The sequence below is a fragment of the Eumetopias jubatus genome, unplaced genomic scaffold, assembly GCF_037043125.1.
Source record: "Eumetopias jubatus isolate StellerSeaLion01/CBP00866 unplaced genomic scaffold, mEumJub1_p1.0 scaffold_3, whole genome shotgun sequence".
Classification (NCBI taxonomy): domain Eukaryota; kingdom Metazoa; phylum Chordata; class Mammalia; order Carnivora; family Otariidae; genus Eumetopias; species Eumetopias jubatus.
In genome coordinates this window covers 14,576,925-14,721,103 of record NW_028274809.1, presented here as the reverse complement: position 1 = coordinate 14,721,103, position 144,179 = coordinate 14,576,925, and the positions used below count along the sequence as shown (strand labels likewise).

The 144,179-nt window shown below is 38.5% G+C and overlaps 1 protein-coding gene across 1 annotated transcript; it reads right to left on the bottom strand.

The window, feature by feature from the left end:
- Nucleotides 1–47,643: 47,643 nt before the first annotated feature.
- CUL3 (cullin 3) lies at nucleotides 47,644–138,174 on the bottom strand. The gene is made up of 16 exons (XM_028105120.2): nucleotides 137,741–138,174; nucleotides 117,456–117,653; nucleotides 96,575–96,688; nucleotides 76,594–76,754; nucleotides 75,456–75,570; nucleotides 73,368–73,596; nucleotides 70,316–70,461; nucleotides 69,381–69,557; nucleotides 67,615–67,785; nucleotides 66,921–67,028; nucleotides 62,120–62,244; nucleotides 61,589–61,685; nucleotides 60,002–60,136; nucleotides 53,747–53,933; nucleotides 50,857–51,002; nucleotides 47,644–48,122 (listed from the first exon to the last, which is right to left on the bottom strand). Exons 1-16 carry the CDS (start codon nucleotides 137,804–137,806, stop codon nucleotides 47,991–47,993), a joined length of 2,307 nt encoding a protein of 768 aa, XP_027960921.1. The 5' UTR covers nucleotides 137,807–138,174; the 3' UTR covers nucleotides 47,644–47,990.
- Between the last annotated feature and the right edge of the window lie 6,005 nt (nucleotides 138,175–144,179).

Here is a 144,179-nt window from a genome sequence, read left to right as displayed (position 1 = left end):
AAAGGTAAAGATCACTAACTTTATAAAGATAGAACTTTATAATCTTTATATGTTTATAATATATATATTATTTTTAATTTTAAAATGTCTTTAGCAGCACTTGGCTCTAGCTGTGTGATAGTCCGAGATAATAGAGTTCCAAGCACTAATAATACACAGCATGGAAAAAAGGGTAGGGGAACACGGCAGTAGTTAACTTCCAACAAATTAGACAATATATCCCTAAAGTGTTAAAGAAATGATCAGAAAAATCCTTCATTAGCCCCCCTTATTCCATTCCTATGTTAGGTCAATTATGGATTATATGCTGGGGGGATGGTGCTGGAAGGGAAGGGATGGTCTGATGTGGTTTTGAAAGGGCAGCCTTAATCATTCTTTTATTTTTTTAAAGATTTTTAAAGTTTATTTGAGAGAGAGAGAGCATATGCAGGGGGAGGGGCAGAGGGAGAAGCAGGCTTCCCGCAGGGAGCCCAATGTGGGGCTCAATCCCAGGATCCCGGGATCATGACCTGAGCCAAAGGCAGACATCTAACTGACTGAGCCACCCAGGCTCCCCAGTTCCTTCATCATTCTTGATTTCAGCCATGAATATTTACTGAGTGCTTGTGATGTGGTGAGAGCCATGCCCAGAGCCGGCCCCTGACTGCCAGACAGGAGGTATATTTGAAGCAGGTACCCAGGCCCTCCCGTGGGCCCTCAGGACACCTTGCACTTCCTCCCTCCCAGGAGCACATCAATGCCCTCTTTGTATTGCCCTGGGGAAGTAAGAGTTTTGACAGTTGAGGACTGGCATTTGCAAGAGAAAGCCCCAGATAAATCAGGAGGCATATTTTCAATTCTCTGTTAACTAAGAAGAAAGTCATCTTAGTCAAGGATGGTAATGATGATAAGTCAGCCCAGGAGGGGAACCTAGGAGGTTGGTGCTAACCCATCTTCTCTCATTGACCCATTTCCTCTCAGGATAAATCACCCAAGTTTGAGAGAGCTGGAGGTGAGAATTCTCTGCTGGCACCAATGAAATTGTTCTTCTGGTATTTGGGAAATCATGCCTTCATTCGCACCACGTTCTTACAAAAAGAGCTAACATCACTGCTCCCCACTCTACCATCGCTATTAACTTTAACTGTTTGCTTTTACAGAGACTCAGAAGCTGCGTGAAAGATTACTATAAATAGCCTCATCAGAGGATCAACAAACATGCTTTAAAGAAAAAAAAAAAAACCTCTTTAAAATAACTGTTCATTTGCCTAGTAATTCGTTAACACCCTAGCATACCTTCAAAGGAAAGTGTGACACATGCACAGTGATCTCTATCTGTTAGCAACCTTAAGCTCCGGAACAAAGGAAATTCAGAGTTGAAGGACTTTTAACCTCACTAGAACTGCTGCTTTGAAGATAGGAATATTTACGCCAAGCTTTGTTGCTCTAGAGCTACTCAGGCTTATGAGGTCTAACCAGAAACTTCCAACCTACATGGATATATTGGATTCCATGATCTACAGAACGTGTGAGTCTACATCAGCACGCTCTCCCTGTAGAGACATACATGCACACGCTCGTACGCACACACACATGCACACACGCACACACAAAGATGTTGTTTCCTTGCTATTAATCACCACAATCAAAACTCTGGAAAAAAATCCTCACTGTGTTCAGTCAACACAATTTCGAAACTAAATACTTGAGACGCAGATGGAAGAGCCAAAAATAACTCCATTTACTCAGAGCAATCATGTCTTACCTCATTAAGAATAAAAAGAACTACTTTCCAGAAAATGTGTCAGCCCCTTGTCAGGGCAATTGTTCATTTTTCTTCAGGTTCAAAATATTTTTATCTTAAATGTCAAAGGCTCTCTTCCAAAGATGTTTACCCAGTCGCCTAAATCTGACAGGATGTGCAGCTGTGAATGAGTTGGTGAAATTCAAAAGCTTGAAATCCTGTTTTCAGACTCGACACACTCGATTTTCTGGGTCTTTTGACACTGCTTCCTTTCAACTCTTTTAATCATGCCCTAAATTCTTCAGGCACCCTGGGACCAGCTGGAATACAGGTATCTATTCAAAAATTGTAACTTCTCACTGATGCAAAGGAATGCTCTGGGAATTTAAACTAACCCACTTCCTCCACTTTCCTTCCAAATTAAAGCTCAGGAAACTAGACCCGAATGCTAACATTTCTCCCTAGAATAATGAGGAAGTAAATAAGCGGGAGGCTCAGGATCGTCCTTGGGTCTTGGGCTATCCATGCATTTGGACCATTTTTTATGCAAAACCACCCCAGAGGGAAACCAGGCTGGCCCCTGGTAATACACCTACCTCTTGGAAGGGATTCAACATGGGCCTGAGTCATACCTGCTTTGGTCGAGAGTAAAGTGGAATGCCAAAGTGGCTCTGAAATAAAGTAATAGCCACAGGAATGCAGTTTTTCTGGAAAACAATTGGCCCATGCATTATCAAGAGCTTTAAAAAGGTGACTACCAGGGCGCCTGTGTAGCTCAGTCGGTTAAGCATATGACTCTTGAATTTGGCTCAGGTGGTGATCTCAGGATCATGAGATTGAGCCCTGCGTTGGGCTCCTGCTGGGGGTGGAGCCTGCTTAAGTTTCTTTTTCTCCCTCTCCCTCTGCCCCTCCTCCACTCATGTTCTCGCGCACGCGCTCTCTCTCTCTCAAAAAAAAAAATAGTGAATATCTTCTGACTCAGTGATACTCCTTCTAAAAAGCTATTCTAAGTAAATGTTAGAAACTTTGACAAACATTTGTGGACAGAGATAATCACAACATTGCAGGTGTGTGAAAGTAGGGGGAAAACAGCCTGAATTTCAAGTAGACTAACAAGCTGGAGTGTATCTACACAACAGGAGCAGAGTGAAATAAATCACGGCACTCATTTGAAAAGCTTCTTTCAAATAATACCTACTGATGTAAAACTGTTTGTGTTAATGTTACATTTTAAAAGCCAAGGTGTAATATTCCATTTGTAGTGTGTTTCTTGATGGTAAAGAAATATTCATCGAAAGAACAGTAAGAAAGTACAAGTGTGAATAATAGTAATCTCCAGATAGTGGGTTAACTGTGTTATCTCTTTTCATTTTTATCTTCCTGTATTTTCCAAATTACCTGAAATGTGCATTTAGAACTTTAATAAGAAGAAAACAATAAACACATACATTTTTCAACAAAGTAACTTAAATGCATCATCTCCCTCCTTTATTACCCTGCACAGAAATATCAAGTAAAATGAATTAAAATAAATTCAAAGCTATTGGGGGAGGCTTAAAATATTAGAACTTAGAGTTGTTCCTGCAGTTGGTTTTAAAATACATTGCAAAAGTTCAAAGTAAATAAATGGAATTATACATATCCATTATGTACATTTGTATTTTGAGGACAGAATCTTAATTGTGCACATGCATACTGACAACATTTATCAAACCAGATTAATTCAAATTTTAATGAGCTCTTGTATGAAAGTTTTTCTTCAAGCTTCTTTTGACAAGAGCATCCCCAGTTTGGGGGACCCTAACCATGTTTGTTTGCTCTTTCTTTTACTTTTTCTTTTTTTTTTTTAAGACTTTATTTATTTATTTGGCAGAGAGAGACACCGTGAGAGAGGGAACACAAGCAAGGGGAGTGGGAGAGGGAGAAGCATGTTTCCCGAGGAGCAGGGAGCCCGATGCTGGGCTCGATTCCGGGACCCTGGGATCATGACCTGAGCCAAAGGCAGGCACTTAATGACTGAGCCACCCAGGCGCCCCTGTTTGCTCTTTCTTTTTAACAATAAATATTTATTGAACACCAAGTATAGGTCAGGCACCATGCTAGGGACTCAAGATATTGTAGTAAATAAAACAGACATGATCTGTTTGTGTTCTCTCACTAGTGTCTACATTCTGGTGGGTATTAGGGAAACATTCATAACAAATGACAACCAGTTCTATTAAGGAAAAGGGTCAAGTGGGAGGGCCAATAGAGGTGTCAGGCATCAGGAAAGACTTCTCTGATGGATGAGGGAAAACCAGCCATGAACAGAGCATTCTGGGCATATGGAACAGCAAATGTCCTGGGGCAGAAAGGTGTATACTATGTTTAAGCAACTACCAGGAATCCAGTGTGGCTGAGGAAGAGGAACTGATTGAAAGCATGACGTTGGGGAGGATTGGCAAGGGGGTTGGCAAGAATCACAGCAGTCAATGATTTCCACAGGCTGTGGTAAAGAGTTGGGCTGGTTGCCATGGGAAGCCAATAATTTTCTTCATTCTTACTCAAGTCTTTTTAAACCTCATTCTTAACTAATTATAGACTCACAGGAAGTTGCAAAAAATAGTCCATCGGTTTCCCTGTACTTCCGCCAGCTTCCCCCCGTGGAGGCATCTTCTATGGCCACAGTACAAAATCAAAATCAGGAGGTTGACATTGGTACAACACTGTTCTCTAGACCACAGATCTTGTTCAGCTTTACAGCTTTTGTGTGTGTGTATAGTTTCATTCTACGCACTTTTATCCCATGCGTAGATTCTAGTGAAGGATTTTAAATGGGCGATCTAATCTGGTTTCTGCTTTGGACCCCAGGGGCTGTGAGGAGAATGAGTTGGGTCACAGCAGTTAGGAGGCTGCTACTCTCGTGAGAGCCAGTGGGGGTTCCAACTAGTGTGGAGGCAGCAGAGATAGTGACAAAACAATCGAATTCTGTAGGAGAAGGAAGTGGCGGGGCCAACCAGGCTTGGGGTAAACTAGATGTAGGGGATGAAGGGGGAGATAAAATACTCCGGGTTTCTGGCTTGAACAGCCAGGTGGTCGGCACTGTCATTTACCCGGAGGAAGACGTCTGGTCAAGGAGCAGGTTGGGTCACAGCTGCTCCGAGCATGTGAGTAGGAGCTGCAATCTACCTCTGCTTTGGGTAGAGGACACACATTTAAGAATCAGCAGCATTTACACAGAATCCAAAGCCATTAAAAGCCCCGCGTGAAATTTGATGATTTTTTTTTTTTAGTTACAAAGATGTGCAATATAACTAATTATTATAATAAGATAAAATCATTCTACTTTAAGAAAAGAAGTCCTGGGTGACATCACCAAGGGAGTGAGTGTAAGGAGGTAGGCTCTAACAACTCAATACCCTAGTTAGTACACGTTTGTTCTACTCCACCATTTATGGGTCATTTCGTTGGGAGTAATGTCTCTTAGAGAGATTGTAAACCGCTAAGTGGCAGAGATGCTGTCTTTTATAAAAAATTTTCAATATCAGTGTAGCTAACATACCGTGTTCTATTAGTTTCAGGTGTACAATATAGTGATTCAACACTTCCATCCATCACTCAGTGCTCATCGAGATAAGCATAGTCTGCAACCCCTTCACCTGTTTCCCCCAGCCCCTCCCGGGAGAAGATGCTCTCTTAAAATCTTGCTCTGCTCCTTACAGTGCCTGGCATGGTGGCATGAACACTAGGAATGCTCAATAAATTTGCTTTTGTTCAGCAAACGTTTACTAATTGCGACATTTTTGCCCGGTATTAGGACAAGCACCAGGCAGACAAAGAACACAGCTTCACTGGTTTGCGGTCATTGCCCACTTCCACCTGTATTAATGTGAGGACACGCATGGAGTCGGGACAGACATTTCCCTCTCGGGTAGGAAACCCCACAAGCTCTGATATGGATCTGAATGTACAAAAAAGATGCCAATTTCAAACAAGGGGTTTATGTTTTTCTTCTCAATACTGGCACCAACCACCTTCAACAATTAACAAAAAAGGATATTATCCTTGAATGACCACGTGCTAAAAAAACTATTGTTTATGAGACACTTCTGAGAGATTTTGGAAACTATTAAAAACAGGTTGTCAAAGTTCTACAAATTCCTACATGATAATGGAAGCACAGCTTGTAAATTAATAGGATATTTCAAGTGTCATAGAAACTATTTCTATTATGTGAGGCTCAAGCATCACCCCAGTGAGAAATCATCTGAGGTATCAGGAACAAGAAAAACATATTTTCTATTCCATAGAATGCCCTTTGACTCTTACATCTCATTTCATGGGCTCCATGCACAGCTGGATGGCTAGCTTGAAACTGAATCCACAGCAAGGCGGTTTGAGGATGGTGTGAATGGCTATTTGCTATGAACCTGCAAAATCTCTTTTGAAAAGAGAAAATTCTCAGTCTCCAGAAATTTCAGATTTCCCCCTTTTCACTTAAAAATCTATACCATCATTCATTCAGTGATTATTTTGGGGGGTTCTTCCACATTCAGGATTCACTGGGCTCCTACTAAGTGCCAGATGCTGATCTAGGTGATGAAGCTATAGATGTGGATGAAACAGACAAAAAATTCTTGTCCCTCACCCACTCCAGGGAGGTCCTCAGAAAATAAACAGAATGCGACTCATGGAGGAATTCAGAAATGAAATCTGAATGCAGAAAAGGGATAAATAGTTGTGATGTGCTACAGACCAGAGCCAAAGCACATCCCATGCCCTGGGATCCAGCACAAACCCAGTCTGTTGAGCAAGCCAGGCAAAGCTGGGACCACGACTGGATGTAAGGATCTTTGAGAAGTCATCTTTGATGATTTGGTTGTATGATTTTATTTGACAGGTAATACTGGACCAATCAAGCCTAATTTAAAAAAAATCAGTATGTTATTTGCATCTCAAATTAAATCCTTCTTCCTATTCCATTTATATCTGTTTATCCTCCACCTCCATCCACACAAATTTAAGTGTCCTTACTATAAAAAGGATAAACTGAAATGATGACAACACTGGAGTCAAAGGAGAAACCAGGGGCTCCCGGGTGGCACAGTCCATGAAGTGGCCGACTCTTGATTTCAGCTCAAATCGTGATCTCAGGGTCATGAGATCGAGCCCTGGGCTTGTGCTGGTCATGGAGCCTGCTTGATTCTCTCTCTCTCCCTCTCCCTCTGCACCATCCTCCTGCTTATGCACACATGTGTGCTCTCTCTCTAAAAAAAAAAAAAGAGAGAGAGAGAGAAACCAAAATCATGAAAAATTGCTCTTGAGCCTCCTGGCACCCAGGGCAAAACTCAAGGAAATTGAAAACCCAGTTTACCATCCCAGAACCAGTTTGGGAGCATAGATGCCACATGTCATTAGTGCTCTGTGCGGGTCAGCAAAGACATGACTGGTGGTCAACAAATGGAAACTCTTCATCACAGATCTCACCCCCTCCCAAAATCTGCAGTGATAGTTCCCATTTGCATCTAATTTAGCTGCCTGTTCGTTGTAAGACATGAGTGAACACTCCTCTCTTACATTAATTTTCACACATGAATCAATGTAATTTCACAGCCACCCAGATCAGAATTCAAAAATACTACTTCTTCAGAGGCTCCAGGCAGCAGGTAGCAGGCATAATACAGTTGCACAGAGGGTACCCCAAAAGGCTGCCACCCAAAGACTGCCTTAGTCACTATCACGAGACCCTCATGACGAATCTGGAGTCCCAGCCACTGTCTCTACTCTTATTCTACAGCATGTTCCCCAGACAGTCCTGCCCTCAGCCAGGGGTCGAGGACTGGGTCACAGTGTATAAGGAGCTGGGGGTGCTGAGAAGAAACACACCATGTGGGCATTTTGCTTAGGAGTGCAGGCTGCCCCTGAATTCAATTTATCCTATCTCACTTCCAGCCCACGCATATCCATCCATATCCATCCGTTCATATTCTCTCCCCGCTGCGTGCCCGTGTGCACATGCACGTACCTGCATACACGCACTCATCGACACGCACATACACATCTCTCTTTACCCTGACGTTAGAAGACGGGGGCCTTTCTAAATGGTCTACAGGTCATAGCCCGGGTTCACCTCATCCGCGTGCACTTGACTCCTGAGAAGAGGGAGGGAAATTGGGCAGCATTCCTTTAACAAGTGTCAGGAAGTACCCTGTGGGGCCAGCAGCGGGTGTGCGTGGGGGTGGGGAGGGAGAGTGGGGTTTGGAGTGGTGGCGGAGCTTCTTGGAGAGGGGAGCCTCACTGATCTGCCAAGGGTGGGTTTTGTTTCACTGTCAGTCCTCTGAGTGCTGGACTCGAGAGGAGAAGCCTAAGGGGTTTGTGGTGCCAAAGGAGCCCCAAGGATGCCCAGGGCTGGATCTCTGGGGATGGTCCTAATGTCACCAGTTCCAGTTGGCTGGCCCTGGCCGTACAACCAGGCTTGCTGGACCATGGGCCCAGCCTGGCCTTGCTCCTCGTCTTCTCTCTAGCTCCCGTGGCCTGACTGTACTGGAAGCTTCTACCTGTTCCTCCAGATCCCCTGTCCACCCTTATCCACTCTGCCTGTGTCCTGAGACTGACCTCTGTCCTTTGGCGTCTGGTTGTTCGGCCCGTGAGGGGATCTGAGCACCTCAGGACTGCGGCGGCAGGATATCAGCCCCCAGGCTCCTCCCTGCAGGGTCCTGGTGGGCTGGCCACTTGGGACGGTCAGGGCTCCTAGTCAAGGCCCCTTTCTAGAGCCCATCGCTGCCCTCTGCCCTCACCCCTCCAAGCCCCTGCTTCCTTGCCCTGAGGTCCTGCACTGTCCCTGTGGTTTCCTTAAGCCCTGCTCACACTTTAAAAAACACTCCCTTTCTTAATTTGACCTCCAGTCACCCACTTTGAATGCATCATCTGTTTCCTGATGATGAAGCCTTGACCGCTAGGCTCCGAGAACACCTGCAGCCTCGGGAGGCAGACACGAGTGGGGTCTTCCCAGACTGTCACCGCCATTTACTCCAGCGTGACCCTAGGTAAGCAACTTAATCTCCTTAAAACTGTTTCTCACTCGGTGAAATGCGGATGACACCAGTACCCACTGCTGGAGGTTGCCGTGAAGATAAACACATGCATCCGAGCGGCTTCGCACAAAGTGGCGTGCATAGTAAATGCTCAGAAAGAGCAGTTCTCTTCAGAAACAGCTGCACTCCAGCCTGGACCCAGTCCCCACCGGCACCACCATCCTCTGCTACTCATCCTCATCTATCCGACACTGCCAACCAGTTACCACCCCGCCATTGCCCCCTTCTGCCTGGGAACATGGACACGGCAGGCGGGCGGAGGGGGGTGGTCCTCCGCTAACGTCTCAAACCTGATTTTCATCCTTGACCAGGCCTTCCGGTCACTTCTGAGGTCTTTCTTCCTTCCTCACAGTCCCCAGGAGCCACTGCCCCTCCGATGTGCTAGCCTCCTAATGGGTCAGACTCATTAACTTCAGACTCATTAAAACATTACCAGCACCCTGGAAGAGAAATGTCTAGAGTGCTCCAGACCCAGGTCTCCACAGGGTCCTGCTCAGGTCTCCGTCCTGTGTCCCTTTCTCTCTCTCTGAGCATGTGGCCGGTGCCTGCTCACCCACACCATGGCTTCTCCTACTGCCTATATCATGATGAGTCCCACATCCAGATTCCTGGTCCTGATCCGTATATTCAGCCAAGTACTCTACTCTGATGTCGCACAAGCACCTCAAACACAGCGTGTCAAACCTGTCTCCAGTCCCCTCCTCCCTGCCTCCTATTCTCGTTCTGAGCGCCTCACCCCTCAGTCAGGCTCCCAAGCCAGCAGCCCTTAGCCCCATCCCCTGCACGTCCTACCAGTTGCCAAGTACTGAAGGACTTATTTCGCATTATCTTGTGAATCAGTCCTCTGATTGATTTCGCTGCTGGTCTCTCCTCTGGTGAATTTCAAACACCTTCCCATCAGCTCCTCCCTCTACCGTGCCACCAAAGCAAGCTTTCTGGGTCCATATTTGATCACATCGCTGACCACTATTAATAACAACTACTGTTTATTATGACGGGCTGGTCACTGTTCTAAATGCTCTACATAGCTTTAATCACTTAGGTATCCCAATAATGTGATCAGGTAGGCTCTGTAATTATCCTCATTTTCAGATGAGCAAAATGGAAATACAGAGGTCAAGTAACGTGTTGCAGGTGCACAGGGCTAGTAAGAAAGAGCAGGTAGAACCTAGAGAGTCTTAACCAGCTTCTGGCCACTGTATTATTTGCCTCTGCTTCGCCTCTACCCTCTCCCACCTTTACCCATTCTTCACTTTTCCTTAACAGAGACTTAACACTCTTTCAGTGTTCCCACTGTCCACCCCGCAGGAGAGAGCCCCAACTCCTGGGCTTGGCCCCATGGGGCTGCACAAGCCCGTCCCTAACAGCCTCTGCACTGAGGCTGTTACTCTTCCCAAAGGGAAGGGCCCCCAGCAGCTTCCTCCACAAGCTGCCCCCTTCCTGCCCCTTCACCTGTAAGGCCATCTTAAATAACCTCCAACCTTCGCGCTGTACCTGGTGAATTCCTGAGCTCTCTTAGAGTTTCAGCCTTAGCATCTCTTCCTCTGAGAAGCCTTCCCTGACCTTCCCAGGCTTATCCATGCCCACGTCCATATGACAGCACTTGGCACACTGCTACCACTCCCTTTACGCGTCCGTCCCCAGGGGGCAGGGTCACAGCTCTGTTCATCTTTAGAACCCCAGTGCCTGACACCTGCTAGATTTTTCAAACATTGGTGAATACACAAATAAGTGAAAAACAGATAGGGGAACTTGTGAAGGGCAAGTGTAAAGAAAGCAACAGAGCTGCTTTCAAAACATCCATTATATATATGTATTGTTTTAACACAGAATTCTAACCTTTATAACTACAGACCATCTCTACTTATCATACTTCCTCATTACATCCTGAAGCTGGAACTTGCCCATGGAGTCTTTATTCTCTCAACCATCCTTGATGAGACAAATGATGTCATTATGTTGGGAGAGGCTCCTTTATAAAATCAAAATCAAATAACTCTTCTTCCAAGTTAAGCTTTTTTCAATCAAATACAAATACCACCCAGCCCTAGAACCACTTTCATAGTTTAAATGCAAAATCTTATCTTGCAGAGACCATCAAGAGTGTGACTGGGAACTGTGTGTGAGGGGTCAAAGGTCTAACAGAAATGAAAGTCCAAAAAAGAATATGTCTGGATGGACATGTCTGATTTCTACAATAATAGTCCAATAAAACATCACATCCCCTATTGTTCAGGCCTTCCTCTTAGGAAGAACTGGGTCCCATGCTGACGTACACTGATCCATTACTAATTACTGATTTCCTCTTGAAGAGTCAGAAGAATCAAGAGTAACACTCTCCATGATTAAATAACAAAAGAGTTCCCCTTCATCTGGTTGAAAAAGTGGCTGTTTAAGTTTCTAGTAAAAATCTCCACATAGGTAGCATTTTTTGAAAAGAGGGGTTGCCTTTAATTTTTTTGAGGAAGCAAAAAGTTATACTAAAACAATCAAACTTGGTCACCAGTCACTTCGTGGGAACTCCATATCCAGCTTAGCCACTTGATCCTGCTACAGCAGCCCAGAAAACAAGGATCAGAAAGCTGACTCTGGGCCTAGAGGTTTTCCCTTGTGAGCCAAAAATTCAAATGTGTTTCATATGCTAGTTACAAAGGCAGTAAATTAAATTAATACATTTTCTAAGAACTCCCAACAGGAGCTGAAATGACTAGAGCTAAATATTCAGTTAACCAGAAAATCGCAAGCTCCAGGAGCCCACTGCTAAGCATTCCAATGGCTCAAGACTTTCCAGATGCTTCTCAAAAATGAGAAATACTCTACAAAAATGAGAAAGGCATTAACTCTGTGAAAATTTTTTTTGGATGATAGATTATCAACTGAATCCAGGTAGAAAAAAGGTAAATAGTTGGAATGGGGTCTATTATAGAAAGGGTGAGAGATAAGAAGAAAAATAACTGGTGTTGTGAGCATCACCATCTTACGTGAGATGGATCTATGGACAGAGGGTCTTTGAAGGGCTTTCACGGAGAATCTTTGTGACATTCTCTTCTTTCCGGTGACCACCCCAGCCTGAACCACTTTACAGCAGAAAAGTGTATAAGTCCTTTTCTCCTGAGCTCTTCTGTCTGAACTATCATCCGCTAATCCTTGAAAAGGAAAAATAATGATCTGCAAAGATGGCCACCAACATTTCTGCCCCACCCCCCACCATGCACAGGCAGCCTCATCTCCCTCTTCTGGCATCTGGGCTGTCTCTGTGACCTGTTTTGCCTGATGGATGCTGTACAGGTGGTCCTATGTGACTTTCAAGCCTCTCCCTCAGGAGGTTTTGCAGCTTGCACATTTGCCCTTTTAGAAGCCAGCTGCCATGTACAGAAGTTCAGGCGAGGCTACTGAACGATGAGGCCAGAGAGAGAGAGAGAAACAGAGGGCACTCACCCAAAGGGGAACCCAAGTCCCCTGGCCAACAGCCCACACCAAGGCCCTAGACAAGTGAGTAAGGCCATCCTGGATTTTCCAGCCACAGGAGAGTGGCCCCAGCATCATAAGAAGAGAGATTCCTGGCCAGTCACAGCCCTCCCAGCCACTCAGCTGAGACCCCTAACATCACAGAGCAGAGAGGTGCTGGCTGCTGAACCATACTTCAATCTCTAACCCACAAGATCTGAACAAATACAATGATGATTAATTTCACTAAGTTTTGGAGTAGCCTGTTACATAGAAAATAGATGATTCACCATAAAATGTGGCCAGTTCTGTCAAGGGCTCCTACCTGCTCACACTGGTGAGGTGCAGTGAATATGCGTGTTTCTGAGAGCAGGGCAAGTGCTCAGCGCTGTCCCAGTACCTGCGGGTAATGAGCACTCCATCGGAGGAGAGGCTGCTATTGTCATTGGCAGAGACTGAATGACTTGCCAGTGATGTGGTAAAAGGAGATTGTTCTTGAAGAAGAGCTTGTTTCACACACCCTCTGAGGCCCTTTTCCTGGCCACCTATTAGGTGAGTACTGAGACAAAGGTAATGTGAGCATGCTCCCTAGGCCTCATGCTCCTGATCTGAGGGCACCTAGAGTAGAAAACAGCATATGTCCTGGGAGATCACAGCCCCTTCTATGGAGGTACCTCCTAGAGACACCCGCTTAGAGAAGCAGCCCCAGACAGTTCTTCCAGAGTAACTCCCTCCCCTGCCACTTTTAAGGAGCAAAGCTCCTCTCCTGGCCTCACGGAGACTACATTGGACCAGTTGGGTATTCTTTCTAGGGAGGTGTAAATGGGCAACACAGGGACAGACAGTGGATGTCAAGGAGACCCCAGAAAGAAGATGGATGGCCTTGGTGAGCAGTCACCATGGGAACAGAGCAAAAAGACCCCAAGTCCCCACAATGGCAGATAACACAAGATTCCTGCGGAAACCTGGTTCCTGGGTCTTTTTGTTCTCTGCCAGAGACCTTAATTCTTTTATGGTCCCTGTGAAGGCTGCTGGGTTTCTGTGGGAGGTAACCAGGGGCCCTCATTTCCCTAGTATCTTTACCATAAAACCCCATTTTTGCAATAATCTTTTTTTTTTTTCAATCAAAACTATATAAAGAGCGCAAGCAGTGGTTGAGAGGGATAGTACGTCGGTTACTCCCATCTCTTTCATCCAGACCAGCCAACTCCAAATGAATGTGCAGTCTAAGTCAAATCAGCATTTGCCCCGCAGAGATCTTGCAGACAAATACCCTTAGGTGTCTAAAGAGGTGGCTGCCCCAAATCGCCCCCCAGGCTGGAAAGCCTGCCGCTGCTCCCAAAGACACACTGACTCCCTTTGGACCCCGGTCTTTCTTTCCCCCGCTTTTGCTCCTTGCATTACACCAAAATCCTGTCCATGGCTTGAAGTTTCCATCACAGCAGCCCCTTCCTTTCCCCCCTGCCCACTTTGGGCTTGGGAGCTGATTTTGATCCCCAGTGCAGACCGTTCAATCGGCCAGCTCTATGGGAGCAGTCTCCTAAATAGAGAAGTCACTGCTGTCGCTCACAGCACAACCCTCTCCACGTGCCTCCCCCTCAGCCACCAAATCCTTGGAGATTTCACTCCAAAACAGCATCCATCCTATCACCGTTCACTTCATTTTATGTGGAACTGGGATGCTTTGTAAAGAACATTTAGTCAAGGCAAGTCTTTACAAGTCTTTGCCTAAGAGGATTTGGTTATAAAATACCTAACGGGCTTCTTTATAATGGAAATGCAACCTTTGTAATGTAAATCCCGCCGGCTGACCCCTGCAAGCAGAATGAGAGCAATATTAATTTACTAACTATTTAATTATTCTCTCTTCCCCCCTCAACACCCCCTGGGAGGTGGGGTTTCCAGGGACTGGAAGAATATCCTCCACTTCTTTCTAACATTCCAAAGCACTTTTGCATCTTACGAAGGCTTGACGCTGACCTTGAGAATGACAAGGAAAATTGGGAAGTACCCTAAATCAAAACAGACTTTGTGGGAGCAGCTGTGACTCTTGCCCAGTCCTGACTATGCCCCCTTCTCATTCTTTTGTTTGGATTAGTTTACTATACGTTTGATGACGGAGTCGCCAGCTCTTTTATGCCATGTCTGTAAACTTTTCTATTGTTCTTCAATAGAACATATCAAAACTAAGAAAATGCCAGTATATTAGTCTGTGTACTATTATCTTGAGGATAAAACAAAGTCTGGGACTAAACATAAGACCTGGGAGTACTTATGAATTAGGGTCATTCATTTATTTTATTATTATTTATTGGGTGCCTATTAAAGCCATAGCGTGATTTCTACAAAAATAGTTTATTGTGATGAAAACTAATTTTAGTAACAATCCTATGTATTAATAGCACCCACCAGGTGTACATGGGCCCTGCGTCTCCTTTAATTCTCACACAATCCTATTTAGCAGACCAAAAGCAGAGGCTCTGTGAGGTCAATACTCTCCCTGCTTCCCATGCAGCTTGGAAAGGCATGATTAGGATTCAAAGTGGGTTTTTTTTTTAACCCCAACTGCCATGTTCTCCTGCAAGGCCATACCCCAGAGAAGAGAGAAGAGAGAATCAATATCCTCAGCCTAGAAAATATTTTTGTATGTTTCAGTATTAAAGCCACAAACATTTCTGATCTTTAGCTTGTAAGCAACTACCCAACCCATTGAAGCAATAATTCTTGAATTAGGTTTATCCCAAATTGCCTTTCTTCACTTCTGGGTTCAACTCTTGATGCTTTTGAGTACCCCCCCCCCTTATTTCTCTTTTTCTTTTGCCCAATAATCTCCAGCTTCAGGCTGTGACATCATGACACTTCCGCATTATGTTTGCTTGTCAAGGGTCTGCTGCACTTGGCATTCCCCAGCTCATTTGAACTTAATCATTGTTGATTAGTGTCAAGATTCAAAGGATGGGCGCCTGGGTGGCTCAGGTGGTTAAGCGACTGCCTTTGCTCAGGTCATGATCCTGGAGTCCCCAGATCGAGTCCCGCATCGGGCTCCCTGCTCAGCAGGGAGTCTGCCTTTCCCTCTGACCCTCTTCCCTCTTGTGCTCTGTCTCTCACTCTCTCTCTCTCAAATAAATAAATAAAATCTTAAAAAAAAAAAGATTCAAAGGATGAGCTATTCCTCACTCCTACAGTTTACTTCTTACCCCAAAAGTCATGGTGGGCATCGGGGGCAGTTGGCCTCTACCTTCAGCCTGGATTCTCTGAGGTGGTTACTCTGGGCAGCAAATGGCAAAGTCACCATTTGTTTTTTTCTTTTCATTGCCTCAGCATTACATAAGTAAGCTGTAGCAAAGTGGCCTTAACAAAGCAAAACCTGATCAAGCCCAGTCAGAAAGGGAAGAGGAGAAGCACCACCCTTGGTACTGCAGTTACTCCGAGAGGCAGGTTCTATTCCAGCCCAGGTGCTACACCTGCCGCCACAGGCCCTTTGTTCAGATGCCTGAGGCCTTCACTCCAGCCACCCACCCTCGCTGCCTCTTTAACTTTTACTCTCCAAGAGCGCTGGCATCACCACTCACCTTTTAGTACAAAGAGAGGAAAGAAGGTAAAAGCTTTTCAGAGAAAAGTCATAACTGCAAGGGGAAAAAATAGGGATGGGCCAAAGAATGGCTTTGTACAAACTCCAGTCCAAAGAAGACGGATGGGGCTCAGGGACCCAGTTTGAGAACCACTTAGAGAACCTGGTGTCTAACTCTGCTGGTGGATCTTTTCATGACGGTCGTGCAGAGAGGTCAGGGCGGGGACTGGGCTCTGTGTTCTCCTAAGGCGCAAAGTGGCCGCCTTGGGCGGTGAAAGATGGGGCAGGCTGGGGGGAGATGGGTAACAGGGGATTCAAAACGCGAAGCCAAAGACAGGGTGTCGGGATTCAGAAACCAGAATAACATGGGCGGTGAGACAAAGCCCGAGACCCCGGACGCAGCGCCAGCTACAGAGAAGGACAAAGGCGCGGACGTGCCGGCATCCCGCAGGCCGGGGGTGCAGTCGCCCCAGCCCGCCTCCAGCCCGCCTCTCCCGCGGACTCGCGTCCCGACGCCCCGACGGGGAACCGGCGGCGCGGCGGGGGCGCTGCAAGGCGGGACCGGGCTCCGGCTGCCCGCCCCCGCCAGCTCCGGCAGCGCCCTTCTTGTCCCCGCCCGGGCCCCGCGGAACGCCACCCCCACCCCCGGCTGGGGCAGCGGCCGCGGTCGCTCGGCGCTGTCCCCGGCCTCTCGGGCCGTGCCGCCCGGTCCCCACCGCACTGGCACCGCGCCGCCAGGTCCCCGCGCCCGTTCGCGGTCACCTCCCGAGGCTGCCGAGACCCTGCCCCGAGCAAGACCGAGAGCCGGGGCCCCGCGGAGCCGAGGCCGCCTGGGCACCCGATTCACCCAGGCCCGGATGGAGACCGCGGCGAAGGGGCTCCATCTCGGAAGACTTCCTGGAGGCGCGGAGCCCGAAGGGTGACACCAGCGCTCCCTCCAGTTGAAGTTTAGCCTGTTCAGTAGGCCCGCTTTTCTCCTTTTTATAATGATGAATTTCTTACTAACCGCAGGTATCATCCCTTCCCCTCTCCGGTACAACAACCTGTGGCTCCTGGTGGCCGGCACCATTACCCCCGAAGCCCTCGGGTCCCGATCCGGTGCCTGCCTTTAGGCCGCCTCTGCCGGCCGCGAGCGCGGGTACCGCAGGCTTCAGCGCGACCCGGGAGCCCGCAAGTAGCACGGGGAGTACCCGGCGTCCGCTACCCTCCCCAGCTGCAAGCCCCCTCCCCTGAACTCTCCGGCAGTTCACCGCCTCCTCCACCCCACCCCAAACACGAAAGCCAGTGCCACATTAAAGAGCTCCAATTCCGTTTTTTCCCCTTTCTCCCCTTCCTCCCCGAGCCTCCATAGCCTGTAAGGACACTGCTGGGGCTAGCTTCAGTGCACACAGCACGAACTCTTATAGCGCCGCAGGGACCTGCCCGAGTTGCACACTTGTTCTAATTAGGCTGGTCTCTTTCCTCCCTCCCTCCTTAGAGCCTGTCCCGCAGATACCATCGTGTCAGGCTCCTTTTCCCACCCAGGTACTGGGCAGACACCCAGCATTGGGTTTTCCCTTAGCAGTTGAGGCAAGCTAGGGTTTTCCGAGAGAAAAATTACTCCAAAAAAGTTATTTTATTTTTTTAATCATGACAATATTAAAAATCCATTTTAGCAGTTTCGGGTTTCAGGCCTTCCTTCCGTTTGCTGTCTTGCAGTTTGGACCCAGAGATATCCCCTAAACCTTCCGCTGTTCTTGCCCTCATGCCGGCAATCTTTCCAGGAGGGGTTGGGTCTCAGTCAGAGCCCGGTAGGTGTGTTTCCTGAGATGATCTCAAGTCCAGCGTGCACTGAATTGGAGAGAACTAACTTTAGGGGTTACTTGTTTCATGAGGATAAGTCTTGGGTATGCTGCACATATGAAAGGCACGGCCAGCCTCACTGGGGGTTATTAATTTTCTTAGAGTGACATCATGTGGTAAAAAGGGAGGACCACCCAGCTTGTCCTTCAAAGTGCTGATAAATTTTAAAGTAGATGCAAGAGAGGAGGATGGGAAGGGTGAACCCACAGGCATTAATGAAGTTGGAACCGTGGGATCCTAGCAATTTCTGACTCTACTTCCCACCCAGTTCCAGAAGCCTCTGGTAAGGCTTCCTTCCAACCCCCAGCACTGCCTCTAGACCTGGAGGCTAGAGAATCTTACTCAGGGTTGGCTTTAAAAGAGATGAACCACTTGCAACCTGAGCAGAAAGGGAAGCCAGTTCACTTACGGTTGGGCTTTCACGAATAAGCCTCAAGAAACAAATTAGAGGTTCTATTATATGTGGAACACTCAAAAAGTACACAAGTTTTTACAAAGTGTCCTCTCATGATACTCCCTTTAACTAAAGAGCCAAAAGCAGCTTTTTCCAAAGTGTACTGTGCAGGAATTAGTAGGTGTTAGGTGAATAAAAGGGTTCCAATGGTCAAACAGATGTGGATTAAACAAATACTAGACTTAAAAAAATTAAAACACTTTACAGTGGCACTTCTTAGAGACGCTAATACACTATGTAGCCCTTTAAGGTCTTATGGGGGGACGGACTTGGTTGTGGCAGCCAGCCTGTAAGGTAGTCCCCAGTGGTTCTTGCTTCCTGCTGTAATGGAGAAGTTAGACCCCTGGGGCAAGCATCTCTTGCATTAAATTAGGGCTGGCATGCAAAACCAAGAGAAAACTGCCCTGTGTGACTTCTGAGACGAGGTCAAAAAAAGCACTCAAGTTTCTACTTTGGCCTCTTAGATATATATAATTCTGAATTTGGTTGGCTAGTATTTTAATTAGGATTTTTGCATCCAAATCATACATGTAATTTGCCTATGACATTTTTTTTTCTTGTACTACCCTTATCCTGTCTTGCAACCAAGGTTATATTAGCCTCATAAAATTAGTTGGCTAACTTCTCTCTGTTTCTCTGTCTCTCTCTCTTTCTGAAATAGTTTAAGACAGAATAAATGCTCCCTGAAAGTTTGGTAAGACTCTTCCCGCCTATGGAAAATCATCTGGCCTGGTGGGGTTTTTTTTTTTGAAAGGCTAAAAGAGAATGCCAGGAGAATCTTTTGATTACTAACTTAATTTCTGACATAGCTATTGGCTCATTTCTTCTTGGGTCAGTTTTTGAAATTTATATTTTTTTTTAGAAAAGAAAATATTTTATCGAAGTTTTAAATGTTCACATGTGGTTTTCAAAATTCCCAGTGAAACTACAGCTCTGTCCTTTTTTTTTATTATTATTCCTAACAGTGCTTCTGTCTATGTGTGTGTGTGCTTTTACTCTTTTATCATTTTCTATTGTCTTAATTTAGTGAAAAAACTAGGCTTTGATTTTGATGATAACATTTTTTTCTTTTATATCTTATTACTTTCTGCTACTGTTCTTTAAAATTCCTGCCTTCTACTCTCTTTATATTTACTGTTCTTTTGCCAACTTCTTGAGATGAGGGCTTTACTCATTTGTTTTCAAAATTTCTTCTCCAAAACACACATTTAACATACATCTACAAAATGTGTTCCTAATACCTGTTTTTGCAGCATCCCACCAATTTTGATACATAGCAGATTTATTATCATTCTGGTTTTAAATATGCTGCAGTTTTCATTATGACCTATTTTTAAATTAATTCACAAATTATTCAGGAGAGCATTCTAGAGCTTCCAAATGTGAGTGCACATTATTTATTTGTATTTCTATTTATTACTTATTTATTTTTGCTATCTTTTATTTGTGAGCTCTCGTCTAATTTCAGTGTAGCCAGAGATTGAATGTAGTCTGTGTTACATATTTTTTAAAAAAATTTGTTTAGACTTTACTATTGTATTATCAATTGTTGGAGATATTTTTGAAGATAATCTGTTATATCAAACTTAATTTTTTCTTTATTTCTACATCCTGACACACAAAAAAATGTAACCAATCAGTATCTTGTAGGAATGTGCTAAAATCCTCCAATATGGTGATAGGTTTTTCCACTTTCCTTATTTCAGTTAATTTTTGCCTCCTGGATTTCAAGGCTACTTTTAAGGTACATACAAGCTCCTAAGTACCATATATTCCTTTTATTACTGAGTTCTTTCCTTCTTTATCCATATAATGTTTTGCCATAAATTATATTTTGTATGAAATTGATTACTGCCATTCCTGGGGTTATTTTTTTTTAAGATTTAATTTTTAAGTAATCTCTACACCCATCATGGGGCTCGAACTTAAAACCCCAAATCAACAGTCTCATGATCCACCAGCTGAGCCAGCCAGGCACCCCAGGGTTATTATTTTTATTATTTGTGTGGGTCAAGTTTTTCCACCTCTTTAGTTTTAGCTTATCTGGGTGGTTTTATTTTGTGCATATATTCTATAAGACTATGACTAGATTTTTACATTCCAATTTCATCATGTAATCTCTTATTTTTTACAGTGAACTTATTCCAAGTTCAAATTTTTGGATTATTGATTGATTTAAGATTACTTATCTCTTGGTTTTTGATTTTCTGTTCACTGTCCTTTGTCTTTGTTTCTTTTCTTCCCTCCTTTCCTGCATTCTCTTGAACCAGGAAAGCTTTCTATACTCGCTGCCCCCTTAATGGTTAGGAAAGTAGTGATGGTGTTTTCATTTTTTGACCACTTATCTTTATTTTTTTTAACATACATATTAGACCATACATTTTTCTAAATAATCTGAAATGCTCAGTAATTGTTTTTTTCTGAAAAGCAACAGCAAAAAAGCCTTTAGCACATTTTAACTGTCTTGAACATTTTCTCTTCAATTGTTGTTATCTAGAATATTAGTTTTTCATTTTTGAAACAAAACAAAACTTAAGAATTTTTTTACAGTTAATAAACATTTGCTTACAATTTATCAATTTTCCTGCTTCCCCCATTTTTTGTATTCCATACCTTTCCTCTAGGCTCCTTTCTCTTCCTACTGAATGAAGTATATTCTGTAATAATCATTTCAGTGAGGGTCTCTGTGTGGTTTTCACTCTATTCATAGCATTGCATTTCTGATCCATTTCTGGTGCATGAAATTATGTATTCTGTTTTTGATCGATCTTAATGTTTTTTTTTTTTATGGCCTGTCTTTGCTATGGGTTTGGAGCAAAGGGGATGAGTTAAGAGGTTACTTTATGGAGTTATCGTGACTAGAAATCAGAGTTAATGACTAATGAGTTCCTGGTCCTCAGAGGGAAGGATCAAAGCAGTTCAAAGCAAGCAATTATGGCAAATTGACTGAAAAGAATTTTTTTCTTTTCTTTTTGTTTTTTGTTTTTTCTTATAGGCATATGCAAGTTTCAAAAGGTATTTGGCTTTTCTAACTTTTTTTTTTTCGTTTAACTCATACTGATATTGGAGTGATAATGCTGTGTGCTGACCCCTGGTGGATTCAGCAAGTGCCTATTTACTACAATTTTTGGAGCTGGAATAGATCTTATTTCAGGAGTCAAACACCTTCAGAGGTCAGACATGTTATATAAATGTATCAAGTAACCCTGTATATGACAACAGATCATGGTGCCAAAATACAGTAAAACTGGAAAATTCAGCCTCCACCAAAGGCATATAAACTCAATTTAAAAAAAATGTTGGCAACACACACACATACACAAAACACACACACACACACTCACAAAAGAAACTCGGAGTGAGAGCTTGATTGGGCCAATCATTTTGGCCCAACCTTCCATATTTAAGTTAGCACAGGCTAAGCCTCTGTCTTGGGGGAAATCACATTAAAACTTGGTTTATAAATTAATAACAAATGCTCTTCCTATGCTCCACTCTTACTTCCCCAAAATGCAGCAAGTACTCAACAATGCTACAATGGGCTTTTTATGTTAAATCAAGTTAGACATTTGTTGACAAGACCCAATGAGGAAGACTATTCCTTTTAGAGTGAATTTCATGTATCATTTCTGTGTTTAAGTAAAAACCATGTGTGCATATATTAGTTGAGACACTGTACAGAGAAATTTGTTATTTTAAAACATTAAATGTTATACAAATTTAAATTTTTCTTTTTTATGCAGTCAACTTGAAGCTTAAGAATTTAAAATCAGAAACTAGTCTCAAGTTGCTACATTTTTAACTGGAAAGCATAATTAGAGAGAATAAAAGTGAATCATGTAAGAGTGGCAAGAGTTGTGATGTTCTAGAACCAAATACTTTGTCCAAATACTTTGGAAAAATCCAAATTACATTTCTATAAAGAATATTTTGATTAATTTTAATTCTATTGGTTTTTTCTTATTGATTTAAACTTACTTATCCAATTCTTTTCCAAGTTCTGTCATGTACCTCTTCAAAACGTCAGTGGCTTCTTATCTACAATGTTAAATCACAGATTTTCAGCGCACTGGGTCCCACCAGAATTCCCTCTGTCTTAACCACCATATTTCTGATATTCAGTGTGCCATTTGAGAAAATCTGCCTGATACTCTCATAAAGGGTTTCATATTCTCAACCTGAGCCTTCCCCATGCTTCAGATAAATGTGAAAAAAGGGAGTGCAAATCCCCTAGGGCAAATCCCCAATTCAGTCCTCAGTGCCAGCCAAGTTGGGGCTCTTGGTTCTGATCCTTGCCTCACACGCTCTTCCCTTGATATGCCATTGCTCTCTGTTGAGTCTCACTCACAGCCACTCAAGCTCCTGACAAAATTTTATGGTAGAATAAGAAATTTCACAAATAGTTTGGGGTGTGTGTATGTGTGTGTGTGTGTGTGTGTGTGTGTGTGTGTGTGTGTGTGTGGTGTGTTATACACACACATACAGACATAAATATATACACATGCACATATATATACACATATATGCAAATACATGCATATATTTTTGATGGCTTAAAATAATTGCCTAAGATAAATTATTAAATGTAAAATAAAATATGGAAATTTTATACAGTGATTCAGAAGTATCTCCATTTTAAAAAATGACATGTACAAACTCTAATATGTACAAATGCCAGACACCCATGACATCTACATACAAACTTAAATAGTGTTTTAAGAAGGTGGCTTCACATTTTTGTGTACAGTAGAAAATGTTGTGGCTATTGTTAAAAGTGAAAATTCCCAGGAGGAGAAGTCTAGGGAGCAGGGCTTTTTAGCAAGCATCACAGGTAATTCTGAGAAACTTTGAGAAACACTGCTGAAAGGAATGTTCTTTCCCCAAATAAAACAACACCTTTCCTGTTTCTATATTTTTTAAATGATGTGCTTATTCCATAACCAAAATTATGAAAATATAAAATATAAAATTCAATATCTTCAGTCTTACCAAGTTTTGGATTTTTTAAATATAATGTTTGCAATTTTTAAAATGCCACTTAAAATTCTCTTAAATAGGTTTTCATTTATAGCCTTGTCATTTATTAAAAGACCTAGCAGATTTTTTTCATTTATTTAATTACCAGAAATATTTTAGCCTGAATGCTAGAATCTCTTTAAAAAATATGCCAATAAGGAACAATTCTGAACTTATGAAAAAAGTTTACCATGCATTTTCCTTGGTATATTTATTTTTTTTAAGATTTTATTTATTTATTTGAGAGAGAGAGTACGTGCATGCCCGAGAGAGCACAACTAGGGGAGGGGCACAGGGAGAGGGACAAGCAGACCTCCCATTGAGTGGGGAGCTGCACTAGGCCGGATCCCAGGACCCTGAGATCATGACGTGAAACAAAGGCAGACGCCTAACCAACTGAAGCCACCCAGGCACCTCCTTGGTATATTTCCATTGGATTGAGCATAGGTAATGAAATACAGGAATTACCTGATTCTGGAATTCTCATTGAATATACCCCATGATACTTTGGAGGTCAATATTATATGGACTTTAGGGAAGACTACTTTTTTCCCTCAAACAATGGATGCCAGACTTTTGACACAAACTTACTCTCCTTAGAGTATTTCCCAATCACAGAAGGCTCAGCAAGGCCGACCTTCTGTTGGAAAAGTAGAGAGAGAGGGGATATCATCAATCACTTGAATTCAACTGCATCACCTGGAGCCTGCTGACTATGAGTAAGACCACTGTACACATGGCATCCTCACCCTACAGCAATGCAAAGTTTGCTAGGTGTCGGAGTACTCACAAAACATACATTAGCTGTTGAAGAATATCATATTGTAGGGCCGTAAGACACTTTTGAAACCATCTAATTCTCTAAAGCCCCAATGCCTTCATCTTACAGATCAGGTAATGAGGCCCAAACTCACAGGAACCTCAAGATCTTCTTGAGGGTAAGATTGAGTCTTATCATCACATCATCACAAGCCTGGGCATAATCCTTGGGACGTCAAAAATATTAAATACATCAAGTTTGTGAGGGTGAATGGTGAACTAATTAAATGACTGTTGGATTTTCTAGCTCCCACATCCAATACCAGATCCAGAATGAGACAATTTGACACCAGAGTGACCTTTGTTTCTTCCAACAGGTGAGTGTGGACCCCGGGGTATTTCCATTGTTCCATACAACTGCACATTGTGTCTGTTTTCCTATTATCTTTAGCAACACTAAACAGGAACAGGATTTTTAAAAAATGGACAAAAAGGCATTGCTGTTTTAATTTTTCTTTTTTTTTTTAAAGATTTTATTTATTTATTTGACACAGAGAGAGGGAATATAAGCAGGGGGAGTGTGAGAGGGAGAAGCAGGCTTCCTGCTGAGCAGAGATCCTGATGCAGGGCTCCATGCAGGGCTCGATTCCAGGACCCTGGGATCATGACCTGAGCCAAAGGCAGACGCCTAACCACTGAGCCACCCAGGTGCCCCTAATTTTTCTTTTTTAATTACTGATACTGAGCAACTTTTCTCATATTTGGAAAAGGATTTAATTTAATTACTGATACTGAGCAACTTTTCTCATATTTGGAATTTGGAATGCACTTCTTCATTGTGTTCTATCTTTCAATGCTACTGTTGAGAAATACTATTCATTCTGATGTTTTGTTTTCTGATGTTTGAAATCTTTCTATTTTGACTGAGACTTGTAAGCTCTTTTCTTCATTCCCAGCATTCTGAAATTTCATTTCATGATTATGTATTTTGGATAGGCTCTATTTTGAGCAATTGGTTAAGGCCATCCCATTTGAAAACTTGTATCATTCAGTGGTAGGAAAGTTTTTCTGAATTATTTCTTTGATAGTCTTCCCTTGTCTTTGTTGGTTTCTGCCTCGCATTCTGTAACTCCTCTTGTTTAGATCCCCTTCCTGGACCAGTCTACATATCATCTCTCTCTCCTGTTTTCTCCCTATTTCCTGGTAAATTTCCTCCACTGTATCTTCCAATCCTTCTTCCATCGGGTCTTTCAACTCAGTAATGGTATTTTAATTTCTAGGAAATCCTCTTTACTCTCTAAATGCTCTTTTACTTAGAGCAACCTGTTCTTACTGTGAATACTGCATCTTCTCTTAGCCTCCGAAGATACTGATAGCTCTTTTGAAATTATCTTTGCCCTGGGCCTTCCAAGTAGCTTTTTCCTGTTTGTTTTGGTTTCTCATATCATATACTTTGCTCTTTGGCTGTTAGGATATGAAACCAAAAAGCTGATTGGAAGCTCTGAATGCCTGTGTGAAACTTGTCAACCATGGTCTTCACTTTGAGAAACTCTGACCATTTCTTTAGGAAAATCCCTGACATCAGTGTCTTTGTCTCTTCTCTTGGTCGGTACATTTCCCTGCCTGGAGGGGTCCAGTCTGTCTTGCCTTCAGAATGTCTGTCTAGCTGCCAGCATTCTGGAGGCTCATTTGGGGAAGAAAGCTGAAAGTCTCATACCCGTTGTGTCAACTTGCATTTACCTCCCCTGTTCTCAACAAAATATCCCCACCTTCAACTTGTTCTGGTACCTTCTGTTTCATTCTCTGCAGGAAAACAAACAACTCTAGTCCATTTTGGGGGGGGTGGGGGAAAGCAGTAAAAAGGCTCTGTGGAGACTGGGGAGGGCATATTGGAGTTCTAATTTCTTAAACAGACTAGGAACCAATCTTCTCTGGTTTTTAGCTTCACTTTTTCATCCACTTTTATAGGTTCCTGATATGTCCAGTTCCTGAGACTTTAAAAGGTCCGTAGTGTAAATCAGATTGCTTCTTGATTTTCTCCTCTGCCAGGTTAGGATTTCGAGGAGCTGCTCACTCAGCTGCCATTATCCATCTGCTTTGCGATCCTAACACTGGCTGTTGCTTCTTCTGCCCTCTGGTCTTGAGGAACTCCACAAAAATCAGACAAAGAAAAACACCTTTACTCTCATTTTTGTAGGATTTCAGGAGGGAGTGGAGGTTCAATAAATATGTGTGTCCAATCTGATATCTTTAACGGTGGTCTTCATTTTTTCTCTCAGATGAACCTGAGCACTGGTTTGTTTTGCTAAAAACGTATCTGTCCTTAATCCACTCCCACCAAAGGTCAAACTCTTCATTTTCTCCATTACTTCTACTTTGGTTTGTTTGTCAATTAATTTCTAGTTTTATATTTATTATTTTCTTTCCTTTTGATTTGTTTTCTGGTTATTTTTATTATGAGCTTTGAATTGAATGCTTTGTCTCTTATTAAATAATAAAGGCATTGAATCCTGAATTTTCTTCAGTGTATGACTGTGGCCAAATTCTGTAGTTGTTAATATCTAATATTCCCATTGCTGTTCGATTTTAAGGAGCCTGTAATTTCAATTTTGATTTTCTTGCTGACAGGACTTATTTAGAAGAGCAGTCTTAAGTTTCCAAATGGGATTAATTTTGTTATCTTTTTACTTATTAATGTTTAACCTTGCTTCACTGAACATGAGAGAAAGTAGAACTATAAAATTTTACTTAAAATTATTTTTATGTTATGCTTCTCCTATTTAAGAAAATTATTTTTTGCCTTTAAACTTCATAACTCCCTTATGAAAATTCGGTAAGTTTAACTGTAAAGTTTATGTAGCATAATGGAGATAATGTTTTTAAAAATATGTACATGCTTTGTCTTCTGCCTTTCTGCACATGTAAGCCCAAGGTGTTCATCTGCCACCAAGAGATGTTGGAAAATGAGAATTATTAAGATTCATTTGTGGAGAAGAAATGTAGTGATGAACAAAGAGTTTTCAGTTTCTGACATTTAAATGGCATTTTGCAAGAAGACAATAGGCAAATATGCTTGAAAGTCTGTTGAAAACAAAGACGTGTCTAAATTCCTTTGCTTCTACTTAATATATCAAATGCTAGGCTGGGACCACAAAGCAGTAATTCTCCCAAAGCTCATAGAGAATAGTTTTGTCCACCAGGAGGGATTAGCCAAGAAATTGGAACCAGTGAGGTGGCTGATGTTAAGCAGAGGAAGTGAAAGAGGAGTTTGTCTGTTCCGGTCCTGGGGCAGGGGAAAGAGTTGGAAAAGCAAGACAAAGAGACCAGGGGGGATTGGGACATAGGAGGAGGGAGTCAAATGTGTGTCCGATTTTGCTTGGAGCCTTAGCTTGGTGAGGGAAACATGCTAAGATGATGGTGGGGCCTCTCCCCCTGCCACCCCCACCCCCGGGGCCATAGAAGAAGCCTGACTGAGGTGCAGGGTGGCTCTGCTCTAGGGAGGGATGGCCATGTGGTTACATAACAGGAGGGTCTAAATCTGTGGTCTTCACCCCTGTTCACACGCCAAGGGGTGGGGGATGCAGAGCTGAGAAGGAGCAGACAAGGGGCAGGCTGGGGGTGGATTGCTGAGCTAAGCTGGAAGGGACGAGGGCCCATCGGTTGTCCGACATGGAGCTCTCAGAAAACGCTTCCGGCGTAGCTCTGCACTGCATCTGGCATTTGGTATCGCAAGTGAGAATTCTGATGGGAGTCTGATTCTCTTTCCTTTGCAGGCAAACTATATTTTGTATCTATTTTGGAAAATGCTTATTTTGTCCTTAGAAATCAAATATGTTTTTCAAGTTGTTTCCACTTTTTCAATAATCCTGCCAAACATTTGTGAGGCATTCTGAGTCAGAATTCACAGAATTCTTAAACACGGGGAAATTTTCTTTTGGGATTTGTTTTGTTTTTGCTTATCCTCCATCTGCTTGCCGGTTTCCTAGCACTCCTATTTATGAATATGGGGTCTCTTTGGTCTCTTCTGTCTCATCTCTTCTTCTAGAAATTCCTTTTCTTGGTCTTTTTGCTTTGCACCCTGGAAGAATTATTTACCCTTCTAAATCATTATTTCCACTTTGGGGAAAGTTTTCCCCATCAGTGCTTCTAATAAGTTAAACATTTTTGACAATTATGGTTTTTTCTTATTTCCAAGAAGTCTTTCTTATTTTTGTAAATAGTCCTTTCTTATGACAAGATTGATTTATTACTGCAATATCCCTGAAGTGAACAAGAAGACACATGCTTAAGTATTGTTAAATTGTCTTCTGCTTTCTGCATTAATTCTGTCTTCTTGGGACCCTTTATCGACTATTCAGTGTGGCATCATAGTTTCAAGTGGCTGATCCTGCTCAAGTCCTATTCTTGCTCCCTGTCTCCATTTTTTAAAAATATATTTTATTTATTCATTTGAGAGAGAGCATGAGAGAAAGAGAGCATGAGAAGGGGGAGGGGCAGAAGGAGGGACAGAAGAAGACTCCCCGCTGAGCAGGGAGCCCGATGCGGAACTCGATCCCAGGACCCTGGTATCATGACCTGAAGGCAGACACTTAACCAACTCAGCCACCCAGGTGCCCTCTGTTTTCACATGTGATGCCACAGCTTAGTTGTTTTGTTGGAGATACGGGCTCTGTTAGTATTCATGTTGGTCTGACTGCAGGAGGCCCTAGCTTAGGTACAGGGAGGATGTTGGGGTGATTTTATCTCTTGGGAGCTAAAGGGGATCCTCCTGAGCTTTGGAAGCCTGTGGGGACTCTTCTCTTCCCACGATGCCACAGGGAATTTCTGGGTACATAAGTGTCCCCTGCAGGAGAACTGATGGCAAACGTATCTGTTTCCCATGCACCAGAGCTGTAGAGGGCACCCATCTCTGGTTTTCGTGGTGAGAGAGTATTCTCTTTCCACATTAGCTGAGATTCCTGGGTGAAGAGACAGGAAACGGATGAAGATCGAGACAACATGTGTCTAGGGTGCACTCTTGCTCACACGTGCGTGATCATTAATAATTGGGGTTGGGAGGGACTGAGGCATACCACCCTCAGTGTAGTATATTATTATATAAGCCATTTTACGCAGTCATAGTTTAGAAGGAGGAAATCCTTGTTTCCCTTAGTAGGTAATAATAATTTCCTACCCAAAGTCCATCAATACCTGAAAATTGTTCTGCAGGGGAAAGAGGTTGGAAAGTAAAGTCTCCTAGAATTTGGAGCTATAATAAAACGTAACAGGATGGTGTTCACGAACAAAGAAAAGAATTAAAATTGCAAGGAAAGAACTTCACTTAAATGACCATATTTCATGGAAGCATGTGTGGGCTGTTAAAACCTGTACATACACTACCTGCCTTCAAGACTTACTATAAAGCTATAATAACTAAGACAGCCTGCTATGGGCAAGAGAACAGACAAATAAACCAATGGAACAGAATAGAGAGCCTAGAAATAGACCCACACAAGCATACATAGTCAATTGATTTTTGACAAAGGAGCAAATGCAATTTAATGGGGGAAAAGATCATCTTTTCAATAAACAGTGCCAGAATTGGACATCCTCATGCAAAAAAAAAAAAAAAAAGTGAATCTCAACATAGATCTTGCACCTTTCACAAAAATTAACTCAAAGGGATCATATATCTAATAATAAAACTTGAAACTATAAATCATCTAGAAGATAACAGAGGGGAAAATCTATGTGACCTTAGGTTTGGCAGTGAACTTTTAGATTCAACACCAAAAGCTTGATCCATGAGAAAAAAGAAACAACAACAACAAACTGGTAAGTTGGACTTCACCAAATTTTAAACTTTTGCTCTGCAACACACATGGTTAAAAGGATGAAAAGACAAGCCACAAACTGGGAGAAAGTATTTGCAAAACACCTATCTAATAAAGGACTTCTATCCAAAGCATGCAATGAACTCTAAAAACGGAGAAGTAAGACAACAATCCACTTTTTAAATAGGCAAAATATCTGCACAGACACCTCTCCAAAGAAGATGTAGAGGTGGCGGATGAACATTTGAAAAAATGCTCCTCCTCATATGTCACTAAGGAATTGCAAGTTAAAATTAACCATGAGATACCAACGCACATTTTGGAATGACGAAAATCCAAACACTCACAAGAGCAAGTGTCCGCAAGGATGTAGAGCAGCAAGAACTCTCATTGCTGGTGGGAACACAAAATGGTGCAGTCACTTTGGAACAGTTTGACAGGTTCTTACAAAGCTTAACGTAGTCTTACGATATGATCCAGAAATCCTTGGTATTTAACCAAAAGAGTTGAAAACTGTCCCCTCAAAACTGGTATACTAATGTTTATAGCAGCTTTATCCATAGTTGGGAAAAGCTGGAAACAACTAAGATGTCCTTTAATAGGGGAATGGATAAACAAACTGAGGTACACCCATACAATGGAATATTATTCAGTGATAAACAACAAGTTAAGTTCTCAAGTCATGAAAGGACATGGAGGAAACTTAAATACATTCTGCTAAGTGAATAAAGCCAATCGGAAAAGGCCACCTTTTTGCTATATGATTCCAACCATATGATTTTTCTGGAAAAGGCAAATCTATAGAGAGAGTAAATAATCAGTGGCTCTCAGAAATTTGAGGGAAGCAGGAGGGATGAATAAATGGAACCCAGGGGATTTTTACAGTAATGAAACTATTCTGTATGATACTGGAATGGTGGATACCTAACATGAGGCATTTGTCAAAACCCATAGAGCTTACCACACAGAGTGGACCCTAATGTAAAATGCAGATGTTAGTTAATAATAGTGCATCCATATTGGTTCATTAATGGTAACAAATGTAGCACACTAATGTACTAATGCAAGATGTTAGTAATCGGGAAATGGTAAGCAGAGAAGGGATATGTGGAAACCCTCTGAACTTTCTGTTAAATTTTTTGTAAATCTAAAACCACTGTGAAAAAGTCTATAAATTAAAACAAAACAAAACTGCACCTTCCTACCCATTCCCTGCCCTTCAAATTTTTCCAAGTGAAAACGGATTCAAATGAAATACTGAAGGAGCAAGAAGGAACACAGAAGTCTTTCTGGATGTATTGGCTGTCTCTTCAGTAATGCCTGCACTCCCGACCTGGCTAAGTATTCAGGTGATTTGTCTTGCCTCTTCATTTGGACGGCATATTCTTTAAGGTATTTCATTAGGTATCTTGCGTGTAGCAGATTCTTGACAGCTACTAGTTAAATCAACTTAATCTTATACCAGTTCTTCAAATTATTTTTGATATCTCAAGCCCAAAGATGATACATTAGCAAATACACTGCCATCCGCATGGAAAGAATTAAGGCATAACATTATCCTGTTGGCCTTAACTTCCCATGAGCTTTTACATGCCCTTCTTCAAATGAATTGTCCAGCCCAATTAAAGGATGGCCTTTTAATAATTCAGAAATAATGTTTTATATTGTGAAGTGACAGAAGAAAAGGAACTGGTCAACGCGACAAAAAAAAAAAAAAAAACAAAAACAAAAACAAAGGGGATGGGATGCCTGGGTGGCTCAGTCGGTTAAGCGTCTACCTTCAGCTCAGGTCATGATCCCAGGGTCCTGGGATCGAGTTCCACATCGGGCTCCTTGCTCAGTGGGAAGCCTGCTTCTCCCTCTGCCTGCCACTCCCCCTGCTTGAGCTCTCTCTCTCTCTCTCTCTCTGACAAACAAATAAATAAAATCTTTAAAAACAAAACAAAACAAAACACAACTGTAGAGGTCTTTAAACTCCCTGGGCTTCGATCCATAAAGAAAATAAATATTGATTATTTAACTAATTATAATGTTTATTTTGAAGAACAAGATAAAATGGTTTACTTGGTGTGGCAGGCTGAATAATGCCTCCCCTCCCCACCCCATCCCAAGATGTCCACATCCTAATCTCGGGAACCTGTGGATATGTTATTTTATAGGGCAAAAGGAACTTCACAGATAAGATTAAGTTAAAAATCTTGAGAGGGAAGATTATCTTGGGTTATCAGGGTAGGCCTGGTGTGATTACAGGGTCCCTGTAAGAGGGAAGCAGGGGACTCAGAGTCCAAGACAAGGGGGTGTGATTGATAGAGGCAGTGGGGGAGGAGGAGAGAGTTTTGAGGATTTTCCATGATGGCCTTGAGAGCCTCTCCCAAGGAATGTAGGAATTTCAAAGAACCCCAAGGAAGGTAGGCATCCTTCAGAAGCTAGTGAAGGCAAAGAAATAGATTCTTTCCAGTAGTGCCTACAAGGCCACAACCCTGCTGGTATATTGACTTTACACCAGTGACACTGATTTTGGACTCCTGACCTCCAGAACTATAAGATAATAAATTTTAGCCACTATTTCATGCTAAATTATTACAGCAGCCATAGGAAACTCATGCACCCAGGCAGAGACAATCCATTTTGTAATAGTTTTCATTCTGCAACAAGCTGATTTTAAATGAAGAAAACAACAATAAACAACAAAAGGGTGTGTGTGTGTGTGTGTGTGTGTGTGTGTGTGTGTGTGTGTGCGCGCACGCGCACATGAAAATACGTCCAGCCGACCCAGGGACTCCAGGAAATTGAAACGCTGCTGGGGAAAGACTAGTAGATATCCAGGATCTTGGATTCTACATTGGGAAACAACTCATGCCCAACTAAAAGGAGTTGATTTAGAATGATTGGACTTAGATTAAAATCAAGAAAAATGCAAATATTTGTGACTCTTTGTAGATCAGATTTTTAAAGGAAAATGCCAATTAGTGGAAGAATTAAATGTGGCTGAGATGTCCAATCCCATGAGCTGGAGACCAGGAGACCTTATTTGGCAGATGTCCCCTTTACACCGTAGTAAAGTCTTGATTTCATTTCTGAATGATGAGAATGGACAAATGCAGCCTGCAGAAGGTGTTTTTTAAGGGAGCGCACTACTTTTTTTTTTTTAAGATTTTATTTATTTGAGAGAGAGAGAGAGAACACAATCAGGCAGAGGGGCAGAGGGAGAGGGAGAAGCAGACTTCCAGCTGAGCAGGGAGCCCAACACCGGGCTCGATCCCAAGACCTGGGATAATGACCTGAGCTGAAAGCAGATGCTTAACCAACTGAGCCACCCAGGCGCCCCAGGAGCTCGCTCCCTTAAGAAGCACCAGTTTCATCTTCCAGTTGGAGACAAAAGAAATATACGTTGCCTCAAGTTCAATAGGTAGGAGAAAGGAGAGGAGCAGCAAGGGAAAGTTTAGGTGTGGAAACTATACTGGGAGGGTTAAACCAGATGTGTAATAGGAGCAATCAGGAACCTCAGAAGATGAAAGGACACATCTGACTCAGAAAAGGAATTGAAGGATCCAAGCGGGAGCCAGGCTGGGGTGAACCCAACACACTCATTCAGTTAGGGCCCTACTTCCAGGTGACAAGGCACTTCCAAACACCAGCAGACTTGGAACTAATTTTTTTGGTTCTGCTTTGCTTCACATATATTATGTGGCCACACCCTGAGAAGACACAGGTCATTGGTGAAGGGTTTTGCTGCAGAGGAGGGAGGCAGGAGAAGTTTGGATAGGAAAGCAGGATTCATTTTCAAAGAACAAACAGATAAAGGAGAGATCCTTCTAAACATTAAGAGCTTGATTTCCTGGTATTGATTTTCACAAGATAAAGTTAAACACATGAATAATTAATAAGACACATACTGTACATTTAGCTCATCAGAAAATTCTTTTTATGATAAAAATTAAAAAGGCACATGTGGGTTAATCGTTTTTCCAAATACCATTTAGCACACCATTAAAGACAATGAGCATGCAAATGGTAGAGTTTGAATGTCAGAATCTTTGGAGTAATAAGGTATTTGGAGAAATGAGAACTCAAGGTGTGAAAGGAGAGTGACTTTGCTGAAGATTAACACAGTGAAATTATCTTACTTAATCTCCTTACTGATTATTTTTATAGTGAGTGGAATTGCCATTCAAAATGCCTCCCTGCTGATTATGTTTTAATTTTGCTTCATATAATTTTAAATACCATTTGGGAAGAGGAATTATGCAAGAGTTCACAATGATCTATATCTAAACTAGATCTAAAACAGGAATCTTTCATTTTTTATGCAACTGTCAATTGTCAAAATGCTGGTTTTTCTCTAGAAGCATTAGACCAGAGTGAAAGTGAATTTATTGCCAAGTTAGGAATGCCTGGATTCAACTGCAATACCAAAAGGATTATGTGTGTAGAACATTATAATTTATTTGGCATACACGTGACGTGAACTAGTCCTTTATTGTATTTTGAGAAATTAGCTTTATTGAAGTACACTTTATATATAATAAAACTTACCAGTTTTAAGGGTACAATTCAATGAGCTTTGACAAATATACTCATGATATAGAACAATACTATCAACCCAAAAAATTCCTTTCTGGTCCCTTACAGTTAATCGCCTCCCTCAGTCCCCTGGCAATTTTTTTCTGGAAAGGGCTAGAAAGTAAATAATTTAGGTTTGGCACTCCAAAGAGTTTCTATCACTACTCAAAAGCAGCCATAATACGTAAATGGCAATACATAAATGAGCACAGTTGTGTTCCAATAAAAAAATTTTTTTAAACAATTTGCCTTTTTTTTTTTAAGATTTTATTTATTTGACAGAGAGAGAGATAGCGAGAGCAGGAACACAAGCAGGGGGAGTGGGAGAGGGAGAAGCAGGCTCCCTGCTGAGCAAGAAGCCCAATGCAGGGCTCTATCCCAGGACCCTGGGATCATGACCTGAGCCGAAGACAGACGCTTAATGACTGAGCCACCCAGGCGCCCCTCCAATTAAAATTTTATTTACAAAATAGGCACCAGGCCAGATTTGGCACACAAGTGATAGTTTTCCAACCACTGATTTATAGTTAATAAGATTTTGAAAAATGTTGTTGATTATTTCTTAAATATGTTTTCAGTCCCTGTCTCCTTAGCCCTCCTACTGGGACTTCAGTTACACATATTTTAGATCATTTAATATTGTCCTGAAAGACATTGATGCTTGATTCTTTTTTTGTTTTTAATATCTCCATACTGCCTGGATAGCTTCTACTGCTATGTCTTCAAAGTTGAGCTTTCCTGCTTTAATGTCACCCAATATGTTTTTCATTTCAGATGCTGTATTTTTCACCTCTTGACGTTCCATTAGGGTCTTTTTTACATTATCTATTTCTCTCCTCTTTATGATCTTGTTTTTCTCTCCTTTTTGAATATGTGGAACTGTATTTATAAGAGCTGCTAGTTGCATCATCTCCACTTTATGGGTCTATTTCTATTTCTACTGATTATGGGTCATATTCCATCTACTTGCATGTCTAGTAATTTTTTTTAAGATTTTATTTTTAAGTAATTTCTATACCCAGTGTGAAGCTTGAGTTTACAACCCTGAGATCAAGAGTCACACGCTCCACCGACTAAGCCAGCCAGGCACCCCTCTAGTAATTTTTTCTTATTGGATACTAGATGTTGTGAATTTTATGTATTGATTGCAGGTTTTGTTGTATTCCTTTACATTCTGGTTCACAAAGTACTTGTACTCAGTTGGATTCTTTTGAGGTTTGCTTTCGATCCTTGTTGGTGTAGGTCTAGAACAGCCTTTAGTCTACAGCTAATTTTGCTTCACTACTAAGTTGACATCCTTCTGAGGATTCTATCCAATGCCTTGTGTTTTGTAAGACTTTTCCACTTGGATATTAGAGGCTCTGAGACTCTTCTGCCTTCTCCTTTCTGGTGGCTCTTTCCTTGGCTATATCTTCTCATGAATACTGAGCTCAACACTCAGCCAAAGACTTGAGAGGACACCTCTGCAGGTGTCCTGTGCTGTCTCCAGGCACAGCCCTCTCTTCTCTGGACTATGACCCACAAATTCCATCCACACTTTGACAATCCTAAACTCTGATCTTGGACTCTTCAACTTAGACTTCCAGGGCCCAGGTTCCTCCCTCCCTGCACTTAAGCCTGGAAACAATCTCCCCGTCATAACCTAGTGCAATTGTAGGGATTGCCTTCTTTTTCCCCTTCTCTCAAGGATCACAGTTATAACTGCAAGTTGTCCAAAATCTGAAAACCACTGTTTTATATATAATTTGTCCAGTTCTCTAATTGCTTAGGGCTGGAGTGTAAATCTCACCCTTTTTGCTCCATCATAACAGAAACTAGAATTCCCCTTGCATCTCTTTTTATCTTATCTTCTACTTCTTTCCCAGATTCCACACTGTGCTTGAGGTCTTGGTCTCTTTTTGCCCCTTGAATACACAAAACTCCCATTTGTCACACGCTCTATCTGAATGCTTTTTGTGCAGATTTTTGTTCACCACTGTCCACAGTTAGGTCTTAGTTCAAATGCTCAAATTTCTTTGGAGAGGACTTTTCTAAACACTTACACAATTGCAAAGTAACTCCCTACTGTTCCTGGCACTCACTCTATTTCCTTCATTGTACATATCACTCTCAAAACACCCTAGCTTACGTATTTGTTCACTAGTTTATTACTTGGGTCTCCCACCAAAATGGAAGCTTCATGATGGCAATCTCTTTGCTTCCCTATTTCCCTACCATAATCCCAGTTCCTAGACCAATACCTGCAACACAATAGATGCTCAATAAATATTAGTTAAGTTGATATATACAATACTGAGGACATCTCAATATTCTATGGCTTTCTATACAATAGCTGATGCCTCTGATCATTTGAAAAAAATTTATTTTTATATAAATTTTATTATATAATGTCCTAAAGTTCATAATAGAATTAACTGAATAGTGATATTGCAAGCAAATTCGGATGTTTAAATTTAGGTGGAAGATCCGTCAAGGGCATCTCAAAATCAGTCTTGCCTTGGGTGACAGGTTGGTAGCTGCACACTTTAGATTGCTTCTAATGTTTCTGCTTTTGTGAAGGCTGCTAGTAATCTTCATGTTGCTACATCCTGAGTTTCATGCTCAGTTCTCATCATACATGACTAACTAGCAGTTTTGGACATAGTTGACAACTTCCTTCTTTGTAAACGTGTTCTTTGCTTGACTCCAGTGATACAATGCCATGTTCTTTTGATTTTCCTCCTTCCTTGGCTACTTGGCTTACTCGGTTTCACCTTAGTCCCTCTTCCCAACCTCTTAACGGTGAAGTGCCCCAGAGTTCAAATCCCTAGTCTTCTTCTCTTTACTATCAACTCCTCTGTCAGTTTGGGCCCACCCAAGTGATGAATATCACATCATAATTTAAATGAAAGAAGTTTAAAATAAGGAATTAGTAAGCCATTTTGGAAGACTAATTGTGAAGATTTCAAGAGAACTTTAAGGGGCAGCTTAGGCCAAGGGAGAGTGCTTGAAGAAGGACAGGCTTGGAAGGGGATTCAGCCATCACTGAAGAAGGTGAAACCGCAACCCACTGGAAGGAGGAGAAATTTGTTGGCCCATTGTCACTGGGCAAGTGGGAACAACCCTCTGGGATGCAGGTAAGCTGAGGCTGATAGGCACATGTGCATTGGGCGTTGGGTGTCTGTGTTGGGAAGGCCATGGGAAACAAATCCCCAGGTGTGGATGAGCTGGGGCTGATGACAGGATAACAGGAGATTGGTAGGACAAAGGGGATTGGGTGCACAGAGGGGACTGGGGCACCACCGCAGGCATTGCTGGAACCGGGAGCTGGAAGGACCTGGCTCTGCTGGGACCTAGTACCCCTCTATGCCAGACTCAGCCCAGATGGCTGGACTGCTGTATGGGAGGGTAGTCGTGACTCCCAGCATGTGTGCAGGGGGGTGGGTAGGCTGAGGAGAGAAGTGAGGGAGCAGTGGTCTGTGCTGTGGTACAGGCCCACACTGTCTGGGGGTTGCAGCCAAATTGCCACAACTGGGTCAAGGGCTTAAGAAAGCACTGGGGCGGGGTGGGGCAGCCAAATGCTGGGGAGAGCTAGACCGTGGGATACCAAGGGCTGGGAAAACCACGCAAGTGGATGAAAAAACCCCAAAAGTGCCCCCCCCCCAACCTGGTGGGTGAATACCAGACCCAAGACAGGAAACCATTCCTCTTGCGATGCCTCATCAGTACCTTCTACTGGCAAAGCCTAACACTGCGTCACCTGGCAAAGGAAAACTATTAAAGGACTCAGATCTGCTGGCACAGATGGAAGGATGTGCTGATAACTGACCACATCCTTGGGGAGTTCCTCCAGTCCAACAGCTATAAATACCATCTACATACTGACAACCCTGGAATTTGTATTTCCAGCCCACACCCATGCCCTAAAACCTTGACGTATAGATCCAGCTCCTACTTGATGTCCACACTTGGTTGTCTACTAGACACCAAAACTGAACAGGCTCTAAACTGACCACAGCTCACCTTCCTCAAAATGAAATGACCAATGTTGCTGTGAACCTAAAACTGCCCTAAAAAATGACTATTAAAAAAAATAAAGTAAATCAAAAACCAGAAGAAAGAAAGAGAGAGGAAGGGAAAACCACCTCAGTCCCCTTTACCCCAATGACCCAGAGCCTTGGTGACATCTCTTTCTCTCAGAGCCCACATTCTATTCCTCAGATTCTATGTATGAAATACATGCAGCATCTAATCACTTGTCAGCACAGCCATGCCCACCACCTGGGTCCAAGCTCTCACTGTCTTCACCTTGTGACTGTTGCAACAGCCATGAAACACAGCGGCTAGAGTGATCTTTCTACAGCCTGAGTGAGACTTGTGTCCCAGCCCTGCTGACACCCCTGCAACCATTCTCCAATCCCCTCCAGTAAAAGCCTCTCCAGGTTCCTGCCCCCTTGTACCCCCAACATCTCCTACTTCTCTCTCCCTCCACCACCCTGCCCCAGTGATGTCAGCCTCCTCCCTGTTGCTTGAACACTCCAGGCAGGTCTTTGAACGCCCTACTTCTCTGCCTGGAACTTTCTTCCCTGACAGTGGCATGGCTCGCTTGCTCCTTCACTTCCTTCAGGGCGTATCTAGCTCAAATGTAACCTTCTGAAGAAGGCCTGTGCTGATCCTCCTATTTAGAATTACAGTGTGACCTTCCCTCCACCATGGCACTCCTCATGTCCTTGAGCTGCTTTACTTTTCCTCACAGCCCGTACATTCTGCACATTATAAAATTTATCATAATTGGCAATTCTGCCCAATGTATTCCTCTTTAGGGCAAAGCCTTTTGTCTGTTTTGTTCACTGCTGAGTCTCCAGTGCCTAAAACTCTACCTGGCACATAGAAGATGTATAGATAAATACATATGAAAATACATATTAAATATGGCTAAATATTTAAAGATACCTAATAAATGGTTATACAAATGAATTCTATGAAAAAATTGTCATTCAATATAGTGTAAACATATTTCATGACATTCACATTCTTTAAATGTAGTAGGTTATGCATGATACACTATATAACAGAGGGGGAATGTTCATTTTGTAACAACATCCCAATTCCACCTGGGGATTAATGGGACATCCTACCACTACTACCAGTAACTTCTGAAAAGATGTGTATTTTACAAATTGCTTGCACACATTCTGTCTTGAGTGAATTAAAGAATGAATTAGAACTCTTTGTGGGATTTAGTCCTATCACCCTATCCTCCATGGTCCCTTTTCAATGTCTTCACTCCTTTTTAAAGAGGTTTTCTTATTAAATCTGGAATGAAATTTGAAGAATTAGAACTCAGGATAGAAGGCAATTTCACACACCATTACACGTCATTACTCTGGAAGTTGGATTTCCCCTACACTTCAGAACCCAAACCCAAATTCCCTCCCAACATTGAGGCAAACTCTCACAAAGCCGGGCCCTCTCCTCCTCCCCGCCTCTTGTTGTAGCCTCATTCACTCCTAGACAGCAACTGTGCTCTGCAGTTCTTTTGTTTCTTCTCTAGTACAGGGGAAGCAAGGGGGCTGTCAGAGGTGGGCACCCCAAAAAAGGAGGCAACTACGGCCAGACTGGGAGGGAAGCCGGACGACCCAAAAGGCACAGAACTTGAACTATTGCAATTGATGCCCATGGGCTCAGAATCGTTAGAGACAGATCAGGTTACATATGCACCCACCTCTTTTCAAAAAGCTGTGGACATGTGTATCAGTTGCAGAAAGCTGACATCTGAAATTATAAAAAGAATATAAATTATTCTGGTAAATCTCTGGTTGCACTAAATATCACGTTTTTGTATATAGGTAGACATCTTTATATGTTTATCTGTTTCTAGTACAGTTTTTTTTTTTTTTTTTTTTTACCAAAGAGGGGAGTTATTTACATTGTTATGTCTGACAATGACACACTTAACCATGGGGAATTAACTTACAAATACTTTATTTCTTAGTCAACAAATTTCCTAAAGAGTACCATCTATGTAGGCTTGCATGTACCTGTACATTTTTTGCCTAACATAGAATTTTATTAATATTTGATAATACAGTAGTGAAATAAAACAAGTTTAACTCATTATTTTATTAAGTGGTTTCCCATTAAACTATATATCTAGTAATTTAGAACAGAAATTATCAATCTACATATCAGCTATGTACTACTCCAAAGATCTAATGTCACTCATCATGCATACACAACTGTGCACACCCATGTGCGCACATACACCCGTATCCATATGCACACATACATGTGCAGATCATTTGCACAAAACTGGATTTTACCAATTAGATTGGATTGTAACTGTTTTAGTAAACTCGCTTTTTGGTCATATTGATTGCAAAAAATAAGTAGGAAAAATGGGCCTTTTAAGGAAGGGCTGCAGGAAGTTTGTAATTTAGATAAGCACTATATCTCAAGAAGTTACACTAGCTCAAAGGAGAAGGAAGAATAGTATGAACTAGTTTGGTTTATAAATGCAAGTTTCTAGACCATAAATTCAGTTGATTAGAGCATGATATATTTAATAAGGCTAATGCAACAACTTGGGTTAATATGCAGGGCTATTAACTCTACAGAAGGGGGTATGCTGTTGTTATTAGGGGGTTGGAATGAAGTTAGCATTTGAGAACTAAGTAATAGGCAGGTAAGAGTTGTTACAGTGACAGCAGGCTACCAGGGCCTCCTTTGGTAAATTCAAGCTCCAAATCTTCTAAGAGAAGCTACAGAGGCAAAATCTCCCTCAGGAGCAGTAATGCTGTTTGTCATCCAGATCTACCACTGGATTCATAGTTGAGGCCAATGGAGAATAAAAGTTACAAAGACAAGTGAACATTGATAGGCTGTGTATCCACACTTGGGTTGAAGCAGCAATAATTGTGGTCAGGGTCACGAGCAAAACTGCAATAGTGAGGAATCTCCAAAGTACACCTTCAGGGACCAAAGTACAAGCTGGAAGGGGGCCCTCTCTGTTTTATCAACCTTGAGAATGTGGTTTGCCTGGGGAGGAGCTTGTGGATTTCCTTATACACTTAGATCTTACTTACTCTACACACCAATCTGATGGGAGTGATTTTTAGGAGGCTCAACTTTGTTTTCAAGAACGAGAAAAACAATTAAAAACATGTATTTTCCTAAATTACTGGTACAAGAAGAGAACATGGATGATTCTATAAAGCTCATGACTGAGAAATAATCTGAAAGTCAGATTTGGGTATTAGGGAATTGGGAGTATCATGTTCTTAAGGGAGTCAGCTCATGTCAGATTAAGTGGATGAGCGTCAAACAAGACTAAATTTCACTGGAAACACTTCACACCATTTGGATCACACTGATAATAGCCGAGACTATGGCTTATACTTTATGATCTCACAAAGTTGGCCGCACAAATATACCAATTTTTGTTACCCAGATCTCACTAAACTGCTTCACAACCAGTGGTTCTTAGACTAGGCGCATAAAGGTACTGATTTGAACACTTGGGTTTCTGGATTCATTTTCTCCCTGTGGGGAATGCCTGATGAAAAACTCGAAGATGACAGTTTGCTCTTTGACTATGAGGGCAAGATTACGGACTCATCCTTTCCCTCCCATTTAAGAGGATCCACTAATGACGATTGGTGGGTTGTGATTAATACTGTTGTCTGTGACCGTGACTAACTGGCCCACTTTGGAATTAAAACTCTTGACTCGATCAAAATGTTGCCTTAACCAGCTGCAGTGTAGTAAGTACGTGTAAGGGGTTAAAGAGAATCTCACAACTTGCATATCAAATGAACGTTCTCTTCTTAGTCAAATCAGGAATTTATATGCTTTAATACCTATAATCAGAAGCAATGGTTCCCAAATTTAGCTGAACAAAAGAATCACCTCAGACCTACTAAGTCAAAACCTACAAGAGGCATTAGTTTTGTTTTAAAGCTTCCCTAGAAAATCCTGGTGTGCAGTTAGGTTTAAAAACCCCAGTGCACTTGATGTTCCGCTTTTGGAACAGTTTTTCAAAATTCTGTAGTACGCTTGTATAACCTTAATGCTACAACCCTTCGTTTCTTCGAGAATGGATTGTATTATGTATTATTTTTTAATTAGCTCAAGTCAGTTCGGTGAATATGGATGCCTTGTTACAAATTTGGATAATACCAATTTTGGTTAAAAAAATCATTAAGAATACTTAGGAGTATTGCAAACTGGGTTTGCAGGTGAACATTACAGAACGTGATGAACGTAGCGTGCATAGGTTTTCATAACCTTGGGAGCCACTCCCCTCCCTGTTCCTTCTTCATTTAGATGTGTTAGTTACAATAGGTTTTCGACAGACTATTTTATAGTTACATACACTGGTTGCCTATTGCTTTAGCTACACTGGAACAAAATGCAGATTCTGTCCTTTCCCCCACTGGATTCTAAGCCCTTTGGGTAAGTTTTCTGTCTCTTTTGGCCTACAAACCCATTCCATTTAAAAACTGGTCTAGTGGTTATTTTTTAATACAGAGGACAGCATCAGTATAGGAAATAAAAGTTAGGATTAATTCTACAGATTAATTCTACAGATATTGATATCGGACATCAGTTACATAAAGTTATATAAACTTATTGTAAACACAGTAATTTGAATATACTATATATACCAATACACACAGCTAGTATTAAATTTTCTCTTGTGCACAATCTGTAAGTTTCACGATATCAAATTCTCCAAGGAATACTAATAAATCAACACAAACTTCCATCAAAATACACACACACACAAATCTACTTTCAGATTCAAATTCAATTTATAAAATTCTATCCAGAGTTTACCAAATCAATCAGTTACTAGAGACACATTAACACTCATTAAAAACATAGGTTTTGGAATCAGACAGATTTGGGCCCAAATCCCCACACCCTATTAACTATTCGTGGGCTCTTGAATGAGTTTTTATATCATTAAGTCTGAGTTTTTTCATAGGCTGTTGTGAGAGTCATGAGGGCTTTAAAATCAGCATTAAATATCATCTGAACAACTGGGTGGTTGGTCTACATTTTCCACTTTTTACCTAGTTGAAAACCAAAGACCAAATCATTTCCATTTATGAAAGTAAAAAACATAATGCTTTTACCATATTGTCATACCTCCAATAATGCAGTACACTTTAATTTCTGAAGTCGAATTCCTTTAAAACTTTCTGCTAAGACACTTGGTGATCAAGAAGTGCATTCATCTGAGACTTCCAGAGTGCTTACACCCACCACATGCCAGACATTGTGCTGAGGCATTGAAGAAGCACAACTGCAGAAAAAATTTTGAGACTTCGAACTTTAATTTTCCCACACTGCAAGAATTCTTAATAGTTTTATGTATTTGAACAGTACTTTGTTATCCAACTATTCAGATTTGACAATTTGTTACTAAAAAATATGCAAGATTATTTTGAGCTCCTCCCATAGAATTACAAGGTCACGTTTGCATGATTCATTGGAGGTTCAATTTAGGCCCTAATACGAGGGTCAAACACTTAAAAGTGACACAATTGCAAATTTGCTATTTCTAAAATTCGTCAAGGACTTTTCAAGACTTCCTAGCTGTTCACATTCTCCTGAGAGCTAGCTTCGTGATCCATCTCTGCATTGTCCCATTAAGTTCACTGTCACTCTTACGTCTCCTCTCACTTCTGGCTAGATAACAGATTTGGTACAAGGAAGGCACGCGATGGAGAAAACGTCTTTTAGAATTCAAGATCTGAATTTAAGTTCAATTTAAGCATCTATCCATGCAACCCATTAAAGTATGTAAAACTTTCACTAAGATTCCAGAAGAGCAGGCATTACCTCCCGTTTCCCTTCCTACCCAAAACTGATGATCAGTTAAGATGAAATATCTCAAGTTCCATACTGAAATGCTTTATTATCTTTTAGTTTGTAAGAGTAATTCTGCTAGGGGCGCCTGGGTGGCTCAGTTGGTTAAGCGACTGCCTTCGGCTCAGGTCATGATCCTGGAGTCCCTGGATCGAGTCCCACATCAGGCTCCCTGCTTGGCAGGAGTCTGCTTCTCACTGACCCTCCCCCCTCTCATGTGTTCTCATTCTCTCTCAAATAAAATCTTAAAAAAAAAATAATTCTAAAAAAAAAAATTCTGCTATGTCCTCTAACTCTCCTTCCTGTGAATGAGGTATGGAGTAAAATAATGAATTTGTAAACAGAAAGTCATGTCAAGCGACACTGTGGAACATAGGCTCAGGAGTCAAGATTATCAAACCTAGGTCCAACTTGTCCGCTCTGCCATTTTCTAGCAATACCCTTAGGCAACACCAACATAAGGATTCCCATCTTACAGAGCTCATGTTGACGACTAAGTTAAATAATGCACACGACACACTCAGAACAGTGTCTGGCACGTGGTAGTAAGGACTTAAATGTTATTAACTGTTTAACACTTCTAATTATTCCTGCTTTGGGGAATAGAAATAATTCATAATAATTCTAACCTGAAATGTTTTAACATTCATATCCATAGAGTACAAAATACCTACTGACTACAATGCACCATATAGCAAAATATATGATCTTCAATTTTCATATAAGTTTTCCTTCCCAAATGGAGACAATCTAACAGTAAATATCAGATAGCTTATATAAAATTAGGCTATAAAACGAGACAAGTTACAGTAGATCGGCAAAAGTAAAACCCTGAATCTACTCAGTTATTCAAAATAAGTATCTAAAACTGTTAACAAAAATAGCATTATCTGGATTTAACATTTTGAAATTATTTTCCAAATTGAGGAACTAAATAGTATTTAGAAGCCCGAGATGATGCCAATGTACTAGTTTTCTGGGGATGGAGGCATAATCTTAAGATCACTTACTGGCTGTCTCCTTCTAAAGCCCTTCTTGATACCTTACATACACACTGGGGGAATGGAACAACGATGCTTTACTAGAACAAGGATTCTCACCGAGAAGGTCTATCAGCATCCTGGGGTTTTGGGAGTGGTACATGTCTAGGTATACAATGCTACACAAGTGATTCTAATACAGCCTTTAGAGAGACATGCAACCCTTCCCCATCCCCTTTTAAAATTCACTGACATAAAGAATCCTTGTATTCACAACCACATTTTATTTTGTGAGGCTGTGTTCCCTAATTGCAATGAATTTTCAATCTTTAAATAATATAACTATATAACAATTCAAAATAAAACACTGTCCTGGATTTGAAAATGATAGCAGAGAATTACAACTTAACAAGTGAACAAAGATTACATCATGTTTGCAGTTAGAAAACTATGTGTCCACCCTCAAAATTCTTCAAGTCATCAAAATTTATTCACATCAACAGGATTAAATGATTAGGATGTATTATTCTTTGAAATTAAGACATTAAAAAACTGAGATAAACAGCACGAATGACTTCTTGCTGAAAAGAAAGCGATGTCAACATGTACCATTATGAGCTTTGTGAGCTACAATAATACTTAAAAAGAGCTAAAACATATAACTGTGTTAGGTGACCCAGTTTTGTTTTTCAAGGCAGTATCATTCTCTGGCCATTCAACTCAACTGCAGTTCAGAAATGTGTTTCAATATATGTATAAGCACTTGGAAGCATAAGTATGAAACCTGTGCCTCCAAACTAAGAAGCATCTCCAAGCTCTGGATCTAGATTTGATTTGTACAACCACACTTGAGACAAAACATAAATTTTTTACTTTTAGTGGTTTAAAGTAGCACTTAAATTTGCGTTTACTGAGATTTCATGAAATTTTTACACCTTTCATGTTTATTAACTCGACAATCTGAGTTGTTCTATTTCCCAAGGTGTCATAATTATTTAACTGGGGATTGAGAGCAACACAACTGTGCCACCTAAAGTACCAGTATCTTCCCGTAGACAAACACCCTCCCATTACAGAAATCCCAATTATGTAAAAATCAGAGTGGAACCCTTCGGCTTTCCATTCTACACCTGCCCTACTAGCGCTCAAGTATGGTAAGAGTATCCTGAGAGTAATGTTCATGATAGTTTTCACCTGCATCTTAAATTGCATCACGTCAAAGTGGAAAATGTGGAGATTAAGAGCGTAAGGCTTATAATTCTACAGTACAAATGGAGACAAAATTAAATGCAGTAGGAGCCTATCTGCCAAGTCTAAGAGGAAAATTATAACCCAAGAGACGCACGGGGGAAAATATTGATGTGGTTTTTAATCCATATTAGAATTCAGTTGTAACTTGACCATAAATTTAAACAGAAACCATCTTCTGAGACATACATTCTAATATATGTATCAACAGGACTGATAATCAACCAAGAGTTGGTTATTCCAACTCATTAGTAACACTTCACTTTTCTATCCAACATAAACCTATAGTGGTTTGCCCCAATTACATGGCTGAAACACTGTCTTATGAAACAAAATTAAATATAATTGAAGATAAAAATACCCTGAAGTTAAAGCAAACTATAATCCTTGGTGGATCAATCATGTAAAACACATTGGTGAAAGTTGGAAGCACAGGATAACTGACGTGAATCTTCAGCACAAAGTACTTCTTTGAACACATGAAACGGTGAGTCTTTGGAGGACAACAGCTAAATACCCAAGAATCATCAGGTTTGAAAAATATTGCTTAATCACTTCCCAAAACACAGCTGCAAGAACTGAAGATCTCGTTAAAAAATATCAAGGTAATCATATTTATTGCATCTTTAGAATGCATTTCAAACAGAAAATTAACAGTGCACCCCAGCTTCACCAAAATATATATTTAAGAGAGGGGCAACCTAAGATATTTATAAACAAAGTATCGGCTGTATGTGCTTTTCAAAGGGTCTGAATTAAATACAACCAGCTGCCAACTTTGTGCTCTGACATACTTGAATTAGTGGGTGTGTGTACACTAAATCATTTATTTTTGTCTACAATAAATGAAATAAAAACACTGCCCTATACAATCCACTATTAGCAGTGAGTACAACAGCAAAAAATTATTGTACAATTTATACATACTAAAATATTTTCTCTCTCTAGAGATAACGTAGAACAAAACCTAATCATTAGGACTTAATTTGGGAAATCTCGAAATACAATAGGGGAAAACCAAATCAGGGAGTGTATAGAGCCCAAAATAAAGGTTCCTGGTCATAAGGCTAGAAGATTAGTAAGTGCAAGTAGTAGAATAAAGCATGCTCAAATGTATGCTTGGGTCTTTGTATATTTATCAAACCTTTAAATTAAACAAGACTAGCTAAAGAAGTGTCTTAAGCAGAGCAAGATAACTGGGAACTGTCATTTCTTTTACCATTTTTGTTACCCAACTTATACAATGCGCAAAGTGCTAAGCAACACTACAAAAACACATTTACATCAACACTGAAGACCTGGGGAAATGAAATCCAACAATTTTATTTTAATGAGCTGTATTTTCTAAATTTTTGTTTTATTTTTTCCTGTTTTCATACAGTATTGAAAACAAAACGCGGCACATTCACATTTTCCCGAGGAACTGTAAAGATGATCTCTACAGGGATAAACGTTGTAAAGCCTGAAGCTCAATCAATTGATGTTGAAAACTCTCAAAGGGAGTAAAGGCTTGATCTGAATGGCCTAGAACATGTATTGTAATTTAATAGAAGAGATGGTCGTCTTAATATTTAATGATTTAAAAGAACTTCTCAGTCCATGCGGAAGAGTACAGTCCAAGAATAAATCAAATTTCTGAACGCATTTTATGCTACATATGTGTATACTTTGCGATCCTCAGGTGTTCGTGCCAAATATTCTCTCTCAATAAGTCCTTCAATACGTTTCTTAATAACAACTGGACTTGGTAAGAATCGAGCCTTCAACTGCTGAGTTACCTAAAAGAGAAAGTAAAAAAACTAATTCCTACCAGAAAATTTTTTAAATGTATAACATTTCCATATAAACACACAAAAATTCTTATCTTTGAAAAGAACTGACGTGTCATTTTAAGACTGAGCTCAAACTCTAGTAATTTGATTACCAAACTAATTAACTTTAAAATTAAAAAGGGTTTTATTTGAAAATGTAATATACATTTTCTACATGGGTTAGAACATGCCTCCTTCACATGAGAATATGGGTGCTGAATTGGGTTAGTAGTTGAATTAATTGGAATATATTAGCATGAATATTCATCCATGCAAATTATGGTTTAACCATTTTGATGGTCTAAATCTACTAACTTCTGGGTTACTCTCCCAATTCATAGAATTTAGGAAGCATAATGTATTTAAGAGCACAGACTCTCGGGGCGCCTGGGTGACTCAGTCGGTTGAGAGACTGCCTGCAGCTCAGGTCAGGATCCTGGAGTTCCAAGATCAGGTCCCAAATCAGTCTCCCTGCTCAGCGGAGAGTCGGCTTCTCCCTCTGACCCTCCTCCCTCTCATGCGCTCTCTCTCAAATAAATAAATAAAATCTTAAAATAAAAAGAGCACAGACTCCGGACCCCAGAGTACCTAGATTCAAATCCCAGCTCTCCCATTTACAAGTACTGGGCCCCTGGGAAAGTAAATGAATGTCATCAAGTCACTGCATATGCTAAATGAATTAATGATGCTGCCTGGTCCTGGTAAAAGTGCCACTGCTGTCATTCTTTCCTCCAGCTGCTGTCAGGATGCTAGGTACTGTGATATTGGTAAAAATAAAATGTAACTACAGCGGCAGCAAAGTCTGACTGTGCTCTGTGTATCAGTCCCTCTGTATATATTAATTTATTTATGTTCTTAATCCTGCGAAATAGGTTGTTTCCTTTTACAAATGAGGAAAATAGCCAGACAGGAAGACTGATGTGCACTAAAAGTAAACACAGCCAGCAGTCAGAGATGAGAATCTAAACCTTTCTGCCCCCAAAGTTCATGCTCTCCCCACTGATCCACCCTTGCCTCTCTTGCAGAACACCCATCCATCCACAAGCCAGTTTTCCTTTTACTCCTGTTGGAGTTCACTTCCCAAGGCCACAATGGATTGACAATTCTTTGAAATCTGAACTTCAGTACTTCTGCCTCCAGCTACAATCTATCTCCCTTCTAGTATTATCGCTCCAGTATCAACAAACTTGTTCTCAACCCAGGTGAGATGTCTCATCCTCTGACCCTTCTTCTAAGCTACTAACAACTTCTTTTGACCTTACGTCCTTGGTGGGGTCCAGACTGCATGCAAGATCACTTTTAGCTACACTCTCAACAGTACCCTCAACTCCCAGATTCCTTTGGTTCTCTTCAACGAACATCTGGCTCCACATTTACTACATCATTCAAAATCTACTACACAGTTCCTTGCTGAGTAAAGTTGTCGTTTTACACCTTTGGGGCAGACGAGGAGACTGCCCACAGGCCAAACACAGCCCCGCAGCCTATTCTGTAAATCCTTAACTGGAACACAGCCACACTCCTTTGTTATCGGTGGCTGCTTTCACACTGCAACTGGCCATTAAAAAAAAAGTCTGCCAATCTCTGGTATACACTGATAACACAAATTTACTGTGTTCGAGTTCAGCAAGTTCCCGAGCACCATCACCTCACATCCTGTTTCAGTCTGCAATTCCTCACACTCCCATCACCTTGCACATAGACATTTATTCACACTTGTATCCACCCTTGTTTAGTACAGCCCCTGCACCCTGCCCTGGGTTCTCGAGAGAGGCACAGTCAGTACGATCTCTGTCAACACGTCCACCACCCACCCGTGTTCCCCACACAGTCCTCTCACCTGTCAAGTCCTCTCACCCCATTTTCTTTCAAGTATTCCTTCTTTATTCCTAGGATATAAACATGCTGAGTATCTTCCCATCAGAAAAACAAAATCCAGGACACCTCAACTTAACACTCAGTCCCAAAGGACAAGGCCCTCTCTTGGTGCTTTCAGCTCCACTTCCTTCTCGAGGCACTGCTGTCATTGTCACTCTACCAGAGCCATGAAAATGGCTGGGAAAAGTAATGAGTTACCTAACTGCCAACATGTCGTGAGTTTTGCAATGACTGACCAACCCCTCACATAATTCTCTTCCTCTGCCATTTGATGTAAAGTCAGCTTGTACAGGATACCACTAATGCAGAACACAGCAGCACGCTGCCCCTCCCTCCCTCCACTTAGCCTCCAAGCCAGAAACCTACGGTCCTTGACTCCCCTTGTGTCCCATGACCAGTCAGTAAGTCCTGCCCATTCAACTTCCCATTCGTCTTCACTTAGCTCTCTATCCTCTACCAATACTTTATTCAGCCCTAATCATTTCTTACCTATTTCAATGGCAACACTTATTTTTAGAAATAAAGGTAGCTTGTTTAACACAAAAATATTAAGTAGCAGGGAAAATTTTTGTTCTTCATGTGCCATTATTCTATTATTTTTTATTACAAATATATTAGTTCTTAAAGTGTGCACATATTTGGATGTCCTGCCGTGTTTAATTATCAAGTAAGTGCCATACTTTGAACAGTAAGTGTTACCTGACCCTGGTTTCCTGATTTTAAAATTATATCTTAAACACCTTGAATATAGTGATTTCCTAAATTTGAACTGTTAATATTATTTTGCTTTTCCTACATTAATCTAGTCTTGAAGCACTCTCACCTCTGCTACTAATACATTGTGCTGCATCTTCTTTCTGGATTTCATTATCCGCACGATAGCAGCTTCGATCTCATGTTTTCTGTCGTCATCCACTTTCTGCCTCGTTTCTTTCCTTTCTGGGTCAGATTCACCTTGTTTGGCAGCAACTAAAAGAAAAAGACACTTACCATGTAATTACCACGCAATTTATAAACAAACAATTTAGTATTATCCACATAGAAAAACCAATTTCAACCTGAGTATACACACAGATTAATTCAAGTAAACATTCAAAAGGTGCCTAATTCAACATTTATTTTAACAAATATTTAAATAATTAACAATCATGGATCTAAACATCTTGCAATTCTAACTTATTCCTTTTAAATATTAGGGATTTAATTTTATAGAGATAATAAAGCCCATTTTATTTTTATAAAATACAAGGATTCCTCTCCTGGAAGAAAAATGGTAGCTGGATATATTTAGTAGTAAAATTACCAGTAGATAATTTTCATTACAGGGCCAACTAGTATTTTACTAACATCACGCTAAGATATTTTAAGAGGAGGATAGAATTATGTGTTGCTAAGATGTAGTTAGCTCAATAAACAGAAAGTACCACCGGGATGTCAGTTAAAGGAGCAAGTAATTTATTTGTACCTGTCACAGACTACCTAAAAATTTATCATATATCTTATTACTTTCAGTCACAATCTCATTATCACTAATGCACACTCTATTCCAACCTTCTGGAGAAGAGAAGTCTTATCCTGTTGTTCCCTACCATCTTCAAGGCAATTGCTCAGGGAATAAATATAGAAGTCCCTTTCTCTTACAACTCTGCTCTAATTGAAGAAACAAAGAAAAATGGCAACTGATTTTTCATTTATTTGGTCATCAATGAGAGACAGAGATGAAATTTCTGGAGGCAGAAACTGGAAAACTACAAAGAAGCACATTAAGACATTGCCGACTTACACACGGACACACCCACAAGAAAGCAGACTGTACAATTTAGTAGAACATCATTCTGGTGTGCATATCCATTCAGCTGTTTCTAATTAGAACCCCTTGGTTAAGAATTCTATTTTCAGTATCTTTTCCCAAATTAAAGATAATCAAGATCTTAACAAAAAAGAGTAAAATTAGATTAAGATGACCTACTAAAAAAGAATAATGCTTTTCCTCAAAAAAGTCAATGTCATTAAAAAAAGGGGGGGTACTGGTTTAAAGTAAATAGAAACTAAAAAGACGTAAAAATCAATGTAATGGGGAAACCATGATTGAATCCTGGATTTAAAAAGGTATGAAAGACATTTTTTTTTAAAGATTTATTTATCTTAAAGAGAGAGCGAGAGTATGAGTGAGTACGGCGGCGGGGAGGGAGAAGAGAGAATCTCAAGCAGACTCCCCACTGAGAGCAGAGCCCAACTCAGGGCCTGATCCCATGACCATGAGATCATGACTTGAGCTGAAATCAAGAGTTAGATGCTTAACCAACTGAGCCACCCAAGTGCCCCTGAAAGGCATTTCTGAGACAACTGTGGACAAATAAATATGGGTGGTACACAAATATTTATACAAATAAATGTTTGGAATTATTAATTTTCTTGGGTGTGATACAGTACTACAATTACTTTAGAAAATATCTTAGTCTAGGGGCGCCTGGGTGGCTCAGTCGTTAAGCGTCTGCCTTTGGCTCAGGTCATGATCCCAGGGTCCTAGGTTCTAGCCCCGCATCAGGCTCCCTGCTCAGCCGGAAGCCTGATTCTCCCTCTCACTCCCCCTGCTTGTGTTCCCTCTCTCACTCTCTGACAAGTAAATAAAATCTTAAAAAAAAAAAAAAAAAAAAAAAACTTTATTAGTCTATTTTGGGGTGGGGAGAAGTGTGATGTTTGCTGATTAATTTAAAATACTGTAGCAAATATATACATATATGGAGGGAGAGGGGGAGGGTGGGGTCAAAGGCACCAGAGCAAATGGGGCAGGAAGTTTAATGACTCAAAATACTGGTGATGGCCATATACCTTCGTCCATTATGGTATTTTTCTTTTTCTATGGATTTGAAAATATTTAAAATAAAAAGTTGAAGAAATAATTTTTTAAAACAATCTATTTCGTTCTGTAGGATTTGGCCACCTAAAGAGGTATTTTCCAAGATAAATGGGAAGACTGTGGTGATACACACTGAACTATGTTTTTTAAAATGTGAGGGCAGGAGCTCACTCCCAGAACCTCACACCATACCCTTCCCTTAAGAAGAAGGTAAGAGAGGCATTTGCTTGTGCAATGGGGTACGTATGTATCTAGCTGTATCAGGGAAAAGGAAAGGGCAAGGGAAACGTGACTGGTGGTGGTGGGGAGGACTGTGAACTATGGAAACTGCTGTGGATCACAACAAATCTCATTCTTTTCAAAGGTTGTGTTATTTGAGTAATACTTTTAACTTCTTTGTTTGAACTTCTATTACTGACTATAGTAAAAGCAGAATTAGGTAAGGACAGAGTCTCTGAATCTTTGATTATGAGCCAAAAGCCAAGGATGTATTTTGACAACTTAAGAAAACCTGTGTGGTCACAATACTTATCACCAGAGAGAAAATTTTAATGTATACAAAACATTTTTAAGAGTCATGATAATCTAAGTAATTATTTCAAAATGAAAAGGTTATTTCTTTCCAGAATTTTATAGCTGAAAAGAACTTTAAGAGATCATCTAGTTGAATTCCTTATCATATATAACTATATTCCTATTTTAATTAGATTTAAAGTACTATATACACACACACACACTTGCCACCCCGGCACCCCAAGCATTATTTTTTTCAAAGACAGAAATCCAACAGATAGTAATTTCTTTAGAGGAAAAAGTATCATTTTTCTAAGAGGAAACATATAATTCCAGATACCTGTTTGAATCTTGACTCTGTGTAGTTTGGATGTGAACTGATCGTTAACTGTGAATATGTGGCCGTTTTCTATTTCCTTGGACTTGGGCTCTTTTGTAAGAACCCGCTGTGTTGGTTTACCACAGGCGAGGGACTGCAGAGCTCTAACAAGTTCTCTTTCAGGGATATCCGTCTCTTGTTGAATTTCCTGAAATTCCATCAGATTGACATAATTAAGACTTTCTGAAAGATTACATATTAGTTAATTAGTAAAAACCTGACCAAGCAGGAAGGAGTTAGAGAGAGGTATTAAAGAGATAATTTACAACAAAGAACTCCCTTTACAACAAAGAATTAGGACCCTTCACTAAAATCTCACTTATTGGGAGAAACTATAGAGAAAAAGGTGATTCAAATTACAAAACATTGAAAAGACATGTACTTTTGTTTCAGAAGATACAGGGCCTGGTCTAAAAATGTCATCCAGCAGAGATTATTACTGACCTGCTTTAATATTTAGGTAAAAATAAAGTGTTAACCAACATAGGACTGCTAATTTTAGAAATACTCTACAATCTTCCTCCCAAGTTGATCCACACTACTTCTGCTCAGCAACTTCCTTCATAGAAAGCAGCAAAGTGAGCCTGAGCTAAGGCCTTCTATCATACAATCAAAATTTATAATCCAAGCTGACTGTATTTACTGCCTCTCTGACCAAATGAAAAAAAAGTTAAAACCTGATAATTCTAGAAAAACATGAAAAACAGTTAAGAAATCTGTTTTGAAGTGCAGGTGATAATTTTTGCAACATATCATGGTATGAATAAAATGTAATACTGAAAAAAAAGCAGTATGGTAAAGAATGAATGTGTAATTTTTTGGTTCATTATGTGCCTCTTAGGTCCATAGGACATTATGAGAATTGCACACGTATATGATTTAGTTCCTACACGTCTACAGGGATGTATGATGCCACAAAGTCTTCACGGTAGGATATATCACTCTGATTTACTATCCAGAGCTATTTCTTTCTCAAAAGCAGCTCAGGAAGAATGGGCATGAAGATGGGGACATTGATTATGTAACTGATCTGGAGAGTCATTCTCTCTCTCACAAATCTGAGCAAAAGCTCAAGTTGCTCTAAAGGACTGTCAGGTAAGTGAGGATTGAGAGAAATGTGAATTTAGTGATGATGAGGCACAGTCCTTCGCCTCAAATGATCTCTGTATGTCTACCTATGTTAGCCATTTCAAATGCTATAAATGTTAATTCCAGCAAGTTAAATAGGTGCTGTTATTAGAATGTTGATTATAATTATTAATGTACATGCTAAAGGTGACTTATTTACATATGCTATTGCTTAATCATATTCAAAGAACGAGAAATACCTTCTTAGGTGATATTTTACAATTACAGATCATTCCCGGAGGTGACTATTGCAATTCGGTGTGCATTCTTTATGACTTTTCCTACATATCTACATACACACACAGGAATACCAATACAAATGTATGTACACGAACATGGCCATTCAGACAGTGGTATTAATGTTAAACATAAATGGAATACCTCCTCTATAACATGTAATTTCCTATCTGGGCACATTTGCCCTTTCATATTCTTTTGCTTTTATTGCCCTTTTGCTGGAAGTCTTCTACCTCTCTTGTTAGAACGATGCCTAGGGAGATTATGATTCTTATTTAGAATATAACTTTCCTCATCTCATTTTCTGATTAACTCTGATTTATAGAAAAGTTGATTTTTCAAATGAACTCTCCTCAATGTTCTCAGATGATTACACACTGTCTACAAATTTTGTCAACTCCAGATATTTTATAAAACTTTTTTTTTTTCTTGGTTAGTTAGGACTTATAAAACAATACTGAGTTAACAGTAATAAGGGCAGATATCCTAAAGCTTGTTCCTAACTTTAATGGGAAGGGGTCTAATATTTTACTACTAACTACTGCTTGCTTAGGTCTCTCATGAGATATATCCATATGACAATAAAGGCATTTCATTCTATTGTTAGGTGGTTAAGGGTTCCCCATATATCCTGGAAATATGAAACGAAGACTGACTTCTACAAATGCTTTTTGTACATCTGTAGAAATCATTAATTGGTCTTCTTGAAATGTGTGGCAAGACAGCATGTGGTCAGTTAACTTATTATATAGTAAAATCTTAACTATATTAACAAATTTCCTCTTTGTATTAAAGGAATAAATCCTATTTGGACACACTGAATCATTCTTTCAATACACTGCTGAATAGGACATGCTAATATTTTATTTAAGATTTGTGCATTTAACGTTGAATAACCTATAGCTTTTTCATTTTTGTAGTCTCCTTGTTCACTTTTAGTAGTAAGGTTATGCCAGCCTCAGATATTTCCCAAGAGCAATCTGGGTATTTTGTTTCTGAGTTCAAAGTTCTCTGTAAAGCCTTCAATTTTAATTTGCTAATTATGAAATCTTCTATATCTTCTTTTTTATTGTTTGGTCAGTCAGTACATCTGTGAGGGACTTCTATGATTGTGAATTGTCTATTTCACCTTGTACTTCCAACCATTTTCCTTTATATGATGTGAAATTACGTCACTAATGATTGTTGTAACTTAATGAAATATCAATTATCACTGTTGTTTGATCACTTTCTTATTCTACTGCCTGACATTAATTTTGCTATTGTCCATAATTAGTTTTTATACTTCAGACTCTTCCTCAGAAAAATTTAAGAACTATAATAAAGAACATTCAGAAAAATATGTATTAATACCCGTATCTCTTTCAAAAACCAAATGCTAGTTAATAATAACCCAAGCTATAGACTACCACTCTGTCCTGATTTTAGCTGTTTTAAATAATACAAACTTCTTTTAATTAAAGAAATACATAAAAAAAGGAAAAAGCTACTACTGTGGATGAATGTGACACTATGAATAAATGCCACCTTTTGCAGGCAGCTTCCAAAATGGCCTGTAATGATCCTGGTATGTTTTACCCCTGTGTGATCCCCTCACCGTATCAGGGCTGACTTGGGTGATCAAGAAAATCCGAAAGTGACAATACGTGACTTCTAAGGCTAGGTCATAAAGGCACTTCAGGTTCTGCCTGGGTCTCTTGGATGGCTTGCTTTAGGGAGGAGAATTAGCCACCAGGACGCAAGGACAATCATGTGGTTAAGGCCCATGTGAAGAAAAACTAAGACCTCTTTATCAACAGGCGAAATGAACTTGTCAGCCCTGTGGAAGGAAGAGTATACCAATAGCTTAGAAGTGTGTTTTCCAGCCCCAGACAAACATTAGATGCCTGATGCCCCAGCTGACATCTTCACGACCTCATGAGAAACTCTGAGCCAAAACTACTCAACCAAGCCCCACCTGAATCTTTAACCCACAGAAACCAGGAGAGAGAATAAATTGTTAGTGGTTGTTTTAACCCCTAGGTTTTAAGATGTGTTATGTAGCATTAAATAAGTAATACACCATTTTACTGAACTCATAAACAATGTTGAAGTAATCAGCTTCCTTTTAAAAAGTATTAAATACTTTTAACTATCTTCTCCAATTTGTGGAGATGATTTCTGTAAAAGAGCCAGCTAATAACAACTTACACAGCAGAGTACAATGAAATACATGGTATGAGTACCAACTTGAAGTGCCTTCTCACAATGCCCCTGGTTCAAGATGCAAGCAGCCAGAAGGCTTTGGGAGCCACAGGAAGAGCATCCTACATATGCCATTTACACTGAGGCATCTGGTTTGTGACTTAGCTAAAATGTGAAATATCAGAGGAATTTTCTGCTTAATTTTACCCTCTACGTAATGATGCTCATTAGCCTTAGTGATCCCAAGCTGGTGGGGAAAGGGAAAAGTAAGCCTGAACCACTACAATTACTAGTAATTCTAACAACAGCTTTAGAAAATTAGATTATGTTTTTGTTTCTCCCATTATTTTCACCAGGTCTTTACAAAGGAGGACTCTGAAAACCAACATTAGCATTTATCAAGCAGTTTATTTTGCTTAAAATATATTACCCATGGCAGCTGCAGATTAAAACATTCAAGCTGTTAGAGATGATTTAATTCCACCTCTGTGTGAAGAGGCTTACAACTTCAGGAGAGTACTCAATACTTGCTTAATCAATATCCTTGGGACTAAATCACATATAACTTGTGCTTGACAATTAAGGTTACTCCCTAGGTAAGACATATCTGGAAACAGATAAGAGCAAAATCTCTTGACTTAGTCACTGACCTAAAACACCTGGGTTTCAAAACATTTCCTTGAGGTGTATCACATAAAAATGTTCATTTCTTAATTATATCTATTACATAAATGGAAGTATAGAGGTAGGTATTAAAATAGGCCTACAATTTAATTTTACTCTAAATTTCAAACTTTAACTTATTTCTATGTTCACCTGTATCTGAAAACGGACTTTCAACTAAGTATAAATATGGCAGTAATTTTACAGCTGTTCAAAGTATTAATTCTTTATCTTAAATTTAAACTTAAGAATCTCATGATCTTTATTTCAACTCCAATGTACCCAATTAAAGGTAAGGGAAAAGACCAAATGAATTTAATGTAATCAAAGGACTTAAAGGAGGAAAGAAAAAAAAGATGGGTATACAAAAGGAAATTTGACACTATCAAGGTAGTGTAAAACTAGCCTAAGGATAGACGTAGAAATCAATGAAATAGCTCAGAGTGTAGACACAGACCCATACATATACGGTCAACTGATTTTTTTCATAAAGGTGCCAAGGTAATTTAAAGGGAAAAGAATAATCTTTTTGACAAATGATGATGGAATGAACAATTGACTATCTGTGTGTGGGGGAAAATAAATCTTTATTTTTAATTTTTTTAAAGTAAACTCTACCCCCAACATGGGGCTCGAACTCATGACTCTGAGATCCAGTCATATGTTCTAATGACTGAGCCAGCCAGCCACCCCAAGGAGGGGAAATAATTCTTAACCCTTAATCTTAACCACATAAAAAAATTAACCTGAAACTGATCATAGACCTAAATGTGAAAGCTAAAACTAAAAAGCCACTTAGAATAAAATCAGAAGAAAATCTTTGCGACCTCAGGGTAACCAATAATTTCTTAGAGCTAGGGTATCAAAGGCATGAGCTACAAAAGGGAAGAAATGGCAACTCGATTTTTTTAATATTGAAAACTTCTGCTCTTCAAAAAAATGTCATTTAAGGAAAATGGAAAGGCAAATGACAGACCGAAAATATTCACAGCACATAGGTCTGACAAAGGATTTGTATCCAAAATTTATAAAAAGCTTTTAAACAACCCAATAAAGATAGGAACAGACACTTCACCAAACAAGACATATAAGTGGCAAAGGAACACAGAAAGGATGCTCAACATCTTTACAGTCAAGAAAGGCAAATCAAATCCACAATGAGATAAAATGACACACACCAAGTTAAACAGTTAAAATTAAAAGACTACTAAATTTTGTAGAGGATGTGGGGCAACTGTAACTCTCCTACACTGCTGGCAGGAATGTAAAATAGCACAGCACTTTGGGACACAGTCTGGGTCTCTTAAGAAGTTCAACGTATCTCTATTCCTAACAGCCTAAATCTGGGAACAACCCAAAAGCCCATCAATAGGTGAATGGGTAAAGAAAACGTTGTAAATCCATATATATGAGTATAACTCAGCAATAAAAAGGAATGAACTACTGAAACTATACACACACTGACAGGGTGAATCTCAAAAATATGTGGTATGTGAGAGAAATCGGACAACAGCAACACATATTCTAGGATTCCAACTATCTGAAATTCTAGTAAGGCAAAACTAATCTACAGCGATATAAAGCGAATCACCAGCAGTCTGAGGGCAAGGGGAGGGAACTGAATGTAAAGGAAGATAAAAATTTAGGGGGGAATATTCTGTACCTTGATTGTGATGGCATTTAAACAGGTTCACAGAGCTGTTAAAACTCATCAAATTATGCACTTAGATGGGACATGTTTTATCATGTAAAACTTTTGCTTCAATAAAGTTGATTTTTAACAAACTAAATGAAATGTGACCCAATATGTGTATGGTGTTCACACAGTTCCATAGCCCAGTTTTATGCTGTTTTCTCTAATGGTACTCAAAGGTTACTTAATAACAACAACAATAATAGTACTCAAATAATAACTTTAAAGGTTACTCAAGTAAGAAAGACTCCAGTAACAGGTGAGAATCAGAAACAATACAAATGCTTAAAATTTATATAATCAACCCATACCTCAAACGTGTATTTTTCTCTATTATTAAAGAGCATTAATATGGTCATCTGGAAAGTGGAGACCTGCAATATGTGCTTCCGTGTATTAGAGCCAGTTACTTGTGCCCCTCCAACACCAACTTCGGATCCATCTTCCTGTTTCATTTTTTAAGAAATATAAGCAAGATAAAATTATCTCCTGATAACTTTAACTGTATGCTTTTCAAAGACAAGCACTGTAATATCCAACTCTCCACTTAGCAAAACTACATAACTTATTCCTACATAAAAAGGCAATTGTCACTTAAAACATGGGTCTGTGTATGGGTCTGTGTACACACCTACACACAGGCACGCTAAGTCATTACTTAAGGACTGTCCTTTTTTCCCCATTATGAACATTTTAATGTATCTGAGCAAATAATGAATCAACAATGCCTTATAGTTATAGCTAAAATTATTTTAACAGTACACAATGGGATAATGGACTTAAAAGACAACACTGTCATTTTACAAGCTCCCAAAAGTAGCAGGGGTTTCCTTCTGTGTGGTCTGATCACAGCAAGAGATCAAATAACAGCACAGGATGGAGGGAAAAATCTCTGCCATCCTTAGGCCTGTTCCTGCTCTGTGACTTGACTTAAGTACAAAATAGAAATTTAAGTCTTCAGTAATTAACATATGAACTGTTTTTAAAACCCACTGATCTGTTTAATAAAACTCTGAAAGAAAACATGATTATTTAGGAAAAAATCCACTCTAAAACAAAAAGCAATTAAAAGCCGAGTTTTTAATATCCTTACCTTTCCCACTACACTCAAATATATAATAGTGTCAAACATTATTCAAGTAAATGAATTGTAAAGAATACTTCCCATTTCAATTAAATATAAAAATCAGAGTATGTGTAGACATTGACAATATTAAAAAAAAAGTGTTAGGACAACAGTGACATATAAAACCAGTAGCACTATTATTAAAATATAAAACTTTTATTTGCTGCCTAAATAACAACCTGAATATTTTTCCTTAACATTTCTCTAAAAGCTTTTTATTATTTTTCTATTTGAAGGCAAATGACTTTGATTTGATTTACACCCAAGCAATGAAAGTAAATGATTAGTCTAAACCTCACAATTTTCAATATAAGAAAGAAATTACATTTTTTAAACGAAGGCAATTCACTAGTGCCTTGCTAATTTTAATCACTTTATTAATATTTTGTGTATCTCACAAGATCTTGTGTTAATTTTCCTGGTTTTGATCTACTGGAAATAAGGATTATAAAAGACTGAGAATTTTGAAAAGGGACTCACAGCTTTGTATGCTCTCAAATCAATTTACATTTTATTATCTTATGCAATACTGTCTTATTATATATGCCTGAAGGAAGGCTAGGCTACTGGATAGGGTCTTCATACTGACCAATGAAGCTAGCAACTGAGAGAATAGAAGCTAAAGCCAGTTTCCCTTTTTGAGTATTTTAACTGAGTAGGAAAAATAAGAGAAATACATAATTTACCCAGGTCAACAAAAATGAGAAATCAATTCTATAAACTAACTTTAAATTACTTAATGTAAGTATGTTCCCAAACTATCAATATTTACCTTTTTAACTGGTCCATAAAATGTGGCATTGAGATCTGCAGAACCCATATGATGCTGGAGTGTAAGCTGTCGACCGCTGTGTTTGGCTAAGTAAAACCTTTAGCAAATCAAACCAGGTTTTAGAAAATCATGTAATTTACACATTTGGAATTATAAACTACAGGATAACAACCCTTAACAAGCATCTATGTATAAGGGAAATGTTAGTTTCTATTAGTATACTTTGCCCCTTGGCCTGCCGCTCAGCTGCTACTATTCATAAGATCACTTTTCTCCATAGTAACCCAGTCATCAATTTGCTCTAAGCCAGAGGCAGACAGCAACAATGCAAACTACACTCCTAAGCATGGAAAACAATCCTCTCCAGAGAGTTTATGCAACTCATTTTTACATATTAAAAAGCATAAAGAACAATTTTTCCTTTTGAACATGAAGTAGATTCATCCTTAATCAGGGACACTATTGCTCAAGTTTATTTCAACTCTGGACAATTATTTGTACTTACAAACACAAAGTTTGATCTATGTTTACCTTCTGAATATCTCAAAAGCATGTCTTGGTGCTGGTGGGATGTTGCACTTTGGTGTGGCTGACTGAGTGGGCCAATAACCTGTCGTGAGCACCCGGACTGTGAGATCAACACCACCTAAAGATACCTGTGTAGAAGATAAAAAAGATGTCCCCCTCAAATTAACTAGGATTTGTTTTCCATTCCATATAGACACTGGGTTAGAGTTATCCAAGTAGTTAGCTCCATGTCCAATATCCAGCAAATAAAACTTACCTTCTTAAAGATTAGATCAGTGTTTTCCAAATTTTAACTATCCTGGCAAATATCTATAATTATTGCTTAAGACGCCCATTTTAAAATAATGACCAAAGGAGAGTTCTTAGTACACGAACAACGTCTTACTGGTGTCACTGAGAGGAGTGAAGTTTTGGCCCTTAAGGTTTTTCAGATAAAATGTCAACAGGCCCTATCAGTATCATTTTAGAGAGAACTCTAAATCTTTCATCTGAAGAATATTAATCTTTCACATCTCAGCTTTTAAATATTTTTATCATCTTAACAACCTATTTCTACTAATCCTGTTCACATTTCAACTACATTGATCAAAACTTTCATGTTTTCACATGTAGTTCTTATTTTAACAACCTCTGCATAGGACACTGTAGATCCAGTTCTACACAGTGCACTCTACAGATGCTGGATAGTGGATAACCACCTCTACAAAACAGACGCTATCATTACTGTCATGGTTAGATATTATCTTCTTTATACATAAATTTTTAAGAAAACTAGAAAGCACATTAATAGGAATTCCTCAGGGTGAAATATTACCTTTATTATTGATATTCACAGCTTGTTCTAACCATTTTTCCATATTTATCTAACCTGGAGGATTCATGATACAGATTTTTTAAAAGAGAGGGCTAAACTTGATAAATATCAAGAATATACCACACTCAGATTCTTCACAAGTATCTACTAAATGACTACTCAATTTTATTTTATTTTATTTTTATTTCTTTAAAGATTTTATTTATTTGAGAGAGAGAATGAGATAGAGAGAGAGCATGAGAGGGGAAAGGGTCAGAGGGAGAAGCAGACTCCCTGCTGAGCAGGGAGCCCAATGTGGGACTCAATCCCGGGACTCCAGGATCATGACCTGAGCCGAAGGCAGTCGCTTAACCAACTGAGCCACCCAGGCGCCCAATGACTACTCAATTTTAAAGAAGTTGAACTGGGGTCGCGGTGGGGGAGCCTGAGTGGCTCAGTCAAGGTTAAATGGCTGCCTTCGGCTCAGGTCATGATCCCAGAGTCCAAGATCAAGCCCCACTTCGGGCTCCCTACTCAGAGGGGAGTCTGCTTCTCTCTCTGCCCCTCACCTGGCTCATGTTCTCTCTCTGTCAAGGAAAGGAAAGGAAAGGAAAAAGGAAAAAGGAAAATGAAAGGAAAGGAAAAGAAAAAAGAAAAAGAAAGAAAAAAGGAAAGAAAATCCTAAAAAACACAAAAAAAACAGGTTGAATTAGTAATCTTAGATGCCTTAGAGGAGAGAGGGTCACAGGAGAGACTCTGAGACGATGACCAGAGGTTGGCAGTGGGAGTGGTGCATTTTCAAGTGGCAGTAATGGTGTCACAACTTGGTTTAATCCACCCAAGACAATAAAGTCTTTTCTCCTTTCTCCCATGTACTCACATGGCTTGCTCCCTAATCTTCAAATCTTTCCTCAAACCGTCAGTTTTTAAAGGAAGACTTCCCTGACCACTTTGCCACTATAGATTTCCTCCATATATATCACCTATCACCAGCTAAGGTGCTATATGCTTGCTTATCTTATTTGTCATCTGTCTCCCAGATTAGAATGGAAGTTCCATCATGGAAGGGAATGAAGTCTCTTCCATTCTCTGCTTTTTTATCCAGTGCCCAAACAATGCTTGGCATGGAAAGCACTTTTATTTGCTAGATATTTGTTAAATGGGAAAAAAAAAACAAAAAACAAAGAAACTCAAAGAACTATTGCTTTACTGGTTTCTAAATCGTCTTCCTATAGCTTTTTTAGCAGTGTTTTGAAGACATTCAACTTATATTCAAAGACAGTACATGACAGGGACAAGTATACAGAGACTGAGATATCAGAAAAGTCTGCTGGAATAGGGTATGACTTGCCGATATAAATAAACAGAAATGTAATAGCAAGCCTGGTTTCCCTGCCCCGTCCCAGTTTTTAAAATAAAAACACAGGAAAAAACGGGCAAACACTTAAATTTTCCTTAAGCATAATAATTTTTATCTAAATAAAATATACAAGTATTATTTGAATTTTAAGAGAGCACTTGTTATATTACTTCTTTTTATTTAAGATTTTATTTATTTATTTGACAGAGAGAGACATAGCGAGAGAGGGAACACAAGCAGGGGGAGTGGGAGAGGGAGAAGCAGGCTTCCCGCTGAGCAGGGAGCTGGATGCGGGACTCAATCACAGGACCCTGGGATCATGACCTGAGCCGAAAGCAGACGCTTAATGGCTGAGCCACCCAGGCACCCCAATATATTACTTCTAAAAGTAAACGGAAGAGCCACTGTCTTGATAGATTTCAATAGGCCAAGAGCACTTAAAGTTAGAGAAGGTCTGCTTGAGGATTGGTGATATTTTAAAAGGGCTCAAAGATTTTGAAAGCTCAGTATTTGTTCTGATAATTTTGCCACTTTTCATCAAATCTTTCTAATGTAGATTAAGGCTTAGGAAGACTTAAAGCTTAAGATCCTTAGCATAAACAATTAAAAAAAGCCAGTAACTGCAGGCAAATAATGGCCTTACAGTAAGTGGAAACTGCAACCAGATTAGCAGATATGTAACTCTGAGCATCTTGGTAAGTACTCTCACTGCAGTTAACAAATTATTAAACAAATATTCTACCACAGAGTGCGAGAGATATTTGAATTATTAAATAAATGAAAAATTCACAAACTTTATAACCAAAAATAACAGGATCTGATAAAATCATCATGCTCAACTAGCCCCCTCCCCCTTTTTAAAATGAACAACAGCAACAAAGTGGTCAAGAGTAAAGATCGTAATTTTCTTATCAAAAGACCTTCACCGATCACAGACAAGGTAATTAATTAGACACTTATATAGAAAGAGTGTTGAACCCACCCAGGAACATTCCTCTTACAGATGGTTTATTTCAACAAAATATTTACTCAGACCAGATTATATCCCTATAGCACTCAATATGTGTAGAATTAGTGGAAGAAAAAAATAAACAGAAAAAAATAATTCTATTGCATGAAAATATATTAATGTATCAGAATCAAGCACAAATCTCTATAAACAATCTAAAAAAGGAAAAGAGTTATCTAGGATAACCACATTATTCAGTTCATGCCCAACAAAATTTCTATTTGTCACACACTTGTATCTTTCCTGCTCTCAGCCCTTCTCCACAATAAACTTTATGAGGCAAATCATAACTATTTACAATGGGGAGAGACCAGAAGTCCCTCTGAGTCAGAATGCCTTAACATATATATATAACCTAAATGTCCATTTCTACAGAATTAGGTATTTTCACATAATCTGTCTGTGATGAGACTGGGAGCAGTATAAGTGATGGTTTCGTATCTAAATATTAAAGGAATGGGGGCACCCTGGGTGGCTCAGTTGGTTAAGCATCCGACTTTTTTTTTTTAAAGATTTTATTTATTTATTTGAGAGAGAGAGAATGAGAGATAGAGAGCACGAGAGGGAAGAGGGTCAGAGGGAAAGGCAGACTCCCTGCTGAGCAGGGAGCCCGATGCGGGACACAATCCTAGGACTCCAGGATCATGACCTGAGCTGAAGGCAGTCGCTTAACCAACTGAGCCACCCAGGCGCCCAAAGCGTCCGACTCTTGTTTCAATTCAGGTCATGATCTCAGGGTTGTGAGATCCAGCCCCCTGTCAGGCTCCATGCATGGAACCTGCTTAAGATTCTCTCCCTCCCTCAGCCCTTCCCAACCAACTCCCCCTGCCCTGCATGCTCTCTCAAAAAAAAAAAAAAGAGAGAGAGAAGAAAATCAGAGGCATAACCTCCAAATTTTTTAAGTGGCTGTTACAGGTCTTAATTATACAGTTGTATATGGTCACTTGAGAAAGCAAACTCTTAAAGAAAACCTGTGGAGTTCTCTCAACTTAAGGTAAAGTTGAAAAACAGTAAAAAACAAAACAAAACAAAACAAAACAAAGAAAAAAAGAAAAAAAATTCTGAACTTCATTAAATCCTCACAAAAACCCATCAGACTCCAAAGCCATGTAAGCTGCAGCTTTACTGCCTTCTGGGAGTCACAGCACAAAACCATACTTATAACACATATGACGTAAAAAACGTCAGACCCCTTTATGCTGATTTTACAGATGAGAATATTGAAGTATAAACAGGAAGGTCAGGTAATGATTCTAAAGATCACACAATCCTGGGGGATAAAGTGAGAGGAAGAGTACTAAACTCAGCAAGCTTGCCCAAGCCCTGTCTTCTTTCCACAATCTATAATGGTTATAACAGTGGAATCACTCTATCTATTAAGTTTTCAGCACATTCCCTCAAGCGGAGAGGATAAACTAAGTTTTGGGAGAATAAGGAAAAAATATTTTAACATTAATAGTTAAAAAAGGGGCTAATATGGGGGAGAATAATTTTTAAAGTACACACAAGACAATACAAATGTTGCCACTAATACCATTTAAAGAAATGACACCAGTTCAGTTTAACATGGATGAAAAGTGCCCATTACAAAAGACTTCACATAGACACACACACCTAAGGAGAAATTAATGGAGAATCTTACCCCAGTTGCCTGTAGATGCTGCCTGAATTCATCCATAGTTGTGTTTGAGATGCTCATATCCCTAAACATTCCTTCCAGTTTTGATGTGAACTGACATCCGCATTCAGTCTGTGGAAGAAAACCGCAAACATACACAAATAAACAATGGATTTTTCTATGAGCAAATATACAAAGAAATAAACTCTTCCACGTAACTGACATCCTTTCTCCATCTTTCCAATAGCTGCTCTATGCCTGTGGCTACCAAACTTCAGTGTGTTTAAGAGTAACCCATGGATTTTATTTTAAAATGCAGGTTCACAGACTCTTTTGGAGATCCCAATACACCTCATTAAAGGTATGGACCAACACTACGTGTTTAATAGGCAGCTCAGGTGATACCAGTACAGGTGGTCCATGGCCCACACTTTGTGAAATGAAACTCAATGGTAACACTCCCTTTCCTATTCCCCTTGCACTAATCCTCCCCCAGATCTCCATGAATGTATCCTGCCACAGCAAGAGAAATTCCAAACTCTGAATGTCCCAGAACATAAACAAATCTAAGTGTAACCCGCTCAAACAATCCAGCTTTATTAACTTATAGAAATAAGCATTTTAAATCAATTAAATATTTTCTCATCACATGTTGTGGTGTTCAACCATGTGATAAACATTAGTAGGGGCGCATCATTCCAGCTTATATACACCTTACCTTTAACTTAGATATCATATTTTTTTCAGAGTCATCAGAAACACTTTTATTTGTGAGAAGTCTTCTTGCCAAGTGTTGTTTATAATAACGTTCAAATACATCTTTTTCTTGCATAAACCTAAAAAGGACCATTGCCTTATCCAATATTGTTTCTACTTCTTGTTCTGTTAGCTGCAAAATCAATGAAAAGACAATTTAATAATTATAAAACTTTAGTTCTACAAAAATATCACCACAGTTCATCTGCAGTTTACAAACAAGACGGGGGTGCCTGGATGGCTCAGTGGGTTGATCACATGACTCTTGATTTCAGCTCAGGTCATGATCTCAGAGTGGTGAGCTTGAGCCCTATATGGGCTCTGTGCTGGGTTTGAGCCTGCTTGGGATTCTCACTCTCCTCCTGCCCCTCCCCTAGCCCCACCTCTCTAAAATCAAAAACAAGACTTGGGACAACAAACATAAATAGTCTGGTTGAGAGATGTTGTCAGGAGGGACCCAGTTTGAGAATGTGCCTCCTACTTCAGAGTAGCACCACTCTTTTACATCCTCATCTAGTGCAGCATGGATCAAGGACTGGAATTCCCTTCCCTAGAGGGCTACCACTGCATGGAGCAAATGAGGGGATAATGGCTGGATTAAAGGATGACTGAGAACAAATGAAATGAAATTCTTTTTTTTTTTTTTTTTTTTAAGATTTTATTTATTTGAGACCACCGAGCAAGTGAGAGAGCACGAGCTGGGATGAGGGGGGGGTGGGTGTGAGGGGCAGAGGGAGAAGCAGACTCTGCTGAGCAGGGAGCCCAATGTAGGGCTCGATCCCAGGACCCTGGAATCATGACCTGAGTCGAAGGCAGAGGCTTAACTGACTGAGCCACCCCGGTGCCCCTGAAATGAAATTTTAATCACAAAAAAGAATCTTACAATGCTTTTCCATAGCATTTAGGCAGAAACTTACATAGGCAAAAGACAGATATTTTCTATCAGCTCATTCAAAATCTACATTGTGCAAACAGAAGAGTACTAACTGGTTATATAATTCAAACACTAAAAAGGCCCCTGTCCTTATCTTTTAAATAAGGGCAAGATGATACTGTAGCAGATTTTATTTAGCATATATTTAAAAAATACGAAGACCAAATGGATGTTGTCTTTCCTATCGTGATCTTCCTCTTTCTTCGTTGTTATAGCTGGCTGGAAAATCTGTGGCCATTTGCTGCTTTTCCCTTTTCTTTCACAAATTCTAAGATGAAGTTAAAAAGACCAATGTATATGTGATCACAATATGCTTAATCTGATTTTCTACACTGTAGTAAACTCCAAGATCCCAGATATATAATAAAGGCTTTCAAACTACTTTCTGATAGCAATTCTAATCTACTCTTTTCACAATCTTGGCATCCAAGTATTACTGTTTGATATGTAACTCCCAGAACCAGATGACAGCAAGCAACATTGCATGCTATGGTATTTGTTTTCTAGTTCCCTATTATCTCTATAGCGTATCAAATCCATAAAGACTGTTGAACAATTGTGGCTGTGTAGTTGTTTGGTTCTGATGTAAATTATACATTAAGTGAAATGTCAAAGTAGCATTTCAGATACCGTAAACAATCCTTTTCAAACAACACAGCACACATTTAAAGCACAGCAAAGGAACAGACTTAATTTCATATCTACAAAATTTCCTATTTTTGTATTTCCTAATTTTATATAGTTTTAAATCTACAAATAAAACATAATGTGTTCCCAAATGCTTTAATACTTACCCCTTTGACTCCCTTCTTCAGCTTATCATCAATAAATAATGAGAGGTATTCAGGGGACCTGGAGTTGAGGTTGAGAAAATACTCAAAGTCACCCGCAATAGTTTGTTTAAAGAGCCGGTCATTATTGAACGATTCCTGGAGGAAGCGATCAAACCTACTCTTCAGATCCAATAAGCCCTTCCAAATAGAAACAAAGAAATTCAGGATACATTATAATAATTTTTTTCTATAAACAATACACTTACAATCAGGTATGTTTATCTTAACTTTGCTGGTAATAAATGGGTGCATTCGGTGTTAAACTTATAGGTTCTGTATTATTATTTTCAAGACTTTATCTAAGCCCATATTAAACATGTCAGCAATGAGGAAAGTAGTCTATTTTCCATTTGTATTATTACTCTATTGAAGATGAACTAAAGAACCACTGCACTATTTCTCCACAGTCTTCTCTCTCTTGACTGGGTAAAGCCCAAGAAAATCAGCTTTAAAGAGGCACCAAAAAAGCGATTACGTATACTGAAACATGAAAAACTTGGGAGCATCATTTATTCATAGTATTGCTTTAAAGCACAACATTTTTGAACAAAAGGTATTTAACTGGAAACAGTTATTTTTTTCTAATACCCCAAAGTACATGAACACTAAAGCATAGAAAAAAGTAGCTATTTTCACTCTTTAAATCATTTAAATAAGGTCTTCATCAAACAAGTTAACAAATGAAAAGCAGCAGCTTAGTTTGGTTCCCTGATACAAAGATACATACTTCACAAAATTCTAAAATATTTAGGATAATTATACATATTATTTTTCTATTGGGAAAATTAAAGTAAAAAATACAAAATACATGCAGCTCAGTAAAAGTGAACTTTTTATTAGCATGTGTCAAAATTATTTTATCACAAACGTAAAGAGAATCTTCTGTATTCGCTTACCTGGATATAGTCAACAGGATTCTTTCCTTCTCCTTCCTCAGAAACAAGGGCTTTACCTTGTTCCCTCAAATAGGAACTCATACACTCACACATTGTTTTCAAGCCATTTGGCACACGACTAAATAACTTGTACATGCAAGCAAGGTCTGCAATCAGAAAGAACATACAAATCAACTACATTAAGGATTAAGGAAAAAAATGTGAATCTGTTTATTCTGTTATGTGAACTTAAAGAAGCTTATTTTTCCATCACCTACCACTTGCTGATCATGTGAAAAATTTATGGAAAAAACACCCAGCAAAATAGAGAAAAGGAAAAAAATTAGGCTAGTTAATGGTTATTATTGCAACTTATGAAAGCTTTCAGGTAAGATGCTCTGAGAGCGTCAATGAAATGTCTCAGTACATTTTAGTTTACATGGAAGATACCCATACAGCATAACAAAAAAGCCATAAAAAAAAGAAAATTGTAGCTTTGAGTTCTCACACAATTCTAATCCAGAGCCCAGTAATACTACACATGTCTATCAAAAGAATAACTTATTTACTGTGTAATTAGTAGTCAACAGAATAAGGGAAGAAATATAAAAACCAATTAAAAATCTTAGATATTTTTGGGTACGTCTATCTCAAAGTTCAAACAACATGACAATAAATGAAATAATATATACTAGAATTTCATTACACACCATGACAAAGTTTATATGAAACTTTTAACGTATATTTCTATTCCTTGGTATTTTCCTCAGAGCAATCCCTAATATTTCTTAGGTGATGTCCTAGGCCAATACCTATATTTTAAAATTGGTTTATCTCACTATATTATTCTTAGAATAATTCTGGATTCTGTCCATTTTTTTATATCATTTTTCACTAGATTAAAATGTGGAGGTAAAATACTGCTTTCCCACGAGTCTGGTGTTTCTTTGAAATAAGAACTTACGGAGACTGTGTCAAAACTGTACAATGATATACAAAAGCTTTATAATCGGAAAACTTTTGAAAATGGAGTTAGAATAGCAGTTTCTAGATTTGGGGCTAGGAAATTTTTTTCTATAAAGTGCTACAGAGTAAATATTTTATAGAACTGTGGGCCATATGGTCTCTGTTGCAACTACTTCAGTTTTGCCCCTGTAACAAGAAAGAAGCCACAGGTAACAAAGAAATGAATGGGCATGACTGTGTTCCCATAAAAGTTTATTTAAGGACACTGACATCTAAAAATTTATGTAATTTTCATATGCAATGAATTATTACTCTTCTTTTGACTTTTTTTCCCCCCTAACCAAACTGTTGATGGGCCACATTTGGCAGACAGGCTATAATTTACCTACCCAGGTCTTCATTTTAACAGCTATTTAGATCCTAAAACTAAAGTTGTATATTTAAAAAATACTTAGAAGCAAGTTTTACAAAAAGGGCTTCTAAAATTTGAAACTGTTTCAGTGACTTTCAAAATCAAATTGTATTAAAAGTAAGTTTTCCGCAATAATACATGTCCAAACTAAACTACATACAGCAAATCTTATAGTTTCTCACATTTGGCATAAATTATAACTAAAAAAAAAATTTCTTAAAAGATTTTATTTACTTTGAGAGAGAGAAAGAGCATGAGCATGAGTGGGGTGAGGGGCAGAGGGAGAGAATCTCAAGCAGACTCCACACTGAGTGTGGAGCCCATCGTGGGGCTTGATCCCAGGACCCTGAGATCATGACCTTAGCCAAAATCAAGAGTCAGGTGCTTAACTGACGGAGCCACCCAGGCATCCCAAGAAGGGTCTAAAAAAAAAAAGTTAACTTTCTCTGGTTTAATGAAAATTACAAATTTACATATAACTTTCAGGAAGAAATGTAAGCATTTCAAAACACAAGGACTACACTGGAGGAAGCATAGAAAACCACCTCCTTTCCTACCATCTTACTTTTCTCTCCTCTTACATCCCTCCTCTCCTTTAAATTGTTCAGTTAAAAATTGTTTTCCATTCCCTGCCAAGCTCCTAACTTAAACAGTCAACATGTGTTTCTTTTATAAGAAGTAAGTAGCAGGGTGCCTGGGTGGTTCAGTCGTTAAGCGTCTGCCTTCGGCTCAGGTCATGATCCCAGAGTCCTGGGACTGAGCCCTGCACTGCGTTCCCTGCTCAGCGGGAGGCCTGCTTCTCCCTCTCTTACTCCCCCTGCTTATGCTCTCTCTCATTGTCTTTCTGTCAAATAAATAAATAAATGAAAATCTTAAAAAAAAAAAAAAGTAGCAAAATACTGCTAAGACATCATCTAAGAAGCAGGAAAACAGCAAGAGTACCATGTTTATTTTTTTTAATAGCATACCAGTGATTTCTAAAGTCATAATTTTAAAGTAAAACTTCAGAAATTAAAAACAAGGACAACATGATTATTACTCTTTTATTTATAATTTCTCATAGGGAAATCACAAAATATTGTTTTCAGGGAAAAAAAGGGTAAGTAGTCAACAAGAATAAATGCTACAGTTATCTCAAAACTGTGTACTTTTACTTTTATAAAGCAATTCTCCTTTCTCTGAAGTCTGTTAACTTCAGAGTTCCCAAAACCAATCTACTTAATTTATCTGAAATGTCACATGAAAGACACTATTTTTACATTTTCAGGCCCCTTATCACAACTAACTCCCAAAGGAAAGCCTACAGAAATTTTATGATTGGAATGTAACATTTTAGAAGAACCACAAAAAAAAACACAAAGAGAGTATGTGGCAATGGAGAGTTCAACTCTCTTGTCTACAAAAAGGACAGGAATATTAGGACTTCTGGGCTAAGAAAAACACAAAAAGGAGACTAAAATGAAAGATAGTAAAAAAGAGCCATTCAATTAACAAGAAACAACACCAAAAATCCTCATTAATAAAGTGTAAAGCTTTACTCTTAAATCCTATCAAAGTAATAAGTTAATAAATTAATGACACACACAACTTTAAGACTGACATTCATAATCTAAGTACAGGAAAATAAAAAAAAAAATTACTAAGAACCTGGCAGAATTATAAAGATTTAATTATATTTGAATTGCTGACACTTACCTTCTGTCTTTCCATTTTTCAACATATGTACTAGCCCAGAATTTTCCATTTCTACTATGGTTTTCATGTGTTTGGAAATGAGCTCCCTCTCGACCACCTTTACTATTGGCTCTTCAGTTGATTTGTCAAGGCAGTGCATCACCCGTTCTATTTCTTCATTAATTCTAGCTTCTACTTTCTTTATATATACTGAAGCACTGTTTTCTGCTAAAAATTTCTGGCTTTCCATCTGCAAAAACATGATTTTTTTTAAACATAGAAGGAAAATGTGTTTCTCCTTTTAACTTTGTGTTTCTATAACATTTATCATTAAGCCAAACTAAATTGTCATAAGCACTATTAACATTTTTAGCTTATCATACAAATCTACATAGTCTGAATTATACCCTTTAAAGCACTGATCACATAAGAGAAATCAATACAAAAGCAGTGTTTTTCAAACTTTGACAATGTACTTCAAATAGCAGAAAAAGCAAGCACGTGCCAGTAAAGGTCAAAAGTACAGAATGAAGTATCTGACCCCAAGTCAGAGTGGAAAATTCTTTTCTGATTTGTTTTAATGTATAATTATGCCTAGAAAGGTTCAACATGTTTATCATAGTTTTGCTGACATACTGCTAGTTACTAAAGTCCAACTGCCACCCCACTCCCAATCTCAAAGGAGTATGTGTGTGCACACTGAAGTTTGAGAAACAGAGTTTTTAAATAACTCTTAATCTTGTCTGCTATCACCAGCCTTACAGAAGTTCCACTAAATTATAAATGTTAATCCAAATGATTTTAACCTATTTGATAGCAGGATTAACGAATACATAAAAGATTTACAAAACAGAAGACATGCTGATATACACTATGTATAAAATTTAATAACACTTCCCACTTTCTTAACAAAAAGTAGTTTTAATCCTTGAAAATAATAAAGTTTCTAAGAACAGACATTAACACACCAAACAAAACTGAGACCATGTCTCCACTCACTGTTAAAAACAGTATGTATTATGTATATATGCACATGCATACACGTATCACTGCAGCACATTTTGGAATCTTGACAATTAATCTTCTATTGTATGTCTACAATGTAATGAAGGAAATTAAAACGAATGTAGAAGTCAAAAATATTGTCAAATATACCCAGCATTAGTTGCTGCATTATTGGAAAATACAGCCTGCCTCCTACATTATAAAATTAATAGTTCATGAAGCATGGTCCAGGGGCTCACCAGTGCAGGCCACAAAGGTCTTCCTGATGGGCTACAAACTAATTTTAAAAAAAGGGGGGGCAGCAAGTCCATTCTTTGTTTCTTAATGTGTAAATGACACCAAAACCCGAGTTCCATCTTTATATACATCCAGTGGCTCTTATGAATGACCTACTGAACTATTAAGAATTGTAACTTTGTATTCATTTTTTTAAAAGCTTATTATTGGAGTAAAAACTTTTAGTACTCAGCTAAGTCTGTTTTAACACTACAAAGCTCCTACTATAATTGAGGTTTTCAGGAGGATGCCTGGTTATTATGATCTTATTAATACTCTTACATTTTGTAATTCCATTACAAATTAGTACTAGTTTAACTTCAGTTTCAGCAATTTAGTTGGTTCTGGGTCATTATACTGCTGCAAAATTGTATCAATTATACTTATTGACCTCTAACTTCCTCATCAATAGTCTTTAAAAAAAAAAACCATATATATATGCACCATGAGATCATGCATATTTCTATATTTATTTCACTAGTAACCCAGTATTTACCAAAAGCCTGAATAGTGAGACTTTATTAGTGATGCATTGCCTCTGAATTTATGGTAAATAATCTGTAACATGTAAATATAAGAAAACATTAAGGTTATTTCTAAGTTTGTATGTTTTAGAACACGTAATTTAAAAAATCATGTGTGCAAGTCCAAACTCTTCAATTTTTTTCAATGGGTTCCTTCCCTGGAATGTGAGCATGGGGAGTAGGTGTCTGAAGGGTATTCTTGTACTCTCCTTCCCAAAGGGCCTCAGTAGAAAAAGGCCAAACGTTCAAATCAAACTTTGATTAATATCTTAAAAGAGCATTTATTTACATCTTCACTGATTACCTGAAAAAATTCTGCAGACATTTCCAAAAAAGGAGCCTCAAAATCTTCTTCATAGACGGATCGTCCTTCGAGACCTAAAATCATTAACATCTGGCAAGCATTTCTTATTGCGCCTCTGTCAAAAGAAGTTAAACCACTTGATAAGCATGTTATATTAAAGATTCATGTAAAAAAATGCAATAGAGGTAGCTAGAAAGACTTCAAGAACTTTTTTTTTAAAAAGTGACCCAGCTCCCATAAACAACTCATTTATAACATAAGGATTTAGAGTAATTTTAATCGGAAAGCATATCTTGACTATATACCTATTTATCTCAAGTTCTCAGACTGTCTGAACTTTAAAATTTGAAAGAAAATACACTTAAAATGTCTAAATATTTGTGTAGTTAAAAACTCATACTATAAAAGGACGATTTATCAGAAAGCAGTAAGGAGAGAGGGAGGCTATATTGCTTGACATGGGTACAACACACAGCTACTCTGAGGCATTTTAATTTTTTTTTTAATCCAATCACTTTGGGGCAACCCTGCCCAGGCACCAAAGCTGAAATAAAAAGAACTTTACAAGTCTTCCTCTAATAGCTGCTCTGAGTACAAACACAAAGAAAAAGCGGTCTTCCACGCTTCAAGCTGCTCTAACTGCAGTGTCACAAAAACAGTACTGCAGCCACGTAAGAAGGGGAGGCAACGTGACCTAACAGAAGGGGCACAGGAGTTCTTAGTCATCGTACATTATGCTTCACACTTTTCTTCAAATGTGTTAAGAATGAAGGCTTACCCAGAGCTTTCTTTTTAAAGAAAAAGACAAAGAGAACAAAAAATGTTATCACACAGCCAAAAAGAACAAAATGCCAGCATAAAAAAATACATGAAAAACCAAGGGAAGACTAATGGCTGATTTATTTTTTAAAAGCGTATTAAATAAAAGCTCAGGAGGGTCTCTTCTAACACGAGATGTGTGCTTTTAAGTTAGAATCTGGTAACTTTGTTAATTGTGAAAAGATTTTTGAGGATTTTCATAATGTTCTGGACAATAAAACTTTTATTTATTGTAGTAAGACTTAGGACAGAAAATCGGTTCTCAAGATATAACCACTAAAAAAAAACCAAACACTGCAATATAAAAAGATGATTATACCGATCTACAACTTCTCCTTTCCGCTCTCTCGCAATCATGTCCAATAGCGTTTGTCGTAGATGATCCCTAATACACCCATAACGTACAACTTGATCTCGAAAAATAATTAATCCCAAATTGTAGACATTCTCCACATTATTTTGTTGTACATATACACGGTCCTGCAATGAAAACAAAATCACATAAACATGAGCACAACTCCTGCAAACATAAAAATAACCATTATGAGCTACAATAATACAGGAAATGAAATTCTAGAAGCAGCTAATTTTTCAGGTGAGAAACACTTCGAACTATTTTAAGCCCCATGGAATTTTCTAGCACCTCCCAAATTATATAAAAGTTAGTCTTTACAGACTGTACAATTTACAAACAATTGGCTATAGGTGGTCACCCGTTTAACCTGAAGGAAAAAAAAGGGGGGGGGGGAGGGAAGCAAGCATCATGCCCAGGAAAAAGCAGGTGAGCAGAAAGCAGAGGAGAAAGGTAGAGGGCAAGGTAGAGACATCTTTCTTTCTTTCCAGAGCCATACCATGCCTGAACATGGTTCTTACTTTCTTAAATGCTGTAAAGATCATATTCTTTGAAGTAAAATTAAGAGCCGAATGAAATACAGATCCACGTAACTTAAGCTGATTGCTTACTGGTAAATATTAAAAGGCTCTAATGCCTATAATACAGCAGCATTAAGCATTACATAATTAAAACACCTCTAGTTATTGTCATTTCAAACAGATTACTTGTAGTCATCTTATTTTCAAGTTCTTGCCATCTTGATTACAGGTGTGTCTCACTTTACAGAGCACATAAATTCCAGAATTACTGGCTATACAAGTCCTATTTTGTGCATTTGAAAAATCCACATTTACACCAAAATACAATGGAATAAAACTACTAAGTTTTTAATTCACAAAAGGATTAGCAACAGAATTCGTTTCTGTTCTTAACCAGGATCTCTCTGGGCCTTGATGGGTCTCTGAACTTCCAAAAATTATGAAATTATTGTGTGTTTGCTGGTACGTAAGTACTATGGAAACAGAGCCCATAGCTTTCACTAGATTCTTAAAGGCATTTATGATCCAAAACCAGTTAAGAACCACTGCACACTGTGATCCTGGAACTTTTGTAAGAACACTGTCATTACAGGCAACACCAAGCAAAGCCACCAGGTGAACATAAACAGAAGCTCAGCCATATCAGTGATGCAACTGAAATGGCACCGACCAACAACTGCTGACTAAATTCTCAACAAGTAGCATTCTCTTCATGTGACGTCACTCCTGCAACCTTCCTCCATTCAGCTCCTCTAGGGCACACCCCTGATGGCTATAAGGAAAGCCGCTCTTTGATTAGTATCTTCGCTGCTCATGTTTCTACATTCTATATCATCTTGGCACAAGCTCACATTTTTAAAATTGTGCATCAACTTCAGTAGGTTCAAAATTTTCACAGATGATTTCTCTGGTACATTTTTTTTTTTTCTAAATAGGCTTTCACTTTTTTTCCTTTGTATAAAACTATGTGGTGGCCACATCTGGAGCCTGGGTCCTCTGCACGGAGACTCTGGTGTGGGTCTTTACAAGATATCGGTGAGCTCCTAAACACAGTCTTTCCAGAGGTTGGGGGTGAGAGCTGTAGGTCTGGGAAATGGCATCAAAAGTGGCCTAGGCGAAGCTGGGTGGCAGTGCAGCCCTTTGCTGAGGGGGAGCAGTTGGCAATACCAGCCACCATTAGTAGCTTCTTGAGCACAGGGGCTGAGACAATGCCAGTGCCTCCGGGGGCAGGGATGAGGCGCCCCAGCACAGAGCCACAGTGGCCGGTCAGCTTGCATGGGACAGCGTGGGGCTTGTTGATCTTGTTCCGCCAGCAGCCTTGCCACAGGGGGATGCTGGAAAGCTTGGGCCAGGGTGATGGACCCTGGAGAGCAGTGGCTATCTCCTTGTAGCACTTAATACCCAGACCAACGTATCCGTTGCAATGTCCGATGGCAGCAAATGCCTTGAACCTGGTCCGCTGGCCAGCACAGGGCTGCTTTTGCACAGGCATTACCTTCAAAACCTCATCCCAGAGAGCATGATGCCCCTAGGAGAAAAGTCAATAATCTCCTATTCCTTGATGGGCAGGGAGAAGACAGATTTCGTCTAGGGACTTGATCTCCATGGCACTGATTTGGCAGCCCAGCTTGGTGATGGGGATCCACTCCTTGTCTGGGCCTTGCCTCTGAAAGCTCCACGGCCCTGGACTCAGCCCCAGGCCCAAGCACAGGCTGCCAAAGCCAGTGAGGAAGCTGTTGCAGCCTCCCATTCCAGGACCCATCCCTGGCCCCTCCAGCAGCACTGGGGTCATCCCCCATTTGCTGTTCTCTCTTCAGTAAATTCTTAAGCTTCACACGTTCACCTCAAGATCTAAATTCTGTGTCTCCCCTGACCGGGGGAAGGGACACGACAGACAGAAGATGCAGAGGAGAGAGAGAGAATCTTAAGCAGACTCCCCACTGAGCATGCGGCCCAACAGAGCTTGATCTCATGACCCTGAGATCACTACCTGAGCCGAAACCAAGAGTAGATGCTCAACCGACTGAGGAGCCTCTGCCTTACTTTTCAGCATGAAACAAGATGCATTCAATAAAAGCTGGCATGAATCTAAAAATGTAAAAAGCACCAATAATCTTTTTTATTATAAAAATAATTACTGTGTTGCATAAATTATTCATAAATTTGATGTTTACAGTTTTGAATAGTACCATATACAGTATCACTCTCACCCTAAGTGATCAAAACCAGTAACTGGCTGCTTAATTAAACATAGGTGGTAAAAGAGAGAAACAAATGTACACACATATTTGCATCTTAATTTTAATTTAGAACATTAATACATGTTCGCTGAGATATCAAGACTTTTGTCTTTGAACATGAATCCTGTGACCGGGGTTCAGCATTCTCTTTCTTACATACACTCCCACCTAATAAAGAAACCTTTCTACTTTGTTTCATTAGGATGGAGAATGAAGACTAGAGACATTTGTGAAGCAAACTGAATGTAAAAAAGTCCTTCTAGATTTTTACAATCCCTGCTCCATTCTTTTAAATTACCTACACCTAATTTGAATCAATATTTAGTGATTTGCCTTTGTCAAGTCTTTCTAAAACATTCAATCTTGTTTACCAAAGAACAAATTCAATCGTTTTTAACACCATTTTATTGATTTACAGGATATTAAGTTATGTATTAATAACAAGTACAACTGGCATAAACAGGCTTGAAAATAAATACAAGTGACTCAGTAAACACAAAGCACAACTGGTAAGAGCAAAATACAGAAGAGATACTGAAAGTAGTGAAACAGCAGTGAGAGAATTCTGCATCAGGCTGTTTTCACAGAATAGAAAATATTGGTAATTCTGGCAACACTGCAAGTTCCAACTCTACTACATGCCTATGGGACTTGTAGGGTGTGTGGGGGTCAGATACCTATCATATATGACGTATATATGACATTAGCAAGTTTAACCTCTTTCTTAAGAAACCAAATGTTCTTAATTAAGAAAGATGTTGAAAGAATTAGGTAAGATTTGTTTTTGGCAAAAGGGCACTACCTGTAAAATTACAGAATAAAGGCACATAAAATGTAACCTTCAGAGCAAATTATGCATTTCAGAGTGAAATTTTTTTAATGTTCCCCTTTTTTGGCTTTACTGCAGTATAATTTATATGCTATAAAATTCACTAATTTTAAGAGTACAGTTCAGTCTAGTACATTTCTACAGTTGTCTAACCATGGCGACAATCCATTCTAGAACTATTTCCATCACCCCCAGAAGTTCCCTGAGCCCATTTGTAGTCAATCCCACTTCCAGCACCCCTGCTTTCTCTTTCTACAAAATTTCCTTTTCTGGTCATTTAATATAATTGAATCCTATCTAATCTTTCGTGTCTGATCTTTCACCAAGCATACAGGTGCTGAGGTTCATTAATGGTGTTAACATTTATCAGTGTTTCATTCCTTTGTAGTGCCAAATAATACTCCACTGTATGGATATGCCACATTTAGTTCATCAGCTGATGGGATATTTGGGGCTGTGTCCAGTTTTTGTCTGCTATGAGCAATGTTGCTATGAACGTTTGGGTACAATCCTTTGGTGAATATATGTTTTCATTTTTCTTGGGACAGATTTCTAGAAGTGGACATTGGATCATATGGAAATTGCTAAACTATTTTCTAAAGTGGACGTATCAGTTACAGCAGATTTTTGAATGCAAAAATACTAAGATGCGGAGTTAGGAATTCTTCAAATGGAGCTCTGGCTGTACCACTAATTTGGCTGTGTGACTTTGAGTAAGTCATTTATCCTCTCTGGTCCTGGGCAACCCAAAGGGATGGTAAAGATAATCTCTAAAACTCCAGTAAATGATTTCCTATGAAGCTTAACTTTCTGATCAAAAATTAACATATTTGAAGAACCAAGATACACTTCCCTATCACTTCTTCCCTTTCTATGTGACCAGTCTCCCTGGCCTGGGGTTCCCTCTTCCCAAGCCTAAGCACAGTAATGTGGGTGAATCTATAACCCTTTGGCCGATAATGCTGTCTAGCTCAAGTCCTCTGACAAAAAGGCAGAAAAAGGGTCAGTTTCAACTGATGAATTGTTCAGGTATACTGTGTATGGGGAGAAACAATGCTTTAGTAAAGGAAGCCACATAGGATGGAAACACGTGGTTAGAGTGTCTGAGTAGGGCATAGAACATTCACGTCCATGAAGATTGCTGGAGACAAAAGAACTACAGATGTTGTAGTGTAAGACCTAAACCTTTGTCTTTTAATTTGAGACTGCAAGGTGTATATAATGAATGCAATTAAATGACATACAATATTAAGAAAATCTGTTATCCCTGAAATTTGATTACAGATAAGAGAGCGCTAATAAATGAAGAAAAAACCGACAAAATTTGAGTGTGGCTATTTAAACTAGTAATACTAGTTATTTATATTAAATGTAGATATGTATGATTTATTACCATCAAGCAAAATAAGAGATATACATGCATATATATACTCAAGTGTTTATATGTACACGTTAAGCAGAAATGCATGAACACATTCACAATAAACTTGTGATCTGCACATGATATATATTAAAATATTTGCTAAATAAACATGCTGAATCTTCTGTTTCGTGCTTCCTGGCAGTATCAGAAGGAATTCAGCCTGAGCATTTTCCTAATAGATTCCAACAGGAATCTCTTTGTTAAAAAATAAGTGGCTGGGGGCGCCTGGCTGGCTCAGTTGGTGAACATGTAACTCCTGATCTTGGGGTTATAGGTTTGAGCCCCATGTTGGGTGTACAGATTACTTAAAAAATAAAATAAAATCTTAAAAAAAATAAGTGGCTGAATTTATGTAATACATTATTCACGTAGTTCTAATTATCTGAATTGCTGTACAACTTTTCTTTTATATATGTTCCTATGTGAATATTTAATTTAAAAAGATCTAAAATCCCACCTCTAGTTAACCTCTAGCTAGCTAAAGAATACAACCTCAAAGTAAGGACAAGATGAAATCATCCCAAAAGAGAGAAAAAATATTAAAGAATAACCAAAAGGCAGTATTTTAATCTCAGGCTTTTTGACCAAAATATAGTTTGTATGAGTCCAACATTAGTCATTTATCTACTGAAGAAAGCTAAGCAGAGACAAAAAGTTGGTGTCTGCTTCTATTCGCCTTTTTAAGACAAAATACAGCATTTTAAATATAAAATGTTCTAAAAAACATGTTTGAAGGCTTAATGTCTGAGTCAAACATTAGATTTACTAAAGGGACAGGAGTTTCACCGCTACAGAGACAAACTATATTTTCAACTGCTATTTATGGTTCTCTCTCAGGGGTTGCTAATTCCTAGGCCAAGCAAACCTACAACAAGCAAGCCAAGATCTTCAAAAGCTCGATGAACCCAGGGGTGAGGAGGAGTAACTAATGATGGGACCATCTCGTTGGCCCTCTTCTCACAAACCTGGGGAAAAGCCAGACTGCTTTTGCATCTGACTTCAACTGCAACCCAACACCCTACCTCACAATGCTATCCCACTTATTTCCACCTCTACTCTTGAAAGAATACTTTTGTAAGGCTAGCTTCCCTGCCAAGAACAACTATAAAAGCTAGATAAGAAATTATAAAGTACCACCTGTTTAAAAACATCAACTAGGGCAGGCAGGTCTCTAGGAATTGAGGTAGAGAGAGATTGGAGTCTTTCTTCCTCTGCCACAAAAAAAGGAGACCCCAACCAACAGATCGCCACATAAATCTCCTTCAGCAAATGCCTACTCGTGACCTAGGGCTCTTCACATTACCAGTAGACAAGAGGAAATCTGTCTACGAGGTGCTTGGCCCTACAAGGCCACAGATATTACTACTCCCACCATCTTGGGAAATATCTGCCTTTCCCCCCTTCACTGATGGCTTTCTTTACCAAGATGCTAAACATTTTAACTATGAGATCAAACTCAGCATGCGAGAGTATTCTTAGAAGTATCAAGACATGCTATGTGGACATACAGAGCTTACGAAAGCTAAACCTGTGCAAAGTCAAGGAGTGACTTTATGAGTGAAAGATCTTCATTACTCAGAAATGGAATAGAACAATCAAAATAAAACAAAAACATGATCATGAAGCTCAAAAAATAACATTAACTCTCACTACTTAATTTACTTGCAAAAAATAGTTCAGAAAATTTTTTAATCAACAGGTTTTTTTGTTTTTTTGTTTTAAAAAAAGATAGAAGGAGATGAAGAATGTAAACAGGGGTAAAAATCTTTACAAATAGTAAATATCTGTCCTGCTCATAAACCAGAGATAAACCCTGAAAAGTTTAGCTCATTTAAAAAACAAACAAACAAACAAAAACACAAAGCAAATAACCCTGTAACAAATAGCTACTGTCTGTTAGAACATGTTTGAACCTGCTTTCCCAAGCTTAATCACTAGGCAGTCTTCTACCAGCAAGTAATAACTGTTAAGTGTTTTCAAACAGGTTCACTTTCAAGCCATGAAATAAATACAAGTTAAGGAGGCTTAACACTATGAAGATAGAAATAGAAAAATTAAAAAACCCAACAATTGGGAAAAGTAACAAAAAGCTTCTAGTGCATAGTAAAAAAAAAAAAAAAAAAAAATCCATAATTAGAGTAAAATTTAAAGAACTGTCCCAGTATTTTCCAAAATGCTAGGGCCGGACTACACTGTGGAAAGGGCATCAGTAAGAGATGAAACTGCTCAGATTAACATTTCTGGATTTAACAATGTTACTGGGTAAAGTACATGGAAAAGCACAGAACACAGTTGGCTTGAAAACTTAGATCCATGACTAAAGCCATAGTTTCCACCACTGTAAAATGGGTCCAAAATCTGTGTCTCCGGGCTGTCAAAGTTTTTAAAACAATGTAGTTGTAAGAAATACTACTTAAAAATAACTTTCATTTATTTTAAGAATTGTATCCTAGGATATCTGACAAATCAAAACCCTGGTCATGTTTCTCCAAAGCTGTGTAAATTGCACCAAATCCTAAAATAAAAGCACTGTTCCCTATTCTAAAATTCAAGAATCTAACAGTAGGGGAAAAAAACCCATCAACACTAGAAAACAGTCCCTATTCTAACCATAAGAATAATCAAGCAACAGCAATCAGGATCTTGGGGGCGCCTGGGTGGTTCAGTCAGTTAAGCATCTGCCTTTGGCTCAGGTCATGATCCCGGGGTTCCTGGGATTGAGCCACATGACGGTGACGAGCTCCCTGCTCAGCGGGGAGTCTGCTTCTCCCTCTCCTGCTCCCCTTCCACCGCTCTTGCTCTCTCTTGTTATCTCCCTCTCTCAAATAAATAAATAAAATCTTAAGAAAAAAAGAAATCAAGATCTTGGAACAATGAGATTATAAGACTTTAGAAAGGAAGACCTATATTAAAGAAGCAATAGAATTCAGTGGTGAAGAGCTCAGATTTAAGAGCCAGATAGGTTACTTCAATCCTATCTCTGCCATTTACTAGGTATGCCTTTAACATCTGTGTCTGTTTCCTCATCTTCATAGTAACACCTACCTTAAAATGCTATTCCATTTACTTCCACTTCAAATACTGAAAGAATAGCTTTTACAAGACCAACTTCTCTGGCAAGAACAACTATAAAAGCTGGATGAAAATAAAAAGCTACACCTCCTCAACCCAACAAAATAGCTACTATCAGAAAACAAAACAAAACAAGAACAGAAAATAACAAGTGCTGGCAAGGGTATGAAGAAATTGGAACTCTTGAGCATTGCTGGTGGAAATGCAAAACGGTGTCGCTGCTACGGAAAACAGCACAGTGGTTACTCAAAAATTAAGAATGGAACTGCCATTATGATCTAGCAATTCCACTATCCAGGTATATGTTCAAAATAACTGAAAACAGGGTCTTAATGAAACATCTGTATACCTATGTTCACAGCAACATTATTCAAAATAGTCAAAAGGTGGAAACAACCCAGGTGTTCACTAACAGATGAATGGAAAAGCAAAATGAGGTACCCACATACAACAGAATTATTATTCGGCCTTAAAAAGGGAATTCTGACACATGCTACAACATGGATGAACCCTGAGTCACAAAAGGACAAATACTCTGTGATTCCATTTATATGAGGTATCTGGAATAGTCAAGTTCATATAAATAGAAAATACAATAATGGTGACCATGGGCTCAAGGGAGAGTGGAATGGGAAGTGACTGTTTAATGGGTACAGAGTTTGAGTTTTACAAGATGAAAAGTTCTGGAGGTGGATGGAGGTGATGGTTGCACAACAGTATGAATGTACTTATCACCTAACTGTACACTTAAAATTGGTTAAGATGATAAACTGTATGTTAAGTGCATTTTACAACAATTTAAGCAAACACACACCAACTGTTTTTAAAAGCATCAAAGAGCAACAAAGGCAACCTGGCCTCGTGGGGCCAAGATTCTAGAGAAAAGGCAAGGAAGTACACTGAAAAGAGACCAACATTCAACCTCACTCATTCCCTTGGGTCATTTGTTTTATTTGGAGGACTGGAAATGAGAGGCTAAACAGAAAGTCACAGGCAGGCTGGCTATCAAGCAGCTAGGACTTATGAAGCCAAAGTCTGAAAAGAAAGCAATGCAAAGAAGAACCAGAACTTCTGCAAGCAATTTTCATCAAGATGAAAACTGACACACCACCTAAGCACTGACAAGACAGCAAACACCAAAGACAAAGCAGCACTGGGAGTCTAAAGAGCTGAACAGAGACCGTTGGTAGACTTAGAGTGGTAAAGAGACAAGAGATGGAATTCAAGGCACAGTAACATGGAAAGCAAACTGGTAAACACCTCAGGCTTCTAGACCCCAGACGAGTAAAAATATGCCCCAGAAATAAAGGCAAACTCAAAACAGACCAACCTTAACAGAACCTAAAACCCAGCTTCAACTAGATCACGATGATTTGCCCATACAGTGCCTGCCTGCCAGAAGAAAATTACATTTCCTTTGAAGGAAGATACCATCCAGGGTCTCCCCAATTTTTCATATATAATGTTGACAAAATTTGCAGGTTTGTCCCCCACACCAAAACAAACACCCAGGAACAAATACCTAAAAGCCAAGGGGGAAAAAACTCCAGGAAGTCAAAGTATTCTAATACTCCCACCCAGGAAGTGGTTTAAAATATACACATAGATAAGGTAAACTATAAGTCAAGGATCTATGTTGTAATCTCTAACGTAACTACTAAAATAATAATAAAAGAATATATAAATATAAGTAACAGCTAACAAGGAAGGGGAAATGGATAATAAAACATACTTTTCTCCTAAATAAAGGCAAGGAAGCTGGGAAAAAACAATAAAGAAAAGGTGAGACAAACAAAAAAAAAAAAATCCAGTATGACGGCAAACTTAAACCCAAATGTATTAATAATTATACTAAACATAAATAAGCCATATGCTTCAACTTAAAACAAAGATTATCAGATGGGGTTAAAAAGCCTATTACTGTATGGTGCTTACAAATGATAAGGACACAAAAAAGTGGAAAGGAAAGGATGGGGAGAAATATGCCATACAAACACTAACAAAAAGAAAACTCATATAGTAATACTACACAAAGTAGACTTTAAGGCAAGAAGTATAGGAAATAAAGAAGGATATTTCATACAAATAAGAGTCAATTCAACAGGAAAATCAAATAGCCCTAAATTTATATTCATTTTATAACAAAAACCTCAAAATATATTAACTTTTATAAAAGGGGAAAAAGACAAATCCACAATCAATTCTAAAGATTTTAACATTTCTCGGGAGCTGACAGGACAAGCAAACAAAAATGTTTAGTAAAGATGTGGACAATTTGAATATGGTTAACAAATCTGACCACACAGATATGTATACAACACTTAATTCAACAACTGCAGACTGAAAAACCGTAATTAATTGAAATTTAAAGCTTCTCTTCAGAGACACCATGAAAAGAGAGAAAAGGCAAGCCCAGAATGGAAGACAGTATCTCTTAAACTATATAAAATATATCTACAGGGGCACCTGGGTTGCTCAGTCAGTTAAGCATCCGACTCTTGATCTCAGCTCAGGTCTTGATCTTGGATCGCGAGTTTAAGCCCCGCACTGGGCTCCACGCTAGGCGTAGAGCCTAGTTAAAAAAAACAATGAAAACATTTATCTACAAGGAACTTTTACCCAGGATATATAAAAATCTCCCACAAATTACTAAAAAACAAACAAAAATCCTATAAAAACCCACAGTTTAAAAAATGTACAAAAAAGACTTTTCCACTTTTATTTATGTTACATATCAACAAAAATCTCAAAAAAAAAAAAATAGAAGAGGACTTTCAAATTACTGTAGGGCCAGACTACTATAGAATAAACACTAAGGCATGTAATATTTTTGGTGATTTTCTAATTATCCAGGAATGATGGTGTTAAGTAACTTCTGATGACAATTAGGAAACTAAAGTCTTACCAAGTCACTCTTCAAGGAGAATTTTACTATCAGATTCAAACAAAATAAGAAAAGAAACCAGAAAACTATTCTAACATGCTTCAATAGCTTACACTTGGACCACGGAAAAAGTCAGTTCTTCAATTCCGCTTGGGGAACCAAGATTATCTGCCCGAACAGATGTCTACATCATAAAACTGCCCAATCAAAGAACTTCGAAAAAGAAATCACAGTTGTTCAGAGCAATGCTTGATAAATAATACACTCACTGTATACTTGCTGAATGAATGAATTTATCCTCATAAGCACAAAGGTGAATGAATGTTAGCTCAACTCTGGGTAAATTACCATAAATTCTGGGGGCGCCTGGGTAGCTCAGTTGGTTAAGCGTCTGACTCTTGATTTCGGCTCAGGTCATGATCTCACAGTTGTGGGACTGAGCCCCACCTCAGGCTCTGCACTAAAAGTGCAGAGTCTGCTAGAGATTATCTCCCTCTCCCTCTGCTCCTCCCCTCTGCGTGCACATGCATGTTCTCTCTAAAATAAATAAATAAAATCTTTAAAAAAGTTATCGTAAATTGTTAAGCAGAGTCAATATACATTAATTCTTCCACAGAGGTGGTACAGGCTAAGTGGTGAAAACCATGGGCTTTGAATTCAAAAAAGACTTGGATTCACTATTCAAGTAATACAGTAACTGTGTGATCTTGGCAGGTTAGCTAATCTCTCTAACCTCGATTTATCCATCTGTGAAATGGAGAGTACAATACTCACCTGAAAGGTAAGGTATTTAAAACATTTAGCACAGATATATAGCCCTGTAATAAACAGTATCTGTTATGCATTCAGAAAAGTATTTTTACTTTTTTAAAGAAATTTAAGTATACAAATTCTAGTAATAAATAAAAATTATTGCTTTCCCAAACTACTGCTTAAAAATAACAATAAAAAGGTATTTTAAGGATTAAATGAAATATACTTAAAAATGCTTAAAACAGTGCCACCAAACACTACGTGCTTTGAAAGTATTATGTGCTATTACAAGGAATAGTTTTGGGTAGACTCCTAGACAGCTGAGGCTCTTTCAACCCACTTTAGAGTTCTTAAAGAAACTGTCACCAACTTAATACTAATCTACCCTCACTTCTTGTTTTTTCCTTCATTACAAACAAGTAACTGTTCACTTTAAGTTTTAAAATGGTGTAAAACTTCAGAGTTGAAAGATCTTGAAAATTTAAAATGATCTAACCAACACATCCTCAACCAGATCCCACAGACAAGCCTCAGGGAACCCATAAACCACTTGAAATTGCATATAAAAGTATACGATGTGGTATGTAGATGCACAGATGTCTACTTTTAGTAGAGGATCCATGAATTTTGACCAAGGGTCTAAAACCCCAAAAAGATAAAAACCAGAACTCTTATCCAATAAATCTATTTTCCTTATAAATAAGTAAACAAGAGTTTTACCTAGAGAAGTAACTTAAGCAAATTAATGACAACGTAGGAACTAAAGCCAAGTGTCTCTCAATTCATCATTAAATATTTTTTCTCCACTACTCCCAATTTCCTATAGGAAACACACACACACACACACAGGAAATCTGTACACATAAGAAATTTGTACACATACATACAATATGGGACAGTCCCCTTTATGAACAAAAGTTCCATTTCCTTTACTACCTCAAGAAATATGTGCTCTATTTCTGACTACACCAGAGGGCCTACTTCATGCTGAATAAATACTTGCCTCCCTAAAGTCAACCTCACGGACTGCTACATCATCATTGCAAACACACAAAACCAGTTCATAGGGCATGGTAATCAAGGGGTTTGTGGGTCTATCAATTTGTTAGAAACAGTAACTGAGATGGAAGGCAAGTTAGAAATCCTAATTATCAAGCGTAACACTCTTCAACCTTTACAGTATTTATGATGATGTGCTGGGGTTTTTTTGTTGTTGTTGTTGTTGTTGTTTTTTTTACACAAAGGTCTAGTACTTGGTTTGGAATCTAACCACAAAAAGATGCCAAGGTATTTATATTGTCAGTCACAAATGCAAAAACTACAGCACAGATGGGGAAAGCATGTGTTTCCAGAGTCAGGAAAAATATTGAACAGGTGTGAAGCTTAATAATCTTAAAGCCACTGGATCCTATTTTCTATTATTTTGTACTTAAGATGACATTTTAAAAGCAGAGAAGGTACCAAAAAGACTCTTAAGCAACCTATCTGTGCTCTTCCAGAATAAAGCTTTTTCCAAATTTCTCTAAATGTGCAATCTAGAATGCTGTAAAGAAGAAACGTTTTTTGAACTTAAAGCCTCAAAACCTACAGGCGAAAACATGGACAAGAATTTCAGCATCTCAATGTTCTCACCCTATCTTCTGAGTTCCCAAAACACACAAATCCTTGGTAGCTTCAGCAAATAGCTTACTTCTCTCAACTCTGCTTCCTGCCACCTATTACCATTGGTAACTCCCAACACTGACAAGAATGACCAATCTGACACACTATTTACAGGTGCCTAAATATTCACCTGCATCTTTATCAGGATTCCCCTTTCACTCCCATATTGATATGGGCAAACCTTGAACCTCATCATTAGAAGACACCAAATATCTCTGGCACTAGAGATCTTCTTTTTCCTCCTACATTTCCTACTTTGTTACACTGAAAGGAACCTGCTCCTTGCTCTCACCAGGTCTCCAGGTCTACTGATCCCTAATCCCTAAAACCTCTATTTCCTGCGATCTTATGACTCAGATGCCTACTTATTAAAGAGCACAGACCCACAATCAACCATTTCAGTAATGCCACTACCTTAGAATTCTCCCCTTTACCCAATAAGGCTAATTCTATCGGAACATTCTTGTCTAAGACTGCCAAATACACCTGGAAAAAGTACAAACTCTGATCACCTCTACTACGTAACTTTGCCAAGTCACCTAAATTATCCCCTCACAACTACAGATGATCCCTTTATTTACAGAGAGCTGACCCCAGCACAGGGGATACTCCCAACTTTTTCCTTGCGTTAGAGTCCTATTATTGCTGAATACATGACCACAAATTTAGTAGCTTACTACTTTTTCACAGTTCCAGAGTTCAGAAGACTAAAATCAGTTTCCCTGGACTAAAGTCAAGATGTCAGCAGGGCTGATTCCTTTTAGAGGATCTGAGGGGAGAGCCCACTTCCTTGCCTTTTTTCAGCTTTTAGTGGCTACCTGTATTCCTTATTTATAGCCCCTCCTCCATCTTCAAAGCCTATCACTCCAATCTTTGCTTCTGTCAACAACACATCACCTCCATCTCCTACTGACCCTCCTTTTGTAATGACCCTGTGATTCCACTGGGCCCACAGTCCACCTAGGACAATCTCCTCATCTCAAAATCCTTAACCTAATCACACCTGCAAAGTTCCTTTTGCCCTATAAAGTAACAATCCCTAGGTTCCAGACACTAGTCATGGGCATTTCTGGGGGATCATTATTCAGCCTACAACATTCTTCAACACCTCGCATACTTCAGTCACCCTAAACCAATGGTCCCACCTTCTACTTTACAAAGGAGACCAAGAGCATCAAAAGTTCCTCAGCTTCTCTCCTCTTCACAAAGTTATTGCTACATTCTGCTTGACCTCTTTACTCATCCTCAATGACTTTCCAAATAGATAGCTCAAAGAAGCAGCGACCCTCCCTTCCTGGGTTAACTCATCCTGTGCCTATGAATTGACAGCCTCCAACCTTTAAGGAAAACCTGCAATACCATATATTATATAGCTCTGCTATTTGTGAAAACGACTAGAAATATGGACAAATTCAAGTAAAAAAATGAAAATAAAGTAACCATAGTTTTATGCAGAAAATTTCTCTACTAACCCTATATATCACACCAGAAAATGTTTTTCTATTTCCTTTGCCATTAATTCTAATTGCTCAAAAGTAGCCTATAGAATACCATCTATAAACTTTATTTCCCTTCATATTCATTTTTATAGTTTAAAAAGTAAAATTAACTGAATAGTAACATATACTTATGAGTTATATTGACAATTAAAGCTATTATAGAACCAGGACAAATTTTCTTGTAAAATGTTCAAATCTTTCTCCAATCATTAATCTTTTAAACAATTAAAATTGAAAATGGAACTTTTACTAAGTATTCCCAAACCAGTCTTAGAAGTTCAACATGCAAGTGTCCAACATATTAGGAAGGGGTGGAGTGGCAGAAACTACAAGTGACATGTTACATCAGGAGACACGTACACTTTTCTTTTTGGAACACTGAACATGTCACACAACAAAGTTATGTGGAACAAAGTGTGACCAGTGGCTGCCTCCATATAACCAATGATTCCATTTTCAAGAGTCACTGTGTCCCACTGTATCTATACATCAAGGCTGATGCAAGACATTTTGTACACAGACACCTCCTTGTCAAAAGTCAGCTAATGGAGTAGGTGGTAGGTGGGTAGACAGTGAAGCATCTTCTGTCTTCCCTCTCTGAGCCTGAGATCTAAAATTCCAACAGTTACAGCTGGTATTCATTGTCAGAAGATAACTGTCTAGGATTCATGACGGTACAACCAGTATGCTTCAGATATATGCCCTATCTAGCAGGTTATGTCATCTGAGAAGTCTGGAATCAGGTAAAACTCTTCAAAGAAAATGTAGACATCAACAGGAAAATGTCTTTAGATTTTTGGCAATTAAAAGCATTTACCAAAGTAAATGTTCTTGACCAAAGTATTGGTTACATAAATGCATATGTTTGTCAAAATAATTTTTAACTCCAGTTCTGCACATTTCAATGTATAAAATTTTACCTTAATTTTAAAAAGCACTTATTTAATTAAGCCCAGAATACTAAGCATAAAAAGGCAAAATAAAGAGAATGAAGACTATGAAAATAAAAGGATTCTATCTTGTGGAATGTGAAGATATCAACACTTTAATTTCTCTCCAAATCCTCAATACCATGTATTTTTTAAAGATTTTATTATTTGAGAAAGAGAGAGTACAAGGGGAGGCAGAGAGGGACAAGCAAACTCCCTGCTGAGTGGGGAGCCCTATGTGGGTGGTTCCTAGGATCCTGAGATCAGGACCTGAGCCGAAATCAAGAGTCGGATGCTTAACTGACTGAGCCACCCAGGCACCCCAACGATAGCATATTTTTTAAAAAGATTATTTATTTATTTATTTGAGAAAGAAAGTGCTGGCGCACGCAAGCCAGCACAAGGTAGGGAGGGGCAGAGGGAGAAGCAGACTCCCCTGAGCAGGGAGCCAGATGCGGCTAGATCCCAGGACACTGAGATCATGACCTGAGCTGAAGGCAGACAAACAATAGCGTATTTTTAAAAAGCATTTTGTAAAAGTGTAATCTATAACCTATTAAAAAGATTCTGTGTACATTTATTTATTCAAGTCACACGTGAGTACCTAGTTTGTGCAAGGAGCTGTGCTAGGTGTTGGGGACACAGTGGTGACAAGACCCTGGCCTCTCCTCATAAAGTTCAGTCTAATGGGGAAACAAGGCCCTAAAGAGTTGTTAATAATGATTGTGATAAATGCTACAAAGGAAGAGCACTGGGTACAATGAGAGCAACTGCGGCCAGTAGGCAGTACGCACTATAGGTCAGTGGAAAGCTTACCAGAAATTTAAGCTAAGACTTAAGGGATAAGTAGGAGCAAATCACATAAAAAGAGGAAACATTCTAGAAACATTTCCACACAGAAGACATGTGAAGATTTCAAGATGAGAGATAAGAATTTCAACAGGGCAGTAACTTGATCATGTGCTTTCAAATAATCACTCTAGGAGCAATATGGAAAAAAGAAGAGCAAGGAGCAGAATGAATGTTATAAGACTAGTCACTGAATACTCCAAGAGAGAAATGAAGGTGCTTTCTAGTTGGGTAGTTATAAAAATGGAAAAACTGCAGATTCTAGAAATATATGATGTAGGGAGAAGAGAAGACACTGACAAGAGTAATTCCCAGGTTTCTGGCATGAACAAATGGAATGATATCAATTATGCATTCATTTGGAAATGCCAAGTTTGAAGTACCTCTCAGACAACAAAGGTAGCCATCAACCTGACAAATGAATATAACAAATCTGAATCTCAGAAAATGAGGCTGGAGATGCTATCTGGAAATCATCCGCACAGAGGCACTAACTGAAGCTATGGAAGTAACTGAGATGAACCAGGAGATGGAAGTCCAGGTTACTAAGCCCTAAGAATGCTTCTATTTAAAGGGCAGAGAAGGAGGAGTAGCTGAGAAGGAACAGTCGGAAAGGTAGGAGGCATACCGAAGGAGTGCTATGTCACTGAAACCAAGGACCCAGCATGTGAGAAGAAGAGTAGTCAACTGTGCCCAATGCTGCGGAAAAAAATCAAGGAGCATGAGGATTCCCAGTGATCTCTGCCTTCAGAGATGTGCAGACATGGTGATCCTCGTAAGAGCAAGACTGAACAGCATAATTGAGGAAGAAGCTTAACTGGCACATATTCAAAGTGAATCAAAGATGAGAAAAGGGAGATAGCCAAGGGTCAACATTTCTTATGAGACATTTGCCTGTGAATGGCAATGAGAGACCCTGGGAGGCAGCACAGGGGCCCAACAGAAAATTTAGTATAATTTTATTCTGAGGATGTGAGTGGCCTCAACATGTCTCATGCTGATGAATAAGACTTAGTAAAAAGGTAGAACCTGAAAATACTTCAGGGTTTTGACAAGGTAGAAAGGGATGTGATCCAGCTTAGCACAGGAGGAAAACAGGAGAGGGGAGACAATGCCTCCATTAAAACAGGCGGGAAAAGGAAAAACACAAAAGGGAGAAAATACAGATAAAACTCTGGATATAGTGGGAAGAAATGAACACAGGTTCCCCCTGATGCTTGCTCTTTCCTCTGAGAAGTGCAAGGCAAGATCATTTAAGAGTGCAGAGGCTGGAGAGCTGGAGCTTTGAAGAGAAACTAGTAGAGGGAAAATGAGACCACTGTACAGTGTGAAGGGTCAACTGGAGGCTTGTGACAAAGGACAAATGGTGGCACTGACTACCCTGTGTGGAGTTTCCTCCAGCAGAGGCCCAGGAAAGGTAAGTTGCTGGGTTTATCCAGGGCTGTGGTACTAACAGATGGGTTTGATGAAAGGATGAAGGGACAAGAAACCTTAATCCTAGTGATTAAGGATTTTTACTGAGCACATTACTATGGTCCACGTGCTATTAAGTGCTGTACTTGAAGGCACCTTCAAGCCTAATGGCTACCCTACCCAATGAGCACAGTATTATTTTCATTTTATAAATGAGGAAGCTGAGGAATAAACTAATTAGTTTCTTGACTATGGTCACATAACAGTCAAGATTCAAGGTTAGACATTTCATTTGGGAATCCTCTCCCCCACCCCCACCCCCCAAAAGGGAACTGAAATAAAACAAAATTTTTTGTTTTTTAAAGGTTTTATTTATTTGACAGAGAGAGACACAGCGAGAGAGGAAACACAAGCAGGGGGAGTGGGAGAGGGAGAAGCAGGCTTCCCACGGAGCAGGGAGCCCGATGCGGGTTTCGATCCCAGGACCCTGGGATCATGACCTGAGCCGAAAGCAGACGCTTAACGACTGGGCCACCCAGGCACCCCAAAAACAGAAATTTTTAAAACAAAATTATGTTAAGAGTGTGTGTATAATTTTTAAAAACTTATTTTATCAACAGAATAATGGACCATGAAATTACAAGTGGTTTTCTATTTTAGTGTTTGTTAGTGTTAAAATTTAAAGACTCATCAAATCCAGAACTTAAGGAGAACAGTATAAGCTAACTTATTTCACAATTATATCCCAGGCACTATATGTTTTCATATGCTATCTCATTTACCTCAAAATGTCAGCACAGAATGAACCTATATCCTGAAGAGGAAAATGACACTCAGAAAGGCTAAATACTGTTATACTTTTTATCAACCCCTGAAAAATGAAGTAGCCTCTCCCTGACCCCCTTTGCCACTAAGCCCTATAAAACCAGGGGTAATAGGCCTGACTGCATTCTCTGAGCAGAACAAAAAACTCCACAGCTGTTTGCTCTCATTGGAAATTCTTTCCAACCATTGCTTTATTCTATCAAGTGAAAGAAACTAGGAAATGCTCTTGCCATTATAACTAAAATCAAACTAAAGAAACTGAAAATAAAAATGTGAAAAGCAGAGAGTAAAACCTTAGAAGAAAATCGTATGTCCAACTCCCAAATATAAACACTGAAGTAACAAGAAAAGTTATTTGACTTGTTAATTTTGCACTGACACAGTAATTAAGCTTGATGAATCTAGCTTCATCTATAACCACACAAAGGTAAGAAAAAACTCGACAGTTTAATTTCCTTGAAAGTTATTAAACAGCTTAGCGCATGTCAATGTTTTCCAAAATGCCTTGCTGAATTTATTTTTCTAGACTGACAAAAACAAAAAACAGTAATAGGTAAGAAATGGAAATGTATCTGAATAACATACATACTGCAAAGATTTATTAGGACAGCAGCTGTAGAGTATAATTACTACAAGCATATTTGTATAAAATGACACCGCCATCATTGAAGATATAAGAACATTAGGTCTTAAAATCTTGTAAGAGAATACATCTCTCATGCTGTCATTCAACCGTTAGTCGAAAAGAGATGTTTTAGTAAGGTTTTCAACATTTTCCATTTTGAAATACAAGTGCTGTACACCAAGAAAAAAATTAAGACTTTTCTCTTTCAGTCTTCCATTCTTATCATTAAATATATGAACAATTAAGATTCTACCTCATATAAGCTAAGGCTGGTCCCTGCAAAGGAAATATTGTTTATTTTTTTAAAAAAATAACACCTTCCACACTGACCTGTACCATCCAACTAAACGTAGCAGAAAGAAGAAAGACACTGTGGTTTGAAATGCCTAACTTCTTAAAGGAAAAACAAAAAAGCTCTACTTACCATATACATTAGTATGTCTCTAATCATCACCATAGCTGTTTGATGATCATTCCAAGCTTGATTTAGCGTTTGAAGAAAGTTGTTATTCAATGAATTTAGTACATCTTCTCGCACCTATTAACAGAAGAGTTCATTAAAGTTTGTTTACACACACACACACACACACAACATGCATTCTCATACGTATACATGCACATATCTGTTCAATAAAATGACGTGGAATCTTCAATTTTACATCAAAGAAATAGGTTATAGGCCAGTAGAAACATTTTAAGCTATAATATAACCTAAATAGAGATAACTAACAAATGTGTTGTATAGTCCAGACCCATCTCCTGATCTCCAGAATCATAAAGCAACCTCCTGAGCATTTCTCAACCCTCCAACAACCTAACATCACAGTCAAAATAAAATCCTAAATATTTATAAGGAACTACAGGGCCCCAGAGAACTGGCCCCAGGCTACTGCTCCAACTAAATTTCCTACTACACCTCCCCTTCCCCATCTTTGTAGAATGGTTGAAAATGTTGATTTTGGAATCAAACTACTGGGCTCAACTCCAGCTCCCTGACTAGCTGTGTCACTTTGGGTAGATTATTTCATCTCTGTGCCTCAGTTTCCTTACAGGTGAAACAGTATCCATTTCGTAGAACTGTTGTAAGGGCTAAATGAACACTAGTGACACACTCAGAACAGTGTCTGGCACTCAGTCAACACTTACTGAGCATAAACTATTAACTCAGTATGCTCCGGCTACAGTGGAGCTGCAACCAGCAACTGTGTTCTACCCTTTCTTCTGCGCGTTTCACACAGCTTACGCCCTCATTTTTTCTGCCCAAGTTTCACTTCCAGAGAGGTCTTTCTTGACCACTCTATTTCAAACAACTTCTATACCCACTCTTCACCCTACACTAATTTTTCCTCACAGTACTTGTCACTGCCTACTGTTTTACAAATGTATTCACTTACTGTTCCTGTCACTAAAATGCAAGATCCACAGCAGCAGGGATTTTGTCTTTTCCATGGGTGCTTCCCACACCTAGAACAGCACCTGGCATCTAGAAGACCCTTTACTTCATTCATCCTACCCGTCAAAACCATGATCCACCACCACCAAGGTAAGCTTTCTCAGTATACCTATCTTTGCACATCACGTTGCCTTGAGTCTGAAATGCCTTCCTAATGCAATCCTGCTAAGACTACTCAGGCTTCAAGAATTCCTTTCCATAGTCTACAAGCATATTGCCACCTTCTCCAATAAGAGGTTCCTGACTACCACTACCACTACCACTACCACTACTTCCTGCTATGCCATCTGTCCAATGGTATGACTACTGACTAGAAAACTGAATTCAGACTCTGGTTCTAGCTTTATCAAGAAGAAGCAGTTTGTCCTCTAAGTTCCTGTAACACTTGGGGACTATACTGCCAACCTCTCTAATTATTCCAACCCACCCAATCCTCCATGGTCTAGCTCAACTCATAATTCCAGCCTAACCAGACATGTTCTAGCTCCAAACACCTGTAGTAGTGATTAAAGATTTTTAGGTTGGGGAGAATCTGAAGTCATGGTGTTTTGTGAGAAACAAATTATTTAATATGTGTCGAGTATATAGATATCTATAAACCTGAATTATAAACAGTAAATAAAGTGTCACTGCATATTAGTACTAGTATAAACGAGTATAAACAAGTGGTTACAAGTGCCAAAGACTGGAAAAAAAAATACACAAAACACACTATTCCCAACAAATGAGAGAATAAATTCAAACTGAGAAAACTGTATCTAATTTTTCTTATATATTAGAGGAAAAACAGCCGTCAAGAGATTTTAGTGATGGAACAGTATGTCTGTTGCACTAAACGTGTAGTATGAAAACCACTAGCCTATACCACATAATTACATAATCTTTTGTTCATAAGACTAATAATCTCCTTGACTTCAAAATACATCACCCATAAATATGACTATATCAAAAGTGATAAACACTCATGTAGGTTCGTAGACAGTACCATGTTAAACAAATACTTTTTGTAAAGTGGATACTAAATCATTTATTCCAACTCGTTAAGCCTGGCACTTGTCAGATGCAAATTCCCATGACAGCTAACACTAAAAAAAACCCTACAAACAAAATATGCCTATTTATAAAATTCCTCACCAATCTTCATATTCTTTCAGTGAACCACTGAATTTTGAGTAGCAATTAAATCAATGACAATACCAGAGAAACTGTACTACATGAAAAAAATATATTCTGAACATCAGAACATCTAGCAATTAATTATTCTTAAGGACTTAAGTGAACTTCTGTATACCCTTCTATTATAACGTCAAGTTACATGTTAACAAAGTCACCCTAATTTTGAAATGCAAAAATGTACCTGGTATTATCTGTTAGATGAATGAAAAACTGACCACTTAAATTTTTAAAAGTTACCAAAGAAGACGTGTGTCCTAAAATTACTGATTTATATACACTTTAAAATAAAATATCTCAAGTATTTATGTAACATTTATACTTATATCAGCCTTTCAACAAAATAAAAATGTGATCAACTAGCACAATGTGTCATAAACGATAAAACTGCTTTATTTGCATCATACTTCAAAACATTATCCTGACAAATCAATAACAATGAATTTTACTTAGCAGAAAATAGCTGCTATTAATTTTGTTATATTTAGTTTGATTTTTACTGTTGAAGTTAGACGTGGTTGGTCATGGATCTGCTTTGGCCAACGACTTAAGCAGAAATGACACATCATTTTTACATAATGTAAACTTTACCATCTTAGTAATTTTTAAGTGTAAAATTCAGTGGTATTAAATACATTCACAACAGTTAACCTGTCACAGGACATGGGAGTTCTAAGAGGTACCCCAGAAGATCTCCTGCTTGTCAGATATACTGTTATATTTATTTTTGAGTGATTATGCGCGCGCACGCACACACACACACACACACACACACACACACACACACATACAGACATAGGACTATAAGACATAAAATAAATGCTTTAGATAAACTTGCTGCCTTCTCCTAATTATTCAGATCACTCTATGAACAAATAATTCTTCCCCTAATGCTGCCTCAGAAAACTGTCCTTCTACTCTTGATACATGAAAAATGAACAAATATTTGTTCAAATATACATAATAAAAGGTAGGAATGAGATGAAAATTCAACCTTTATGAAGGTTAAAATGCGCTTTTTAAAAGGTAAGGTTGCATATAAACCAAAAACACATTAAGTGGGGGATAAAAAGATTTAACCCTTATTTTACAAATTGTTAACAGAATACAGAAAATTTGGAATTGGGCTCAGTCTGTGTGTGAATAACATTGTTAATCTCACACCCTAATAATCATCATTAGTTTTTGCATCAGCAAAGGCAAACAGGAAGGGACCCTGCTACAGAGGTAGTACCAGTACCAAAGGGGGCCCGCAGATCAGGTATATCCAGCATTATTATATAAGAAAAGCTACAAAAAGGTTACCCAGGTGAAGAGCTGGAATTTGAAGGGCAAAACAATGAAAAACAGGCAACAAAGCCATGGAAACTGAGAGTCGGATGGGACCAGCTGTGACAAGGCTAAAATGAGTGGTTGAAAACTGATGGCTTGTTCAGGGCACTTAGCCTTGCACAAAGCAAGGTACAGACAGTAGTCAAGAGCAGTAGATCATGAACCTGGCAGAGAATTAGAATCACCTGAAGAGCAACAGATTTTGCTCAAGAGAATGAGATGACAAGACACAGACTGAGAGAAAATATTTGCAAAAGGTGTATCTGGTCACAATGGCATATTATGCAGCCATCAAAAGGAATGAGATCTTGCCATTTGCAATGACGTGGATGGAACTGGAGGGTGTTATGCTGAGTGAAATAAGTCAATCAGAGAAAGACATGTATCATATGACCTCACTGATATGAGGAATTCTTAATCTCAGGAACAAACTGAGGGTTGCTGGAGTGGTCGGGGGTGGAAGGGAGGGGGTGGCTGGGTGATAGACATTGGGGAAGATATGTGCTACGGTGAGCGCTGTGAATTGTGTAAGACTGTTGAATCACAGATCTGAAACAAATAATGCAACATATTCTAAGAAAAAAGAAAAAGAAGAAGATAGCAGGAGAGGAAGAATGAAGGGGAGTAAGTCAGAGGGGGAGACGAACCAGGAGAGATGATGGACTCTGAAAAACAAACTGAGGTTTCTAGAGGGGAGGAGGGTAGGGGGATGGGTTAGCCTGGTGATGGGTATTAAAGAGGGCACATTCTGCATGGAGCACTGGGTGTTATGAACAAACAATGAATCATGGAACACTACACCAAAACAAATTATGTAATATATGGTGATTAACATAACAATAACAAAATTAAAAAAAAAAAGGTGTATCTGGTAAAGGACTGTTACCCGATATACACAAGGAATTAATAAAACTCATCAAGAAAACGCAATCTAAAATACTGGCAAAAGACCTGCCCACCTCACCAAAAAAGACAGCCAGATGGCAAATAAGCACACTGAAAGATGTCCAACATCTAAGAAATTGCAAATTGAGGGGCGCCTGTCTGACTCAGTCTGTAGAGTGTGCAACTCTTGATCTTGGGGTTGTATGCTGGAGCCCTACGTTGGGTGCAGAGATTACTTAAAAATAAAATCTTTAAAAAGAAAGAAATTGCAAATTAAAACAATGGGATACCCTTACACATTTATTAGAATAGCGAAAATCCAAAACACTGACTACACCAAATGCTACTGACGATGTAGCGATCAAGCACTTCTACTCACTGCCGGTGGGAATGCAAAATGATACACAGCCACTTGGAAGACAGTTTGGTAGTTTCTTACAAAACCACATGTACTCCTACCACACGATCCAGCAATTAGGCTCCTTGCTATAAATGCCAAAGGAGTTGACAACTTATGTCCAAACAAAACCCTACACTCACATGTTTATAGCTTTATTCATAATTGCCAAAACTTGGAAACAACCAAAATTTCCTTCAGTAGGTGAAACAATAAACTGTGGTACATACAGACAATAGAATATTATTCAGCACTAAAAAGAAATGATCCATTAAGCCATGAGAAGAGATGGAGGCACCATAAGTGCGTATTACCAAGTAAAAGAACACAATCTGAAAAGGCTACTACCTACCGTATCATTCCAACATCCTGGAAAGGGCAAAACTAAAAAGGCTATAAAAATATCAAAATAAGAAAAAGATCAGGTGCTAGGAGTTAGGGTGTAGGGAAAGATGAATAGAAAGAGCACAGAGGATTTTTAGGGGAATGCAACTATTCCGTATGGTACTATAATAGTGGATACATTTCATTATACATTCATTAAAAATCCACAGAATATACAAACCAAGAATGACCCCTAACGTAAACTATGGACTTTGGGTGATAATGATAAGTCACTGTAACAAATGTACCACTCTGGTATGGGATGCTGATAGTGGGGGAGGCAGTGGGAATATGAGACGTGACTGTACCTTCTCCTCAATTCTGCTATGAATCTAAAACTGATTTAAAAAATAAAGTCTATTTAAAAAAAAAAAGATTTTGGGGCTGACCCAAGACCAAGAAAAGACAATCTCTTTTTTAAAGCTACCCAGGTGATTCTCATACACAGGAAACCACTTAGGTTTCTTAAGTTTAAGAGTCACACACTAACCGTTTCCGTTCCTTCCCTTTGCAGAATTTCTTCAACACAAGTATGTTTTTGTATAGTTGTAATAATATTGATACAATTCTGAATCCTGATTTTTTTTAAAGAACAATCAACATTTAACGTTAACCTCTGCTTTAGAAGAAAAATATCTACTTATAGCATTTCAAGGCAGAACAGCAATTCAAAGAAAAAGGTTCTATTAGAATAAAATATAGGAAGAAAAAGTCATCTGAGATTTTAAGCAATTACCAACATAACACCAAAAGCATGATCTGTAAGAGGAAAAAAATAATAAACTGTACCTCATCAGGATCAAAAATTTGTTTTGCAGACACTGTTAAAACAATAAATAAACAAGCTACAGACTGGGAGAAAGTATCAAATTATCTGTATCCAGAATCTCTCTCTCTCTATAGATACAAAAACTCTTACAACTCAGTAACAATTAAGAAATGGGCAAAAGACTTGAATAGACACTTCACCGAAGAGGTTATATAAAGGCAGTTTTACACATGAAAAGACGTCCAACAACACTGGCCATTAAGGAAATGAAAATTTTAAAAATGAGATACTACTACACATCCATTATAATAACTAAAATAAAATATACTGACAATACCAAGTGCTGGCAAAGAAGCCAAACAACTAGAACTCTTCTTACACATTGCTAGTGAGAATTCAAAATGGCACAACCCTAGAGGAAAAGTTTGGCATATGACCTAGCAATCCCACTCCTAAGTATTTATCCTAGAGAAATGAAAACTTACATTCACACAAAACCTATGAATGTTCACAGTAGCTCTCTTCATAGTCACAAAAAACTACATACAATCCAAAACTCATTCAACAAGTAAACAGGTAAATGGTTATGTAAATGGTAGTACATTCATACAGTAGAATCTATCATTCAGCAATAAAAAGGAACAAACTACCAATACATACAACACCTTGGCTCAATCTCAAAATAATTATGCTGAATGAAAGACGTTTGTCTAAAAAGGTTACAGACTGTATTACTCCATTTATATGACATTCTTGAGAAAACAAAACTATAGTGACGGAATAGATCAGTGGTTGCCAAATCTTGGGGTAGGAGGAGGATGTGACTATAAAGGGAAAACAGGGAGTCCTCTGGGGTAATGTTCTGTACTAATTACGACAGCATTCTCTGGGGTAATGTTCTGTACTAATTATGACAGCATTTATATGAATCTATACACATGGGCTAAAATTTACAGAACTGTATATGAAAATAAAAGGCTAATTCTATTGATAGAGATTTTTAAAGCTCACAACAATTATGATTCTCAAGTTGGGCCGTTTTAGTATTATATATCATAAACATAAGCTAGGATACCACAGTGTTTATTCTTAAAAGCAACTTGAGGGGTGCTTTGGTGGCTCAGTTGCTTAAGCGTCTGCCTTCGGCTCAGGTCGATCCTGGGGTCCCGCGATTGAGTCCAGGGACAAATGAGCTCCCTGCTCAGTGGGGATCTGCTTCTCTAGCTCCCTCTGCCCCTCCTCCCAGCTTGTGCTCTCTCCCATGCTCTAATAAATAAATAAAATCTTAAAAAAAAAAAAAGGCAACTTGAATGCCAAACAGTGAAAGAATTGTTAATTACTTCAGGAGTGTCAACTTATGAATGACTCTGGAATAATTCAAATTGGCATACTACAGTCTTCATTTCTGTGAACACAGCTTTCCCTGTCCTTTTAATTACATCCTCAGCAAAGATTAAAGTGGAATTACTAAGTCAAAAGAAAATGTTTATTTTTCAACATTGTGATAAAATCTGTTCACTGATAATGTCCAAGTTGCAAGAAACACTTCAAATCAATCAAATTACTGGCAAAAGGAAGAGGAGAATAGAAAGGAGGATGACAAGACAGGCCAGTAGGCATAAGCATGCCTAAGACCTACAAGCTCCCAGTCTTTGCCCTTGAGTTTTCTTATCCAAATATCTTAATGGACTGACAAGGAGGCCAGCCCTGCCAGGAGCTCTTGGCTGTTGGAAAGTCAAAAGACATTAATAATTGGCACAGTCTCTCCCACCACCCCCGCCACCAACACACACAATTAAACCATTAATTACAATTTTTTCACCCTCTAAGTTTCAATGCCTGGGCAAAATCCCAGCCAACCGATCCTAATTAAATGTTTAGGTAACACAAAGAAATTCACTGGCTAAAACTAATTATAAAGATTTTAGCTCTAAAGTCCACTGAAACTAGTAATGTGCCATATAATTAATAATGATATGGACTACGGAAAATTAATGACTTCTTTAAAAAGTCTCAAAACTCAGGACAGTATTTAATTCAAATACAGACAAATCTCTGAAGTACAGAAAATTGTATTTAGCATTATTTTGCACCGAAATATACATTGTGTATTAAAAAACACAAAGTGGGTCATGAATAACATGGAGCACATGTCAATTATACATAAAACATTTACAAAATACCACAGAGAAACTAAAATTTTAAAAGGCGTAATATCCTAGAAATCTGTAGTATTTTTACAATCACTCAAAATTAAAACAATCAAGTTAGTATTTGAAGACAACTTTCCAGGGCAGTTACTAACTAGGACTTTGAATAAGTTAGTTAACCTATCTGGTCTGTAGCTCCTCTTACCCGTATTATCACTGGGGTTGACTAGAACAATGGCATTCACATCCTGCTTCACTAAGATGTCTTAGTACTACTGCAAGGCAGGCTCCATTTTCCCTGAGTAAATTTGACTTATATTAGTTTTGTAGGACTTAAAAAGTGGCATTTTCTATTGTTTGAAAAAGAAAAAAACTAAGAACCACAGGATGTCTAAGTACCTTTCTGTCTCTAAATTCTGAAACAAATACTGCTTATTTCATCTGACTAAACTACATAAATATGCAACACTTACATGATCAAAAATAGCACTTAAGTTCCCATTTACATCTGAATTTTTTCAGGGTCCCACACATGTGATCTGGGGGGTGTCACTTTACAAATTTTACCAGTTATGTAAACCCTATTTTTCTAAGGAATGTCATTAAAGAGTTATTCTTGAAGAGCTCAAAAAACTTTCATCACATCAGAGTGATGTGACATAAACCTGTCAATAAAAGTGGCTACCTACAGACGTCAATCTCCATGGAAGCCAAACCACGGAGCACAGAAGACATCTCTCCTAATCTGACACAAATAGTTTTTAAAGAGCTCCATAGCTCTTCCCTCTCTCCTGAGAACTCGGTTTTTTAAAAATATTTTATTTATTCATTTGAGACAGAGAGATGAGAGAGAGAACATGAGCAGGGGGAGAGGCACAGGGAGAGGAAGCGGCAGACTCCCCACTGAGCCAGGAGCCCAATGTGGGGCTCGATCCCAGGACCCTGGGATCATGACCTGAGCCAAAGGCAGACGCTTAACCATCTGAGCCACCCAAGTGCCCCGAGAACTCTTGATTTAAAAGATTAAAAAGAAATAGTGTAATATTTTGCTATTTTTACTTAACAGTCATATATAGTGAATAGTGGCAGCAGAGGAAGGCAGATGCTGAAAAGCTTGCCTGCTTGATGCAAACCACAGATCCAACACTTGGTAGATACATAACCACCAGTAACTTCTTTGTGTATTAAGTTTTTACAAAAGAGGAATATAACACCTACTTCTAGGAGCTGTTGTGTGGATAAAATGAAGTTAATATACAAATAATGCTTGTAACAGGGCCCAGCTCACAGTAAATACAGCAGTTGCTACAACCATAATACTACCGGTATTACATATTCACAATATTATCATATAAATATTTGATCTTGCTACTCTGTAAGTGTGGTCCACAGAACAGGACAGCGTTCAAGACTGTCATCATCATCACCACCACCACCACCACCACGGAGCTCATTAGAAACACACAATCCTGGGTCCTAGGTCAGTCCTACTGAATCAGGATCTGCATTCCCAAGTGCCTTAGAGTTTGAGAAACATGTTAACACAAAATATATATACATACATATGGTTACACACTTTATACAGTACTTCCTAAGCTCTCAATTTCCACTTGATTCTTGCTTTCCTTTCTTCTAAAACACAGAAATTTCTCCATTAACTGGAAGGAATCCTTTTACTTTATAAATTGAGTTTGTAAAGCAGCTAACATCCTATTATCTGTATATTCAATATAAGTTTGGTGAACAGATGTTGCTCTCTCTCATAATACATAACAACCTTTAGATTTTTGTATTTCAAAGCAAATTTCTACTAAGCTTAGGAGCATTAATCTTAACTTTTGTAGATATCTTAAACTTTCCAAGAATTCACTAGTGACAAGAGATTCCTGAATGATACAAAATTCACTGCCCTCTTGATATTTTCTAGACTGACAGTATTGTTTCTCATTATTTTCACGAACTTTTAGAAAAAAAGGTGGCAGTCTTGATCAGAGGAATCATACCAGTATCACTGACAAAAGAGTAAGATAGCTACTACAGGGAAAACTTGCTTCTTGATTGTTGTCAGAAGATTCTTCTGTAAGTAATTTTACTGACACATATATACTCTAATATAAGCATTTTACAAAGAGCACACTACTTGTAATTTTAACATAAAATTCATTCCTAGTGGCAATATTTCCCCACTCACTTTGTAAGTGTCCAAAATGAAGCTCTTAATTTAAAAGAATACATAAAAATCTTTCTTCAACCTGTCAATTCAGATACTTAATGATTACTTCCAACAAGCAAAGCAGGGTGCTAGCCACTATGGGGGATAGAAAATGCATTCAGCCACTTTACAATTTCTATGGGGTAAGGAAGAAAAAAGGAGCCTAATACTAGCATTCATATGACCTTAATACAAAGTAGAATACAAAGAATAGCACTAGAGAATCATGAGGCTCAATGCAGGGGCACACAGTGGGAATTAGGACAACGTATTTTTATAATTTCATACATAAAGAATATTTGCTACATGTTAAAGCAAATAAATCATATAAATTTGGCATCGTTTTAAAAAAAGTTCAAATGTTACCTTAAAAAAAAGTTAGTAAAATCAGGATTTCTCTCTGAGTACAAAGTAGTGCCATGAAAATCAGTAGCTTTTTACCCAATGGTTGGAAAGGAAAACCAAAAGAAAGTAGTATACCATAGAAGGACATGAATTATCACTTGTATTACATTCACAATGGTTAAGACAAAAGATACACATTAAAAACCATTATAGCATTAGTACCATAATTAAACTTTGGATAAGGCCACTGATAGAATACGTAGTAAAACATACACAAAGCATGGCAATATGGCACTTAGTCTTTTTGTTCTCTTGAGTAACATGGGGGAAGAAAAACCCCAAAGTTCCACAGGATCACACGATCTGGCTCCCAGCAGAAAGACAGACTCATCTAAAAAAATGAGAGATTTGTAGCCCAAAATTTTCACTGTGCTTTTAAATGGTGAAAATATACTCAGCTTAAACAGGGTTTGGATTTGGCAATTAACCTGGGTAGGTAGAAGCACATTTGGAAGACAAAACAGAATTTGGCAGCTGGTGAATATAAAGCATGGTTTCCATTTGACTGCTAGTATTCTCTGGGATTCATTTCAATAGACAATTATTGAGTGCCAACTACATGAAGGAGCAGGAGGCAAAAAGAATAAGACAGGTCCTAGGTTGGTCACTTGCTTTTTTGTAAATATGAAGAGAACATCTCTAGAAAATACAACAGGAAACAAGATAGAAAGGGGTATCCGCCCTCACAGTGCTTACAGTCTACTCAACACTTTAAGTGGGAATAGCTGATATTTAACACATGTGTGAATTTATCAAATAACGTTAACACCTTAAGCTTGGCTCTCCCCAACAAAATTTCTCTTCCAATCCTTTTAAAGTAAAAGCTACTCAATTTCTTATGCCCCTCCTTTCCCACAGTTGCCATCTTCCCGACTCTCTAATAATCTCTATTCCCTACATTATCCCCCCAAATCTCTTCCTCTTTGGGAATTACTCTATTCATACTCAAGTCACTCTTCCAAATCATATTCATTAAGGGTTTGTACCCCTAGCTCAGAAAGAGCCTTCCTCCTGTCATCACCCTAAGCAACTCCAATATTCAATGTAATAGGTTCTGTTTCCTTCAACAACTTAAAGTTAGAAAAAAAAGGACAAGATGGCAGGAGAATGAAAGATATGCAACAATGAAGCACTGAAGATGGCATGCCTACTAATCTTCAGTCAGTCTCTTTTGAAGACAAAAAACCAATGGCTCCCACTACCCACAGGATAAAACCCAATCCCCTATAATGTTTTTCAAAACCTAGTCCAACCAACTTTACCACTCTCATTCCCAACAAATGTATTTGAAGCCTTTTATATTCCACCTACACTGATCTTACCTGACTATGCTCATGCCTACCTGCCTTTTTTACTCATGCCATTTTCTTGACTATCTTTTGCCTTTGTTCTTCGGATGAATCTTTAATAATCCTTTAAGGCTTATCAAAAGTGACCTCCTCTTTCTACTTTGCCCTGAATTCCTCAAGCAAAATAATTCTCCTTCAAATCTGATTACCCCACTAAAATTGGAAGATTCTTGCTGACAGGCATAGTGTCTTATTATTTTTTGGTAGATGAAACATAAGAGACTCAATATCTGTGGGCCTCTGAACTGAATGTCTTTGCTAACAAAAATCTTATTCCTGAGTGTTTCTATCAATATCCTTTTATAATTCACTGCAATCATTATATTTATATTTTGTACTTAAATGCCATTAAAAAAAAAAAAAACCCTCTACAGTCATTCACATTTGCCTAGAAAGGAAAAGCACTAAAAAAGCTTTATTATAAAAGCTAAGTCTATTCCACATGCAATCAGTACCCTCACAGAAACAGTTTAATTTACTGGTGAATAAACATAATATTTAAAATTCTGGCTCTTCCCTTTCTCCCTTCAAAAATGGGGAGAAAAATCAATATACTGAAAAAACAGTTTACATAGAGACATCATTTTCAGCAAATGAAACCCTACATACAAAAAATAATGTTATTTCAAAAAAAGACTTCAGTTTACCATACAAACAAAACAAAAAAGCCTCAAACAAGAAAGCCAATTAAAAATTGAAACTATTCTTCAAAGCTTCAGTTTCTCCACCTGTAAAACAAAGTGCTTAGAATTGATCAGATTACTAGGCACAGATTCAAGTGCTTAAGTCTAAAACATAAGTTCCCCAAAGGCAGGGACCTTTGACATAATGCAAATGCTTATCAGACCAGTGCCTGGAACATAAGAGGTCCTCGACAGGGAGTTTTCTAAATGAATGAAAAGTCAGCAGGATCAAGCTCCCTTAATTCTGCCTTCCACCCAAAGTAAGAGATTATTTGAAGTAACAGGATATATGGATAGAAAGACTTTTTTTTTTTTTTTCACTGTGTGGATATAATTCCACTTATTCACAATCTATTAGTGAACATTTAGTTTTCAGCCTTTTTTAGCATTTACGTACAATGCTACAATAAATATTAGTATAAATCCTTTTTATATACATATTTAAACATATCTACAGGATGAATTCTTTTTTATTTATCTTTCAAGTTTTTATTTAAATTCCAGCTAATATATAATGTAATATTAGTTTCAGGAGTAGAATTTAGTGATTCATCACTTATATGTTAACACCCAACACCCATAAAAAGACTTTAAAAAACACTTAAATGTTCTTTTTAGCAAGAAGAAACTGTTTCTAAGTAGAGCTAAAAAGTCAACATCTTTTTTGTTCAAACTTTCAAAGTACAAGAATTAGCTCATTTATGAGGTTACCATATTATTATTATACAGTAATAATTTGAGAGAGAAAATTAAGCATAAGGCAAATGTAAGAAACCTATTAAGCATCACAAAATTGGAATAAAGTTCTTGCCACATTAAAACCAAAGAAAAGTTTCTCCCCTGATTTTAAGAAACAATTAAAAATGGAAATGTTTTTAATCTAAATATGTATTATGGCACAGGAAAGGACAACAGTAAACTTTAAAACTATAATCTTCCTAAGTCTTAAAAAAACCAAATTATCAAGATACATAACCATTATATAATTTTAAAGCTCATTTAGGTTAATAAAACCAATCCCAATCTCATTTATAAATTAATAATCTGAAGTCCAGAAAAGTCTAGTAATTTGTTCAAGACCAGTAGTAGAATTAGGCCTAAAGCCAGTTCTCCCCACTTTCTACCCAGTACTTTTTCCACTGCAGCTACTTTTAAATTATTATTAAACATGAAGTGTTCAAAAATGGATAGAAGAGGTAAAAGCAAGTCCTCTGTTACTTTACTATGAGCTTAAAGACTTTCTGTCAAGTTTAAATCCCAAACAGCAATCTTTTAAAAGAGGACTCCAAAAAAATGAACAGGACTCTTTACAATTTTGTCAGTTACACCTCAGTAAAGCCAACTGGGGGGGGGGGGACGGGGAAGGGGAGGTGGTGGGGGAGATGGCTCCATCCTTACCTGACCCTACTCACAAGTAACAGAACTGAATGGTACTACGTTTAAATTTAAAGATTTTATTTATTTATTTGACAGAGAGAGACAGTGAGAGCAGGAACACAAGCAGGGGGAGTGGGAGAGGGAGAAGCAGGCTTCCCACTGAGCAGGGAGCTCGATGTGGGACTCGATCCCAGGATCCTGGGATCATGACCTGAGCTGAAGGCAGAAGCTTAACGACTGAGTCACCCAGGCACCCAGCACTACGTTTAAATTTAAAATGGTCTTTAGCCATTACACAAACACACAAACACATAGAGACAAAACGGTTATGAAAACCACAACTCTGCTAAGTAAATGCTGACATCATTTTATAACTTAAGGTCAGAGCTGAATCTGATCATTTTTCAGTTTCCATTGCAATCCTCAAATCTACCTAAAATGTTTAAATTCCTCGGGATTAAATTCCTCATTTCTTTTCTGTGTGACTTCATCTATATGCTCACGATTTCCAAACTTACATTTCCAGTCCAAATTTCTCCGTGAACTAGATTTGCATATCCAATTTCACCGGCATCTTAAAATTAACCTGTTCAAACAGAGCTTTTTTTCCTACCTCAAACCTGTATTAAAAAAATGGAACACCTTGTTGCCCAAGAACCAAAAACCTAGAAGTCCTCTTGGATTCTTTCCTCTTCTTCATTTCCTACAACCAATCTATTCAGAAGTAACGATCTCTCCACATTCAAAGTATCCTGAATCTGAAATCTTCTATCCCGTCACTACACTGGTATAAATCACCACTATCGCTCACCTGAATTACTGTATTATTCCTTCCTACTCCCCTCACTTCAACTCCTGGGTCCTCTAAATTTATGCATCACACAGCAACCCAAGTAAGATTTTAAAAATCTACATCAGATCATGTCACTGTCTTATTTAAATTCTTGAATGGTTTCCTAATGTACATATAATTAAGTAGGAAGCCCTTATACCATGGTTTCAATGACTCTCTCTTCAAACCTCATCTTGGTCCCATTCTTCCCCACTGCCAATACTTAATTCCCCATTCACAACAGGCTTTGTTTTCAATTTCTCTATTCCAGGGTCTGGCAAAGGATGGCCTGCTGTCTTTTTAAAATAAAGTTGTATTGGAAAACTGCCACATTCATTCATTACATATGGTCTATTGCTCCTGTGGTGCTGCAACAGGAGAGAGTTGAGGAACTGCCGACAGAATGTATGGCTCAGGAAGCTGAAAATATTGATTATCTGGTCCTGTAAAGAAAAGATGTTCTACAGCCATCCCCTTTGCCTGGAATGCTCTTCTCATGAGCACTTTACTCATGAGCACCTTCTCATTCATCCAAGTCCCCTCTTACTCAAAGAGTCCTTTCTTGGCCTATGTAGTTGCCCGCATCGTTTTTCTCTATCACTGTATCCTGTTTTCTTCACCATGTTTCATAACTAAACATTTGTTTACTTGTTTAACTGTTCTACGACTGCAGGAGTCAAATGCATTCTAACGTATTTTTTATACCGAAGTCAGAGGCTGGCAAATAACGTACTTTTGAATGTTGAATTATATAATAAGTCTTATATGGGTATTTTTGAGGCTTTGACAAAATCGTCTATAATTTATAAACCCTTAAAACTAAAAGTAGAACTTTTTTTCCTCCAGTATAACCACGCTTTTAAGTTATTTAGAAACAAATGTTAAAGAGAAGATAATCCCTGTGAATTCTGAAATGTTTTCATATTTACCAAAATGAGATTTTTTTTTCTTATGGAGAGGCACAAGGGCCATATCACACTCTAAGTTTTGCTTTGTGGTCTAGAGAAATTCACTGAATTCCTTTGGGTCTCTGTTTCCTTAAAGGGAACATTCTTCTAGAGGTAGGAAGAATATACTACCAAGTTAAGAGAAAAGCATTTAGCTTTTTTAAACCTGCTTCAATTTTGTGAACTCATTTCTAAAGCCAGCAATCAGCTACCTTCATCTCAGAGAAGTTCCACCATTCATCCGCCCTGATAGTTTGTGCCACTCTGCTTTACCAAAGATCTTGCTCAGATGTTTACTATTCTCATCTCGCAACCAGGGTACTAGCAACCGACTCTGCATAAAAATTGTATTTCATTTGAATCCTTCAACGTGAAAAAACAGGTCCTGGCTGCCTATATACCACAGCACTAAAATGTTCACTTCAGTAGAAAATAACTTTGCTTTGAAAAAAGTATTATTGCTTACATAGTTCATCAAAGTTCTAAAAGCAGAGTGAAGAACAACAACAAAAAAAACCCCTGATGATTAGACCACACAGTAAGGCTTTCAGAACCACAAAAAGGAATACATTGTGAGACTGAAGACGTGTTACTTTCATACCACAGAACCCTGAACCTGAACCATTCTCTCACCTTCTAGTCAGAAAGTGCAATGTACAAACAGGCAGTAATTACGCAAACTACACTTCTGCACATTTGGTAGAAAAAACAGACTTCCTACATCACAGCACATTTAGGCTACTGTATAATGGCTCTGCCTATCAGTTAACAAATTTCTTTGGGCTGTGTCCCCTTCATACAGTAGTACTGTATTTGTATGGTTATTAAAAGTTTTCATAAGAGTAAGAATGAAATAAGATAAATGGAAAACACAAAAATGAAAGCATAGATACTAGCAGAGGTTAAAAGACTTAATTCAACTGAAATAAGGAAATCAATCATTAGATATACTGGTATTGGTACTTTTCCTTGCCAGAAATTGACTAGTTTAAACTGGTCAAATGAGCATTTGTGAAAAAAAAAAAAGTTAAAGAACATTTTCAGATGCTGGTGATGAGTGACTAATGCCTATGTAACAGAAATAAAAAGAATTTAGTGTATATAATTTCTTTAACCCAATTAACTTGAATACATGTTCTCTGCAACATATTATATATAGGGAACTGCCTATATTTTGAAATAACAGTTAACCTGAGATATGGGACCACTTTAAGCGACTCACAAATATGCTGAAGCTCTTATAGTTACCACAGAATTATTGTTCACATGACTTCAATTTCTACCTAACCATGTTTCAGAGTCCAAAAATCACTTAAACACTGACTTCCCAATCTGGTGTCCCCTCCTTTCCTCACTTTTTGGATGAGCCAATTCTCAACACAGCACATAACTATAGATGTTTTTTCTGCATCTGTGCCCAAGCTGCAAAGCAAAGCTTCTAAAAACAAACAAAAAAGGCAAATCACACATTCAGGCCAACTCCTACTGAGCTTTTTCCTCACTTGCCAATTCCTTAGTATATTCCCAAGAAGGGCTACTCCAAGTCTCTTCATCTCATTTTCAGAAGATGCATGGCTTAATTATTAGATCTGTAATAGTTTTAGAACTAAAGAATCTCAGGAGATATTACTGCTAGCTCCTTCATTTTAATTATAAATAAACCAAGAACTAGAATTTAAAGGACTACAGCTTTAGAAACACTGAGCCAATTTACTCGAAGCCTCTCCTGAACCCTCAATTTCATCGTGTTTACTGCATCCTGATCTATTCCTTATGCCTCAGGAGCAGATCTACAGAGGAGTCAAGGACTCAGCCTGAAACCACACTGCCCGAATACTGTTCCAGTTAGGCCACTTACTACCTATGTGCATCTAAACAAATCATTAATTCTCTGTACCTTGGTTTCTCCACTTGTAAAAGAGAATAGTCATATCTGGCTCATTAGGTTGTGACCACTAACACAGGTAAAAGCACTGGAACCGAATCTAGCACATAGAAATGCTAAATAATAGTTGTGGGTGGCGCCGGGGTGGCTCAGCTGATTAAGCAACTGCCTTCGGCTCAGGTCATGAGCCCAGGGTCCTGGGATGGAGTCCCGCATCGGGCTCCCTGCTCCTCGGAGAGCCTGCTTCTCTCTCTCCCTCTCCCCCGCTGCTCCCCCTGCTTGCATGCTCTGTCAAATAAGTAAATAAAATCTTAAAAAAAAGAAAAAAATAGTTGTGACCACTACCATCATTCATTATAGAACCTCTGGCAAACGAGAGCACGCCTTTATTCTACCTTTACTTCTCTGTTCTCAATTCCATACTCTCTCTATATCCAAGAACTTAGTTGGTCCAATCATCTCTCCTTCAATAGTTTTAAGCAAAACTCTTGGACTCGCATTTCTTCTTTCTTTTGATGCCAAGTTTCTTAAATTAGTCTTCTTCATTTCCCACACTTACATACCATAGTTTGCTTTTGAAGATTCGTCCTTTGGCTCTAGGATTTTTGTTCTCTGAACTCCAATACTTTTTCCTCAGTGTACATGCTACCAAACATCCAATCTAGATCTTCAGTTTGAGTTCCTGCTCAAGCCCTAAACCTGTGTATCTCTATACACAAGATATTTCTAGGTGAGCATTTTATGATGATCTCACACTCAATTTCCCTCACATATCTTCCAATTGTAAAATTCTCCAATATTATCTAAAATAGTATCTGTCATCTCCTCTGTCCATTCATGTCTAGCCTATCACTTTACTCAAATTTTTCCAGGTCCTCCCCAGCTCCTAGCAAACATCCTCCCAATTCTACATTTATATCATTTTTATCATAATCTTAAAATATTGTCACATTATCATCCACTTAAAAACCTCCAATAAACTGTTAATTAAGCCCAAATTCCTTAGCTTGGCATTCAAGTTTTTCTCCAGTCTGTTCCCAAACCACCTTTATATTAGAATCCACTAATCCCCATAAATTATTATATACCCCAATCAAACTCTATTTACCACCTAAGTGTACCCAATTTATTTCTGTATAATCACATGACATCTGCAATCTTGGAATGCGTTCCACATTGTTCCTTTATATCCCAAATGTCTCATGGCTCAGTTCAATTTGATACTTTCCCATTTAATCTTACGGCCCAGAATAATCTCTCCCTCATTGGAATTCCTAAGCCATTTATTGCCTATTCAATTCATTTGCCACTTAATTATATAATGCCTTACACTATTATCTAAATGTCTGCATCATCTCTCACATCACAGTACAAACAAGGGATATCATATCTCTGTATACCCACTGCATTTTCCTAGAAAGCTGTGCAGGGTAGGCACTAAATAAACTGTTAGTTGCATGAAGAACACAATCACCTTGCTTCATGAGATACTAGCTACCGGCTCATGTAATCCCATGTAAGAGAAAGAAATTATGGAAGGAATAGTAGAAATAGAAAGTAACTATTTTGTAACCACCACAGTAATAATGATTCATGCAAGAATCATCAATGGATGCTAGAACCATCACATGAAAGTTTCTTGGGGAACAGGATATTTATACAGTCTCAAAATATATCTGAACAAATTACTTATGAATTACAAAGGGAAAAAAGGTACCTTCACAGTGGAGAAATCTGGCGGACACCAAGTGATCAAAGTTAACATCACCAATAATGGGATAAACTGACATCATGTGCCTCCTGATGTGATGCACTGAGGACACAACATCACTTATGTATTATTCCTGCCAAAAATGCATAACCTGAAACTAGTCATGAGGAAACAATCAGACAAACCAAAAACCGAGGGACAATCTACAAAACAACTGACCTATACTCTTCAAAAATGTCAATGTGCTGAAAGACAAGAAGCTGAGGAACTGAGTGTGTGATCCTGGATTGGATCCTGGATCAGAAAACAAACTGCTATAAAGGACATCACTGCTACACAGGACAACTGATGAATTTGAATGTGGACTATATTAGATAACAGTATTATATTAATGTTAAACTGCCTGATTTTGAACATTACTCTTTGGTTAAGTGAGACAATTTCCTTGTTCTTAGGAGAAACATCCCAAAGTATTTGAGGGTAAATGAATTTAAAACTTGTTCTCTAATTCTTCAGCAATAATAGTAATATCAGTAATAGTAATAACAAGGATCAATAGAAAGATTAGCAAAAATGTGGCAAAACATTAACAACTGGCGAATCTACAATACAAGAGATCATTGTACTATTTGGTACAACTTTTCCATTTTTTTCAAAATAAAATTTAAAAAAACGAACACCCTAATACCACACAAAAACTTTGAGAAGTTTTTATTTATCTGTGGTATTTTACATTTTATCTGACAATCTTAAAGCAAGACATACTTGCAATAGAAGAGTTTGCTCTATATAAACATTTATTTTAAAAAAGCAAAAACATCTTTTTAGAACCAAAGAAATATTTTATAATTTTAATAGCCCAACACTAACTTATCTTTTTTTTTAATTCACATTTACTATAAAACTCAGTTAAAATAATGTCAATTTCAACTGGTATAAACTCCTAGACAGTATTTTTTTTAAACAATGTAGTTTTATTATTTTCAAATATACAGGGAAAGTAGAGAAAGATAAAATGGACTGACTGGTTAAACATTTTAAGGAAAAAATAATGATCTGTACTTCATACATTAATAAACAAGCATTTGTAAACTAATGAAAGTTTGTTTCCTTAATTATGATTACAGAGAATGTATTTATATTATAAATCACAAACTTCATCTTCCCTCAATTATCAAAAATTGTTATTTAGCTGATTATAAGTTTTAAGAGAGGTTTTATAATATAGCCATTGATTGATTACTATTTCTACAGGCTTCCTGGAACCTTTAAAACTAATGCTTCTAGTCAAAGTACAATATAGTATATAAAGGATTTTCTAGATTCCATATAATTAGCAATAGTCCTTTAAAGTTGGATACCTTATTTATGAGATGTTCGGTAACAACTTCTCTTAGTCCAGTGTAGAGCTTTTCTCCATGTTTATGCAAAACCATTGTATAAGCATTTCTATAGAGCTCCTCAAAACTAAGACCACTGTTATTCTTACGCTGGATTTCTTGAATTGCATTTTTCAGAAGGTCCCAAATGCTGTTTACATATTTTTCATCCATGGTCATCTGTAATATCCAAGAGAGAAAAAGAGACAAAAAAAAAAACACCAATGGTTGAAAATCTTTCTGTATTTGTCCATATGGTAATTATCTCATTATATGGCTATGTTTATAAATCTGCATAACTTATAAGGATGTTAACAGTCTGTTTTAACAAAAATAAAGGGATACATTTAAGAATTGTTTTTAGAGCTTACACAATTTTTTAAAAATCCTTTAAGACCTCCCTCCTTTCTTATATGCACTAAAACCCTCCAATTTAAATGAAATCATAATCCCCAATGTTAATACTTGCTTTAGCCAAAAATGTAAGACACCCTTTTCCTTAATTTATTTAGAAGAATACAAGCTCAGAGAGAAACCCTGAAGAAAGACTTCCATGATTTAAAAAATAATTTAGGGGATGCCTGGGTGTCACAGTCGGTTAAGCCTCTGACTCTTGGTTTCAAACTCAGGTCGTGATCTCAGGAGAGTGATACCGAGCCCCAACGTCGGGCTCCACGCTCAGCACGAAGTCTGCTCAGGTTTCTCTCTCGCTCTCCCTCTGTCCCTCTCCCCGTCCTCCCCACATTCTTTCTTTAAAAAAAAAAAAAAAAAAAAAGGAAGAAAAAAATGAGGACAGGAACACTATTATCCTCTCCTGAAGATTTACAGGGCTCCTTAGCAAATTAAAGATTGGAAGACCTGCAATTAAAAACAAAACAAACCAAAACACCCATTTTGTTTAACCCATTCTTATTTTCTTCCTTTCCCAGTTTAGATTCCACAGTCCATCATTTGTAGCTACCTTGAATCACCTGCCCCTCTCCCCACCAAAATACTTGCCATTCTAAACCCCATCTACCCACCTACTCTTCACATGCAGCCACGTGTGTAGCTGAAAGTAAATGAATCACACACATACACCCATATTCAATACGTCTCAGTTTAAATTCATAACCACTAACCACAGTGGGCCCTGGGTACAACCCCATAATCCTACATTCTAGACTACTGACTCTACCTTCCTACATGATTTTACACCATCTCCTCCTTCCTCACTGTAGGATAATGACTTTTTTCCTGTTCCATTGAGAAAACAGAAACAACCTGAAGACACACTGTACAAACCCCAAGCATATCCACCAATCTATATGATTATGTATTAATATATTATTCTAATGTTCTTGTGCTCAAAGTTACAAGTTCTTATACTCAAATTATAGACCGGGACCAGAAACATAGGCATCATCAAGGACTTATTAGAAATGCAAAATTTCAGGCTCCAACCACACCTACAGAACTATGATCTGCATTGTGAGCCCAGGTGATACCTATACAGAATGAAGTTTAGTTCCATCCCAACTCACCTTTTCAAGGACCTCCCTTTATCAATCTCCCTTCTCAGCATCATCACATTCTTTTCTCTCTGCTAAACAATTTCCAACCGCATTCAAAATCATCAGTTTCCCATCCTAAAAACAAACCCTCACAAACCCACCATTTCTCCAGTACCATCCAATCTTTGTCTTTTCCATTTACAGTAAAATCACAGGACCTGAGATAATAAGCTTTCATCTCTACTGTTTCACTGAAAACTACTCAGGTCACCGGTGACTTCCATCTTGCTAAATCTAAATGGTCAGTCTTAGTTCTCATCATTCTTGACCTATCTGGCAGCAACTGAAAGAGCTATCACTCTTACTCCTTGAAACAGTTTCCTCAGTTGCCTTCCAAGCACTACAATCTCTTGTTTTTCTTCCCATTCCTCTACTTCCTATTTGTCAGTCTGCTTACAAATTCGTTCTCCTCACAGCAACCTCCAAACCTGAACTTCTTTTTCTAGCCACAACTCAGTTTTCAGGTGAAGCTGATTTCATCTATGCTCATGGCTTAAATTAACCTCAATATTTATTTACTGTTTGGCCCTCTCCCCTGGATACGAGAGTCCTATACTCAGCCATGTTTTCACTTGAATACCCACTAGGCACCTCAAACTTACCAAGTCCAAAACAGAAATCCTAATCTTTGCCCTGAAGTCTGCCCCAGCAGTCTTCTCCAAATGAGCAAACATCCGCTCCATCCTTCCAGTAGCTAAGGCCAAAAAAGCCTGTAATCCCCCTTTTATTCCCTCACCTTGATTCTAATCCCACAGGACATACTGTTGTCTCTACCTCCAGAATGTACCCAGAATCTAACTCCTACTCACCTCTTCCACTACTACTAGCCTTATCCAAACCACCATCATCGCTCAGAGTATTCCAACAGCCCCCTAACTGGTCCGTTTCTGATCCTGGCCCACGATCACAGAACAACCAGTGACCTTCTAAAAACATAAATCAGGTTATTCTTCTGCTCACAACCCTCATGTGACTTCTCATTTCTCTTGGAGTTAAAATCAAAGTCCTTATACAAACTACAAAATGTTATTCGATCTGATAATCTGACTTCATCTATTCTTCCTCCTTGCTCACTGTTCTAGCCACATCAGACTCTCTTTGGTATTCTTTGGAATATGTCAAACAGGTTTGTTTCAAGGTGTTTGTATATGCTACTCTCTCTGTCACTCAAATATTCTTCCCTCAGGTATCTGCATGGCTCCTTCACTTTATCAACCTCAGCTTTAACTTCACACTCCATTTAAAATAGCAGTCTCCTCCTACTAGTCACCCCCAAATTCCAACCCCACGTTCCTTATTTTTTTTTCCTTATTTCGTTTCCTGGCCTCCCTCCTCCCATCCAAATGTCAGCTCCATGAAGGCAGGAATTTTTCTGACTGAGGAATCCCTCAGCCACTGAAGTAATACATGGCATATAACAGACATTCATACTTGCTGATGGAATGATTTCCTGCTAATCTATGACTAAGAAGCTGTTATTATGCCACATAAAACCCACATGTTCTGCACTCACAACCTGGGAAACATGGCAACAATTATTCATCAGCTTCACACCTACTTGTGACCTGGAATGGACAGAAATTACTGAGTGGAATCCTCTCCAAAGAGGGTAGGAAGAAACTTTTGAAGGTGATTAATATGTTTATTGCATAGATTATGGTGATGGCTTCATAAGTGAATACTTACCTCCAAACTCATCAAGTTGCATACGTTAAATATGTACAGCTTTTTGCATGTCAATCAAACCTCAATAAGGTGGATAAAAAAAAAAAAAAAAACAAACTCCTTCCAAGCTATGTCCAATGGGTATGAATGTGAAAGGGTAAGGAATATAGATAGGCAAAATAGTTCTTTCAGTTACCCTAGCAGTAAAACATCAGTGCAACCCTCATAGAGGATTCTTAAGCAGATGACTCAAACAGAGCCTTATTTTCTAATCTTTTCTGGAGTGCTTAAAAGGAATTCTGTAAAAGAACAACTTCTTTTTTATTACTTAAATCTTATTCAAATCCCAGGTCCAGTAGAGACTTTTCTGAAACGGCCTTAAGAGAATTTATCCCTAGGTCGAAACTGCAATTTTTATTAGATATCCTGATACACAGGATACCATCCATATAAAATATTTTAAATAAGATGTAGCTGTTCATAAGTTTTCACAAATAAAAGACAGAAGTCCACATGACAATGATGGCCTCAAGTATTCCATATACAGAGATTATAAAAAAGCAGACTAAGACACCATCTCTCAATATTAAATACTGAACATATAAAGCAGAACATTCAGAACAATTCCAGAGAAAGACCAAAGTTAATGTGGACTATAAACTCCAGAGGTAACTATACTGCGAATAGTTGAGCAAAACTTCAAATGATCTTTTCAGGCTCTATAAAATAAGATCCCATGAAAGCTAGAAAATGTACAAAAAGGTCCCTAACCCGTCATGAATTACTAAATTTTCTATTAGAAACTAAGGAATTTAAAAAACATAAGCCAAGAGACTTCAAATATTGTAGAAATACCCTTACATTATAATAAATCATTTCTCACATATATAAATCAAGAGTTGTTTTATAATCCAAGATTCTACATACTACTTTCCTCGGTATTCATGCTTTACAGAGTAGAGATGGAGCCACAGTACAACAATGTTTAGGCCTAAAAAAGTAAATGAAAAAATAGACCCAGAGACATTAAACGACTTACCCCAAATCTAAGAGCAGAGATTAGAATTTATATATCCCCAAATCTAGTCCAAACCGCTGGACTCACATTACATTCCATTGTGCTAATATGGTATAGTAACACTACAGTGTGAGTCACTGATTATCTTGGTAAACATAGTGTGGTATATTAGTAGAGAACAAAAGCCCTTGGTTGGTGTCATGGCTTTGCTAAATTAACAGGCCATGTGACCTTGGGCAAATTACATGACCCTTCAAAATCTTTATTTCCTCACTTGTAAAGTAGATTTAACAACAGTTATCTAGGGGCGCCTGGGTGGCTCAGTCGTTAAGCGACTGCCTTCGGCTCAGGTCATGATCCCAGGGTCCTGGGATCGAGCCCTGCATCGAGCCCCGCATCGAGCCCCGCATCGGGCTCCCTGCTCAGCGGGAAGCCTGCTTCTCCCTCTCCCACTCCCTCTGCTTGTGTTCCCTCTCTCTATCAAATAAATAAATAAAAAATCTTAAAAAAAAAAACAAAACAGTTATCTATCTCAGGGCACTATCCTGAAGATTAAATAAGAATGTCAGTAGAATTTAACCCAGCCCAGGGCACAGCACAATCCCTCACACGTCGACTAAAGAAAGTGTCCAATGATAGAATATCTGAACTGTCATCTATAGGCATCAACCATCAGAAAGAAAAAAATAACTTTTCAAGCTTAATAAATAGATATGAGCTAAAACAGAAGCATCTTACGAGTACAAGTCTGCTAAATACAAGTCAGTATAATGCAGCCTTCCTTTGGAAACACTATTCCCTACACTTCCTAACTCCTATTCTTCCAGTGCCATTTAAAACATTTTAATCCCCAGAGCTCTGTCCTTGGCTCTTTTCACCCTACACTGGGTCACTATGCACTTCTATCCATTATCATGGTTACAGTTACTACCCATACATCTTAAGTTCTAAAATTTACAAGACACCAGATTAGCAAGGCATTCCGGAGCCTCCTAAATCTGTACACAAAATTTTGTAAATATAACGTGTGCACTTCTTCTTCCTGGATGATGAGTCCTAAACTCTTACCAGACCTGGCTCACATCTCAAAGAATAAATTACTGGCTTATATGTTAATTGCTCCCAAATCTGTATTGCCAGCCCAGATGTTCCCCTTAAGTCTAAAAACTACCATATTCAACTGCCTGCTGGACATCTCAAACCAAGTGTTCTAGGATAAAACTTATCAGTTTCAAAATCCCTGTTGAACTGATCCTCCAAAAACACACATATCTTCCTTCTGTATTCTCTAACTCACAAGCCACCTAGTTATACATGCTAGAAGCCTATGCTTTAACTTTTCTTCTTTCGTCTCTCATCCTCTTTTTATTCAATCATCAAGTGCTGCCAAGAGTAGGCCCAAGATACTTCTCAAATATGTTCCCATTCTTTCATCCTGCATACTATTGTCCTAAAACCTGCATCTAGATCACCATGACAGCCTTCCAACTATCATGAACTCCAATTACCTCTTAAAATCTATTTTCCTCAGAATCACCATTTAAAAAACAAACATGAGCATTGTAGCCCTGTTCAAAACCTAACTCTCATTACCAGGGGTGGAAGGATGTACTTCAAAACTATTCAAAATGTAGTCTATGCCTACTTCTCTAATTTCACTTACTACCCTCACTTACTACCTATCTTACATTTATTCCCATCCAGTGACACACCTCCCCCTCATTCACCACCCTCCCTCATCTTCTCAAAGCCCCTTCCTCGGCCTCTTCTTCATCCAATTGTTTACATAGCCTCTGAACACAGCTCATTATGTTGTATCTTCCAGAAATCCTTCCCTGACCTCCTCAAGCAAAGTGGACTCCTTCTCAGCGCTTTCATAATACTCAGGTCATATCTATCACTACACTTCATACTGATTCATAATTATCGGTGCATCTTATTCCTCCATTAGACTAAGAGATACTAAAGGGGTTATGCATTTTTCTTTAACTTAATTAGATGGCCATACACAAATGTCTAGTGAATGAATATTGCTTTACCTATATTATACTAATGCAATTTTGAACCTATGAATTAATAAGCACAAAGATATGGGAAAATATTTTAATGTGCTTATCTACAGCATTTAGTATTACAGGAAGTATTTGATTATTTTAAAATTACTTTAAAATAATCAAATGTCCTTTTCAAATAGAACACAATAACATGCAAGCAACAGACTCAAACTTCATTTTTCTTTTTTCAGATTTTTTTATTTTTTATTTATTTGACATAGCGAGAGAGAGCACAAGCAGGAAGAGCAGCAGAGGGAGAAGTAGGCTCCCTGCTGAGCAAGGAGCCTGATGCGGGACTCGATCCCAGGGCCGAAGACAGACACTTAACTGACTGAGCCACCCAAGCATCCCTTAAATTTCATTTTTCAAGTAGTATTTTCAGATTTTCCTATTCACTTAACTGCTTAGTCATTAATTTTATTAGTAAATGTTAACTAGGAGGAAAATCATAGGCAGAAAAGGCCCTTCAGGACAGGATCCATAAGCTACAATCCTTCCCTAAATCAAGCATGTCCAAAAACAATATACCAAAGGAAATGGGCTTCAAATGTAGATTCTTACATACGCATGCTATGTGACTTTCAAAAATGGGCTTCAAATGTAGATTCTTACATATGCATGCTTTGGTCTTGGCATCAAGCGAACATGTAAATAACAGTGGCAAAATAATTATGTTACTGATGAACTTTAATTTCTCACTTATCCTTGGTACAGAATACATTAACTATCAACGAAAGTTAAAAGGACTAAATGTTAAACTCTAATGTCATCAATTATGTCAACCATAAAAACATTAGTCTATACTTCACTTAAAGGCCTTAAGACTGTACTTTTTTAAAGAAAGTACTAACGTAGTTTTAAAGTAATAGTCTAAATTATTCAAGCAGGATTTTAAACTCATTGATGAAACTGATTTCCTTAGGTTCCATTAATTGCAAATACACTCAGGAAGGAATTTTGTTAATAATGCTGCAGCAAAGCAATTACACAATAAAATGCACACACACACACACACACACACACGTTTCCTAATTATTAGACATATACAGTATTCTGCTCCAACAAGTTCAAGTATAAAGTGATCAGCAGGGAAGGTAAACTCATTTAGCAAGAAAAGAAACAAAAGCTCTTTTTAAAAGAAAGCTATAATTAAGCATTCTTAAATGCTTATGGTTTAACGAGACTTTTAAAAACCAAATCAAGACTTTAATTTTTAAAAATGACCTCCAACCCCTTGCCTCTTCCTAATCCAGGACTACAATTTCCTCATTAGTAAGTACCAATAACAAAAATAACCCTAACGGTCTTTATTTTCTTTCAAAACATTTTTGATTATTCATCTACATTATTTCAAATGATAGAAAAACCTTTAAAATGCCTGAATTGGGGGATGTCTGGGTGGCTCAATTGGTTAAGTAACTGCCTTCGGCTCAGGTCATGATCCCAGGGTCCTGGAAGAGAGTCCCACATCCAGCTCCTTGCTCAGCAGGGAGCCTGCTTCTCCCTCTGCCTGCCGCTCCCCCTGCTTGTGTTCTCTCTCTGACAAATAAATAAAATCTTAAAAAAAAAAAAAAAAGCGTGAATTTGAAAGGATACCAGTCTATTATATACTTACACATCTTGAAGGTTCTGTAATAATCAAGAGTTGGAGAGAACTACAGCATGAGCCAATTAAAACTAAAACGAGAGAACTGTATTCTTTACATCCACTATATACAAAGCACAAGAAGTCTTTAGTCCCCTGTGAATAATTTTCGACAAGAAATTTAGAACAGGGTGGGTGGGGGAAAAGGGTGAGAATTTGAAATTCCAAGCAATTCAGAATGACATAGCTAGAAAAAAATAAACAAGGAAAAATGCTTGATCTTAATTTTGAGCTTCAGCCTCAAAAAAAAGTTGCTCTGGTACAAATATCTGAGGAATGGCAGTATTCTAGTCAGACACAACTAAGCCATAAATTATGTAAGGAAGCTCCCTCCCAGATTATAAGTGCCTCAGAGTAATATAAAGTCTCTCTTCCTTTATTTTATTGTACCCTTTATAATACATGGCACAATGCCTAGGTGACTTTCAAAAAATATGATTTGAACATGGTCCAGTTACAGTTAATGATGATGAATCTTATTTGATGACCAAAAATTATACAATGACTTGTAACATCTGTAAGCATTCCATTTATCCATCAGTTGATCTTTAAGCAACCTCAACCATCAAAAATATAACCAAAGACCCAAGTGTTAAGGAAAACAGTACAATGGATACATTCAGACTTGCACAAGTTATTTAACTTTCCAGAATTTACTTTCCTCACATGCTTGTGGCAGAGTAGGAGATGATGATGTACTGTGTGGCAATTAACAAAATCTGTGAAAGCATCTGGCACACAGCACTTGTTCAATACATTCATTTCTTTCTTTACTACACAAAACTGACATACAGCCTTACTTAATGACTTAACCCGAATGTAAAGTTGAGACTGGTATCTGTTTAACTGGTTTTTCTGTGGTTACAGTGGACATCAGATGGGAGCAGAACTGTGTTGCCAAAAGTAATAAAACTGATGTCAAGGGAGCAGAGAGAAAGATTATCAGTTAGAAAAGCACAGGAGCCTGGGATAATTCTGTGAAATCACAAATAAGTCTGATCTACATTCATTTGGACTCTAATACCACTATGCAACAGTAACATTTATAATGAGAAAGCTAAATCATCAATAGAAGGTTCAATTATAATCTGCATTTCAGTCCTCAGCATGAGGAGGCCGTTCAAAAATCAATTTGAAAATGTGGAACAAATTTTTTTTTTCAAATGCCAAAGATCAAACTTCCAGATTAGCCTATTAAAGTCCTTGTTAAGTCACAACTGACTTGAGCAATGTATTTCAAATATATCTCTCCATAAATGACTTTTGCTTATATGAAAAAAGGTTATGTGTAACAACCATATGTAACATGGTCTGATGATAATCACAGTAAGATGCAATTTTAAGTATTCTCACTGAAGCAAGAAGTTTGTCACTGTCCTAATGTTGGTGCTGTTTCCGCTAATTGAAAGAAGAGAGGCCACCTACTGGGCACCCTGAAACACATTTTACCCAGAGAATACAATATTCATCTTGACTGGAAATCTTCAAACATTATTAACTAGAGACCTTCCCTATTAAGAAAATTACTTATACTTTATATCTAAGTGCACGTTTGAATTCCATGTTTTCATCCTACAATCTAAAATTATTAATTTTAATCAAAAGTGACAATATTTTCTTCTCTTTAGCTTAGGTAACTTTTTTTTTTGAAATGGGTATAAACCCTGTTTTTCTAAAACTATGGTAATGTGTAAAAACCTATACAAATTACAGTTTACACTGGAATCAGCCACACACAATCCAAAGGAAGAGGAAAAAAATGTGAAAAAGTATAAATTACCCATTAGCTTTGTCTTTGAATGAATCTAACTGTAACCAAATGTGATATGATAGCAAACGGCCAAACGTATGAAATTATTACAAAAATCTGGTTATCAAATCTGCTCAAAATTTCTCTAAAACTACCAATTCACACAAAAAAAGAATATGCAAAAACATAGTTTCCCACTGCTTCATACTACTGTTTAGCCATCATCACTGAAATAAACTATTTTAAAGAAAATTCTAAATCCAAAAGATAGGTAGGTGACTTTTACAACACCACACAAATGTTTTATGCCACAGGAGAACACACCAGCATTCCATTCCTAGACTTATGTATAAATACACCTATTTAAATGAAATTTTTAAGAGTTGGAATGAGCCTAAGATAACCACAAATTAAAGCTCATTTTACAAATGAGGAAACTGAGGCTAAGTGGCTTAGCCAGGATCACACAGCTAATTAGAGCAATGAAAAAATCCAGACGTCCTAAACTAAGTGTCCTTCCTGTAACCCCAGGTCAACTCAAGTCACCTGGGTGCTCAATATTAAGATATTTTTTATAACTGAATAGGCTAATGTTAACAACACTGAATTATTATGGCTATATTCATGTTTCAGTTCGGTCTAGAGAAAAGAGCCTTTAACTTGAATCAGGCTTCTAGTCATGGTTCTTCTATAAATTCAAGTCCTGAAATTTTCCCTTGGGTAAATCATCTTCTCTAGTCCTCCCTTTCCTCATCTATTAAGATTGGAACAGCATCTCTCAAAATCCCTCTTAGCTTTTAAAAATTAAAATATGAATACAAACAGGAGCAAATAGATTACTTGTTTATTTGGCTAGGGATAGCATTCATCAAAAAAAAAAAAAAAACAAAAAACCCACACTTCTTTCATGTCTCATTTGCATACACCATGAGAAAAAGTGAATTATTTTAAAATATCTGATCTTTGTGCTTCAAAATTTGTTTTACTGTTTAACCTACTTCCTAATATGTTCTCAAAAACAAATATTAAAGATATTAAAGTACTTTAACATGTTAACTTCAAAGAACGACTTTTTTAAAATTACATACTCAATTAGGGCACCTGGGTGGCTCAGCTGGTTAAGTGACTGCCTTCAGCTCAGGTCATGGTCCTGGAGTCCCGGGATCGAGTCCCACATCGAGTTTCCTGCTCTGCGGGGAGTCTGCTTCTCCCTCTGACCCTCCCCTCTCTCTTGCTCTCTCTCTCTCAAATAAATAAATAAATAAAATAAAATGTTTAAAACTATATATATACTTAATAAAACAAATTTCTATTAATTGAAAAAGGTAGAAAAAGTGTGCTATCAGCCTTATAAAGAGGAAAGTGTTAACTCACAAATATGTCAACTAATGTCCTTCTCATAGGTTATGACTTTGCTTTATTCAAGTCAATATACACTAGGATACCCTTAAGCAAATTATATACTCAAATTTTACTGAAAATATACTTCATTGATTCAAAGTTCTTAGTAACTTTTATTCTCTTGAGAGGTGCATTTACCTTGAATCTAGAGAGACTTACACTTGCAAAAGCTCCTTCCAAGGGCCGAAAACTAATTTTGAATTCTTTTTATAAAGAGTACTACATTGTATAAGCTTTAGGGCCCCTGGATCTGCCCCTGGCTAATAATCTGAATGGCAATCTTAGAATTAATTTTCCAATATTTTCGTAATAAAAAAGTAAATGTTTCAGAATCTAGTAAATGCTTAACAGAATACAACTAGGCAATGCGGTGTAGTGGGAAGAATATGAATTTTTTAATAGATACACCTGGGATCTAAATCCCGGCTCTGCCCTTTCTTAGGTGGACATGTAATATTACACATACCTTACTAGGTCTCTCTGAGCCTTAGATTTAAAACAGTAACAACATCTAAAGGTTGTAAGGATTTCAGATAATTATAGTTCAAAGCACCTAAAACACAACCTAACATAAGGTAGACAGTCAAGCTGTTGTTACTAATGTTATAAAGCAATTTCTCACACTCTCTATAAATTGGAAAGGAAAAAGAATTTATGATTACTTTCAAGAGGACAGGGCAAATAGATGAGTTAGGTTGCTCAGTTAAGAGTTGCTTCAGATAAGAATGACTTGGAATCACTATGTTAAAGAATTCCTCTTAGCAATGAGGCCTTGCTTTTATAGAAAAATATCTCTAAAGAAGCTTGTATTTTCTTAAAGTAAGTAAAGATATTCCTTTGAAGTCTTTATTCATTTGCTTAGCAGTAATCTTTCTTATTTAGAGTAAATTTGGATCCATTCCTTTCTCAGTGGTAACAAGCACTAAATGAATGAAAGTCAAATTAAGAAGTTTTACTTAACTACATTTTCAACTTCAAACTGACTTAAAAAAATAAAGGAATGCTTTCTAGTAGCAAAAGCTCTGAATTAGGGGTTAAGGCAACTGAAGAATCAGTTCTCAATTTACTATTACTTGTCTCAACTTGGGCAAGTAGGACTCTCCTCAACTCTAAAAAGGCTGGATTTTAAAGCAGTGGTTAATAGATCTTTTCCCTAATGAAATCTTTTATACAAATGGCAACTTTCGAAAAGCTTTAAATAACAAGAGAAGGAGATTTTTGAAGATACCCTAATTCCACTCCTCCTGTACCTCCAGGGTCTTGGAGACTCTACAAGTTTGAAAATAACTGTCCCCCATGAAACATAATACACTTTTAGTTGAAAATTCTAACTTTATGATTAGAAAATTCATTCAAATGTCTCAGTGATGCCACTGTTTATTAGAAAGCACTTTCTGACGTTTCTTTTAATCCTCACAACTAATCTGTGAGAAAGATTGCTACAGTTCCCATCTTAAAGATGAGAAAACAAAATAAGTGTATTAGTTCATGCATTCAACATTGCTGGATACTGTTGTGCTGCACTGACAAAGATCAATACAAAGACTTGATGCCTCCTCTAAAAAAATAAAATCTACACCCTAATAAAAGAGATACAGACTATTCTTTGAAGACTTTGGGGTATGAAGAAAAATAGTATGGTAGTTACCATGACAGGGAAGAGAGGAAAAGAACATCTTCCTTCTCTGAGACCTGAGGGAAGGCAATGAGAATGAGTAAAGATTCAGGTTAAAGGCTACAAACGAAAGGGAAGAAAGCTGAAGGAACATAAATACAAGATTACATTAGTTTTTCACAGTGAAGCAGCAGTTAAGTTTCTGGAAAAAGACAGATAAGAGAATTCTCAATAAAGAGCTTAAGGACAGTGATTAAAGTTTGGAATAACTCACACAGGAAAAGAGAGAGGCAGCTTACCAAGGACACACACACAAAAACTGCCCAAAGGCCCTGGGAGTCCAGCTTAGATACCACCATCTTCCAATTTTCCCCAGGAGGGCACAACAGCCTAAAAAATACAAGCAGTGAAGGTAGATGGGTGGAATGATCACTTTGTGCTATTTCTGGCCTTGCTCTAGGGAGGTAGTAAAAATAAAGAGGCAACTAGTGACAGGTATCATCGTCCGGGAGAATGAAAAGGGGTCTTCTTGAGGTCTAAGAGCACCTAAATGGGAGAAGGAAACAAGCAACAAGTAGGATAGAATAATAACAACAACTGGCATTTATTGACAATGCCTACTTTGCACCAGGCACTATTCTAAGAGCTTTACGTGTATTAACTCTATTCTTAAGAAGTAGTGCTATTTTCCCCTTCTTACAAAGGCAGACAGAGATTAAGTGATTTGTTCATTATTACATCTAATAAATGAAGAAGCTAGGATACAATGCAATACTGGAGTTTAAGATTTCTAAAGCAATGGAATGACAAGCTCCTAAGACAGAGTGAAGACCTCTGTAGTAAGAAGAGGCCAGGTCTGTTTGATCATCCTTGTATACCTAGCGCCTGACCTCCAGTAGGAACACATAATAAATGTATTTTAAATTAAAATGACCATGCCACACATAGTGGATAAAATTAAAATCTGAACTGGAAAGAATGTCTGTGAGGAAGGTATTAAATTCTTGAGTGATCGAAGGAACATGTGTAAGAAGTGAGGAGACAATCATAGGGAATGCACAAAAGAATAGTTCACAAGGGCCGGAGCCACAAAAGAGGATGATGGATGTGGTAATAAATTGTATCTGGGCCCAATGATTCAAGGATTACAAGGAAAACAGACACCTCAATTTAAGAAGATAAGCCAGTATTCTCAGGGCAAAGCCAGGTTTCAGATGAAAAGGCGGCAAAGAATTCTGAGAACAGGTTGAAGATACAGGAGAATCAATCTGTAATGAAAGTAGATCAGAGTGGACAGCTGAACAGGCTGGGAAGAAGGAATCATGGTGGATGGAATAAAACACAGAGTACAACTAGTTAAAAGACTGGGCCACAGATTTAGTCTTCTGAAGATCAAACCAAGGTTACTGTCAATGCAACTATCTTTACTTTCAAGTCATTATTGTTTCAGGGGACTACGCTGACTCCAAATCATTAATGACCGATTACATCTTAAGGCTTCACTTACAGTTGCAAAAACAGTTCAAATATTTCAGAGTAGTAACTTGCATCGACTTTCCCAATTAATCAATTACTATGGTTTCGCTTAAAGATTAGTTTCTCGTTTAATCATTCACTAACCACCCACACTGTCTAACACTATGCTAAGTGTTTTGTGGTTCAAAAGGGTGTCTGGTATAAATTTGGGCAGGGACCACAATCTAGTTCACGAGCGAAACAAACAAAAAAAGGGAATGGAAGAGAAAGGGAGGAAATGAAGAGTAGCAAAACATATTTTTAGATAAACATTTTACATACATATTAGAATGTACACACCAAATGAATGTTTTTATTCTTTCAATAAAGTTACCTAAAAAATGACATGCTTATTACTCCAATGATTATTTAAGAATCATTATTGGAACTTCTGTTTTTGAATCTACCCCCAAGAGCCAGTAGCATTCTTTTCAAGTGCCCCAGTGGTACCAAACTTTTATCCTTTAAGACTGACTTCTTAGTGTGTTTCAAATTGGCCCTGCAGGCTTTTCAAAACAAAAAACAGTACCGAAAAATGGAAGCATCACTAAAATAAGCATACAATATCACAATACAACTACCTGCAAAAATAACCCTCAATTTTAACATTTAAATTGTGGCATAATCATGGCTAAATGGTGGTATTAACCACAGCTCTGTGCAAGGTAGTGTTCTAATGCTTTATTTTATCTCACAACAACCCCATAAGGTAGGTCCCACTGGTAATTTCATTTCTGAGGAGGAAACTGAAGCTAGAAGGGGTTAAGTTACTTGTTAACGACAATGCGGCTAGTAAAAGGTAGAAATGACATTCAAATCCGGCAGTCCAAAGCCCACCCCACTCTATTACACTCTCAGTCTATTTTGTAGTCATACTCCTAACACAGACATTCAATACTCTAAAGGAAAATTCCCTTGAAGTCTATCCCTAGTTTTATTCTTAATGAGTAGTCAAAGAAATGCAAACTAAAGCACTAAAGTACTACTTTTTCATCTATGAAATTAAAGATATAAAATGTTGGCTAAGACACTGCTACACAGTAGAAATACAATGATACAACCCTGACAGGTATAATTAATTCACTTTAGAGCCGGATTAGGATCCCAGTTCTGCCACTTACAAGCACAGGGACCTGAAGCAAATTTCTTAGGTTCTCAAAGCCTCCTTTATAAAACAGATGATAGTAGTAGTACTCTACAGAGTTGTGCAAATGAAGTGAGTTTACATACACAAAGAACAGTGTGTGGGGCCCATGATAAGCATTCCCTGAGTATTAGCTATTATTATTCCTACCTTTCTGGAGGTCAATTGGCAATATGTATCAATTTTGTTTGGCTTAGTAACTCCATAATCATGGATAGGCCCAAATATTTATGTGCCTAAATAATCACAGTTGCATTATCTATAACAGAGAATATATGAATTAACTGGAATCAATAAAAATACCTGGCAGTAGGGAAATGGTTAAGCAAACTGAGGTACCATAGAGTACCTGTCTTTACAAATCATATCCTTAATATATTTAACATGAGAATACTGTATTTTTAAAAAGCGGTTTTAAAATAATATAGTACCTCAATTTTACTGGGTGCTTACAAGTGTATGAAATAAAAGAAAATACATCAAAATGTAAATATTGCTTATTTCCAAGCAGTAGGGTTAGAGATGATTTTAATTTCCTTATTTATAAATTTAGATACTTAAGTTTTCTATCATGAATATGCATTACTTTTATAATTAGAAAATCTACTAAAATGAATTCATTGCTTTGACAGATGACTGAATAGCTTTCACAATACACTCATAGACACTAATTGCAATTCCTAGTATACCTCAGTGATTTGTGCTTACTAGTAACACCTTTGCTTTTTTGCTACATTTACAACGAATAAATGAGATCTGTTTTCAAACTTCCATTATTTGAAACTACATATTGTCCAGTAACTTTTACAAAAATTTAACAAAATTATTAACTAACATCAGATGATTGGTCTCCAATGAAAATAAGAGCAAAAAAATTATCTGATAGTTGGCAGCAATTTAGAATACAAAGGGAGGGCATACTACTTTTTTTTTAGTCTTTACTATATAATCTTCATGAACTAGAAAAATGCTATTATTAGCTAAATTTAATGAATGATGTACAAACAAATGAAGCTTTCTCTGTCTTGTCTCAATGAACTTACCTTATTTAAAAGGCCAAATTCTCCCTTATATTCTATACTCTAAAAGAGTTTCAAATTCAATACTGGTACTAATAATATTCCAGGCTCCCCTGAACTGCTATCGAGGAAGACAATGCAAAATATAAACACCTTAGAGATAACTACTTTATGCTTTTGTTTTTTAACTTCTAAAGTCAGAGAGGTACTAACAGTTACAACAGAGGTACTAACAGTTACAACATAGCTGGCTATCCTGAAGTTTCAGGATAAACAGAAAGAATCAGTCTAAGTGTAAGCGACACTTTAATGAATCTGTTATAACTTACTCCATAATTTCTCTATGTTAGAGAATGAAAAATAAATATAGTTAATCCCCCCCCCCCGTGTGATTTGCAAGACTATTATTCAGCTTTCAGCTTTCCTGTACATAGTTCAGGTAGTCCTAGACAACAATTACTTCCTCTGAGGAAGAGAAATCTATTATGAAGATCAAAGCCGTTCCCCCAAATCTAGCAAATTTTACTATAGCTAGGAAAAACAAAAACATTAACTGTCCCCAATTGTCATTAAACCCTTGTGTTCTTAACAAGTACATCACAAATGACCTTAAAACTCATCTCTTTGTAACGTCATTCACTTTGTGGTTTCCCTCTAACAATAACCTCCATATCACTCACTGTCCATGCTGCACATGTGGAGCTCCATGAAACTCATCTAGAATTATGGAGTGGACATCACAGCCAGAGATTCTGCATCATGATTTAGCAAGCTTCTATAATAACTGAAACCACTTCCAAATCACATTCTAAAGACAATCACTTTCACAATATGACTCCTAAATTCTGTGAAGGCTAAGTCAAGAAAGGAATATCAGAGGAGAGAGAAATATTTTCAAACATATCCCCTCCAATCCAATCTAGTGTTTCAAGTCCATGTGGACAAAACCCATGTGGAAAGTACAGATGGTGAGGAATGGCTTTTCAAAGATAAGAACAAAAGGTTCACCTGACAGCAACTAATCCTACATAGTGGAACAAAAGCTCAGGAGTGAGACATTCGGCAACAGCAAGGAAAAGAAGAGCAGGAACTTCTTGGGGCAGCACTCTGATCCAAATCCATATAGTTTCCAGGAGTTTCGCAACTACAGCCTCCTTCCTTAAAAAAGTTTTGTGTCCCTTGCTGTTAATTTTGGGTACCAAAAAAAAAAAAAAAAGTGTGAAATGACACATACTTTGTGCAGTGCAGGAAAGCTTACAAACTGGATTAACTCTAACTCCATCAACAATTTTTAAACCCAGAAAGTCCCTAATGTTTTCCGTCTTAAAAAGAACTAATTTCTCTCAATCTTATGAAAAGTTCTACTTAAAATGCAAATTGTGCATAAAACTGTGGTATGGCATAACTTTACTCTTGTGAACAACAATGAAGGCACACTTAGAATATATATTCAAAACACTAAAAAGAACCTGATTTTACTGTTGGGACTGTATCTGGAATAGGCTTACACATCTATAGAATAACCTGTAAGTTCACTTACCACTCTATTTTGCAATGAAAACAAAACAATCTCAAAACATATTTTTACACTTTTTACACATCAATTTTATAAAACAGAATCTGAAATGAGCACCTGAGACCTTTGGTTAAACCACAATTTTCTTAAACTACAGTACCTATAGTGAATGGCCAAAGATTAATGCAAAATACTACAGCTGTAAATTCTGTACATATGTACACACACAAATACTATCTTTTCTTTACAGAATACTACACATTTACTACTAGGAGACTGCTAACCTGGATGAGGAGAAATTTTGAAGGTCTGTAAGTACTCAAACATTTACCAAGGGGTAAGTCAGTGAAATATCATACCACTGAGGTATGTATCTATTCTTAATGAGGGCTCAAGGTACTAGGACTTAAAAATTTATTATTAAAAAATGTAGTGATTCTTTTCTGTGGAAACTACTTAGGAAAATTAATACTTACAAAATAATGAAAAATTATGCTTTTAAAAATTAGCAGATATTAAACTGAGTATTAAACACTAGTCATTTACAAACTTCATTTAAAGATTTTAGAAAATCTTAGATGGCAACAAGTTATGGACAGAAAAAGGTCCAAATTAGCTCACAACCATAAATACTACTTAAAAAAAAATGAGCTTCAGCACTATGTGCTAATCTACCATATATTATACTCTTTCACAAAAAGAATAATGAAATTCTCTCCTGCCTCTTCCAATCATGTACAACATCCAGAAAGAAGGGATCTTGATTCTTAAAGCTGTACTTATTCCATGCCCCTAGACCAGTGCCTGGCACACAGTACTCAGTATTTATTGAATGAATGAGGGAATGAAGACCAAGTAGGAACAGGTAAACCTGAAAAGATGAAAAGCTGATCGCACTTAAAGGTACAACTGGTTAATCACAATATTAACAAAAATGAGTTAATGTCAAATGTGAGCTATTCCACATTTTAGTAATAAATCTGAATTAGAAGAACTCAGATTTCAACAATAGCAAATTTTTCCTAGAAAACTTGTATAGAACTATTTAAAATTCTTAATTCTAAATTCTGCTAAAAACGTTCACAACTGATTTAGTAGCAAAACATTACTCAAAAATTCATAAACCCAGTTCACTTCATTAGAAGGGCAAACACGCTAATCGACTTCATTAGTTCTCTTCTGTATTCGTAAGTCTTCCCTCACTGAAAATTACACTTCAGAAAAAGCATGCTTAAAAAAGTGAATTCAAACCCCATCTGTCCCCTTTCTCAATATATATTCATGATTCTAAGAGATTCAAGATCTTCCTCTAGTTTTACTGTTCTAAAATCTTCTGTACAATTGCTAGTTTGTCTATCTTGACGTATATCTGTTACTGTAGCGACGTGAGCAAGTATGTCCAGTTTCTGTTACAACAGTACATTTTAATTGCTTGCCATTGGCTACCTGAATCAGGTATGACATCCAAAGTTATACTCTCCATACTAAATACTGCAAGCATATGACTCAACGTAATGCTAAAAAAGAAAGTTTCTAAACAGAACACGTTTGCTGTCACTAAAACCTAGAGTAGAGCAGCTCGGGGTAGCGACTACTCATTCTTTTGGGCTTCCATGGCTAAGAAACGGAGAAACAATTGTCCAATGTGTTCTCTCTTGCTTCCCCTTGACCCTCCTACGAGTGGCGAGGCAATTCCTGCACAACAGAGTTTGTAAAGTGCTTTGGAAGCCTGTGGATGAAAGAGACTATAAATACAGCTGATGATATTAGTACGTTACTACTGAGCACTACGTGGAACCACTGTCACTGCGTCGGGGGTAGGTTGGTGGCAAAACCCTGAGGAGGAGGAAGAGAGCGGGAGAGGGCAGTCCAGAAGGTCTGGCTGGCCATCTTTTAGGCTAGCTTCTATTTTAAACCGGAGCGAGACCACACGTGGAAAGTTACACACACGCCCCATACACGGAGGACTTCCACAGTCCTCGTCCCCGCAGCTCTGGTGGTCCCGGGAAGCGAGCACGGCGAGAAGTACTAGGGGCTGGGCCTACACCCCAGGAACGTGCGAAGGGGCTGGGACCGGCCAAGCGGCCCCGGCCGCAGCCGACGCCCGCTGGTTGGCCGGAGGAGCAGCTCCCGGGCGGGTGCGCGGCGCCGGGCGCGGGCTCGGGCGCCGGGCGCGGGGAACGGCCCGGGAGGGCGGCCGCGCCGGGGCCCCGCGCCGCCCCGTTGCCGGGAAGGCTCGCGCCCCGCGGCCGGCGGCGTGGGGGAGGGGAGGCCGGGCCTGCGGCCTGTTGGGGGAGTTCAGCCCGGGCCTCGCGTGCGGCTCTCCGCCGGGCCCCCGGCCCTGGGGTCCCAGGCGCCGAAGAGGGACTCACCGGAAAGGCCCGGATCCGCATCTTGGTGTCCTTCCGGCTGCCCGTGCCTTTGCTCAGATTCGACATGGTGCTCGTCCCCTCCCCGGCGGCGGCTTCGGGTCGCACTCCGAGGCGCCGGTGTCACATTTAAGGCGGGCGGGCAGGCGAGGGGCTACGCTGGGGGCGGCGGCGCGGCCCCCGGGCTAGGCTGGGGAGCTGGCCGGCCCCTGGGCGGCCGCGGCGGGGGCGGCGGCGGCTCGGGCTCGGCTGGGGGGCTGCGCTGGCGCGGCGGCTCCGCGGGGTCCCCCTCACGCCCGGCTCGGCTCCCTTTATCGCGCTCCTCCGCGATGGCGGCGGCGGCGGCGACGGACAAACATCTCACTGCGCAGGCCGAACGTCCTCCTCCTTCTCCTCCTCCGCCTCAGCGAGACGAGATCCGGCCCAGAGGGTGGAGGGGGGGAGGAGGGAGGGAGGAGAGCCGGAGAGTGGAGAGATTGGGAGGAGGGGGGTGGGAGGACGGGAGGGGGAGGCGGGCGGCAGCGGCGGGGACGCTCAGATCTCGCGAGAAGAGAGCGAGCGCGCTGCCCCGGACTGGGCGGGGCGAAGCCTGGGAGCGGGAGGGGTCAACAGGGGAGGAGGGGAACGGGGAGTTGGGGAAGTGGGAGGGACCAGCGGGGCGGGGAGGTGGGAAAGGGGCGGGGCTGAAGGCGGGAGGAGAAAGCTGCCTTTTTGAAAGGGGAGCGGCGGAGACGGGGCTACGGGCGGAGGTGGTTGCTGATTGGTGGAGCGCGGGGGGGGGGGCTGTCCTGGTCACGTGGACGGAGTGGGCGGGGGAAGTTCAGAGAGCCGGAGCGGGACAGTGGTGGGCCGGGCAGGGCCGGGCCGGGCCCGGCCAGGCGGGAGGAGGGTAGTCTCGGGGAGGAGCTTAGGGGTGCTGGGTGGTAACTAAGTACTAGAACTGGTTCTGTGCTTTTCTAGGGCATGTGAGCTAGGGAGGGGTATTTGAGCAGAAGCCAGAAAGAGAGTTTGTGCAGGAGTTACCTGCAGTTGTTAGAAATTAGAGTGCTGTATGTATACAAGGTATTCGGATTGGATATGCACACCCCACCTCTCGGAACTGAGGGGTGAAGATGTTAATCTACAAAATTTCCTTAAACTGCAGAAGCCCCAAGACCTCTTGATTCATTGATCTTTCCTAGGGCAACCCAGAACTTAATAGCGTTAAAATCTCTTTTTCGTCGTCATTGAAGTAAAATGACAGCATCTTTCATGTAGTGCAATATTTTGGTAAGTGGTGATAAATAGACGATAGGGTGATAGAAACCCGTCTTTAACTTGCCAAATCATTTTTACCATTACCAAGAGTATTGTCGGTTTTGAAAGCCAAAATTGTCTTTGATTCCAGTTTGCTGTAATTTTGGAAGTTTTTTGTTTTTGTTTTGTTTTTTCTTTGTCATTGTGAAAAGGTCTGGTTGGATTCATCAGTTTTGCCTTTTATCTTTTTATTTATTAGGAATTTTACTTCCTAATTTACCTCTTTGCCGAATTGATATTTTATTTGGACTTCGGGCACTGCAAAGAAATATGTGAGTTCCCACTAAAGTCTGTAATCTTTTAAATAAGAACCTATTGTTGGGATGGATATCTACATGTGGAAGCTGAGGTTTTAATACTTTATTTACTTACTGTAATACTTTTTAAAACTTTCTTGAAAGCTAGGGTGTTAATACTTTTTCATAGCATTTGGGAGCTGGAGTTTTATACTCTTTAAGTAAACAAATATTCTTTTTTTGTGTGTACGATAAGGTTGAATTTGCCCTAAGTTAACTTAATCATGATGACTGAATTTAGGAATGTTGTGTTTCATCTCCTATTTGGTTGAATACTCCTTTGTAAATGTATTTTCTTGCTTTTTTTTCTGGTATTTGCTAATTAAAACTTGAGTTTAAGAAATAAGGATATTGCTTGAAGCAATACCTCTGTAAATACTGGAGCTAAAAATAGGTCACCAAGAACTGGGTTGGTAAGGTAAGATTGGGAAGGGCTGTGATTTTTAAGTACATGATAGTAGGAGTCTTGGATAGGAGTTTATAATCTGTATGCTGATTGGACCTCCATTTCCAAAATCATTAGAATATAATGACGAGTGATGTTTTTCTATTGGTTGCATTGTGCTATGGCCCAGTTTCTTTGTAATATAAGACCATAAGTTCTAGAGCCAGCTCTATCAGTTTACCAGCTGGATTTTGTGTGTTTTGAGGCAAGAGGTCTCATCTGTAAAATGGGGAAAAAATACTACTACTTTCTCGGGATACTATGAAATTCGGATGATTAACACATTTTTAAAAGCCCTGAGAGCAGTGCTCAGCACAGAGTAGCAACTCAACACTGGTTGGCTATTATTACCATGGGTAATTAAGGCCAAGGGTATACTATCTTCCTTCATTGAATATGTATTTTTTTTAAATACTTGTATCAAATGAATCTTACTTTAAAACTAAGTCAGTCTTGGATTTCACAAACCAATAAAATACTTTTCAAAAAGCTGGGGAACTAATACAGGGTTGGCAACTTTATTTTGGCAAGAAAGGGCATTAGAAAAGAATAATTAGCATAGACTAGCCTCATTATCTTATTTTATTAGAAAAGTATTGTAATCACGGAAACAAGAGAAGGTGATTTTTTAATAAAGGACAGTTTTTTTAATTGATTAATTTAGCCTTATGAAAAATAATACAGTGAGCTGCTTTATCTTATTTCATTGTGAACCTGAGAAAAGATCATGAGCCAACATTTAGGAGCCTTCTGAATTAAGGCATATTTCCATGTAATTGTGAAGCATATTATCACCCTTTAATTTACAGTGTTTGTTTTGTGAACCCAGATTTTTTCATATGCTGGTTTTGCTCAAGCAAAATTTGGCTGCATCTTAAAAAATCACAGTCAACTACATCTTTTGTTAGGCTTTTAACCACAATAGGCCAAGAAAAATGCTTCAAAATGAATTTGCCACTAACATTAAGAAATCCACTGCTAATTTATTAGTTCATTTACTCAAGAACTGTTTAGTTAAGGCTGCTAGATGTCAGTCACTAAGGGGAATAAGACACATGAGACCTGCCATCACTGAACAGAGTCCTTTTCACATCTCAAAATTTGGAAACCACAGACCCAAGTTGGATTTGGCAACAACTTTCTATACACTCCAGTCCAGAAATCAGAGATTTTCCTGCTAGAAAACCAGCAGTCTCAAAATGTGTATGAAATATTCTCTAAAGCAGCAGACTATTCTTCTGTACCTAGTGGTATTCCGTGATTTCCAAGTAGCAAATGAACTTTCAAAATATTAGTTTTCCTGCCAACTGCCACCTGATGTAGCAGAGAAAGCAGGGCTGCAATAGGAACTCACTAGATGCTGCATGCCTGCCGGTTGGTATTCTTACTTATGCTGACCATGTCCTGACACAGGAGAACAGTGGCCCCATTTCCATTTATTTGTATGGAACACGTGCAGGCAGAGAAGCCAGGAGGCTGAGTGGGCCAGCGCCTTTTCTACCTCCCAGTCTAAAATGGACGGTACAGGCTGTGAGAAGCCGGTGAAAGGGAATAGCCTCTTCTTGACCATGAGTTTCTAGGTATCCAGGATACCAACCCACTTTAATCACTGATTTGATTGTGTAGATACTGGTTATTAAGACGGCTGACAGCCAACCAATTCAATTAGAAAGACCTGTTCGATGGTTTTGGAGAGACAAAGACTGTGTTAGGGAGAGATGTATGTTTTTCAAATTGGAAGGAGAAGATTTATAGATATTATCACTTCTTTGAAAATAAGGGCTAGATCTTCTACTTTCTTCCTTGTCTCCACTAGGCAACCAGTACGTATTGTAAGCCATTAGATTTATACATATCTAGAGTAGTAGCATTCCTATGTGCCTTATAAGAGGACATGCTAAAAGAGTAGCCCATTGAGAATGTAACCCCAGACGTTTATATATATGATTTTCTGTATGTACCTTTTCTACTTTGTCCTTACTATTTACCATATATACACGTGTGTGTGTGTGTATTCAGAACAAGAAGCCTATAAGATGTGAGGGCATATGAAAAAAGTTACATCTTGAATTAAAGAAAATTTTTAAATGTCTGTTATATCATAAAAACCCATCTCCATTTTTCACCACATTGTCATGCTAAATAAAATCATCTCACTGGCAGCTCTGGAAACTGTAGTTAGCCTGGACAGTATTCTGTCTTCCACATTTATCAAGGAAGTCAATATTTTGGAATAAAAATATCTATCTATACGGCCAATTGAATTTAACAGAATATAAATTCTGAATTTAAAATTATAGGCATTGCATGCAATTTTGTGGTTTTATTTTGAAGAAAAAGAATTTATTTTGGGGAAAAAATTTCCTCTTACTGATGGCAGTAACTGTGTCAAGAAACCTCCAGGGGACAATTATGAATATGTATTGCTTTCTTCGTGATAAGTAAAGTATATGTTGAATTTTATAACTCTTCAGCTCTGTCTTTGTAAAGTAAGTTAATTTTGGAGTTGAGATAAAGCAAGGTTCCAAAGACGCTATAAAAGTAAATAGTTTAAATTTTATGCTAGTTATAGTAATTGTGTGAATTATAAATACAACAGCCAACAGTCAGCAAATGTAATAAAATAACATTATCTTCAAACTTGTTCAATAAGCTGTGTATCTTTAGTTCATAGTTAAATGGTATCTTTACTATATCTTTAACCACTAAAAATCAAAATCTGGATAAAGCAAAGGAGTGCTGGTAGAGGTGAAGAATAACCTTTAAGAGACTAAAAAATAAAAATTGTTTGGGCCAATCTGTAGCTGCATTGATATAATGAATTAATTCCTAGAGAGAAGTTGATTTGAAGTTACTGGTTTGTGAATCTTCTAGTTCTTGAGTGGCTGGTTTTGGGGCGGAAGACCCATGGATTGGGCAGTTTTGAGAAAGGAATGCGCCTGATCTCGTCTGATCTTGGAAGCTAAGTAGGGTCGGGCCTGGTTAATAGTTGGATGGGAGAAAGGGACAACATGAACGCCTTGTTAAGATGAAACCAGCAACTTTAATCCAGTTGAAAATTTTTTAAAGAATTTTCATTAATGAGACCTTTAGAAGTAATACCTGTCTACTTACTGAAATCCTTGTTGAGGAGTGCCTGTCTCTCCATGAACCTTTATCTTTGGGGAAAAGTTGCTTTAGATGCCTGGATTGTTAAGTTATTTCCACATTTTTAAAATTAATTATTGTAATGATATTTGTCCTTTTTTGGGGGGGTGCTTTCTCTTACCACCCTGATTTCTTGTTTTAAAGGATTCACCCATTGGGTGTGGTCTTGGTAGGTGGTGGTGTGCACTTCCTACCACAATAGCCACTCCTCCCTACTCCCCAGCTGACCCTGGGGATGTATAATGGAGACCCAGGCAGTCAGACCCTCTCTCCTAGAAACTCTTGAGTAGGTGACTGAAGGACACAGGGAAAGCTGGTGAGCACGCAGGCAGGGGCACTGGGTGATGCAGCCTCTTCCTCCTGAATGACTAGCTGTCATTCCTGATCCGCAGCTTTCCAGCAGGCCCCTGGTTCCTGTTTGTTCTCCCACCTTCCCTCATTTCTTTATTATCATTATTATACATTTTTTAAGTATAAGTATAGTTGACACACAACATTAACGTTAGTTTCAAGTGTACAATGTAGTGATTCAACAAGTCTGCACGTTATGCTCTGCTCACCCCAAGTATGCTATCATCGATCACTGTACAATGCTATGACAGTATCATTGACTCTATTCCATATACTGGACCTTTTATCCCCATAACTTGTTTATTCCATAACCAGAAGCCTGGATCTCCCACTCCCCTTCGTCCATTTTGCCCATCCCCCGCCATCCTTCCCTGTGGCAACCATCCGTTTGTTCTCTGTATTAATAGGTCTGTTTCTGCTTTTTGTTTGTTTATTCATTTGTTTTTTAACCACTCCACTCATTTCGGTGACTCCAAACATGCCGTCCCCAAATTCCATTTTTGCTTAAAATAGTCAAAATTTGTTTCCCCTGTGTATCAGTCAGAGTCCTGACAGGAAACAGATGGCTCACTCAAACAGGGAAATTGAGGCGAGTTTAATTCAGGGACTATTTACAGACTGTGCGGGCAGAGTTAGGGAGTGATCGAGGGATGATGAAGCATCTCAGGACTAGTCGCAGCCAGGAACCTTGCAGCACTTCTAAGCTAGAAGGCCTAAGAGAAGAAGTGGCCACTGGACTTGGAGAGAGAATTCTCTCTGTAGCTGTGGGATAGGACTGCTTAAGAAGCTGAGGCCTTAGGAGAGGACCCAAGGTACTGGCACAGTAGGGAGACAGCCAGGGGAGAAAATGCTCCTCCCTCATTCTCCTCTTTCTGCTGGACTTCTGGCTGGTAGCTTCCATTGGATG

Bases quoted from the DNA above. Each gene is read 5' to 3' on its own strand.
- CUL3 (XM_028105120.2), bottom strand. From the start codon at position 137,806: ATGTCGAATCTGAGCAAAGGCACGGGCAGCCGGAAGGACACCAAGATG. The intron at 73,597-75,455 runs GTAATCAGTGAA...ATGTTTTTGCAG, and splicing joins TGTCTGCAGAATTTTTTCAG to ATGGAAAGCCAGAAATTTTT. The intron at 48,123-50,856 runs GTGAGAGTGCTT...TTTCTCTTTTAG, and splicing joins ACAATGTATTAGTAGCAGAG to GTAACTCAGCAGTTGAAGGC.